Raw genomic sequence first — 143,669 nt, 5'->3', positions numbered from 1 at the left:
GGAGAATTACCATTCTGTCTGTCCTTAAGAGACCCAAGGTCTGCCCAAAAGGTGGAAACAAAGTCTACATTCCCTCTTGCTCCTTGTAAATTAAGTAATTGCTTTGATTCAGGCTTTCACACTTCACATTACCCACTCAGCCCCTAGCTGCTCTGCCTTTTGGCAGGGACTTATTTCCAGTCTTGCCCTTGCATCCCAGAAACAAAGACTGTCCCTAGCATGTCACCCGGTCCTCTAAGCAAGAGAGCTTGCTGCTGCTTTTCCTAAAGATGAGCAGGAACAGCCTCAAGTACCCAGATCTGAAGTAAAGAGATAACTGTCTAAAATCAGTATTAAGGATGATTCCTAGCATCTAGAGCATCTCAGCCCAGCTGGCAGGCTGCAATTCTGTATCTTTATAGATGGTGCTGGGTAATTTCAAGAGGCTGACTTCACTGCTGGCCTCAGATAGAAGCAAGGCAGTGGCTTCAGTGTTCTCTTCATGTGGAGCAATGACACTGACCCACATGAAATCTGTGCAGTTCTAATTTCCCATGGCAGACTGCAATGAGAACTCTCATCTAAGGATCACATTGTTCCCAGACTGGTAAGTGGAAAATTAAAAATCAATACTTGTGCTGTAAAACCATTAGAGATAAAAGATGTTCTCCTCTCCATATTTCACTTGCTTCTCCCAAGGCTTTTTGTGCATCATGCTTGGCTGATCCAAGCTCCTTGTACTTCATATAGCAGAGAAGCATAAAGCCCATGCAGTATTTTATGGGAGACTTACACTTAAAATTATTTTAAACAGCCATTTGGGAACAAGCTCAGGGACTTGGTACAAATTTGGGCTCACAGCACATCGCTGTCTCCCCTGCTCCTAGCTAGCTATTCTGTGCTCCTGGGCAATAACCACATTGCATCCTCCTCTTGCCAAATCTTCTACTTAAAAACCACCAACCACCCCTTTCTCTCTGAGCCACAGAAGAGAGTCATATTCACAGGACTTCTACTGATCCTGTATATGGACTTTAACTTTGACAGTCCTGAAGGAAAGCTCAAATACTCGAAACCTGGTGGCTTCCTTTTCCACCTGCTCTGAGAGTTATGTCTAATAAAAGATTATAGACTATTTCTAGACCAAAATAATTTGCGTTGCTCATGGGTGCTCTCGATTCTTTAAAAAATTCAATGTTATTTATTACTGTTATTTTTCTAAGTGCTTAAGCACTGTAAATATATGCACAAAGGGACCCCCATAGGGGAATTATCATCCTCATTTTTTTCAGAGCCAGAAAAGGGAATATTGACAGAGATCCAGTGAGTTGTGCAAAATAGTGAGAAATCATCAAAACAAAGGGGTACTGCATCTCCCAGCCTCTTATCTTGCTCTGCCTGCTTCAGGCACTGCAGAACTCAGTTCCTTTATCAAACTCCCACCTCTTTCACATTTAGAAACAGGTTCTGCTTTGGATACAAAGGCATTTCCCACTTTCCTACTATGAGCTCAATTTCTTTCACCTTCCTTTTCTGTCAGAGAAAAAAAATCACTCTAATGATCTAACACTGCTCCAAGTAACCATCTCAGAAAATGCAGGGAGCCAGCCAGCAGATACTAACAAATGTGAATACTTTATACATGAGGGAGAAACTCAGACCCAGCTGAGCCACAGGCCTCCAGTATGTGACACTGCTGGTTAACACAGGTCACATTTCTCCGCAGATCTCCAAGGTCGGAGATTCAATCTTAGATTTGAAGAAAACCCTTACAATTGGAAATGCATGATAAACACAAGAGTAAGCCCATCAAACAAGGTATCTTTCCCAGTTTGGCATTACCAAGAGCCAATTCAAATGCTGTTCCTTGTTCAAAGAAATGTGAAACAGCTGCTAAGGGCCTCTCCCCTCATGCTTCTTACCTGCATGAGATAGTAGTAAATCCCAGCCAAACCATGGGCTGCTCCTACATAGTACTCCTGGTACCACTCATACATGAGTGGGCTCTTTGCTGTGAAGTTCCTCTTTTTGGCTAAGCTCTCTCCTGATGCTACAACTGCTTCACAGACCTGTTGATGGGAACAAATGTGGGTGAAGGAAACGTTGCTGTCTTGGACACAGCACAGTGAGTATTGGGACACAGAATGAGATTTGTTTTTCTGCCCAAGCAGAGGGTAGAATGAAATGTATGCCAGTCCAGTACTGCCTATGGATTTACATGGTAAGTGGGGGACATGTGGTGCTTCGTCCCTTTGGAAGAAGAGCAGGTATACCATGATTTCTCCCTTATTGCCAGAGTTCCTTACATCTAGCATTGATTTTTACCTGCCCAAAGGTGAGTTGCATGGGAAGAGACAGATAACAAATCAGCAAAAAGCACAGTACCTGCTGAATGTGACTTTGAGGGATCTTTTCCTCTCCAAAGTGCTTGTTCACAAATATCAGTGCAGAGAGATAGCCCATGCGCCCGTAGAGCAGTTCATCTGGCACTCGTGGGTCAGCTTTGTGTAGGTGGAGCAAACTACGATGAAAAATTCACATGGGGAAGATGAGATGACACTCAAAGTCATGTAAGCAAGCACTAAGACTGGAGCTCAAAACCATGGTTCATTCCTTCATGCTGTCTGTGCCCCGGGAGTTGTCAGGCCGGGCTCTGGCTCTCAGCCTTCCAGCTGCGCAAGGTGCAGAATCACCCCTTCCTCTCTGCCTTTTGTTTGGCTGATTGCTTCAGTCTGCTCAGCTGTTCACAGTGCACTCATACTACGTGCTTCGGTTTTAGAGCGCCAGCTTGGAAAGCTACTTGAGGGGAAACCTGGGCTGAAAGAAATGGTCAGCATAAAGCTGTTGACTGCTCAGGAAAGGCTGCCCACCATCATCTCCTTGTGATGTAGTTGGCAAGGCAGATACTCTGCCAAAAATCACTACTTTCAATTTAAATGGCTAGCCTTCTAATTTAGCTGCTTAAGGAATAGTAGAAAGTCAAACTAGTACTAATGGTATGTGGAACAATCTCACCCCTTATGCTCATAAGTCCTGACAAAAAAGCCCCTTTCTCTCCATGCCTGCAAATAGCCTGGGCTATGCTGTCAGGTGAGAAAGAGGTGTCTCCATGAGCTAAAAATCTAAGTAAGAGGTGGAGCTACACATGTTGTTTAACATCAAGCTGCCATGGCACATGGAAGGAATGTTCTCTAGGGAGAACTGAGCAGCAGTGAGGACAGCTTAGCAAAGTGGGAGTGCTGTGGCTGTCTGAGGACAACTTGGCTGGCACCAGGCCAGGTGCAGAGTGAGGTCTGCTGCAGTCAAGTATTTTCTTTGCCAGTTTTCTATCATGATATTGTAAAGCTGGTGATATTCCTATAATGCTAACAGAGACTGTCAGTGCTTCACACTGGTGCTTTGTAGCCCAATTCACTCTTGATGCAATTTCTCCTCTGTTTTACCTCTCATCACACTTCCAGAAAGACTGGATGTCCTTCCCTATCAGGGCAGCAGGCAGCAGTGTGACTGGATTTGGCTTTATTTTTCTGTTCACCTCTAAAACAGCAATCTGAAAAGTGCCATCACTTTTAAAATACCAGCATAAGTGGCTTTAAGACTGTTCCCTGACTGCTTCCTGCTGTGAAACCAGCCAGGAAAAGCTCTGTGTGTGCTGGGCTTCCTCCTAATAGCAGCGTGAAGAACAGAAAAGGTGCCTTGGCAGCCTTTGCTCCCTGGACTCCAGGGACTTTGCAACAATGTGTTGCAAAGTAAAGAAGCAACCAAATGTCTCAAGTAGAGAGGATGCTGGGCTGTGACTTCTCATGGCAGGAAACTTTGCCTTGGAACTGGACTCAAAGTGAGTAGGGATATTGAAGGAGAAAGGAGGGAGCAGTGTCTCAGGGTGGACTGGCTCTTGTACCACTTGACATGTGGACTGCTCCATGGGAGAGGTTTCTTTCTCACAGACTAAACCCAAGAGACAGACTTTACACCCAAGGCACGGGTTCCTCTCTCATCTGCGGGAGCTGAAAGGAAAGGCCTGCTGCCTCCTCATGGCACCTGCCTCCAAGGCCAAGAAAGGCAGATGAAGAGGGTTTCCAAGGAGATGTCTGGACAGATAGACTCTGCCCAGCAGCAGGCTGGCCAGAAGAGAAGCTGGCTGGTGATGTTGTTCAGCTCTGAGAATGTCAGGTGAAATAGAAGGAATGGATGGATGCGTGAATTGTAATACCAGTGGTAGGGATTTTCTCAGTTCTGGATGTGATATCTTCTTTTTGTGGGGAAATCTGGAGCAACTGGAGCTACTGTTCTTGTTCTTTGTGCATTACTGCTTTACCTCTAACTGCTTTTCAAGCAGAATTATCAGGGGAGGAAGCCTGCCAGTAGTTTTTGCTGTTTTTGAAATGTGGTCATGCATTCAAAAAGAGATGCCTGGGATGCTGCCAGACTGATTGCATGCAGAATGCATTTCTCAGGTGTGTGGGGTAAATCAAGGTCTCTGAAAGGAAGAGCCACTCCTATTCACATTATCAGCCTACTACCTCAACTGTCAACAATTGGCAGTTTCTGAACAGGGGGAAATCAAGGCAACTGTAGAGAAAAATGGGATTTTTGTACGCCATTGGCTCTGAAAGCAAAGCTTTGACCTTCTGAATTGGTGGGAGGTGACAGGAAAAAGAGGGCTCCTAGAACATGGCTCAGATTTTCACAGGCTCTTGGAAAATAGGCTGCCCTGAAATATTAGTCTCTCTAGAGCATAAAAGCACATTTTTTGGTCATGAACTCACTTAGGAAAAAGCAAGCTTCTGTCTCTACCACTGCAAGTAAAACCTGGCTGATGGGTTCTCTCCACTGGCTCTGTAAAGATGAGGTGCTTTAAAAGACAGAGGACAAAATGCAGAGAGGTCCTTCTTCTCCACAGCACTGACAGAAGCGCTCTTTCTATGCACTTGCACTGCACAGCTTAGCAACTGTTCTGTAACTAAACAGCATACTCAGAAACCATTTAGGAGTTTTGATTAAGGGAACTACTTCTCAAAGAAATACTCTGTTTTAAAGGAGCACAGTCAGGCTAACTGCTCTGGGAATTGGTGGCAGAGTAAGGACAGTGTAACTGTTCATTTGAGAAAGCCACATTTTTCTGTTTTCCTCCTTGCAGATGTATGAAGAAACCAAGTTCCAACGTTCTGCCTTTATTATACCATTAGATGGCAGTTCAAAATTAATCACGAGATTCCATTCTGCCACCAAACCATAGGCAGAACAAGAGGGATATGGGGAGGGGAGACCTCAGCAAGAAAACATGAATTAGGGATTGTTTTTACAACCTGGGGCTTATGCATTGAGCACAACTCAATGCATAAGTCTGTTTGCCAGTACCGTTTGACAGATTAGTTCCCTTCTTGTTAGCAAATATGTTAATCATAGTGAGATTTGCCACTTTATCAAAGCAAAATCTAACCCACAGATTATTACCAGAATAAAGAAGAGAGTTCTGTCCTCAGACTGATTGTATCCACATAAACCAGAAGCTATTCTTAGTTAAGGGAGTGGGAAGTTGGTGTCCAAACCATACAGACACCTCTGATTCCCACCTGTGGCTTTTTCTAATTGCTATTATGTATCACTTGTCCATGGCTGTTTACGGGCAGTCAGGGTTTTGAAGCACCAGGGGTTTTGTCTTTCTTTGCGCTGATCACATATGAACGGAAACTCTCTAAAGGGCTCCTTCTCACCTTCTTAAAACCCATCTCACTTAATTGAGAAAAGCTTGCAACTGCATCTCCTTAACTGTTTTCCTTCCTCTGCCACATGCTGATGTAGGACTGCTTGTTTGTCCTTTTCTTGTCTTAAGTACCCAACAAAAATGCATGTGAAAACAGTCGAGGAAAGGCAGGAAATAGAAATAAATGAATCATAACCAGCTGCATTCTGCAGTTGAAAGGGATGCTGTCAATCTTAGGTTTAAGTCAAAGACAACTAATAAAGAGCAAGTGGAAGCAAGTGCCAAAATTAAATCTAATAATCTCACCACATTTTTCCTTTTCATCAAAATGACTGTAAAGCTAAATTAAAATGTTCTCAAAAAACACCAAACCCCACCTTCTGGGTTCTTTTGTTTTGTTTTTAATTTTGGCACTCTTTTCTTCCTGTGTTTATCAGAATTATTTTTAAGATTGCAATACCAGCTGAACAATATCCTTGCTCCCCAGCCTGCAGGCTGCCATGCAAATGTGATTGTCCTTAAACCACCTCTTTTACCAGGGCAGGAAAAGTTTTTGCTGCCTTGCTAAGTTACTGGATTACTTCTCACACAAGACTGCAACAAAATGCATTCACTTCTGCCAGAGAGCCTCATACAAGCCCAGACCAGCTCTGTGAGCAAGAGGAAGGCCAGGTCAAAGACATAACCAAGTATTTTACCGGATGATGTAGTCTTCTGCCTGCTTCTGGTTCTGCAGCTTGTGGTAGATGACAGCAGCCACTGCCAGGGGCCCAGCATCACCACACAGAAAAGTGATGGATCGCCTGGTCATGCATCTCAGGCTCTTCTTCACATATTCATGAGCCACCTGAAGGTAGGCCGGGTCTCCATACACATCATACAAGTGCAAATACAGCAAAGCAATGCCTGCAGAAGGAACATAAGGGTTGCATTAGAAAGGTTTGCTCTGTTACTTCAACGAACCTAAAAGTCTGCCCTGGCCCTCATCCAGGGCATAAGCCTTACAGACAGACTTCTCAGGCACATCCAGGGACATAACCAACAGCGTCCTTTCCTGCTTTGTCATCTCCTTGTACTTGATGCAGCTTGTGAGTGGATGGCAGGTCAAGACAACAGCAGGGTCTGACCCAGGAAGGCCTGGAGAACAGCATAGAATTGCATAAAATATTGTATACAATTACATACAATTTTAGTAGCAAGGAGCAAAAGATGAGACCTAGACAAATCCACCTAAATCCATACGCTGCACCTGTGCTCAACAGTGAAGGGGAAAAATAAATCATCTTTGGGCAGATGGTACTTGTGACAGAGCAGAACTGAGTTGTCACCCTCTCTATTTTTTCCCCACGCTTAGGGGGAAAGGGGTTGGGTCACTTAGCTTGGATTGGATTGTTAAAAAAAAGTCACACACCATCAGCACTGAGAAACAGCACCCTTAAGACATCCAGACATCCTACTTGACTCTTTTTTTGTTTCCTTCTATTATTTTTTTTTAATTCCCTTCCACTGGGAAGCACTGGCAAGGTTGTTACAGTTCCCTGGACATCATCTCCTGCTGTTGAACAAGTCCCAAGCCCTATAGCAAGGACTGATGCATCCTAGAAAAATGAAAAAAGGGACTGCCCAATTCTCCTCAGCAGCACATAACTCATGAGATCAGCCCTTGTCTGAAACACAAAGAGCTGCCTGGAATACTAGAAAAGTCTGCATGGTCCTCACTAGAGGTTTCCAATGGACTAGACAGCTACAAAAACAATTCTGCTACTAAGCAGTCACATCAATTGCTGTCCTTTGCCTCTGTCTGCCTTGTCTTCATTCAGATCTTGAAGCTTTTAGTAGGTAACTGAGGAATCCTCAATAAGTCTGTGCCTGAGAGGTCTGCCACACTTGAACCATCCTTCTGATCTGGGAGCCATCCTCAAACCTGCACTAAGAAAGCTACTAGCCTACATCACTTTGAGAAGAGCTTATTTCTCCCCTTACCAGTAATAATTTCTAAAAAGACTCAGGTCCTGCATTAAGCCCAAATTAATAGAGCCAGCCTCTGCAGATTCTGATGTGTTAAGGTCAATGGGGGAAGCGTGCTGCAAAATTACCTTACAATTTCAAACTTAGATAATTTTCTCTTTTTGCATGGGTAATTGCCAAAGCTTCATGCTACAGACAATTCAATTCCACATGTATATTATGTATAAAATTCCCATTTCCTGCTGCAGCTAATAACCTTGCCCTCTCTCTAAGCAATTCAGTGCTAGCAGTTCTAGAGAGAGCTCAGCTGTACAATGCCATCACTCAGGTCTATAAGGATCTGGAAATGAAGCCCTTCTTTAAAGGGGAACCTTCCTTTTCCAGCTAGAAAATGTCAAGTGACTCTCCTTGATTTATTTAGCACCTAGCACATCTTCTAGACTCTTATTAGCCTGATAGCTGTCTGAGCACAACTTGCACTCATACCTGCTTTAATATACAACTTTTAGCTCTGAAAGTAGTTTCTATTCCCACTACCATCACACCACCCTAATTATGCACATAACTATGCTGCCAAGACCACTGCTAGGATTGAATTCTTAGAAAGTAAATATCAGCATTGTTTTCCTCTGATTTCTTTGCCTCTCCTCTTTTAAAACATTTCTCACCCCCGTTCCTCCCAGGCCCAAGCATCTTTGGAAAGACCCCAAAATACCACTGACCTGTACTAAAGGATGAATTTGCTTTCCCAAATAATTAATTTTTCCTTTTTATTTAAAACCCAAAGGTCTTATAAACTGCATCTAAAGCCAGTTTTCTTAATTTATTCCTCAAGGAATTCCTACTCCCAAACTGATCAGAAGGGTGCAAGCAGTGCTGCCTTCAGCTTGCTGCTCACTCTGTTGCCACCTGTGAGCCCCAGAGCAGGGAAGGCAACAGAGGAGGGCAGGCACAAGCATGAAGAGACAATGTTGACAGGTGTATGTAGAGGGATACAAAACACAGTCACCTGGGTGGGGATAATCTGCATTAACCTGTGTGCCAAGAGGCAGGCAGAGTATTTCAGAGGCAGTGCAGGTTAGAGACACAAGAGTATCCACCTGGCGACCTTGGTTCAGTTAAGGTAGTGTTGCTCTGCAGAAGCTCTTCCACAGCTCTCCCTCTCCAATATCCTCCTCACCCCAACTGACCAGGTAGGATTTGCTGACTGGCTGGCTGTTTGTTTGGCATGCTTTAAGTAGTATACAAACACAGCATCACCAGACACGTGGAGCTAGGTAGGCTGTGGATCTGCTTCATTTCTGTGTGCCCTGGACATCTGTGTTCAGTGTTCCAGTTGGAAATGTGACCTATTTTTGTGACCTCTGATTGTTTTCAGCAGAACTGCCATACAGTGGCTGCCTGTGGCCCGCTACTCCCAAAGATGTCTGGGCTTTGTTCTGTTGATTTGTTTACTACTGGACCATCTTCTCTGTAGTTTCTTAGATGTCCACGTTTTTTGCTTCTTGCCCCTGCTGCAGAGCCAAATGAGATGGGGAATGCCTCAGAGAGTCCTTGATGGTGCAGGGCTGCATTGAATATGTGCTACTGACAGACCAACAGGGCTCTGATGACTGAAACGGCTACCTCCAGCATGCAGGAAGTCAATACACTGGGGTTGAGTGTCAATGCCCAACATGTTTGCTCACTGTAGAGAATCAGGAGGCAAAAGTCAATTCTGCCACGTCTCACAAAGCCTGCTTAGTCAACACCTTCAGAAAGACAGTAAACAGCACCTCTCTCCTCTCACCTTCCTGTACGGTAGGTGCAGAGGGCTACTTTGCATTAGAGATTTCTTTTGAGTGGGGCAGAGTAGTACGTGCTGTACATAGTAGAAATGGAATTGTTTGCACCAGTTGGCTTGTGCTGATACCCTGACTTCAGCAACCACTGCTTTCAACAGAGCAGGCACCATGGAAATACCAGGAAAGGTCTTGCTTGTGACCTAAAGCTCTGCAGTAGGCAGAAAGAGTATCTCATCCATATAACCATTGTGTTGATCGAAGAGAAGCTGTGCCTCAACTTCTCTGCAAGTTTAGACTTACTCCTTCGTTGGATTCCCAGCAGTTCTCTTTGCAAGCAAGTTACGCCATTAGACTGTTCTGAACATGCCTCCTTGCCTCAGGAGCTGAGCTGTGCTTCTTCTATCAAGGGCAGGAGGTTGCCACAAGAGGATATTTTGTTCCAAACTGACCATCTAGAGTCATAAAGATCCCAGAGATCTTGCATTGACCCACAGCAGTAAGTCAGCCAGCAGCCTCAAAGCAGGATGTCAAACACAGAGGGAAGAAGCAGAAACCTATCTCTGCAGTGATGAAGCCTGATGGTGTCTAGTGAGACAGCTGATGTAATTTTATTAATTCAGGAATGGGGTAAAAGAGCACGGATGGCCCAGCTTTATTGCCCAGCTCAAAGGATAATTAGCTTCTTTTCTTGTGCAGACACATGGGATGTTACCTTGCACTCCTAAATGCATGCCAAAGCCATACTGCATGCAACAGTGAGACATCTCTGGAAGTCCATGTTCAGAACTGGTTGGGGAGCCAGTTTGCAGCTTATCTTCCTAGTGTACTGTGGAACACTGGATATTATTCAGGGTGCCTAAGCATTTCTCCTGCCTTAAAACCTGGGTAACAAAGCTTCTTCTGTAAAACTTTTTACCCCATCACAAAATCCTACAACAGGTTACGTTAGCAGGGATCAGTGGTGATCTGCTCCAACCTTCTGAAAGGAAGGTTAACCTCAAATTTACATGCCATTGCTCTGGGCCTCATCCAATCAAACACAATTGCCAAGAACAGAAATTTCACAAAAACTACCCGCCAAGCATTTGGCAGGAATGTGGTTTATGTGAGTGACACAAGGTACTCTATTATCTCTCAGCAAATGCAGCCTCACTCTCTCTTGTTCTGTAGGGATTAGCTGAGGATTTCAATTTTTCTGAACAAGACTAAAAGGGATGCAAGTTCTCTGGGTTCTGAGGTTAAAATGAACATATTGCACTGAAGTGAATGGAAAGTGCTTTTCCAGAAGTTTTCCTGAACTGGTTCAGTCATAATTCCATTCTTACATGGCTTTCCTTTCAAAGGAAAACAGCCCTGCTCCTTGTCCCTACTTGCTAATGGGCCAGGCAAAAGCTGTGGATGGGGCAGGCCAGCTGGACTCACTGGGCTGTTTCAGAGGCCCTCCAGTGCTGAAAGCCACGACTAAGACATTGCCAGAGAAGGGAATGCTTGCACGGGAAACAAATTCCAAATGCACTACCATAGTGTGGAGGAAGGTGAATCTCTCTCTTATACACCTCATCACCTTGGAATGATGCAACAGTCCAGTAGGCACTGGACTCAGGAGCATCCTAGCTTCTGCAGTCAGCTGGTGACAGGAATAAATTTCCTTCCATTATTCCCTTTCCATCATCTATGCTCCCAGACAAGACAGTTTTCAGAGCAAGGCCTTTTGCATTACCACAAACACCAACAGGCACGTATGCACTCCTCAGCATCCTCATGCTAATCTGTTTGAAAATGGATGAGGTCACTGAGCTTCTACCAGGATCTGAACTGCTTCTGACTCAGAATTAGCTTAGAGCAGTTTAGCTTCCCTCAGTCAACAGTGTGAAACAGATTAGGAAAAAACCTCTTCCAGCTGTCTTGCTAAACTGATGAAAAGCCAGAGGAACACAACAGCTGAGGCTGGTTGGTACCCAGGCACGTACCAGGTACTGCCTATGGGGCCCTGATCTCTGTGGGGAACTAAATGAGAACGTAACAAGCTGATGCAAATACGTTTTGAGGGCACTCAGCCATATGCTGGATAATCTTGATCCAAAGTGTGTTTTCACTGCCTCTGAGCTGAAAATCTAACTCCTTCCCTCCCTCTGCTCCAACTTCACATGCCAAAAAGCCGTAGCTTCCTTGGCACAAACACACTGGGGGAACAGGGCTCTCTCAAGTGTGTTGGGAAAGAAACGAGCCCCAAAGTAAAACGCCAGCATATGCTGCATATTACTGAGTGTAATGTAGTACACTCAAGTATGTTACATTTCATGCAGAGTTTGTGCCAAGAGAGCCATATTTCAAATCTCTCTTGTTAGCGGCCACGATAGTGAGGGTTGGTTTCAGACTGCTGGGCAATGATTTACATGAGGAGATCCTCAACAAGCCTTTCCTACACAAGCAATCACAGGAAAAAACTGCTGCCTTGGCCCAATTAATTTTGTCTCTGGAAACGAGCTCTGAATAAATTAATATAGCTAGGATTGGAAAAGAAGGTAGGGTGACAAAGTTATAGTCTAACATCTGCAAACTTCACCATGCTGGCTGTGACCTCCAGGAAATCTGTCCATGGATTTTTTCCTATTAGCCAAGGCAAGAAGGCTGTGTGCCCACTGACGAAAAGAGAAGAGTCTGGAAGGAAAATAGAAGAATCCCTCTAGAGAAACTCCCTTCCAAATGAAAACAAGCTGAAATCCTATCAGAGTTCTCAACCACTGTTTCATAACTGCAGTCACTTCCCAACGTGAAGTACCTCAGGACCAGCTTAAGAAGGGGAGCATGGCCTCTGGGGAAAGGTGTCTTCCTTCTCCCCAAAGACTTTGAGTACTCCTAACATCAACTATCCTCTTGCTTTGTCTCCTGAATTTTCTGGCCAGGGGCAGACTCTGCAATTGTGACTGAAGACCACCTTTATCCATGCAGTGCTTTTCATCAGAGGGGACCTCAGCACAGGGTCACACAGACTGGAAAACAGAATGTGTCTCCCAAGGTGAAATCAGCCAGCACTCAGCAGAAATGTATAAATTCACCGGCAGCAGGAGCAGAGTGCTGCCAAGACAGCAGCCGATGAAATCAGTGATCTCCCACGCTGGAATTTAATACTGGCATCCTAGCATTTCTTATGAACTGCTCTTGAGTGCTCTCAGTGCCTGTCTGCCTTACTAAAATTTTGAAGCAGACGTTCCTAGCAGTGCTGTCATCAAGCTGCAACGTTAGTGAACACCACTCTCTCAAGCAAACTGTTGGCATTAAGTTCCACAGCACCCACACGCAAGCCAGCCACACCCAGACTGTACTGTAGAAAGCTGCCATTTAAGCTTGCAGTGTACTGCCAAGAGAAAAGAAGCAGCAGCAAAAGAATCTTGCAGCAAGCATGAAGTTAATTTCAACTATCCTAGGGTCTCTCCATAGGGCCTGGCACAGCGCAGAAGGCAGGAGAGCTGACAAAGCACACAGCAGCAGCTAAAGATGGGGCACAGAGAAAGGTGTGTCCTCCCTGGCACCAGTGTAGAAACAGGGAGGCAAAGGTGGGGCACATTCCCAAGGAAGGAAAACCAGGCTGAAAATGCAGAATAGGACAAAGACAAGCTCCTGCAAGCTTTGCACTCAAGTTAGTGTGAGGAAGGCTTCCACACTTTGTTATACTCACATTAGCATTTCTGCTCCTTTCGACAGGCACTGGAGCAGAACTAGTGCTCACTAAGTGGAGTGGCACTACTTGGGGAACAGGAATGGAGCAATCTGCCAATCAGACAAGGTCATCAGATAAAATTCAGCCTGAACAGAAAAGATGGACATTATCTCAGGCCATTAGCTCACTGCTGCCAGATACAAGGACTCCTTGCAGGTAAATGACCTACCACGTACACCTTCCTACTTCATGGAGCACTGGATGGAGCACTGGTTTTGTTGTGATCATCCCCACCGTGGCTGGATTTGGAGCCTGACCCTTTGAAGGCTCCCATGTCTACTCTCAAGCAAGTGATGGCTTTCTCTGTTGCGTAAGTTCAGCACTGTTAACCAAGAGTAGACACAATCCTGCCCTAGGACAGTGGTCTTCCCTCTGCAGCTTGAAACCTGCTTCAAAAATGGAGAGTCCTGAAAAAGACATCCCCTTGTTCTAATAGACTAAAACATGCAGAAGAAGTGCCATTCTTGACGTGGATCTACTGAGACCATTCCAATGGCCAACCCCCCATGGTCTGCCACGGCCTGATCTAGAAGTCTGCTCCAGGGAGCTCCTGCTTCCTGGGATCCGACCCTACCTGTCCAGCCCGTGTACGCGGTGCAGTCATGAGGGTCGGCGGACTTGAGGCCCCTCTCCATCTGCTGCAGCAGCTCCCTGATTTTGTTATTCAGCCGCTGCGTGAATTCGGGGGTCAGCTGTGGAGAGAAAACCCACCAAACGTGAAGGCAACGCCAGCAGGTGGGTGGGCATCGGTACACCGGGCACACCCGGCAGGGGCACAGCCGGGGCACAGCGTTTGTAACCAGACGGGTCTCTGCTCTACACGCCCGGGGCAGCTCCCCACAGCCGCCTCACCCCAGCCCCGCTCACCCGCCCGGCCGCGTCGAAGTAGCCGGTGGCCAAGGACTTGTCGTAGTCCGCGTACGGGTTGGGGAGCGCCCGCTGCGCCATCATAGTCCCGCTCGGCTCCGCTCGGCTCCGCTCGGCCGCGGCCCGCCCCGGCTCCGCCCCGGAAGGTGCCGGTGCCGCCGCTCGCCTCTTCCCGCACCGGGGGCGGGCGCGGGGCCCGAGGTTGCTGCAGCCGGCGCTGAGGGGTGTAGGGGCTGTGTCCGGCCGGCCCTGTGGGGGTCAGGGCCTGTTGCAAAAGGTTCTGTCTGCTTTAGAGAGCCCTGTGGAATTCAGGTTCCTCGCAGCTGGTCTTGTGGGGCTTAGGGACGCTGGGGCTACGAGTAACTGTCTCTGTCTGGCTTAGGGAGCCCTGTGAGATTTTGGGCCCCTTACAGGTGGCCTTGTGGTGTTTAGGAGTCCCATGTAGGGGTTACCGTGGGGTTTGGTTCAGTTGGCTGCATGAAACTTGGAGGCCCTGTAAGATTAGGGGCCCCTTGCACCAGCCTTGGGGGGTGGGCACTACGTGGATTTGGTGTTAGCTGGTGCAGGTACTGCCAGAGCTTCAGCCCAAGGGGAATATGCTGAGTCCTGCTCCCCCCCCCCCCCCAGCAGTATTTCCTCACTTGGGGTGGGACCCAACCTGGATGGGGGCAGGGCCTCTTCCTTGCTGTACTTTGCTGAGCTGCTGCATCTCACCTGTGCTGGCTGAGCCACATCTTCCTCGTGAAGAGGTTAGGTCCCCGTGACTCATAGGCGTGAGCAGTGCTTTTCCTCCCAAGTGCAACATAACCATGCCGCCCTGCTGCTGGGGGTCTCCTTGCTGACGTCCTGGGGCAGTGTGCGCCTGTGCAGCCACCCATGTACAATGTACTTTGCGCTGCCAGCTAGCATTCATTGGGCTAACATGTCCTTGTGTGCTGTATTCCTCAACCCAGGCCTTGCTGCCTTGCTGCTTGATGTAACACTGTGCCCAGCTCCCTCTCTCCTGACCCTGTGAACCTGAGATGAGTTGTGATGTCCCTTCTTGTGGTCTGGCTTGCTGAAGTGTGTGAGAGGTGCACCTTTGGGGCTCTCCAGCACTTCTAGCACTGCAGGCTTGCATGTATCTGTCGGGGAAGTGCAAAGGGGTGTGGCTGAGCTTGAAGCTCTTGGTGGCTTGTAAAGGTCTATGTGCGGTGACTCTTCTCCTTGTAGAAGCTGAATCCCTCTGGGTGGGTTTAGGGGAAACAGCTGCTCTAAGAGTTTACGTATTGGTGATTGTGAACACCCTGAGAATACATTAGGCCGCTGCATTTATGCCTGTGACAGTTGTATTATGTAAGGGATTCCAGTTTTCTGTCCGTATGCCCATTCTTTATTACAATAAATCAGATCTCAAAGAAATAAAAGTAAATTATTTCATGATATCGTGAGAAACAAGCAAAAAAGAGGGAATTGCAGTTATGTTTCCTTTCAGTTCTTTTTTCACTCAGCTATTCCTTGTTTAGTAAATTTCAATCATGTCAACATTACCTTACGTTCAAGGCAGGGAGATGGACTGAAGTTTTAGTATTCAGGGAGGCAGCTCTAGCATCAGCAAAAATAATGTGAAGTCTTCTGCTTAATGCCAGAGTCACAGCCCTATATTATGGTCTTCCATCTGCAGGTCAAAGCAGTATTCACTGCCCTCCTTCCCTCAGGCACAGTTCAGTATTAACTTCCAGCATAAAGCACACCATTGCAGCTTCAGCGTCTTTCTTTGATTCCTTACATTAGTTTTTTTTTCCTCATCACTTAAAGACAAAGATGGTTCTCCCAAATTATCCTGCCTGTTCTCTTCACCACCCTGCCAAGGAGTTACGTTTCAGTATATTATTTTCTAATTGGTTGTGGTCACTTTGGCTTCGATACACCTCCTGCTGCCCAGGATGAACCCTGAAATCCAGGCTGCAGCTGTCACTCAGAGCCCAAGTAAGTGACTCATGATTCATCTTTAGTAACCTGCCATGCCCATGGGCCTGTTTGTTTACTTGGTCTGAAAAGGGTCATGCTGCATTCTCTGAAAAAAATTTTGAAAGCTATTAAAGCAGGTCTGTTCAGAACACATCTAGAGAGAATTTTTGTGTGGCTGCAGCTGTGAGAGCACACAGAGAAAATGGTGAAAAAGCAATCTCCGGTAGCCTTTCTGGCAGTCTGGTTACAGTTAGCCCCACAAAAATCTGTATCTGAAGGGACTCGCAGTCAGTGGTTGAATAGATGTCCCCAAATCTTCCTACCTGTGAGAAAACAGGTAAAAGGGTGTAATATTTTCTGCTCCACAACACTGTCTAAAAGACAAATCCTTACTAAACTTTAGCAACATAAGAATCCTGGCTGTTGGTGGTCCCAACTGGACTGGTAGCATTTCTGTGGATTATGTGAATGAAATGGATGTTTCACAGTCCTCCTTGAAGAAAACCTCAGGATGCCCAGGTGTCTGCTCCCTCCTCATTCCAGTGAGGATGTGAGACCAAAATCTCTGACAAATGTTACAGCTGCTTGCATACTACTTGGCATCCTGCCTGAGGGCATACTGAAACATCTCCTTCCTGAGAAGAGCTGTCTCCTGCTGGAGACCATCCTTCATTGGCTATAGGCATCCATCAGTTCTGTAAACTCACCTACAGTGAATCTCCATGCAGCAGGTGCCCAGTGTGGGCAGTGTAGATGTGGACTTGGAAGCAGCCTTTCCAAAATGGTAGTTTGGCATCTGCTCCCCCTCCACAGCCTCCTCTCAGGGTTGGAGCAACCTCACACAGCAGGCTCCATGCTGTGGAGCAGATGGACTTGGCATGGTAACGCCATAATAGTAGATGTGAGGGTTGCTTGTTCTCCTTTGCAGTTGTGTGCTATATGTGAGGGAGTGCAGTGAGCAAGGGTAGAGTGTCCTTCATAGCCTTGTCAGCTAGAAAAAGGAATTTGAGAGGCTGTGTGGAAGTGCTCCACAGAGCATGGTTATCCTCAAGGTGTGTGAGAATGTCCTGGAAAAATGTAGTGGCAAAGCACTTGGGCGGTGGGAGGGGTTTCATCTGCTGAAGAATTGCCCAAGGGATGTCTTGTCAGAACTACTACATCACAGAACTACTGCAATACAAGATTTTTGTGGACATTTAAGAGATGTAATCCAAGTTGCAGCATTTATCTCCCCATCTCTGCTTTGGTTTGCTTCTTTTTGGTGTTGGCTTCTTTGTGTTCCAGTTTCAGACAGCACAGAGTAAAAGCGAGAAGCTTCCCAGCTGTATTCATTAGCCTCTCTTACACATTATTTATTCAGCAGCTTTATTATAGCTAAAGATACTATGTATTTAAGATTGATGTCCAAAGTGTCCTAGGACATATAAAAGATCAAAATCAAAGATACCCTTTTCTTCATTTTAAATAGCAGTTTTGAATATCAGATGTTGTTTCTGCCATGGTGCTCTTTATAAACTAAAGATAATTCTAGAAACTTTGGCATTCTTTAATATTAGAGCCACAGCTCCCCATATTTGATCTCAGTAAAAATGCAAACCTACATGAAGAAATTGAAGATCTTAATGCTATTCTGAACCTGAGTAGCTCGGCTTTGTAAGGTGAGGCAAGTGTTATATCTCAGCATTATGAGTGGAATTTTTTTCATTTTAGAAAGATATCCAGGAGAAGGAAAAAGCCTCTTACGTTACTGTATTTTTTTTCCAATTTACAGATGGCATTGATTGTTTTTCTTTTAGCAGCTTGTATGAAGAGATCAAAGGCTAAGTATTGGTCACAAAATTTGACCTGGTCTAGTTGATTCTATTGATGGTGTTTCTGGGGAGCAGATCTCACCTGTATCCTGCCTGTATTTGTTGCGGCCAGGTATTAAGCCAAGCATTCAGTACAGAGAATTCTGACTCCATGCACAAACACAGTAGGGGGCTTTGAGCTAGTGGTTCCCACTCAGATCTCAGAGGTGCAGTAGGTATTTCTGTGAAAACACTGCTCACAAGGTAAAAGAAAAAAAAATTAAAGTGGGAAGGGAAAAGAGTACAAAACTAAGAATGCTGTTATATGTGTCTGGCTCACCTGCATCTCACATTCTGTGTTAAGTCCCGATATTATCTCAAACAGGATAGCAGAACTAGAAGCAGGAGGTACAAGTCATAGGACTAATAAGGCCAAAAAAGAGATCATCAGCTGTGTGGAATGAATTACGTGCAAGGACTAAGTAACTAGGCCATGGCTATTCAGGCTGGAAAAGAGGTATCTGAAAAGGGCTGTAGTGGATATCTGTAAAGTCTTGAACAGTATTACGAGTATGACCAGGGGAGGGTGACCCACTGGCTTTCAAAGCTAGTGGACATCAACTGCAGCAGCTTTCAGAGGTGAAGGAGATTATTCATGGAGTTAAGCTGTGGTCAGGTTGTCAAGTACAAAAGACGCAGCTGGGCCTGTGCACCGGAGGTGCTGAGCCGCCCACTTCTGGGAGTTTGGTGGCTGTGCTGGGGGCTGCTGGTGTATGTGTTCCCTAGCACACTGCCTGAGCATCTGGCACGGCCTGGGCTCTGGGAGGGTTTTCTCTGGGCTGCTATGCCTGGTGCCATGTGTTTGTGTTTTGCTTTATGGCATGTGAACCTGGGCAGAGCAGTTAACAGCCGAACAGCTTTGTAGCAACCTGTCTTCATGCCAGCAGCAGCATCCCACTTAAACTACAAACACAAGCCTCCTTGATTGGCGTGTGGTGGCTTTACCCGATCCTTCAGCGCTCAGCCACTAGGTGCCTCTGTCCCACAAGGGAGGAGCCGTCTGTGCCTGTGCCCCCAGCCTGGCACACCGGGAAGGCATCCATGTCCTGCTCAGTGTGGGACGGGGCGGAGGGGGCTGGTTGCTGTGTAAGGAGTAGAGTGCAGTGCTTCTGCACGTAGCAATCCTCTGTGACATTCTATCATTTTCTCCTCCTTGTGGACCATAAGATATCGATATCCCCCAATGCAGTGGGAATCCATCCTGTCTTAGCAAATGAAAGAGAGAAGTCGGAGACCAGACCTGATTGAGAAGAGGTGACGAGTAACGGCTACATATGGTCAGGAGCAAAGAAAACCAGTCAGGAAACTGCTAAAAGCTGGATAAAGCACTTTGTTTTGGTGATGAGGTAATTTGGAAGACAGTAGGGATTATTGAGACTTTGACCCCGGGACAGGACTGACATCAAGTCAGATTTCTTTTGCTTTGCTATTATGACTAAAGCAGTTCTGAGCAGGGCACTTTCATCCTTAAACCTGTCTTTAAAGTTCAGCAAGAGGGTTGGATGTGATTGCCAATGTATGGATATGAGTGATTGCTCCCCCTGACTCTGTGTTTGACATCTGTCCTCCACTCACCTTTGCGCATCTACAGGATGAATTGTGGTAAATGTGACTGTTGGCTTGTTTGCTTAGCTGTGTGAACAGTTTGGGGCGGCAGTGACCAGGGTCTCTGTGACACTGAGCAATGCATTTAAGCTTTACAGGTGCTCTGAGGACTCTGAGGGGCACTAAGAAGACCTTATTTTTCATTTGGTACATTTTACCCGTTCTTTAAAATGGAACCTGCTATTGCTCAGAGTGTACAATTCTTTTTCATGGGTAACTATTGAGTGTCATGTTTTTAAAAGATCTTCAATCTCAAGTGTCTATATTATTGACAATAGGGACACCTGGGAAGCATTGCAAAGTCTGTCCTGATACAGGAATGATTTGGCACCAGTATCTTGATATTTATTATCCACATCCACCTTTATGGTAATAGTTTTGTCTAGATTTGTCTTGGTCAGTAAATATGTGCCATTAGGTCCTAGGTTTGCCATCCTTGTTGGTTTGAGGTATCTGCTTTTTCTCAGAGATCCTGTAACTGCAGTTCTCAGAAGGTCACTCCTCCTGGATTTTCCATTGAGTTCTCTCACCTTGGTTCCTGTCCCCTGCTAGGCTTGTGTCTGACTGTTTTGTTTCTGTGGCCCTTCCCATCACTGGAGAGGTAATTCATTGATGGCTCTGAAGAGGAACTTATTCAGAGCTTCTCATCTCCGTCAGGGAAATTACACAATCACCGAATAAGCTGAGTTGGAAGAGACCCACAAGGATCATTGAGTCCCACTCCCCAAGAGCCACACCGTGTGCCTGAGGGTATTGTCCAAACACTTCTTCAGCTCTGTCAGGCTTGGTGTAACCAGCATTTTCAGCCTTTAGATCGCAAAGGGAAGGCAGCTGGTGAGGAAGGTGAGATTCCCATTCTGATGCAAAGCCAGTCACAGCAGGTAATTCAGTCTCTGCTTCTCAGAGATTGGCTGTGATAAAATCTGTGGCTCAATTTCAGCCCAAAGTGTTTCCTTGCAACTAGTATCCTAGAAGTCTTCCTGTAGCTTACAGATCTCCTTTCAACCACTCTCCCCTCCTGCAGGTTGTCAGTGAGTCATACACCTACAAGACACAGGTATTCATTCATTCATTAGCATCATCTAACACGGTCCCTGTGCTGCTAATAGCTGTAACAGTGTCAGTGCACAGATGCCCTGTGACATCTAAATAAACTACTTTAAGTCCTGCCCCCATAAATATGTAATGCCAGATAATCAATCCAATTTCTTATAGACTCCTGTCTCTTGCGGAACACTCCAGAGGCTGTAAACTTCTGCTGAACTGTCTCATGGTTCAGATGTTCAGAACAGCTCTTTGCAAAGATTTTGAGTGTCTGCAATGCCCCAGATGCAACTGCATCGTGGAGTGAAGCTGGGCTTGGAGTTACCTTGAATGCAGAGGATGGATCAGATCGTCCTTTCTGACACAGGTTTAATTGTGTTGACAGTTTTATGACTGAGCAGGGACTGAAGTGTTAATAGTTATTAACATAAGAAAGCTGGAAGTGGTGGTAAAGAACCTCTGGAGCTTGTGGGTATCTCAACAGGCAGGTGTGGTGATGCTCCTGTTCTTCAGCTGTGGTGCTGGGTTTGGTGCTGCTGTGTGCTCCCCTGAGGTTTAGGCACAGCATAAAAAGAAAATGGATCAGCAGGGCTTTTCCCAGGTCTCCCAGGTGACCCTCAGAGAGCTCTGCTGAGACCAGACCTCGTTGACCCTGTTGAAAGAACTGCCCCTGACAAACACTGCAGAAAGGCAGGCTTGGATATGCACCTGAGAATATTATTTCATACCTCAGATGTGTCCCTAACCCCATAGGATTATTTTTTCTCTTAAAAAAGCAAGCTGCTGTACTGAGGCTTTCAAAAGGAGGGCTCATCCCGACTGGCACAGGACCAGCACAGCTGCCTGTCACTCAGCCACAAGCCATGCTGGCCCTGCCAGGACACAGCACCAGGCTTTCTTCTCTGGGAGGTGACATCTCTTGATGGGTCGCTGCCTGGAACACAGGAACAGAGCTTGCTGTGTGCTGGAGAGCTTCCTGCTCTTCTTGCATTTGAGGTATTTTCCCCTGGTTTTGGTTTCAGAAGGGCTTTTTAAACTTAGCCATTAGGGATTGAAAATATTTTTCCAACTCATAATGTTGCTCAAAGCAAAGGGGCAGTTTCTTCACTACATTCTCAGCCTCGTGGCTTCCTACCTTCCATATGCATTATTATAGATACATGGAGTGGGGAAAGGGAATGCATAACACAGTAGCATTTCTAGTGTGGTGAGCTTGAAAGCTGATAACTATCAAAACATAAAGAGATATTTTGCTTGGACGATTTTTAGTTATCGTTTATTTGCCCTTTGGAGAAACCTAAAAGGGGTGCATTGTGACTTTTCTTGGGAGATGCAAGCAATGAAATTTAATCTCAGTTCCCCACATGTTCCTTTGCACATTTGGAAAGACTGTATGTTAGCTGACTGGCAGGATGGATGGAAATGTTCTTAGGGACCTTTATTAGAGAGCACTGTGGCTGATGCTATCAAAATGGGTGCTGTCCCAACAAAAGGAACATCATAGCTTGAAACAGATTTATTTATGTCTTTAGCTGCATCTCTTGGAACCCATTTCCCTGGAAAAAAGGCAGAACTGGGAAGAGAAGGCAGTCCGAATTGCCCCAGCTGGAGCTATGCTCGTGGCTGATACTGGGCTGATGCTTAAACATAGGTCTCCATATTTCTTCCACAACATTCTGCCTTTATTTTTCCCTCTGGGCTCCTGCTACTGAAGCAGCAGGCTTTCCTGCCTCTCCCACCCAGTTACTGACTCTTCTTGTGCCTGTGAAATTACAGTCCATCTGTTGCAGGAAGCTGATAATGGGAGGATGGTGGTAAACAGAAAACTGGAAGCATTCACAGTGTGTCAGCACTGCTGTTCTACTTGCTGCACAGGCAGATGTGTTAGGGTCAAAGTCTGATGAAAACACCTGTATTGGCCAGGGTGTAGTGCTGTGATAATGGTCAGGAGAGGAGGAGGTCTAGGGCAAAGCCAGAAATTTGTATGGATAAAGGCTTTAGGCTTCACAGGAATCAATAGAATAAAACATTTGAGTCTTTTCCAAAGTCTTTTCCAAAGTCATGGCTCGAGACCAATTTCTTCTGCTGTTGATGCTGGAAATCAGACCTGCTTGGGTCTGATGCCCAAAATGAGCATCTAAACTCTTCAAAGCACACTCTTGAGTGTGCCACAGCTGTGGGGGTTTGTTGGGGCAGAAGGGAAGGAGAGAAAGAATTCAGCTCTCTGGAAAGTTTAAGTGTGATTGCAGGAGTGTGTGACTGGCTGACACTTTGGCTGGAAGAGTAAAGAGGTAACACTTGAGTAAAGCATTATTGGGGTCTGTATCCCTACAATGTTTCTTACCAGCCGATACTCGCTTTCCACCATATTGGTATTCTGTATTTTTCAAGCCATATTTCCTCCCTCATGTCAGAAATGACAAACTGAAGCTCTTGTTGACCATGTATGGCCTATATAAATCAACTCCTCATCCTTGCTGTGGTCTCCAAAGCACACACTGTTGCTGAGATCTCTGTGATCAGAGTAGTGAAAGGAAAACTCTCAGCAGCACTTAGCTCTTGTGGATTTTTGTCAGGTTTTTTGTCACATCCATTGCACTGGATGTGGTAGTTTATCTTGTTTTGGTTACAATGGACTGTAGTGTGATGGAATCCATAGGAAGTAGAAACAAATGAATAGATTTGATTTTCATTTATTTATGGCAGTGGATAAAGATGAAAAAGTGAGTATTTAAATTACTTTAATCAATACAGGAAAGTGAACAAGCTACCTTTTGACTACTCTGGTTTACAGTTTGATTGCTCATTTTACTAAAATCTGATATAATTATAACCACATCTGTTCATGAAGTAAACTATCTGAAAACTAAACCCTGTGTTTACAGCTCCTAGTTGAAGTAGGCTTAACCCAATTTGATATATTCAGGCCCCAGCTTTGACTGTTGTGGGCCTAAGCCAAATCCAGAGATGTGGGTGTTTGTTTTTTTTTTTCTGATAATACTGTTGGCATACCATGTTGACACTCCTGACTCTGGCAGTGCAAGGAACTCTATCCAGGAAGTTCAGAGTGCAGTTGTCAGAGCATTACCCAGACAGGCCTTTTTGGTGTCTCCAGCTCTGTGGTTAGTTCCTGTGCTCTTTGAGGGGGAGGTCTGCATGTTTAGAGTAAGAAGGAAAAGCATCTTGTGTTCCCTTGGCTTTTTCAGTGTGAACTGGGACTCCCTAGTTTTCTTCAGTGATCACCTGCTTTGTCTTTCCTGAAGCTGAAAGAGACAAAATTGTTCAGTATTTGAGATCCTGCCTTCTTCAAATGAACGAAGAATTAGGACCTGCTGCCGTGGGATGCAGAGTGATTCCATGATCCCATGAGTCGGTTCATTTAAATCCTGCTGAACATTTTTAGGTGTCAGAGTGAAATGAGTGACAGGGACAATACAGTGCAGAATATCTTCAGGGGAAGGGCAGCCTAACTGCATCTACAGCCTCAGCACTGGTCCCACTCACATGTCAGCCAGGGCTTTGTGCCCTCTTTTAAGATGTGCAATGAGAGCCCTCACTCAAAAGCATAGGATCTCTTTGAGCCAGCTGGTCATTGTGGCAAGGAGACTGTTCCTAGGAATTTTGTTAAGGAAAATGCTGTGTTTGTTAAAGTACAGCAGTATGTATTAACCCCATGCACCTCTACAGGCTGGAAAGCAGGTCTGCGGAGAAGGACCTGAGTGTCCTGGTGAGCAACAAGCTGTTCATGAGACAGCAGTGTCCCTCTGTGTCCAAGAAGGCATTAGGAAGGGCATTGCCAGCAGGTTGAGACAGTTGCTCCTGCCCTTCTACTCAGCTCTGGTGAGGCACATCTGGAGTGTCCAGTTCTCAGCTTCTTGGTACAAGAGGGTCAGGGAACTCCTGAAGTGGGTCCAGCGGAGGCTGCAGAGATGAGGAAGGGCCTGGAGGGTCTCCTGGACAAGAAAAGGCTGAGGGAACTGGGGATGTTCAACCTTGAGAGGAGGCCCAGCTGAGAGGGGCCCTCATCCCTGTGTGTTCCTGTCTGCAGGGAGGGCTCAGAGCGGGAACCAGGCTCTGCTCTGTGGGGCCCAGCAATGGCACAAGAGGAATGAATGGGCAGGAACTGATGCTCAGGAAGTTCTGCCTGGACAGGAGGAAGAACTTTTCCTGTGCAGTGACTGAGCACTGAAACAGAGACCAGAGAGGCTGTGGAGTCTCCCTCACTGGGGATATTCCAGACCCATCTGGACACAATCCTGTACCATGTGCTCTGGGTTGACCCTGCTTGAGCAGGGAGGTTGGCCCAGATGAGCCAGTGTGGTCCCTTCCAGCCTGATCCATTGTCGGATTCTGTGTATTGCCAGGTATAAAACTTTATCTAGTGTCTGTCATCCCCATGGAGCATGATACAGTCTTATGACTGACTAGCTCATAAAGTTCCCTTGCTATTACAGCAATGCTATCTGGATAGACAGTGCTGGAGTTCTGGGGTTGAAGTCCTGAACACTTAACTGGCAGCATCAATTACTTCTTCAAACCTCATTGCTCTCCAGCCCTAAAAATGTTTTTAGTCAGCCAATATCATGTCCCTTCTCAAATGACATTACAGATCCATATAGCAAGACTTTGCTGTGCTGTTTGAAGAGAGATCTGCATCTTCAGGCATGTATCTGCCTAATGCATATCTATGTGTAATTTAAAGAAAATGCTTCAGTGCATAGCCCTGTGTGCAACAGTCAAAGCTTTTTATCTTTATCTTTTCTCCCCAGGGTATCCACAGGAAGAAAAAAAAAAAAAAGTAGGAGTGAGGAAAAAGATTAAGACAAACAAATTTTGCAAATCCTTCCAATCTGGAGCACCAGGCATGAAGCAACAAGGAAAATGCTGATTGATCATGGATGCTGTATATAAGGTGAGAGGCCAAGGCCACATAACTCTCCCTCCCACTAAAACCAGGGACAGCTAGCACTGCACAGGTGCTAAAGGGTACAAAACTAGACTGGAGAGAAATGTTGTGTATATCCTTTCCAAAGGGTAAATATATTTATACCAGAGGGATGATTAATTCACTTTTATTCTCAGGAAATTAGGTAAGAAGCTTTCTGTAGAAAACTTCCTGTTTCTTCTCATATAGCATACTTCAGTTGGAAGGGACCTACAAGGATCATCCAGTCCAACTGCCTGACCACTGCAGAGCTGGCCAAAAGTTATAGTGTGATATTAAGGGCATTGTCCAAATGCCTTTTAAACACTGACAGGCTTCGGGCTTCAACCACCTCTGGGAAGCCTGTTCCAGTGTTTGACCACCCTCTCAGTAAAGAAAGGCTTCCTTAATGTCAAGTCTGAATCTCCCCTGATGCAGCTTCCAGCCTGTCCTGTCACTGGGTATGACGTCTGTTGTGGTAAAAGACGTTAGGGCATATTGTTAAGAGAGTGTTTCTTGCTCAGGACAAGCTTGGTCAAATAAGGCTGGGAGAGGACACTTTACCCACATACTCAAGGTACAAGCCCATAAGCTAATCATCGAGGCTGGTCATATTTTACACCGTTTCAGTGGAGCTGCTTTATTTCCTTAAAATAAGGGCAGCTTTAGACCTAACCCACTAATGTGCTGGGAACAACAAGCCTGTTTTATCTGGGTTTTGTTGTAGTCCAGGCAACAGGTAGCTGTCCTACTAGTGGCAGTGCCTGTGAATCATACTTCAGAATGCCTGGCTGTGAGGACCCATTGTTCTAGGAAATATAAATGTCTATAACACACATTTCTGATGTGGTGCTTATCTCTTCTGATGGATGCTTTCTCTCTCTGCTCATTTCCTTATTTCCCTTCTGGGTTGTCCTGGTCATAGACTCGAGATCACAGATCACAGGGTGGTGTGTGATGGGTCTGGCCAAGATCCCCTGTACATGCCCACCAAGAACGCTGGACCAATTGGTCTGATCCAGGTCAAAATGTCCATGAAAATGATTCAGTCATAGAATTTTTGATTTTAGTGAAATTATACTTAACTGGGGAAAGGATGATGATCAGGTCAAAGAAAAATGACAAAACTGCCCAAGGAACACTGTATGTGCCTGTGCCAATGCACATAAACAGTTATATGCATAAATTAGCAGCATGGGGACAGTGTGTGTTGTAGCCTTCATCCTAGATAAAAGCTGATTTACTTATAATATAATCAAGGGCAAGTCAATTTGTTTTCCTTTGATACACCAAACACACTGGGGTATGATAACCTATCACATATTCACCCATGACAGGACTGCTACAGAACGAAGCAAGTGTAACAGGCATCTTGAGCAAATGTGGCTAATCTTGCATTCTGAGATCATGTTATTTTTAGACTCTGTAAAAATGTGTAGCATGGAGGAGACTGTGTTTGTGGAGCCCTTTTCATAAAGCCAGTTTGGCCTTTTTAATGATCCACAGTAAAAAGCCAGTGAAATTTATAAGCCTCTGGAATCACAGGGGAAAAAGGATGACTGCTAATCCTGGCTCCCATTTGTAAAAATGTCTTTTCGGAAAATGTCAGGGAGTGAGAAATCTTGCTGCCTCCAAACATCTTCCAGTAAATGGAGTTCAGCTCCAGCCTGAAGTCAAACACTGCAGACACCTTCCAGGTACCTCAGAGATTCCTGGGGCCAGTCTCCCTTGGTTGCATCACCATGAAAATAAGAGGTGTGCCCAAGGTGTGGTGCTTGTTATGACTCTGGGAGCAGACTGCACTTTGGGTTGTCCTTATCACCCTCCAGCAGTACTCTTCTGCCAGCTCTGGGTTTTTACTGACTAAGGACTTTGTGAAATTGGCCTGTTGAAGTAATGTCAGTCTTTTCCAGACACTGCAAGGGTTTTCTCTGTTTCTTCCAAGTCAGCTGATCATAGAGGAGCTGCTAATCCTAGCAGCAATGGAATTTGACCCATTTTGAAGATGTTGATTCTGTTTCTATTGCTGAAGATAAGAGGCTTATCTTTTGTCAAGTTTGGGTGAAGCATGGGCTCTGTATCCCAGACAGAGAAGTGTACCCTGGTCTGTTCAAGCCTAATAAAAAGTGTAATCTCATTGAAAATAGATTTTCTCTAATGCGGGAATAGATATATGAGTCTTATTGTCAAGCATTTTATAATTTATAAATTTATTTCTTTACTCATCAAAAGGCTGTCTTGATTATTGCTTAAAGACAAAATTTGGAAAAGAAGGGAGGTGCCAAGTAAGGCAATTCAGAATTAGCAAGAAATTTGCTATTTTTTTAGAAAGTTCTTTCACATGGCATTGCTTTGAGATTTTCAATTATGTTGATATATTATTTTTCCTTACAAAATGAAAAGTCGTTATTAGCTTTTAAAACTATCATATAGGATGTTAATTGAAACTGTCACAGGGCCTGTTGATTGATTGTGAACACTCTTGTATCCTGAATTCCTGTGGGATTTGCTAACACCCCTGGATGCTTTGGTTGTTTTCAGGCATGTTTCTTTCATTTTATGAAACTGTGAGTAGGGCATGAGGGTCTGTTTCCAGAGCAAACTATTTACCTTGCAGAACTGAATTGCTCTTAGCTGTCAGCTAGACTGAACTAATGTTTTTGAAGGAAAATGACACAGCATGTCAGTTTGATTCTGATGCTTTTTGACATTTCAACTAAAATATCAAATGAAACTCTTCACTTATTGTGCTAACTGAAATTTGCTTTTAGGTTTGTGTTTAAAAAAAACCAAAGAGAAGGAATTTTTTTTAAATTTAAAAGAGGAAAAATAGTGTTTCTCTAAAAGAATGTGTTCTGTAGTAGGGAAAAGAACTACTTGCAGTACTTATTAAAATTAGATTTTGAGCAACTCCATTTAAAACATTTCTTTTTTACTTTTTTGTTTGTTTGGACTCACAAACAAAAAGTGACGTTCAATCAGAATTAGGAAGATGTTTTGAGTTATAGGTACTATGTTTTCCATCCCTAACTGTGAATGCATCCATGTTCTCTTCAGACTGGGCCTTTGTCAGCCAAAGATTGTGAGGACGACCCTCTGAATTTTTGAATTTTGTATCTCAAACCCTCACCAACACGAAGTTTGCGTGTCCTGTTCAAAGCACCTTATGTTTTCCATTAATTTACGTTGGCTCGCGTTTTGTGTGTTCTCCTTTACCCACAAACACTTGTTTTCTGCGAATGAGGACTGCAGGGTTGGGACTTAGGAATAAGGTTTCATTGTGCTGTTAAAAACAGATTTCATACTGCTTTTCATATGGATTATTGCCTTCTGCAGGAAATAGTAAAGGTTTGGAAGGCTTCTTGCTATTTCCAGTATGAGGAGCAGTCATACTGAACTTGTGTAGACTGGAGGGTGACTTCTGTCCTGTGAAGTGTGCTCAAGGGAAAGCAGCTCTCAGGAGCCATGGAGTGTGGCGGGCTGGAGAGTCATGTCAAGGAGGGGGGAGGCTGTTATTCATGCAGAGAAACTGTGGAAGGAAGCAAAGAGCAAAAAGCCAGATCTCAGGGGTAGACTTGGGACTGAAGAGGACTGAGCACTTTGTATCTTAGGAAGGCACTGAGCTGGATGGAAAACAAGCTGCAAGCAAGAGCAGAGTGGGCAGCTAGGAGCAGTCCATTTTCAGTTCCTGTTCTTGCCTTGTCACTTGGAATTGTTTCCATCTAAAAAATATAAATCATCTGAGTTTATCATTCCTGGCACAATCGTGTGTGTTAGTAAGACTGAATCAAAAAGCAGCATCTGAATGTGAAGTTCTGCTAAGAACCTCTCCCTTTAAAATTTGAAGTACCCTTTTCCCCAGCCCTCCTCTAAAATAGAACAAACTCTGTGGAAAAAAACCCGTGTTCTGGCTGTGGCTTAAACAACAGAATTCAGGAGAGCTGAGGGGTGAGACTTGTACTTGGTTCTTATTCCTTTCAGTTTCTCTCCATATACACAGGTGAAGATCAGCCTCAGTTTTGAAATTCTCAGCTTGTCTTGCTTTGCCGTTTTCTAAACATTGTAGGGTTTTCTTGAAATGCTTAATTTGATCTGAGATTGGATCAAAGCAGTTTTCTCTCCTGAAGCAATCCAAGAGGACTGGGTGATGGGGGATGTCTGGATGCTGTTAGTTCATTTGCATGTAAACAAGAGAACTTTTTTTATTCCCCCACTGCATACTGCAATAAAAAGTAAATTATTGTCTCTGAGGTAATGGGGTTTGATCAAAAATTGCTACCTAGCTCTGCAGTGATCTCTCTTGATGAACTAACACCTGATTAGGAAATATATTGTGAATCTCAATATTTTTCAGGTGCTTTCAAAACTCTTTATTCTAAATTCCTTGGGAAGCAAGTGGAGCTTGCCTTAAAATGGAAGAGAGGGTTTCAAAATCACTTTGAGGTATTTTGTGTGAGCTGTAGAGGTGGAGGAGAATATTTGTCTTCTTCCTAGTGGCAGCAGAGAATTGCAGTTTTGCTGGAACTTTCAACTCTTCTGCTTTTCCAGTCAATACTTTTCAAATGTAATTTAGTGGAGACAAGACAGGGTGGTCAGAAATCAGACACAACCTGACGTATGGCAGGAGAGATTTCCAAAAGTATCTGAAGGACATATGGAGGGAAAAAGTTCTTCTCTGATTTCACGTATAAGAAATAGTCCTATAAGAAAGAGTCCAATCAATTCATGTAAGCTGCTTGTTACACTGGTCCCAATCCAGGGGAGACTTATGCCACTTGAAGCTCCACTGAGCTGAAGGCAATTACTTGGGACTTGCACTAATGTGAATCTGGCCCAACATGCTCACAAATTGGCCCTGATCTTTTGTCTCTCAAGCAAGATTGGAACTATCTTGTGCTTTTTACAGAAAACTTGAAAATGAAAAATCCTGCATAGCTTGGTTGCTTAAAGCAGAGCTTCCCAGCTGTGAAAAATGGCTTTAGGTGCTTCCATTTTGGGGCACCAGTTCTGGGGCATCTAAGCAAGGCCCCATCTGCTCTGAGCACTTCTCTTCTTAAGATCAAGCGCTTTGTTTTAAACCTCTGAAAATATAGGTCCTTAGCTTTCTTTGAATCTCTTGTCCTTGGGGATTTGCAAAGCCACAGACCACTGATTTTGTGTGATTTTTATGGTCCTGTGGGGCTGTGTGATGAATTTTGTTTCTGGGATTTTCTAATTGTAAACAGTAACAAAAAGTTCCTTATTTTAATGGGTATTTTGCTCTCCTTCCCCTAATCCCTCTCTCTGTACAATAGTGTAACTGAATATGAAACAAAAGGCACTCTGCCTTTCTCTAAATACCTAGGACATGGTAAGGAAGCCAGAATTGAGATTTCGCACTTTTCTCCCCCAGTACTTGAACTGTTCTTGTCTGAGCGAATCTTCTGCTGTTCCTGATTTCTCTGATACACATCCTTCCTCCAGAGCCCTTGCCCAAACTTTCTTTCTGTAGGGGTGCTACAATTCCAAGTTATGTACTGGCTGGCAAGTTCTAAGCTCAGGTAGTGTGGTTGCATTTCCGTAAAACCATGGGTCCCTGTTCATTTTCCACTATTCTATGGTTGGTTTCTTTTTCCTTATTGATTCCATCTCTTAGTGATTCTGCCTCTTCTGGTCTTTATGTTAAGCGAAAAGAATACTTAAAATCTTTCCAAACCATAGGTGGCTTGTTTGTGTTTTTACAGGTTTTTCAGAGCTGAGGCTTCTTTAGAGAATACATGGTATATTTTCTGGCCTCAACGCCTCAGTAGTTTGTGACCTTTTTAGCATGTTGGCAGTGAGACAAATAGCTTGGATGTTTTCTCCTGGTTTTTGCAGAGGGAAATTCCTTCATCATGGGGGAGGCTTTAAGATTCTTATACTGGAGCCATAACCTTTGTAATCTCAGAAGGTCTGAGGTGGGCTTGATCAATTTTGAGTAAAACATGCGTGAAAATAGGGAAGACAGCAGGGTCAAATCTAAAGCAGTAGTCAGTGGACCATCCTTGCTGTGGAAGTGATGAAGGAAACTACTTTTTTGCCTGTTGTTTGCCCATATAGCATTTAATCCTTAACATACAGCTGCCACATTAGGTCTCTATGTGTGCAGCAGATCCCTGACACACTGAACACAGTGTGTCTGTGGTTATGCAGCTGTTTGTACCTGCAGGGTGCCGTTCTGCCAAAAGGCATGGTCCATTTTCTGCTCATTCCTTATGCCCTGTGTTCATGAATGGCCTCATGGTGGAAGGAAGAGGTGAGTTTTTGTGTGGATCAATCAGCTTCGTGGTGCAGGCTCACTGCATCTCATGTGGTGGAAGAGGGAAGTTAGGAATTAGCAGTTACCGTGCTGAAACTGCCAGCATGGTTTGATTCTAGTTCAAACATGTATCCCAGGGCCCAAAGTAGTGACTCTCTGCCTGATGTTGGCAGAGAGTAAAATGGGGTGTGGAATTTCCTGTTCAGTATAGCCATGAGAAATAACCTTCCAAATGCTGTGTATTTTACTCACGGCAGTTTAAAGCTAACATAATGTGACTTTGGAAGAAAGCTGGCTCCTGAACTGCATGTGTGAACTCACAGGTGTTTGTATATTAAGATGACCTTTCTAGTACAAGGTGTAGCTTTTTGCAATCCAGTCACTTACATGCATGGTCTTGGCTTCTGGATCACTACAGGCTAGAGCCAAGCAAGTGGAGGAAGAGCTAACAAACCATTTTCCAGTCCTCTGTATTTATTTGGGTTTTTTTGTTTGCAAAAAGCAAAATCTGTGTCTCTCAAGCTCCTTCTATGAATAAGAATGACTGTCAGATATCTTCTTGTAAGAAAAATGGTTATGTCCTAAACCCCTGTGAAGTTATTGTTGACTTGGTTCTCCTGGCTCTGCACACCTGTAAAGCCCATGTTGAAGCAGTGAGGAGCTCTACACCCAGTCTGTCTTCCACCCTATCTCTGTCTATCTCTTTCAGTAATCTGGATCCAGGCCTTTCCTTTGTTTTTCCCATCCAAGTTTCCAAAAAGCTTTTCACATCGTGCAGGGTACCTAAACCCATTGCCCTCTCTTCTCTCTATCTTTTATGATGTTCATGACTGTTCAACCTGGTGAATATATAATGAGCTGTACAGGAAATATTTTTATGTGGTACTGGTGTCAATTTAGACTAACCTCAAACCACTGTATAAAAAGAAGTCATGATTATTACTGCCACTGATTAAAAGTCACCTAATTCCTTTACAGCAGAATGTGTCCATCTGCATAAAAAATCTGTATGTATATGTATTGCTTTGAGCCAATTAAAACTTTCATCACCTGGATTTCAAAAGATGCCTCTTCTTTTGAGTTTTTGAAGGATAATAAATGGGCATACTTCTCCCCCAGCTTTTGTCTTAATGAGGCATTTTCATCTCTGGCTAATGAAGAGTATGATTCTTTATGAAGAGTGTAGTGTAGTGTTACAGGCAAAATATTAGAGTCATGGAAGTCTGTAGTTAGGGGATAATATATAGAAAATTTCACCTTATTTCATCTGTTCACCATTGAAATGTTACCAGAAGATGTTTTTCTTTTGCAACCATTTATTTTTTATTGTGAAAATTTTATTTTTCATTTATTTGAGGACAGGCAGCACTCTGGAACCAGTGCTAGTGCATGCTCTCCAAACACAGAGTAAAGATTCCATCTTTCCATGGAATTTGGTCTTCCTGCTTCATGTCCTTTAGTACAAAGCAGGATTTGCTGTCTTGCAGATGGCGTCTGGCCTGTGTTGCAACCTCTGTGACAGTGCTCAGAGACCAGCCTGAGGAGAAGTGTTGCAAGGGTACCTAAGCAAGCACCCCTCTGAGGAGGGGTGGAGGAGGTGGGGCTGCACCTGGGACTTTTAATGGCAGAATAAATGGGAAGGTGGAGGGCAGTGCTGTACAGTCAGTCCAGTGCGCCTGCTGTGTCTCTGTTCTCTTCCCCTATGATCTACAAGAGTATATTGTCAGCACCAAATCTTGAAGAAATACATACAAGCAGATTTTTATTTTCTCTTGTGTTCTTTAAGCTTTAGTTACCTATCGGCAGCTTTCAAGATGACAAGAATTTTGACAGCTTACAAAGTGGTGAAGACTTTGAAAGGCAGATTGAAGTTTTGCAATGTGTCTGCTGATCACTGGAGTTTCTCAAGGACAGGTACCAGACTGTTGAGCATCAAGGTAACAGTGACTGAACTACTGTGGTTTAATAGATGTGTTTGGCATGCAGAGATAGCTTGCTGCAGATAACAGGGCTTACCTAGCGATGTGAACCAGAGATTTGTCTGAACCCTAGGTGAGGGGGTTGCTTGGCTAAATGGTTTTATTAGCTAAGCAAACACACTTTTTGTCTAGTCTGGAATGGAAATTATAGGTAAATTACACCAAAAGGTGGAAGTTCAGGGTTTCAGTTAATTATTATATGGTATTTTCTTTAGAAACACCTCACCCTTCTATAGGACTGATAGCTAACAGAACAGATCTTTCAGTCCATATGAGCATGAAATGGCTGAATATTTAAAATCATGCATCACTTGAATTAATCCAATTGAATCCATACAGAATCCATTTTCAATGTATTAGAAACTACAATGGCTCTGAGATTAATTGGAGAGGTAGACAACTCTTGTGAATGCATCAGTGTATCAGCTCTTGATTTACTGGGACTATAAATCCCCAGTTGATTTCCCCAGCTTTCTAGTGCATTTTGTTAGAGGAGCTGGAGTACATGGGTGAAATGGGACTTTCTGTGGGACTTCCGTAGCACTGAAGTGCTGTGTGAGCTCTGTCAGCATGCACTTTGCGTTGAAAAGGCACTTTTGCACAGATGTTGTGTTGAATGAATGGTGCAATAGAGTTAGCAGCTGGAGGAGTGGTGTTTCAGAGGGTAGTAGGGAAGAACATTGAGACGCTTGGACTGCAGGTGCTGCCTTACCTGGTAGTGGTCTAGAGGGCTGATCAGTATCATTTCTGTCCACTGAGGACTAGGGTTTCTCTTACCTGTCCCACAGCCACTCATTTTTCGGGAGTTCTCTGAGCTCCTTGCAACAGACCCATTACTTGACAGGACAAGGGGGAATGGATTCAAACTGACAGAGTAGGTTTAGATTAGATACTAGCAAAAAATTCTTTACTGTGAAGGTGGTGAGGCACTGGAAATAGGTTGCCCAGAGAACCTGTGGCTGCCCCATCCCTGGAGGTGTTAAAGGCCAGGTTGGACAGGACTTGGAGCAACCTTCCAGTGGAAGGTGTATCTGCCCATGGCAGGGGATTGGAACACAGTGATCTTTAAGGTCCCTTCCAACCCAAACCATTCTATGATTCTATGATTCTATGATACTATGATACTACGATACTTTTGAAACAAAAATTGTCTGCAGAGGAACACAGAAAAAGACAAGAGGTGTTCCTGTTTATATGCCTTCCTTCAGCATGTGACTTCCCAGATTAGCTTTGTCTCACCTGCATTTAGAAACAGAGCCTGTGTGGTGAACTAGTGAACTAGAGTCCTTGCTGCTGGACCTGTCTTCCCCTTCTGCAGAGTGTACAGCAGACATGAACTGATACCTTGTTCACAGTCTTATAGCACAGTAATCTTCCTCCCAGCAGATAAACCCTGACTGCAATCAGATCTGGCTTGGGAGGAAGTTATTTCTCCTTGTACTGACAACAGGAGTGCTGCTTGTGGATTATAAACCATTGTGGTTACCAGTTTCCACAGCTGCACCATTTGAAGAGGAAGTAGGGCTCTGGCATGAGGAGCAAATTCCTTGGTTGCTCCTCAGGCTGGGGAAGCTATGTTGGTTTGACCCTGACCGTACAATAAAATTATGTCAGAGCCCTCAGCTGGGCCAGTGCTGTCTTCTCACACGTTCCAGGGCAGCTGCCAGTTTCTTTTTTTCCATATTGTAATCTTACCAGTGGGCTAAACAGTGTCTCTTGGTGTAATAAAGCAAATTGCAGCAGTTTGAACAATCTCTTCTCTATGGGTTTCGTGCTTCAGATCGAAAAGGGATGGGAGAAAATGGACACAATAATGGAGACAATGGAGTGTTACTGCTGGGTGAGTGGGACCTGTGAATCCACTAAGAGGTGCTGTTGACAAATGTCACGGTGTCTAAGAGATAGAAGGCCAGGATTCATACTTGGCTGCTTGGTTTATGGCTGGGATGGCCTGCAGCATTAGGTTGCTCATGCTGTACCTTGCGGAACAGGAGTCCATGCAGGTACACTCAACTTCAAAAGGGTTTTAGAAAACTGTCAAGCCAACAAAGCAGGGCCGAAGAGTTCTGCTGGAACACCATCCTTGCTTGTCTCTTGCTTCTGATACCTCTCTTGCTTTTTGGAGCTGGTTCAGTTATTTCTGCCATTGTCTATAGAACACAGCAGTTGGACACTGTGATGCACAGAGAAGTGATTCAAGCACACTTTAGCCTGTGGTTATAAGTCTGAAGCAGCAAAAGACATCTTCCACTGGTAAACCCTTGTAGCCCATGGTTAGCATTGCTGATCCAGCTTTTGGTGTCAAGACACCCTCTTTCTTTACATATCCCAGGTTAATTCAGGTAGCCATAGCTAGTAGGCTAGATCTGATGCATTCTTATACTGATGGATTAGCAGTTGAATTTTGAATTTAACATCTTAAATGGCAGATTCATGGTGTTACATACATGTTTAGTCAGTCATCCAAGGACTGCACAAGCAACAGACCTACAAGGTCATATTTTATAATGCTGAAGCATCCAGTTAAGAAGTTTCATGCACATGAAAAGCTGCTGCCCTCTGATGATGTTCCAGTACCAGCTATTCTAGCACCTACTTATCTGTGCTGTAAAGCTGAAGGGTGATTGCTTAAAGCCAACACCACTGCTGAAGGCAAGGAGAATGAATACCTGTTAAGAGAGCAATGCCAGGTGAAACCCTTGGAAGCTATTTTAATTTCAGTCCCAGCAACTATAAGTACACCCAAGGTGGGTCAGAATGAATTGAACTCTTTTTCTGTTTCAGAGTGTATGACAGGATCTATTGCAGGGGAGCCAAAACCTACCCTGAAGAGCTGGGTCTGGTGGAGGGTTTGTACCTGCTCTGTGACTACCTGACTCACCATGAGCTGTGGTGTTCACCGAACAGTCCCAGAAGTCTCTTTCTGACATTTATTATGTGACACCTTCTGCCTTGACACTGACAGTGGGGAAAGTTGTTTCCTTTTGAAACTTAATTATTTGAGTTCAGTACCTACTGGAGTCTGTGCTGTCAGAATGAATGGAGAGTAATAAAGCTGAGATCTGGTGTAGCTTAGGAATCTTTGGCTCTTGAGAACTTAGCTCAGATTTTAAAGCCAGTTCTACAGGATCCATGATTCTGTTTGAATTCAGAATATTGAATACAAAAACTTGAACCTTTCCTGGTCTGAGGCTTTTGCTTTAAGACAGTAACAAGCTTGTACACCACTTTTCCATGGGACATGCAGAAGCAGAAGTGAAAGAGACTTTCTAATATTTATATGCAAGCAGTAAAGCAGGGGGCCTGAAGAAAAAAATTAAGGATGAGTCATGCTAAAAAACCTACCTATTACATAGCTTTGCATCAGAGAGTGGAAGTTAAGTGTAGTTGTGAGGCAAGTGACCAAGTAGTGACCTGTGGATGGGTTTGGTGTTCCAACCACCATTAGAGGTAATGGGTATTTATGAGAAATTTGAGGAAAGAGTGAAATGCAACGTAATTAACGTCATGGCCCCAGGCATGCTAGAGTTCAAGAAATGTTTGGACAATACTCTCAGGCACATGGTGGGATTCTTGGGGTTGTCCTGTGCAAGGACAGGAGTTGGATGAACTTGATGAATCTTGTGGTTCCTTTCCAACTCAGGACATTCTATGATTCATGTTGCTGTGTGGGGACTAATGGCAGTATTAGGTAATGGTCCCATTCCTCCATTACTGCAGGCTTAAATGAGCATTTAGTTGCCTTTAATTGCTTTTTCTCACCGGGCTATTTTAGGAAACATAACAAAACACAACGAAAACTTCTAACCTATCTATAAGTTAAAGTATTAGAGAGCATGAGGGAGAGGTGGTAGTTTCAGAAGAATACCTAATAATGCATCTCCAAAGTCTGTACTCTGTCCAGTTGAACTTACCCTATGTGGGGAAACACCATTGTAGATGAGTAGTGTTAGATGTGGGGACTCATAGGTCCGTATTTCCCTATTACAGCTCATCCTTCATTTCTAAAGAAGAGATGGGCATCCATGAGTGAAAGAGGGGCACAGAGAGCAGACCAGAGACCCCTCAGGGCTCTCAGTAGGGATGTTTAGCATCGCCGGTTTCAGGTTAATCGAGCTTGTTTAAAATTCAGGAATGGGAAGAGAGACTGCAGCTTGAAGCTCTTATCATTTAATGCTCTTCTGAGGCCAGTGTAGTGAAATGGGGATGTAAAGGTAGTATGAGCAATAAATAGGTGGCTTGTAACAGTATAGCTGGCTCAGTAAGGAGAGGTTTGGGAGAGCTATAAAAACCACCAGGAATGAGCTAAAAATGTAGTCAGAAATGAGAGGGAGATGAGGAAAATTTTGTGGAGCGCTGTCTTTAGAAACTATTTCAGATTACTGCGAAAGGACTCTTCAAATATATTTGAGGCAGGTGGAAAGAAACTGGCACAGCGACTGCAAGGAGAGTAGAGAGATGGGTGAGGAAGTTAAAGATGAGTCACAAGCTACTCCACTCCTCTTTTTGGAGGTGAAGGGGATGTAAAAAGGGGGCCCATTCCCATAGAGATAGGGAGAACCTAATGAACTGCTGGTGTGGGGGAGCGAAGGGGTGCTCATTTCCATTGGTCCTCAGTGACTTCTGCTAGGTGCCTCATCTGGCTTGGTTCACTCTTCTCCTTTGAGTTTTGTGATGGACAAATATTTGTGGCATTGTTGTGAACAGCCTTAAGAAGAGTTCAAGCTGTAGGAACTATGACTTTTCTACCATGGTACCTGTGTTGCTTTTCTTTGGGTTTGCCTTGGATAATAAAGGAATTAATCCAGTGCTTCTCCCCAAAAAATATCCTAAGTGTGAAGCTTCTTTGGTGTATCCCAAGACACTCACCTTGACTCTTTATTTTTTCTTGCCCTGTCTTCTCTCAATGTTAGCCAGAAACAAATGTGCCAGAATAAAATCAGATAGATATAGATATAGATATAGATATAGATATAGATATATCTACACAGGGTTGGCAAAGAAGGTCTTGACTGGTAGCCATGTCCAGATAGGTTTCCAGACTGTGACAGCATAATACTCACAAGAAGAGTAAGAATCTGTTTGATTTTTCTATCAAAGAGAAAACTACTACTTTGTTGCTGGCTATTTGGTCTTAGGAGAGTGAATGTAGCTCAGTCCTGGCACCAGCTTTTTATCGTAGAAGGAATCTCGGAGCTTTTGGATTCTTCCCTGGTTGTGATATGTCAGCTGTTCTGTAGCCAACCAGATGTGTGAGCCAAGAGAAGTGGCAGAGACTGTAGTGCTGTGTGGAATCATGGTCTGCCTTAGAAAGGAGATGTTTTGTCATCTTATTACTGGAGGGAAATAAACTGGCCTACCCTGAACCTGAGTGCCAGCTGTATCTCTGCCTGGCTGAGAGTGTGTCCGTACCTGCCCAGGCTTCAGTACTTGGCATACTCATAGTCCTCCAGCAGTTCAGGGTTCAGCTTCACCTTACCAAGATAAAATGGGAGATTTCTTTGGAGGTGAAGAACTGGACTTACTTGACTGGGAGGCAAGAAGGGGGAAAAGTTACCCCTTCACTTTCCAGTAAAGGAGTTTATAGAAGACACCCTTCGAAAAGCAAATTGTACTGCAGATCTTTTGAGATTTTGCACATCTTTGTCATCCACTTTTTAGATGGTAGGGGCTGCTACAGCAGGGAACTAACTGGAACTAATTTCATCTGATTTCTTACTTTCTTACTGGGTTTAGGTTTGTTTTTCTTTTAACTTTTAAAGTGCTTACTTTACTTGATGTGTGAAGTGCTTAGTGAAGTGGGACCTGAACTAGTTGACTCTTCAGGCTGCTTTGAAAAAATACACCAAATCTATTAACACCATATCAACAGCATGACTCTTTCTGTTAGCCATCTTCCTCCTCAAAGGTCTTGAAGAGTACTGCGGCCTTGCTAGAGCACAGAGCCCTCTGCCAAAGGTGAAGCTACTGATGTGTAGGAAGAAGAAATCAGATTGCAAATGGCATATCTCACATTAGGGGTGTGAGGCAGAAACAATTCAGTTGAGATTACAGCAGAGATTTGTCTGAGGCTATGTGGGGATGCTTCTGAGAAGGGTGAAGACAAAAGGACCTCAGGGAAGCTCTGGGGGGTTGTTTATTTCTTGCTTGTTCTTTTTTTGAAAGTAAGTATCACTCCCAACTGATCCCTGATTGAGCCAACAGGCCTTCTCTGTAGCCTTTATATCACTTTTCACCTTAAAAATGAAACTGAAAAAACAAGGTAGGCTGGCAGTTTAGGGATATGGTAACACCTCCACTGTAAATGTAAGCAAGAATAATTGCTTTGAGAATGCTCAATGAACCAACCACTTAATTAAGAATAATAAATCAAGGAAGAGAGGGAAACATTTGAACATCTATCCCCTGCTGAACTTGCAGGCAGGTTATGGTTGCTCAGGGACATTTTTCTGTATTACTTGAACACTGTGTAGGGGCTCTAATAGTATAATAGGGGCTTCTGTTCAACAGAAATGATTTCTGTGCTGTCTGGTATAGAAAGGAGGTGGGCTGTGGTGGGAGGAAAGCCATGCAGATCCCTGTCAAGTACAATAGTGAGGGTGAGGCTCTAAAGCTCACAGTGATTGCTCTGGGGTTTGGCCTTCAGCACTTAGATGAATCTTAAATTTTCTGGTCCTTCCACCATTGTGGACTTTGTCTTCTGAAGGATTCTGCCGGGCTTGGTGGCAGTTAGGACCACAATTCAGGCAACTGCCCCAACGTGTGCCCAGTGGTGGGACATGCTTGAAGTGGAGCTGCTATTTGTGTGGACTCCAATCTGTGGCCTGTGGGAAGGCATCCAGCCTTTGACACCAAGGTTGGGAGAAACTGTATCCAGCAGTCAGTGTCCCACCTGGGTAGAGTAGGTTGGGCTTTCAACAGGCTTCCAAAAGGGCAGAGGTCCTGTCCAAAGCCCAGTCTGAGGCACCCACACCACCTCTGTGCAGTGCTTTGAGTGTCTGGCAGTTCTCTGCAGTGAGAGGCACAGGGAGATTAGGGAGCCCACCAGCCTGTCATTTTAATGTGGTCTAAACCTAGGAGATTTAGCCACAAAAGTTCTGTTTATAACTGGAGAGGGAGGAGATTTTGGTGTTGCTGACTGAACTATCCAATGGTCCAATGGGAAGGTTCCAAAAATTATAGCTAAATCTTTGGAGAATGACTGGATGTTTGACATTAATGAGGAAAAAATGGCAAGGCTAAAAGCATCCCAGATGCACAGAGTTCAATTACTTGGCAGCGCAGTTTGATTTTTAGTGTATTTTGCAGTACATTAGTAATTGATCTGTGTGGTATTTGTAACTGCAGAGGGGCTCTAAATGAATGTTTGTCATGATGGTTACAAAATGTTCAATACCGAGAATGAAATTTCTCCTTGCTGTGATTGTTCATCTGATTTACGGCTAATGGAAAGTAGCTCTCCAGCTCCTTTCGGCAGCAGATTGATCTTGATTTTTCTTTTAAAAATCCCAGTAAGAGGAATAGTTCTGTAAAAGAAGCCAATATGAAGCTAAATCACGGTGAGAGCTGCTTCCTGTGGACACGCTTGGCACATTGGCATAGACCACTGGGATTCTTGCACTGGTGGTCACTCTGCCTGTTCCCAGGAGACAGATTTGCTTGCTTTCCAGAAGTGGAGGTTTTTCAGGGTCCTGGAAGTTCATTATCCAAATTCTTTTAAGCCCAGGAATTCATTGGCAAATCTATTTACATCTTTGCTTACTCTTTCTCTTCTTCTGCATGTCACCAGTGATCCTGATGTCTGAGGGAATCTCTCAACTCGTTCTGTCATTTCTGCTGTTCATGTAGTCATTATTTATTTATTAGAAGGTGGAGTTCTCTGGTGGTTTCCCATCCACTGCCTGGACAGGGTAAGAACAGTTTAGTTTCCAGGTGGGGCTGAAGAGGGTGGTACATTTAGTCTGATATGTGCAAAGACCCAGTTGTGACAGTGAATCTCTTAAGGACTTCTGTAAAACTCTGTCCTATTTCCCTTGGCTGTAAAATAGTGATGAAGCCTGTAAGGGATCCCACAGTTAGTGTGGGACTCAGTTCTGCTGAGCACTCTCTGGAAGAGGTATGGTTTCCTCTAGGCTGCTTGTTTCATAGCTGCTTCTTCTGGGACAATTTATGCCTATCGCTGAGGTAACTGAGACCAGGAGTGTCCATCTGATCCATGAGTTCCTCTGGTCTTGTGTCCTATAGCTGAATAGACTGGTATTTTGAATTTTGCTGTCTGACACCAGTCAAACTAAACATACACTTATTTTTAGCTGCATTGCTGTACAGTTGCACCAGAAGTTAAGCACCTACCAGAGGTCAGAACTGGATGAGAGCCAGCAGTCAGCAACAGGCCTTGAGCAAACATTGAGGAGGCGAGCAATCCTTTCCCTACAGGGTTATGATGTTGGTAAATTGCAAGATGTAATATGTGGAAAAAATTAACTAAGGGATAGGGAAGGGTGATCCCACAGTAATAGCAGTATATGCTCTACTTGCAGTGAGGTTTGCCAGCTCATTTAGGATAACAATGTTTCCTAAGTGTTATAAAGAAAAAAGGCATCAGACTAGTAAAACAGATGCTATCTTGGCAGCTAGGAGTGGGAGAAGGGCAGGAATACTTACAGTGGTAGGCATGAAAGGCAGGTGTCCTAGGTGTTAACCTGTATAAACATCAAGCCTTTCCTCCTGTGTTTGAGTTTCTTCTTGTGCCTTTCTCTAGGTGCAGACAGCGAACTTGGTGCTGGAAGACGGGATGAAGATGAAGGGTTATTCTTTTGGCTATCCATCCTCCACAGCAGGGGAAGTTGTATTCAACACGGGGCTCTCTGGGTAAGGGAACAACAAATGATGTATAAGCATCAATACTTCTCTGGAAGCTTGTTGAAGTGTGAAAGCTCCTTTTTCCAAGCTCGTAGGGTCCTGATCCAAGCAGGTGGTTTTCTATATAAGGCTACATTGTAGTTCAGAGATACAGAGAGAGAGAAAGAATTAATGAAGATGACTCAGGCACACCTCTTGTGTCAAAGCATTTGTGCTGATAAGCACCTTTAAACACTTATCTAATGATGATAATGAGATACATAGGATTCTGATCACTTCCTACTGAATTGCTGAGTCAGAGCAGAGGAGCTGTTTGTTCTCCTTCCAGTGCCCAGATCAACTATAGAGGTTTGAAGCATCTGCAGCCTTCTTGGTAATGGAACTTGGTTTCTGAGTGCAAAATTTTTAAACTCCGAGTTGGTCACCTTTATGACCCATCCCTTATGTCATTTGTTGGCTCATACCTCAGGTAAGGATGATTTATGCTCTATGCCCTTTCCAGCTAAAGGGCAGGATCAGATTCATGCCTAACCTAGCATGATTCTCTGTCCTCTTGAGTGGTAGAAGCCTATGGCTGACTTAGGTTGGCAGCCAAATGCTGCCGGTGCTTTTGTTGGACTACTTGAGCAGGGGGAATCTGGCCACAGGAATGGAGATTTTGGTAAGGACAGGGACATATCCTCGGGGAGGTAAGACATCTCTGAAGCTGTTGATGCTTGAGCTTCTTCTGCAGTCATTCATAGCTGTCTTTGCTCATCTGCATTGTGTTCCCCAAATTCTGCTCTCCTTTGGAGATCTGAGTACTCACAGGATGAGTTTTTAAATGATGTCATTGGTTTTTATGTTAAATTGCTGCAGAGGGGAATTAGTTTGCAGAGTTTTGCATTAGGAGACAATTATTTAAGCATTTCGACAGCACTAATTACTGGCTGTGTTAATATACCTGCCAACAAACCACTGCTTAACGTAGATCAGAATGATGGAGGGCACCAGGGCTCTCTTCTCATTGATAGATTATGGGCCATAAATCTTGGCACATCACAAAAGTCAAGGAGGACCTGAGGGATTAATTTCCTCTCCACATGTTACTGTGGCAGTAGAAGTTGTGTTTGTTCATTGTCTAATCATTTGGAGAGGATGCTGTGACAGAGATCTCTTCTGTGCTGGGGAGCATATGGGCATGGAGAAAACATTCAAAATGTAAGGTGGTATCTTCAGAGCCCCTATCCAGAATATGACCTTGATTGATTCACAGAAATGGAAGACAAGAGTTTGCAGCATTGTTGAAGAACCTAAAAGTGGCAGATTTCCTACCAGCCCAGGGGTTGCTGTCCATTGAAAGGAACCCTGTAGCTGTACCTCCTGCTACTGATCACAGAGATAAAGATCTGTGTATCCAGAGGAGCCCAGCTGTCCCTTCTCCCTGACACAGGAAGAGGCTGTGCCTGTGTGAAGGAGGTGCCCAGGCTGCTGGGGCACACAGCAGTTTGTCATGATAGGGAACAAGAGGCTAGTGCAGAGGTGCTGATAAGCCTCAGACCTGCTTTCTGTGAAGTGGGTGTTTCTAGGTGCTGAGTGCAGTCAGCATGGGCTCTGTCCTGGTGTGATTAATAGGCTGCTCTGCACTGTGTCTCCTCATCTGGACTCCCACGTTCTGATTCATGCGGGAGGCAAAGCACTTTATGTGCATATAGCTTTCAGGCTTGAAGTAGCTGAAGCTTGCTGAAATGTTGTCATATGACTCTGGAATAGAAGGAAGAGAGCACTCTTTTGGGGGTGAAATGTTGAATTTTTGATAGAAAAGCATGAGGATGAATTTTCAGAAACATTTGCTGAAAAAAATAAACCTACTGTTGCAGCCATCTGTTTAGTATAGGAACAAAAAGAGGAGATTTCCAATTAAGAAAGAAGAAGAGTTACAACCCATAAAACGTCCCATGTTTGAAATGGTTGCATAAAGGTGTTTACCTCCAATAAGACTGTGTGTGTTTCCCAAGATATTCTAGTGAGAGAATGGGTTGACAGGAGTTTACTGAAATCAGGCAGACCTTTGGTCAGGCATAGCAAGGACCAGACCTTGAAGCACGTTTGGAGCTGGTGTTGCCATCTGCTCCTCTGTACTCCACACAGCATTGTTCCTGCTTAAAGGGCACTGTCCATGCCAAGCTCTGTCTGCACACCCCACCCAGACCCAATGGCTCTCTGTCCTTGTTTGCTGATTACAAATGACATGCAAAGATTAATTACATTAGCTTTGTCAGTTACAAGGAGTCTTTTGGAAGCATAGCCAATTAGCTCAGAAGGAGAGAGCAATGGCAAGCATGCACATGCTCTGTGCCTGGTACCTACTGCAGTTTTGGGATCACACTGCACTTTTTGTGGGTGGTTACCTGCAGCAGCAAATATAGATTTGAACATCAGGAGAGGCTTACCTGAAAATATTTCCTGGCCATTGTTCATTCGACCTGTCATTTCTCAGAGCTGGCTGGTGTGCTGCGTTGTCTATATCTGCCAGTCCCACTTTTGTGAAGAGCTTCCCAGTGTTTGACAGTTAATCTTCTGGCAGTAAATCTGGTGTTCCATAAAAATGTCTCTTGTGACTTGCTGATATCTGCTAGATGGCTGAACTTGCCAATTAGGTATTGTTTAAACAATAATGACAATAATAAATTATATTTTGTATAGGACAGATTCATCCTGGAGTGTCTTTATGCATTTGGCTCAATATTTGTGGGGATAACTTCATCTGTTGCTAAATTGCAGCTGCTTTTGGGTTGAAAGACATCAATTGCTTAATGGATATTTGCAAAAGCATACTACAGTATAAGAGAGAAAGTGAAGGACTGTCCATTAATTTGAAGCTGAAGAATAGGAGCATATAGACCATATTTACCCTGTCCCCTTATATGTGGTTGAAAGTGAGACTGGATCTACTAGGTCCAGAGATGATACTTTGTGGACTCCTAAGTTTGGTCCTCCACTGCAGAAGAATGTTCCAACATGCTTTCAGATCTGTCCTTGCTGAGAAGGGCATTCAGGCAGGTGCTTAACAAACTGCTGGGCTTCTGCCTGAGCTAATGATAGGACACACTCTGGGGCCTCGTTACCAAGGGTGGAATGCTGAATCCCAAAGCATTGTCTTCAACTTGCCTTCTTCAGGGATACACAAACCAGCTTCCAAGCACTTAGGAGTTTTTTTCAGGTGAAATAAATAGTGTTCTGTGGGTGGGAACATGAAGATTGCCTAGAAGAGAGGCCAGGCCTCTTCTGGGAGAAACTACAGACATGGGACCGTGGCAAGCTTTGTTTACAGAACCCATAGGAGGCAAGAACCTGGGGTAGTGATGAGGAATCCCAAGGACTTGTCTATGTCCTCCCCCACAAAAAGAGCAGTTAGAGCCCTGAACATCCCAAAAGATGCAAGCTCCAGATTGTGGAAGGGACAAAGCCTGGGCAAACAGCTCTGTTGTCTGCTGGCTTTTCAGTTGGAGCCTTCTGATGCCACTGAGAGGGGGAAGCTCTTACAGCACGCGGAGGGAAGGGTGCAGCAAGGGCAAAGCACTGCCCAGGGGTGTGCCCAGGGAGAGGCCCGGCCAAGCTGTTATCAAAGGGTCCAGTGATACGCTGTGCAGGGCTGAGATCTCCCTGCCCTCTCTGTACTTGTTTCTCATGTTAAATTAAAGGACTCTGAGTTTGTTGATAGCTTCTGTGGTTTTTTTAAATGAAACATGAGAAGCCAAAGTCTTTCCTTGTTCTCCATGTCAAATGTTTAAGCACAGATGGCAAAGCCAGGGTGTATTCACAGATGTGCTTGCTTTTATTCTGAGGATATCTTCACATGAATACCATTTCTGTCTTTTTGCCACATGGGAATTCAAACCTCTCTTGTTTTCACTGGGTCTTTTGTTTTTCTTTTGACTTCAGACCAATGTACTTTTCTTCTGCTTTTTCTTCATCTAGATACACCGAAGCCTTGACAGATCCCAGCTACAAAGGACAGATTCTTTCCCTGGCTAACCCCTTAGTTGGGAATGGTGGAGTGCCTGACACGGCTGCTTTGGATGAAATAGGCCTCAGGAGATTTCTGGAGTCTGATGGGATAAAGGTAATAGGGGGGGATGCAGTGCTGATCATAGGGTTGTGCCCAGCAGCCTGAGTGTGTAAGAGTTTACTGGCTCCCTCACAGAAGGAATCAGTGATACTCAACCTTTCTTTTTCTTCTTCTGGATATTGTCCTTTGGAGGAATGGTGGCAAAAGATACTCCATCTTGATTTCTGTACCAAGCCATGTGCCTTCAGGAAGTATCTGTTCTGAGGTGAAATGACTGTTTTATACACTAACTCCACTGAAAAATGGAGCTGACTTTTGAAATGTTACTTAAAAGTGAAAAGTTTTTTTAGACAAAAAATTAATCAAAATACAACACTTTGTCTTGTCTTAAATTTCCATTTTCTTTCTTTTGACAAGAAGTGCTTTGTCAGCTCAGTGCAATTTGTAGCTTTGGTTACCAAGCCATATTCTTCTATGGATTTCCTGGTCAAAATGCCCAGGTACAGTTGTGAGATAGCCTGAAGTCTGTCCATGATATGGTTTATGGTGAATGAATAGTGAAAATTGAAGGTACTGGATAAGTACAAAGTGATTTTACAGTGCAAAATGACGTTTCTTCTCTCTACAGGTTGCAGGTTTGCTGGTGCTGGATTACAGCAATGAGTACAGCCACTGGCAGGCTACTAGGAGCTTGGGAGAGTGGTTGCAAGAAGAACAGGTGAGCAATCTAGAGGTAACTACACAATGAGAATTGTCCTGGATGGAAAGATGAGCTCTTTATTTTGTGCTTTTTAGTGCAGAAACTAGATTTGAACAACTTGGCTGTTTATGAGTGGGAATAAGGAGGAGAAATGAAGAACTTCAGTGAGGCAGCCTTGGCAGACTGCTGCTGAGAGCCTGAGCTCTCAAGGTCAGGCTGGATGGGGCTGTGAGCAACCTGGTCTAGTGGAAGCTGTCCCTGTCTACCCCAGGGGGTTGAACGAGATGAGCTTTAAGGAGTTTGCCAGCCCAAACTGTTCTATGATTCTGTGGCATGTTCTCATAAAAGTGATCTGGCTGCTGCCTTCTTTCCATTTTAGCTGCTTGTTCTCTAACTTATCCCTGGATTTTCTTCAGGTGCCTGCACTGTATGGGATTGATACCAGAATGTTGTCCAAATTAATTCGTGACAAGGTATGATCTGCTTCCCTTGATCCAGTTGCATTAACCTTGCTGATGCTGGGCCCTTTCCACGTTCAGCAAACCTGGAGTAGAAATGGTACTGCTGGGCTGCCTTGACTTCAGATGCTGCTCAGATCCATATGCTCTTCCAAAGGCTTCTGTACTGCTGGGCAATGCTCTGATCCCAAGGAGCCCCCTCTCCCTGGCTCTGCTCTGGGTTTTCTATCCTGCATAAGTGAGCCAGCACAAGGTGATGTAAATGAAAGGCCTCAGGTAGTATCAGACACAACAGGTGGTTAATATCAAGCACATTGTCATGGTTTGACACTGGCCAAACTCCAGGCACCCACAAAAGCCATTTGCTCACTCTCTCTTGCTTTCGGCTGGGCAGAGGAGAGGGGAAAAAAAAAACTAACAAGGGGCTCATGAGTTAAGAACTGGGAGGAAAACACTCTATGGGCAAAACAGGTTCAAATTTAAAGGTATAAAGTAAATTTATTATTAACAGAGTCAGAGGAGGATAATGAGAAGTAAAACAAGCCTTTAAAACACCTTCCCCCCCTGCCGCTCCCAGCCCCTCCCTCTTTCCCAGCAGCAGCAGGGCGTGGGGGTTGTGGTCTGTTCATCGCCTGAGATCTTTTTCAGTTCGCCCAGGGAGCAGTGTCTTTCCTCTGCTACGCCACGAGTCCCTCCCACAGGCAAAACAGTCTTCCCAAAACTGCTGTGGCATGGGTCACTTGTGCACTCATCTTTTAAGGACAGGCTGCTCTAGTTTGGAAGCAAGGGCCTTCTTTCTCAATCTCTGGAAGCAGGGGCCCTCTCTCTTTATTCGGGTCTCCCACTGGATCACAGCTTTCTCTGACATCCACTCGCTCCATCATGAGCACTTTTCCCCATGAGCTGCGAGTGGATGTCTGCATCCCCTGTCATGGATTACAGGGAGATGGTTTTCAACATGGTCCTCACCATGGCTTGCAGAGGAATTACAGCTCCGACTCTTGGAGCACCTTCTTCCCCTCCTTCTCCACTGACCTTGGTGCTGCCATGTTGTTCTCTCTTACAAGTGCTGATTTCCTCCTCTTCTCTATCTGGAAGAAAAACTACTGCCCGTAGGTACTATTGCCAACAAGTTCCACCAATTCAAAGATTCTTGCAGCATCCTGCAGTGCCAATAGATTGATTTCGTCTAGGTTCTGCATCAGGGAATCGCTCGCCAGGGTTCTGCTGCTGGCCACGTGGCCCCACCGCTACTGCACAGGCGGTCACAGCTGCTGCAGTGCTGGTGCTGTTTAATGCGTCTCCTCATGCGGGGTGCTGGGAAGGAGAAGACAGTGCTGCCACTCCTGCCCTTCTGCCCGCGGCATGGCTGGCTAGGGGTGGCCAGGCAAGCAAGGCTTGCTGCGGGCTGCACTAAGATGGTGGCAGCCGCAGCGCATCGCTGAGGGCTGCGCTGGGAGGCCCTGGTGGCAGCGGCTCTCCTCCCCGGGAAAAAACTGTGTATGCACTGTTTTGATTTTCTTCTTAAATATATCATCACAGAGGCATTACCAGCCTCTCTGGGCCAGCAGCATGTCCATCTTCAGAGCCATCAGAGGTTGGGACTGTTGGACATGGTGGAAACTTCCAGCAGCTTCTCACAGAAGCCAAAAAACCAGACTGTGCCAAACCTACCCACACATCTTAATTCAGAAACAGTCAAACAGAGCAACAAGTCCATGAGATATTGTGGATATTAGTTCACAGACAGTGACACCTTTGGTCAGTGCAAATTCTCCTGCTTTTCTGAGACAAAGGAATGCCTACAGTCATCTAAGATGGATTCCTAACTTGGTTTTCTTTGGCTGAAGCCTGCTATTATTTTCAATAACCATTACTTTTCTCTGTTTTCCAAGAGCTGAAAATTGAGGTCATAGGTAGGATTATGTTATAAAATGAAGGTTAATGTGAAGGTACACTTCACACTGGCTGAAACGGTGACCAAGGCCAGTCTGAATGTAAATTTGCCTTGGAGGCTCTTCTTTCCTAAAAGATTATCTGAAGCTGCACTTTTCTTTAGGTGATCAATTTGCAGTCTGCAGCCCAATCCCATGACGCCTTTCATTCCACAGTGCAAAACAGGAATGACCCAACTTGAATAGAGGAATATTTGTAGAAATGAATTCTTATAGGAATATTTGGCATTGTCCTGCTCTTACAGATAGCATACAAGTACAATTTAATACAATAGAAAATAGCAATATGTTTACTGCTTTCTTAAGACGTAATAGATCACCATTCCTTTTATTTAAAGTAAATACTTTCAGTGTTTGTCCTGTAACTTAGCAGTGTATGGCAGTGAGTCCCATTATACTGTGACTTTGAGTGGTATTGGTGTATGGCTTTTAAAAAAGTACATAATGTCACTTCTTCACCCAGTTTTCTCAGGTTGAAAAAAACTAATTAGTATTTCACTCCATGTCGCTATAAAAATTGGGACTGGGAACAGGGCTTCCTTATAATAAATCCAGAAATAAGCAATGACTTGTTAAACTGGACTAAAGATAAATGCAGGGTGCCATTTGGCTGAGAACAAGGGCTTTAAGAGCTTCGTCATCAGCATTTATGGAACTCGCTGTAGGGTGGCACTCAGAACCATGGCTCTCAAGCACCACTCAGCACCCTCCTTTCCAAGAACAGGACTTGTTGAAAATGATGATGATCTTTTCAGGCTTGCTTCATGTGAAGCAGCTTGGAGCAGCTTTTTGGTGTAAGATGCTACTCAAGAAGACATAGGATGTCAGCCACTGTTAGAAGCAAAACTCTGTCCTTAAAACTTGCCCTTGTTAGTGTGCATGGCAGTGCAAGATATTGGCTGTTGCTTGCTCTAGAGAAGCGGCAAGAATACTTCAGGTATGGCAAGCCAGGGAAGTATCTCAAAGAAGAATCACTAAACCCAAGGAGCAATCCCAGTGTAATATCCACAGAACAAGCTGAGTTTAACATGTTTGATTATGAAAGTGGGATGTGATAAATTTACCACAAAACATTGACTTCCTCTGTTTTACTTTCCCCTTCCATCATTGAAAAGTTCTGTAATGCACACCCTGTCCCCATGCTGAAAAGAGGTTAACTCTAGATTAATCCCACTTACTCCAGGAGTGCGGCAAAGCCAAAGCAGAGATTTTTTTTCCACTGAGAACTTATGAGAAGAAGGATATGCTGCTGGCAGAACAAGAGTGTCCTAGCTTCTGCCAGGTGGTAACAGCAATATAGAATAGGGCTTGCTGGAGGTGATTTTTATTTTTAACAGCTTATTCAGAAAACAGCTGGGCTGACCTGCCTCCTACATAGCTTTGCCTTACACCAGTTCTGCTGCCTTGTACCTATCCACATGAGGCAGCTGAAAACCTCACAGTGGGTTTCCAAAACCAAAAAAGCTTCAAACCACTTTGTGGATTACTCTCAGATCTACATGACAGTTATGTGGGGATCTGAATTCTGATCTTCTTGGAAGACAACTCAATTTTGTATCACAACACAGCTTGCCAGAATGCCTATTAAGAAATTTTACTGCTGATAATGTCTCTCCACTGAATGAAGGGGTTTAAACAGATTTTTGATACCGAGGAAGGCTCATAAACTTCTGAAAATGCTAAAAATGGTTATAAACTGCCAAGAAACCATCTTTAAACAGCTGTTCCAGTTGCTGTGCCTGTCAACACCTTGTCCCAGTGTTCACAGCTTTTCCTTTGCTCATGCTTTGTTTTTTCTGATGTATTTCCACAGGGCACAGTACTTGGGAAGATTGAATTTGAAGGTCAACCCGTGGAGTTTGCAGACCCAAATGAGCAAAACTTAATTGCAGAAGTTTCAACAAAGGTGAGAAGTTCTTCTGTAGTATCAGCGCTGTACACTCCAGGTAGTAACTGCTCCCCATTTGCTCTGGGGATCAATCAGTTCTTCTAAACAAACAGTTTGGGGATGTTTTCTAAACCATGCACCTTTCTAGACCTTTGATGGACTGTTTTCTCAATATCTCCATGGCTCCTTAGGTGCAGTGTTGGAGATAAAAAATGGTTTGTGTTGAGCTGAATGTGGTCTGAACCATACTCTGATCAGAGAATTGTGTGTTGCAAAGACAGAGAAGTATTGGGAATACAGTTAGACCTGGTATATGGTGGATATTTTCAAACATAAAAAGAATTAATAAAAAGAATGGTTGCTTTCCTTAAAAAAAATTCAGGAAATATCACAATACCATTTGATAATCTGTGTTCAGGCATAATTTTGTTGAAGTGATTCCAGAAGAGATTTCTAGATATCAAAACCAGACCAAATTAGGAATCCTCTGCATCTAATATTACTGGAATTGGCTGCTATGCCCATAGATCTGAACAGACCAGCAGTGAAGTTTTTACTCTGTTAGCTGGGCATGCAAACTGTGTTCAAGTACAAGCTGAGAAGAACGTTAGAAATTGTGAGGATGTAGGAAACCAGACCCGTACTAAAAATAGTAACTATTCTTGTACCAATGCAAGGGCTAATGTCTTAAACTGTGGCCCCTTTGTAGATTTAATTGGGGGATAAAGAGTGCCCTGGATGCTTAATTCCATTGAGTGAAGTGAGAACTGGGTGTATGAGTCTCTTTTGCAAATTGTGTGCTTGCTATGGTGTTTGCAGCTCCTTCAAGATCAGTGAGGCTCTGGAAGAGTTCTGCAAACAGTTGCTTGTGTACTATTCTGCACACAAGCTAGTGTGTTCATGGCATGGGTGAAAAGCAGTCCTGAACAGACTGGTGAGCGAGCAAGTGGGAGTTTGCAGCACTCTCCATCCAGGCTTGGATTTACAGTAGTGACTGTTATCCTGGGATGCCACTGGAATACAAAGGCAGCCTTGCAAATCTCACCTTGGGGGATCTCCCCAATTCATGCCAACACCTCTGCTGTGTTTTGAGTCAGGGCTTTGTTGCTACACAGGCAATTGCTTACTGAGGTTGTGATCTAGGATTGCAAGGTGCAGGTGGAGCCATTTCGAGCAGTTTCTCAGAAACAGATAAGATTGCTGATGCTAAACTCTGCAATTACTAAGACAGAATTATTGTAAAGATGCTGAAAATAGCTTCTTAAAGGGAGATATAATAAGATTAACAGCACTTTGGTGGTCTTGTTATGTTTATAACTTCATTTTATAGGCTTAAAAAACCACATCGCATATAAAGCTGTAAACGAGGTAAGCTGTTTAATGTTGGTAATTACTGGACATGATAATCTGTCTGTTGCCAAATGGTGATTTTCATGTAGATCAGAATACAGTATGATCAGGAATCTGTCTATCTATTGTACACTAGGAATGATTGATTTTCTTTATTATATCCTACCCACCCCCTGCCCTTGATTAAATGCTAGTGATATAGACTCTGCTTGCTAACATTGCCTATCCAGGGCAGGGAATGTAGAAAACTGCCAGTATTCTGCAAGGACTCTTGTTGGAGATTTTTTTTTGGTGCGTGTGATTGTCAGGGTCACAGAGCAGATGAGAGATATTTAACCACTCCAAGCTAAAAGGTCACATCTCTCCACACATGCAGGCCCACGTACTGTTTTTGTTCTTGGCAGTAGTACCAGCAGGAGCTTTTACTCTCCCTGACCACTGGTTTGCAGCCTCCCCACATAATCCTTTCAGACTGGGACAGTTTTTTTAATGGGCTGTGCCATGAACAGGTGAGGGAAATCCTCTGGCTTTTTATTTTAACAATTCTCTGATCCAGCTCCCAGTCTAGTTTCTGTCTAAACATACTCTTGGCCAGATGCAGGGGACAGGTCAGGTCTCTGCAAGACAGTGTGTGACAAGTGGGTTGTGGAGACAGCAACATCTAAAATCAGTATTGCTGCTGAAGGACGTCTTGTAACAAATCATAGCTAATTAATTGGACTGGGAGAAGTTTTGAAAGTAAGGTAATTGAAGTACCTTGAAGTGGTGTTGCCTCACAACTCCCTCTAGTAATGAGAACAGCCAAGGAGAACCTTTAAAGGAGGTTTTTGCTTGATAATATTTTGTTATGTTTTTAAGTATGGATGTTGTGAGAAATTGAGGGGTCTTCAAAAGCCCCTTTTGAAAAGGACAGTGAGTTTTTCTTAAGAGTCTCTGACACGGGATGCTAAGCTAGTTTCTGTGAGAATTGAACACCTTAATCTTCTTGAGATTTTTGAAACCCACCACCCAGAAACTTGAAGGACAGCAGGTAGAAGACCCATAAAATTCCTGTGCAGTGATACAGTTCCACTGTGGACAGTTGGAAGCAGAATCTGCTTGCATATCAGTAACTGTAAAGATACCATCACATGTCAGGCACAGCTTCTTATCAGAAGCCTGGAGTGATCTAACAAGACCCAGGTTCAGTATGATTCTACTCATTCTAAAAAAGGATTGTAGGATACTTTGCCATCTGATTATGTAATGTAAACTACAAGATTATGTTCCCGCATGAAAATCTCCTTTCTGCATTACACACCAGGAGTCACAGCAGCAGTGGTAACTCTACTGGCTCAGGGCTGAGTCACATCCTCAGAGATGGAGTAGGGACCACTGGTGATTCATGTGTGGCAGCTTGAAGCCTTGTAGTGAAGGGAGGTGCTCCTTGCACCCCATTTCTTGCACCCTTGCTCCTGACGTGGCAGTAAGTCTCTCCTGATGATGATCAGAGCTGTCCTCACACAGGACACACTCTTGCATTCTGAAAACCTCTGCATTTCAATCTCTGCAAGGATAAAAGTTCAAACAACAACTGAGTTAGGGTAACACACAGGGAGGAGTTGCAATATTCTGCTAACAAACTTCATCTTGAATTATCTGCTGAAGGAATGTCTTTCCTTCTGGCTGATCATATTTCTCCTTTTAAAAGATTCAGTTTGTCACCCCACACCAGCCATATTGGATATGGATTTTAGTATCTTTTCATAAGGAGGCCCAGCTGTGTAGTATGGATGCCAGGGAAGCTGATTAAAAGGGAGTTACTTAGCGTAAAAAAGAAAAAAAAAAAGAACAAAAAAAAAAGGGCTTGTTTTTTCCAGTGATACCCAAGAGAAAACCACTTTGGGCAAAGTACATTTGTCAATCTCATCTGTCAATATCATCTTTCAGAGGCTGAGTGTAACTGAAGGTAAGCACAGAGTTTGTTTTTAGGAGGAATAAGGCAGCCTTATGTGGTTATTGATGAATAACATCAATAACTGCTGCCTGCAGTCATGTAACAAGTAAAGTAATTCAACAACCTTCAGAAAGAAGCTGTCCATAAATAACCTTACATCAGTGCTAGAGCTGTCTGACAGTGCATCTGTAATGGCACAGTATCAAGGCCATGTAACATACAGTGGTTTGACTTCACTCTCTTCCATTCTGGCTGTGACCAGTAGATAACTGGGTGTACAAAAAATGATGGTCCAGATTTGGGACTGGTGACAATTTATTTTGTGGAATGGGTTAAGGAACAGCAGCTGGAAGAGAAGTTGTGAGATAAAACTGCCAGGTCCATATGAACATAGGCCATGCTCGGTGAGAGGCCTGGCCTGGTCTGTACTGCCATGATGCACAGGTCACTCACAGGCCATCTCCAGCTGTGCTGTGCTTTGGTCTTACTGGGACTGGCAGGTTGGGGTGGTATTTCATGTGATGGATCTGTAGCTGGTGCCAAGCAGCCTTGCTCCACTGGCATTAGCAGGATGACTGCACTTCAGCTGAAAATCTCACACTGAGTATCTGGCCTGTTTCTCTTGGGCTTCAATAATCTCTGGGAGCTGGCTTTTTGCTTCACTGCTAATGAGGTGACACACATGAAAAAAGCTTGTCATTAGCTATGGAAACAAGGAATTGCTTAGGAATTACTGCTGTAATCAACAGTATATAAAAGAGCTTTGTAACTTCTGCTTTCATGGAAAAATGAAGGAAGCAGTAATGTCTGCAGTATTCCTGGAGATTTCCACATAAATTGATTAAGTACCAGTTGCTGCACATTGGTGAAAAGTTATTCTGCTGCCTATCTTCCCTGTGTTTTGGGGACAGGGTGTGATCTGTCATTCACAACATTGTCTGTCTTTTTATAGGAAGTCAAGATTTATGGCAGAGGGAATCCAATTAAAGTTGTAGCTGTTGACTGTGGGTTGAAGCACAACATTATCCGTCTCCTAGTAAAGGTAGGTCAGCGCTTGATGCCCCTTGTCACTTATTTTGCTTTGGCAAGAGCCTCACCTGTATTCACGAGCCTTCCTTACAGTTGGACACCTCCATTCTAGTTTCCCTCCTAAAGGGAGGTACAATTTTTAGGATGATTTTTATGGACTGGGAGGTGTTTTCTGCACTTGGTACGCTGTACTGAGGGGATAAGGAAGAGGACCTGTACAGCAGCCTCTTAGTCATGGGAAGAACCCCAGAAGATGAGTTCTCAAAAAATGAGGCACAACTTCTCTAAAGAACAGTGAAGGAAGGTCAACCCAGCATTGTTAAAAATAAATACTGGGGGGGGGGGGGAGGAAATTCAGTGATGGTGGTGAATGGTTGAAACAGGCCCAAAGTACTTGTGGAATGTTCATCCTTGAAGATATTAAAAACACAGCTGCCCTAGGCCCTCAGCAACCTGCCTTAAAGTGGAAATCACCCCTGCTTTGTGCAGGGATTGGACCTGATGACCTCCTGAGGCTCCTGCATCCTGAGTTATTCTTTGATTCTAGAATTCTGTGAAAATCTTTTCCTCTTTTTAGCACAGTGATGTAGCAGTTCTTGCTTCTTTAGCCACACAGGAGGATAGAAGGCAGTGTCCTCATATTCTCTAGATGCACAGGATTTCCCTGATTCAATTTTTTAATTAATGTGGATGTTTGTCTCAGTTTTGATGTGTAGGACTACTTCTGGTATGTCATAGAACAAGGCTGGGAAGCCCTAATTTAGCAGTTAGGATGAATGCACTGTGTAAAAATGAACCTATGTTACATGTGTACACACTTATTTTGCTTTCCATTAGTAACTTTTGATCTCATCAGTGAATTTCAGAGTAACTTGACAAACACTGAGGTGGCTCAAAGGGGCCACATCTACCAGTTTTGTGAAAGTAATATGGTCAGATAGTGGAGAGAAGCTGCATCATGGGCAAAGGAGATAACTGATGACTGAAATACAAACTCAGGCTCTGGAACATGAGAGCAGAGGAAGAACCTCCTTACAAAAATTCGTTTGTTTCCCTCCTTCCTTCATTTCTTATTCCCTTGTTTTTATTTATTTTTTTTTTGTCTTTTAGCGAGGTGCAGAAGTGCATTTGGTTCCATGGGACCATGATTTCACTGGCATGGATTATGATGGACTCATAATTTCTGGAGGTCCAGGGGATCCCATGAAGGCCCAGGAAGTGATTCAGAATGTCAGAAAGGTACAGTGCAACAGGCTGATTATACTTGTTAATTTGCCTTTTTTTCAAGTGCTTGAAGTAACAGTTGGTTGTACTAACCTGTTACGGGCCAAATGTTGTTCAGACCTTTCAGCTGCCTGGAATATTCCTCATGTTGGTCCAGTGGGATTCATCTCCAGCCCAATATTTACAATAAGGCTTTATAGACTTTGGTGAACAATAAATTGCAAACATGATGACCACAATTACCATACCAGTGCCTTGAAGTACCCTGTGCTCTTTCAGGTCCTCTGTGACCTTAGGAAAGAACAGCACTGATTTCAGAGCTCGCACTTGGAATAACGTCACACACTAAATGGCTGTAATGCAGTGTCATTGCTTATTTCCTCCTAGTAGTCTGACACCAACTGTGCTCTGAGGCTTCCCTCTGAACCAGAGGAAAGGGGAAACTTTCCTTCATAGGCTGTTGCCACTCTGGCATTCAGCTTTTTTCCCAAGTCTGTGAGGGAACTAGCATGGTTTTGCTGGAATAGCTGGACAGAGACACTCCAATATCTGTTGAAAACCTTTTCATTTTAGGTCCTGGAGAGCAATCGCCCAGAACCCCTGTTTGGAATTAGCATGGGGCATCTAATCACTGGAATAGCAGCTGGAGCTACTTCCTACAAGATGCAGATGGCCAACAGGTGCAGCAGCTCTTCTTCCCAGACAGAGCAGTTTAGCATTGGAAAGGGCTATGGAACAGCAGTGCTCTGCTGCTGAACTGCCTTAGCAGCAGCTGGCATGTCAGTAACATTGCTCCTTCATCCCAGCCATTCTCCTTGCCTTTAATTTGAGCTGTCATGTCATTCTTTACTTTTTTTTGAGTGTGTTTTGAAAGTATTTGATGCAATTGAACCCTATCAAGCTGAAGAATAGCAAAGTTTCTCCTAGGATTTATCATTTTGAGATTGTCTGCCAGTATTTTACTGCTACTATTGAACTGTTATGTACAGCCCCACAGTTACCAGCTCCTCCTAATTTTGGCACTTGAACACATTTGGCATTTCTGTCCTCTGATCCCTTTTTCTTCCAGGGGCCAGAACCAGCCTGTCCTGAATGCAGTGAATGGACAGGCTGTCATCACTGCTCAGAACCACAGCTATGCCATTGATGGCTCTGCCCTCCCTCCTGGCTGGAAGCCTCTCTTTGTGAATGCCAACGACCAAACGAATGAGGTGAGCTCCTGCTTTATTCCAAATACCTGCACAGAGAAGCCTCTAGTGAGGGAAGATCTCTGGCTTTTTTCACCTCCTGTAAGCTTGCTGTCACATTATCAAGGCTAAATTTGTTGATTTGACCATCTACTTTACTTGGAGCCCTGCTTTACAGCCAGGGTAAGATGGGTACCCCACTGTACCAGCCCCACTGCACTGGATTGCAACAGTGACTTTATGATTTCCCTGAACGAAGCCTGATTAATTTCCATGATTTCCCTGCTGCTGGAGGTGCTCACTCAGCTACCATTGTCTTACAGTTTGTGCTACAGCAGTGCAAGCCTATGTCACCAGTTTGTTGTGTTGGTTCTGTGTTGCCCATCACAGAAAAGGGATATCATTGCAGTCTAATTTGGTCTGTTATTGTAAATATAATTCCACTGACTAAAGTCATGAGGAAGAGGGGCTGCCCCTAGACAATAGCTTACAGGATCTAAGATAGAAGAAGTCCAGTGTCAAGTGACATCCATGTTTGAGATCTCAAGCTTGCAATTGCCCATATCAAATCTTTTCCATGATGTCCAATGTTGTGTTAGTTAAATCTTGTTAATTATCAGGAAATCAGTGAAGAGAAGGTATTTTCAAAAGCACTTTCCCTCATGGAAATATGCCTCTCTCTCTTGTTTTGTATGAATGCCCCACATCAAGTCTGGCAGATTGAACAGTGCTGTTCTAAGCTACCCATCTGATGATTTTAGAAAAAGTTTGGTTTGTCATTTGCTTTTTTCTTTATCATTACAGAAGGATATCTAAACACAGAAGGGTATCTAAACATAGACAAATTTTACCAAACAAAACATTGATACAAAAAATTTACAGCTGTTTGGCTCAATTTTTGAAATGAGTTTATTTCCGCTGGGTTGACAGACTAAACCCTTTCATTCCCAGGCCTTTCATGTTTGCTTTAGCTGGAATTTGGAGACAAAGGTGATAAGGTTGAACATGAGTCTTCTGGATCTAGTAGAATGATGTTCTTTCATGTGAGCTAAAAAGATATTTCTGTGAGCCCCCAAGCAGCAACAGTCTCCTAAACCTTCATAGATGGAGAGGGACAAGGACCGTGTTGGTTTAGCATGGGATGCACAAACAGGGTCAGGGCTGGATTGTCTGTCATGTGCAGTCTGTTGCATTCCTCTGCTTGAAGAAGAAAAAGCATTTTTTGTGGCTGACCTGACCTATCACAGCTGGACAGGGCCAGCACAGGTTTCCAAATACTGACAAGCCATGGAGTGAACATTTTAAAAAGATATTTGTATGTGACTATAAGGAACATGAGCATTCAGGGAAAATGTGACAGACTGATGGAATTCTTTACTCTGAGAGCAGAAATTCATGCCATAATGGATCAGTTGTGGTCAGCTCATCTCTCATCCCTGTCCTATCCTGACATCCCACCCTGCAGCTCTGGATGGCACTGTGGCTCTACGCGAGACTGTTTGGGCTCCTTTGTCCATTCCTAAGGGAAGCAGGTTGTATCACGACTCCTTTTCCCTGAATTTCCTCTTGAGGAACTTCTCTACCCCCGTCTGGAGTTGGGGACCATGAGGACTACCTACAGGGTAGTCTCCCAGTGGATCATGCTTCTTGGTGCTATCAGGCCACTCAAATGAGAAATCATTTTTCCTGGCTCCAGCTGAAATTACAAACATTGTCTCTAAACTCAGTTTAGGTCCTTCATAGCTGTTGTTTGTCCACAGCAGTAGTCCCCTTCACCATTCTGCCCAACCCAGGGCAGAGATCAAGGCCCTGTGTCAGCATTTAAAGTGAATTATGGAAATCAAGAGTGTGACCAAAATCCAATCATCCTATGACAGAACCAATCAGCTTGGGATGGTTAAACCATTCATTCCATAACAGCCTTGTCCCAGGTGATCTTTTCTTGCCAGGTATGTTTTTCTTCTCTGCCCAGTCCCAGGACTGCCTCTGCAGGGAGCCCAGTGTACCTGCTCTGTCGGGTGCTTGCAGCTTATCAGTGTTTGGTGTTGCAGTGAAAGCAACTCCACTGTGCCCCCCAGTCCATGGACAGCTGAAGGTTGCACAGGCCCTGGAGGGTTAACAGCAGAGCAAGAGACTGGGAATGAAATGGGTGTCAATTTGACAAACCCTAGAAACACATCAGTCCTTTGGCCTTCAGTGCTTACAGGGATAAGGTGTGGCTTTCTGTTCACTTGCTTGCTTGTCAGGAGGTGTCTAAGAGAGTTGCTTTTATTCTTGCAGGGAATTATGCATGAGACCAGATCGATTTTCACAGCACAGTTCTATCCAGATGCAAATCCTGGGCCAAGGGACACAGAGGTAAAGTATGAGGGCTGATCTGGTCTTGCTTTCAGATGGCCTTGTGGGTGGAGATACATATCAGCTGGTGTACCAGTTTGTGATGGTCCTAAATCTTGGGTCTGGAAGTGTCAGGATCCTGGCAAAGGGCCCAGTCATGCATAGGCTTTTGTCTGCTTAGCTTGATCTGGAGCTAATTACAGTCAGCAGCAAGAGGTCTATTGACTTCTTAGTGCTTTGGATCAGTGATCCCATTCATATGATGTGTATGTATTGAGTCCTGGTGGGATTATCTCTGTGTTGGAAGTTACTAGAGTGATTAAGCCTTTGCAGGATCAGGCTCAAATTTCTTGCAAAAGAGACTGCAAAAGGAATAGGATTTTGTCTTAACAGTAAAAAATACTAGCCAGATGCTTTGTAAGAAAATCATTAACTTTCTAATACACTTTAGTTCCACTTTCAAATTTTATAATTACTATAGAGTTATGTAAATGGATTCATACTTCCTCACTCTGGTTCTCCTAAGTGAAATGAAATTTTAATCCCCCATCTGTGACTTCACACAAATTCTGTAACAACTGGTTGCATAGTCACACAATATGACTAAGCAGCACCAGGGGATGTGGAAGGCAGAGGAAGCATGTCTGAACATAAATAAACTATTTAGCATTTCCTGAGAGAGGAAGATGGAAGAATACCTAGAAATGCTTATTTTAATCTTAATTAGACGATGGTGATTAAACCTGCAAGTAAATCTCTTGATATCAGGAACTTTCATAGCAATCTGATTGACTAGTGAATCTCAGAGAACTCAAAAAACTCAACTGTGTGTTTTTTCCAAGTCTGTGCACTCCCACTGCTGGGATGGTTTGATAACATAGTGCCTATCTTGATAGGCTTGCAGGACCCATCCATGCTCCTTCAACAGGTAAATTCCCAGCAGTCAGCCAGTCTCAGGGGCTGTGTGGCAGAAGTCTGGCAGGTGTGGGGTGGGTGGGAAGCCTGTCCCACTGCCTGTAGCTGCCTGATTTCAGTGAGGGTCCTGCTGCCTGCCTGCCCTGCCTGGTTGGAGAGCACTTTTCGGACAGCTGCCCTGGGACCTCCTCTGGAAGGACAATCCTGATTTCACACAAGTGATGTTTAGCTATCCATGCTCAGAACCCTGCTCTGTAGCAGGCACCATTCCAGATGGCTCCCTGAGATAGTTCAGTGTATGCTCTTCTGTGTTTTAGCTTTTGATGCACGTTCACTCGTTGCACTGGCAGCCACATAGAAGCAGAGCACACAGACATGATTGATGTGTGTTTTCTTCCTGATTATGACTTCAGTTTCTTGAATGCAGCTTTGTCAGATATGTCAAAGTTGTTATATAAATTTCAAATAATGATCCCCTCTTCTCAGATGGTGTAAACCTGCCTGCTGAAGGCAGCAGAGCAGAGCTGATTGCATGAGTTCACAAATGGCCTGGTTTTTCCTTCTTTGCTTGGTATATATTTAGTTCAACTTCGGCAATAAATACATGTGTTTATTTTTCCTAGTTCCTATTTGATTCATTTATTTCCCTGGTTAAGAGAGGGAAAGGCACCACCATTTCTGCGGTCCTTCCCAAGGCTGGAGTGACAGCTTCTAGAGTGGAGGTCAGTGTACAGATATTTTCATGCCTGTCGCTGAGAACTAATTAATTCCTACTGAACCCATGGCACGAAATAGCACATGGAAATCAAAGAAGACTTCTCTTATAAAAGTCCTGACAGCTGCTTATCACACAGTCATCTGGCCTCTCTTGTGTTATTAACTCCCTTTTCTTTGAAAGAATTTTAAGTTCTGATGTTTCATGTATTTTCTTTGCAGTTCTCCCAAGAAAGGTACTCTGATAACAGCATAATGAGGTGCCCTGGGATAATCTGGCCATGAGATTTTGTGCCAGCAGTATAATGTTGGTGCTCAGTGGCTCAGCAAATAAGTCTGAAATTCCTAATGTGAGCTGAATTTCATACAGTTTTTCTGTCTTAGAGGCAGCTGGATTTTGTGGGCAGCCAAAGTGAGGCATGGTTGTCTATAAGCACGATACAATTAACATGTTTATTATATACCCTATCCATGAGCCACACGTTTCTCTAAATGGAGATATATGGGAGAATTCCAGTAGAAATGCTCTTAAGAAGTAAAACCGAGGTGATTCTGAAAGTGACTTCTTCTTTGAAAACTTATGTTCTGTAATTTAAGACTGTTCAGTGCTGCACAGTCTCTGTTCATTTCAACATCCACTACACTGGGACTGATTGTTTTCATGCCATTTGACACTTACAGGTCTCCAAAGTTCTCATTCTAGGATCTGGGGGTCTGTCGATTGGTCAGGCAGGGGAATTTGATTACTCTGGATCACAGGCTGTGAAAGCCTTGAAGGTGAGGAGATACTGTGAAAATACTAACCTCATCTTTCTCTTCTCACAGCTAAACTGGTCCTCCAACTGTGTCCAACTGGAGCAGGGAAGATGGTGAGGATAAATGACTGTAGGGAAAACTAGGCATTTTTGTTGGTGAACTTCCTGGTTGAGTGATGTGAGTTAACCACTCAGAATTATCTTCCAAAGAGAGATGTTCTGGGAGTTTCCATTGCAGTCTTCAAGCAGTTTGTTATTTGTGATGTCTGCCTGGTTGCTCCAGGCTTGCTAAACTGAATGGAAATGGAGGAGGAGGAATATGGTCAGATGTACCTGAGCTGAAATTACTGGATCTTCCGTGGTATGTTAACACACTGCAAGGTTGACAACCAATAACAGCTGAACAGTTGGCTGCTGCTATACAAAAGAACCCCTAATAGAGGCAGGTTTTATAAATGGTATTTATTTTAAATGGGATGAACTTTTTAAAGGTCATATATGTCAAGTTCTGTTTCCAGAATAGGTCCTAGAAAGGTTACTAGGGCAAAAGTTCATGCTAGGAGAAGGAGTAGAATGGTGGAATGTCCTGTGATGGGGTTATTACTGGTAATGTAAGAGTCACCTAGGCCCCAATTTCATGTCTAACCTCATGTGAAGGAGGAAGCAGGAACTTGCAGAAGCCTGACAGAGAGCAGAAGTAGCAGCTGCCTTCAGATGAGGTGATGGTTGTGAGTGGTTCTGAGGCAGTTCTGATGTCACGAACATTCTATTCCTGTGCTGACCCTGGACTGAAGGAACAAAAAAATCGGTTTTAGTAATGTTAAATATCATCTGGGGCTGCTCTGGGTTCGTCCCCATGTTGCAACACATCTTGTATTGCATGTGTATTGTTTGTGTACTGCATTGCTACTGCTGGCTACTAGTTCAAACTGACCACATCATCAAGACACAAGTACAAGTCAGGAGGGGAGGATGCCAGAGTTGGAGAGTGTCAATAATGACCCATTTGGAAAGGATATTTTTTCCCCTCTTTTGTCCTTCAAAGCTTGGGTTTGTGGAAAACAGCAGGTTTTTTTAGTGATAAATCTCCCCAGCTTGACATCCCACAGTGCCCTTCCCCTTCACATGGCCACCCAAGAGCTGCTGTGGTCTGTAGGCTGATCAGCCATTCCAGAGGCAGAACCTGCCCTTCCTGACCTTGCCTTTGGCAGAGGCACTTAGGGCTGAATGTGAGAGAGGAGTGGCTGGTCAGCCCTGCCAAGGAAAGCAGCAGAGCATGGCTGGGAGAGAATGGACAGTTAACAGGAGACAAGAGAGATTTCTTTCCCCTTAGACTTCTTTATTTTGTTTTATTTTTTGTTATGAATCAACACGGATTCTCTGTGCTGATGTTCTGATTCATTCTGCTCTGTGCTGCTGCTCTTGCTTGGCTCTTGGATGCTGATTCATTATAAGAAGGTGATGATACTAATATTCAGCCTTGGACAGTTAAATGGGTGCTTCTTTTAAAGACTAAAATCTTGAGGAGATGGTACTTCCACACTCAGTAAATCTGTATCTGCAAAAATGTTCATCAAAGGCAGGAACAACCCCTGAAGAGCAAGGCCTGGAAGCATCTGTGAACAACAGACTGGCTTGTGGTCACCTCAAAAATCTTCTGGATTACCTTCTGTGGGGATTATCCCAACTGAGCTGAATATGGGTGGATATTACACAAAAAGAGAAATTGAACCCTTCTGGAGTATTACTAATTCATTGCTTTAATCAAGTTGTAACAAATGTCTCCATCAGGATAGGTGACCATTATGCAGAGTTCTGTGTGTTTATAAAAAACTAAAAAAGGCAGAAGTTGAAGTAAAGGGTTGCAAGAGCATGTGGATTAAAATCCAACATCCCAAGCAATTGGGCCAGAATGATGTGATATCAGTGAAACATGTTTCTCAGCACAGTGAGCATTAATTCTGTCATTAGTCATCCTCTTCATCACTGCTAGCTGGTCTTTAAGATACCTTGTCAAAGATAAGCAGAGAAGAAAGAGTTGAGATGTGCAGACATTCCAGCTTGTTGGAAAGTGATAAATTTTTCCCTCCCCCATTTGTTTCGACAGAATTGTAACCATGAGGTTCTGAATACATTTATTAGAGAAGAATGTTTTGGTCTTTTCCCTCACCACCACCGTGAAAACTAACCGGTTAAGGATCATTTGTCTGAATCCAAAATATTTTCCATAAGGATTTTATATCTTCTTTCTCTCCCCTGTTCCACACATTTCCAAGGAAAGTGTGCTTCAGTGAAAAAAAATCCAACTTTTCACAGGGAAAAAAGGTCAGCAGAAATTTACAGCCTGTCTTTAAGGCAGTTTTTAAGTTTTCAAAGGAAGGAGAGGAAATGTTATCCTACACCTGAACACTGAGAGCTCTGAGTGAGAATCCCACTGCTCCAGGGGAGCTATTTCTTTGTTCCCCCAAAGCAGCGAGACAATCACAAATCTTAAACAAACACAGAAAAATCCTACGGCATTTTCATGCTTATTGTGAACTGAGGGAAAATTGCATTTTCTGTACTGATCCTAGCAACACTTCTGCAGCATTTTCTCCAGCCTGTTTCTTTATAATATTTTCAAAATATTGTCACTGTTCCTCTTTTCAATGGGAAATGTTGTTTTTTAACCTTTTAACAATTTCCATACAGCAAATCTTTCTTTTGAAATGTAATTTGCATCTATAATTAGCATTTTTTGCAAATGGTGTGTTTGTTTGTAGTTTTACCTGAAGTTGATGGAGATTAGAATGAATTCCTGTAAAAATGAGGCCGCAGCCTTTGCACTTTTCAGTCCACCTTTTCAACAAAGCAGTAGAACAGTTTCCTGTATCTGCATGTCTACTGCATGTGGTTGACATATTTTTTTTAAGCTTGGCCACACTCATCATTATTAGCAAAACTTGGTTGGTTTCCTCATTATGTGCAAATAATTCAAGAGTGAGGAGGATTGATCTGCCCCGCTTTGACTCAGACTTTTCTATTACTGAGCAAACTCGTGCATTTCTGTCTGTAGCTAAAGAGTGGCAAGACTTTTATAGCAGGAAACAGATAAACTTTATTATCTATTATCACTCTATCTCAGTTTCTCATCTGTGACAGAGAAAGAGCAGTGTAAAGTTTTGGCTAACGTTCATCTTGCATAGAAAGGCAGAGTTTGTATTTTACTATGTGCAATATCAAATTAAAAAGTGATGGGACAATATTTTTAAACTGATAATACCAGGACAAAAAAGTATTTCTACGGAAAGTCAAAGCAAAAAATGTATTTTTACTAGTTGGTGCAAAAATCTGAGAACTTCAAAGACCTACTGCTTGGCAAGAAAAGATTAGCTTTTGATTAAATTTTTTGCTTTGGCACCCCTAATCTGACTTCCAGAGGAAGACAGGCATGAGTATGGTGGAGTTTGTTCCTGTTTCTTTTATATAACTCCTAAATGTGTTAAACAATTTCAACCAAATTTCTGAATCATGTGGGAATCTTCATTCCCTCAAGATTCACAGGCACAAAAGTAAAGAATTGGCATTAGCTCAGCCTGGTACAAGAGACCAGAAGTTGATGCCATGAAGATTTTTGCCTTTTCTTTTATAGCCCTATTATACCTTTTTACTACTTCTGTATTCTTAGTGCTTTTTGCCTACATTCTTGGACTTGTTTGTCAAGCTAAGAGACTAAACATTTTAGAAGCTTCGTAGCTAGGGATCAGTGTGCCCCAGACCCCAGGGTCCTCTCCATACAGAACACATTCTGTAAACTAAGATAGAACCATCCAGGGGAAGGTTCCTTGGGGAGGGGGTCTCACTTGAGCCTCTCATTGGGGAATCTTTGATAGATATGCTAATTAGTAAAACCTATAATGTTATACCCAATCTTTGGGGGAGACTCGGCGGGGTGCATTTTGGTGTATATGACCTGAACATGTGCACCTAAGGATCCTTAAAATAAATACCAAGGTAAAATCTCTTTTCCCCTTCTAACCATGTATGACTCTTGATTTCAAGACCAGGAAAAGGCATCAAAGTCTCTTACAGGACAGTACATAATTGTTTTAAGTCTGCTCTTGGTAAATTGCGTGATGAACCCCATCTCTTCTTGCTGGTGCTGCTGCTGTTGTTAGCTTTTTTCCCCACATGTGCCTATTTTTAATGCAGATTTTAATTTTTCAGGAAGAAAATGTGAAAATTGTTCTCATGAATCCCAATATTGCTTCAGTGCAGACCAATGAGACTGGCTTAAAGCAGGCTGATGCTGTCTACTTCCTCCCCATCACTCCACACTTTGTCATTGAGGTCATCAAGGCAGAGCGTCCCGATGGATTAATTCTGGGCATGGGTGGCCAGACTGCTCTCAACTGTGGTGAGTGTGATACAGGTGCCTTGGCACTCCAGGCAGGCAGAATCATGGTTTTTACCAGATAACAAGTAAAGTAATAAGGGACAGGACCAGAGAAAATGGGCTCTGGTTTTACCAGGGGACATTTAGATTGGAGATTAGGAAAAATTTCTTCACTGAAAGGATGGTCAAGCATTGAAACAGGCTGGAAGTGCTCAAAAGGTGTGTGGTTGTGGCACCTGGGGACATGATTTAATGGGGTACATAGTGCTGCTGAGTAAACATTGGACTTGTTGATCTTAGAGATCTTTTCCAACCTGGATGATTCTCTGATTCTGCCACATGTTCTGAAGATTTTATTTGTGCAGGCATCCAAGCCCCACGTGCCTCACTCACTGGTCAGGTTACTGAGGGATACAGGCAGAGACACCAACCATGGGGGAGTGAGTCACTGCTAAGCTGTGAACGTAACATCTAATTGCTGGGTTTGGTACTTTAAAGTAATTAATATGTCCTGCTTTTCATCTTAAATAGTAGTTATCATAGTTGGATTGGGGATATTTTGACCACCTTGAGGCAGAAATCAAAAGGAAATGTTACCTTCATTTAATTTCTTGCACCAATATTCACCTGTGCTGCTTTGCTCTGTGGTGCAGATGATGGCCAAGCAGTAACTCTAGATTATCCCAGGTTTCATAGATCTGAGGACAGAAAATTTCATGTTATAGTTATGAGTTCTGACAAAAATAATAAAATTAGCTGTGGATGAGCCCAGACAAGTTGTCAGCTAATCAGATATCTTTTGAATACTTTCTTTGTTCTAAATTTTCTAAATTCTTCCCTGTGGGGGTGGTGAGGCCCTGGCACAGGTTGCCCAGAGAAGCTGTGGCTGCCCCATCCCTGGTAGTGTCCAAGGCCAGGTTGGATGGGGCTTGAAGCAACTTGGTCTGGTGGAAGGTGTCCCTGCCCATGGCAGGGGGTTGGAATGAGACGAGCTTTATGGTTTCTTCCAACCCAAACCATTCTGTCCTTCTCTAATTCTATGATTCTTCATCTACTGTAATTCCTCAAAACTGTGTCTTTGTTTGCTCTGCAGGAGTGGAACTCTTCAAGCAAGGAGTACTGCAGCAGTATGGTGTGAAGGTCCTTGGTACCTCAGTTGAATCCATCATGGCTACAGAGGATAGAAAGCTTTTTTCTGATAAACTAACTGAGCTAAATGAAAAGATTGCTCCTAGCCTTGCAGTGGAATCGGTAAATCAGATAAATTTGAAGATGTGATTGCTATTACTGTTGCCCATTTGACTTAGTAAAAATATTTCTCATTTTGTAGAGTGAAAGATGAATGCAACTGTAGATGCTGTAGTGTGTACAGCACTCCTCGGTGATTAATGCTGGGTCACCATGATTTAAAATGAGTGAAAATGCGATTAAGCGCTGGGAAAACCTAAACTGATGTACCTATTGACAAAAGTTAAATTATGTTGGGGCGACTCCTGTGCTGCAGCACAAAAGTATGTGACATGTCAGGGGTACTTTTCTTAAATTATATACAAGCCATTTAGAGTTAGGATTCCAGGTCCCCCAAATCAGCAGTGCTGAAATCTTTCTTGAGGATGGGAGTATGAAAACATAAAATTTGATTTGGTGGAAAGGTCTGTTTGAGTCTGGAGGAAATTAAACAGGTCTTAAACTGGGATGTCTTTTGGAGGGGTTATTTCATGCTGAAGTCTCTGAAGACAGACCATGTAAGGACATTGTCCATGGTAGGTCAGCAAGGAAGTCCATGTATAGTGAAGGACAGAAGTCACCTCCCTGAGTGCATGTTGCAGTTTTCTGCTGTTTGGCAGAAAAAGGCAATATTATAAAGCAAACTTTTATTATTTTCATTTTATCTTCAGACAGTTTAGTGCCTTACTGATGGGTTTTCCAGTTAACCTTGTAATCAGAATTGAAGACTTTATTCATCTGAATTGCTATCTATTTCTGAAATGTACTCCCCTCTCCTTTAAGGTTGAAGACGCTCTGAAGGCTGCTGAAAAGATTTGCTACCCTGTCATGATACGTTCTGCCTATGCTCTTGGTGGTCTGGGGTCTGGCATATGTCCTGATAAGGAAAGTTTGCTGGACCTTGGTACAAAGGTATGTCTGGAACTGCAAACTCTGGGAATGGAACTGAACATCTGATTTTCTTAAATACTATTCTAATGTCATAGACACTGGAATTGTACATACCTTACCTTTCATCTTATCTGTAAAATGTTGCCCTGGTTAGGAACTGCCCTCTTTTCATAATTCCTGGTGACTTGGATAATGAAAAGGGCTCAATGACAGATCTTTTCAATTCATTAAAATCAAGTCATAATTTGAGCAAGTTTTTCAGCAGTTTTAGTCTGAAAAGAAACATATCGGCCTATATTCACCTACTTTCATGAGTAAATGATTATGAACAGTGTCAAGGAAGTTGAAACATTTGAAATATGGAGTGATAATGTGGTCTTAGGGACAGAAGAGCTGAGAGGCTTGGGCCTCTTTTGTGTTTTTGTCTGAAGATAGTAATTTTCCTAGGTCAAAAGCTCATTTAGCAGGATGACACTTCATAATTTGACAACTACCAGCTGTCTCTGGCTGTGAAGACAGCTCTTTTTCTGCAGAAAATCTGGGATTGTTTAAACATTTGCTGTGAAAAATAAACAGATAATTGGGGAAAACCAATCAAAAGCTTTTTTCCTTGTCAAAAATACAGAATTTCAGGAAATAAAACTCTACCCCTGTGGATTTCTAAAATTCTTGGGTTTCTTTTTTCCTGGCTTGCTGAGCCTCTTAATCTTTCACTTATCTCTGGAAAGAAATACTGCGGATGCCGCTAAGAGCTGTATGTGCAAATGACTTCTCTGTGTTCCCCCCCTCTGCTGTCATGCAAACAGACTTTGGGTCTGGTGTGCTCAGTGCTGAAAAAACACTGCTTGGGCAGTGTCAGCTGTGGGAGACTCAGGGGACAGGACTGGCACATGTAGGGGAGGCAGTGGGGGCAGGAACCCCATTTTATGGATCCATGGTGAGGCTGGAAATGCGTCGCTTACTCAGGCTCACTCATGGGCTGTGTTTAGAGGAAGCAGTTTCACCCATAAACTTTGGGAGTGCAGCTGTCTGACGACTTTATACCAAAATGTTTTTCAGTGGGAACATTCTTTTCAGCAGGAGAATCTGATTTTGATCAGCACTTTGTGTTTTTTTTAAAAAAGTAAGCCTGCTGCTTACCAGCACCCCCTGATTCCTTTCTGCAGAGTTGTTCCCAGTTAATACTTCTGCCAGGTGTTACTTCATCCTAAGTGCGAAGTCTGGCATTTCTACTTGTTAAATGTCATCCTATTAATCATGGATTAATGCTAAAATTGATCTGGATCTCTCTGCAAGGCCTCCTGTCCTTCAGAGAGTCAACACCACCTCCCAGTTCAGTATCAATATTTCAAAATTTATAGTGAAAACCATTCTGGGTCTTGTTGAATTAACGCCAATTTGGATGCTCATTTCCACAGTCCAGCAGTTATGAAGATGATCTGTAGTAATTCAATGAACTGGCTTTTCAGGCACTGGACTGAACTGTTTATAATTCAGATAGCTGAACACTGATAACACAGCTAGTTCAGGTAACCTGGCCTTGAGGTTGTGTCTCCCAAGTCTGCTCATTGAGTGAGAGAAGGCACCAGACACTGGAGCAGCCAGGACTGGTTTGCAGGAGTGGTTAGGTGTTCCTGCTACATCCCCACCAAGTCAGTGCCTGCCTAGGCCAGGAGTGAAGTGATGTTCCTCAAACCATTTTTTTTTTTTTTTAATGTGTGATTTTGGCAATTGAGCTAAGGGCAACATTTGAGTAACAGCTTGAGTTAATGACAGATGGGACCAGACTGAAGAGACAATTCATGGGCAGCATTATAACAAGAAACTTTGCTAAAGGATGGATTGATGATGTGCCCATCACTTTCTAGGGTTTTAAGCAAGTATTGATTAATGTTTTCTATCTGCTAATATTAAGGCCGTGTATTTGCTTAGATTATGCTCATTTACCAACAAACTGTATTTTTCACTTTTGTCTCATGTGCTGAGGAATACTTTCAACATTTGTTTAAGAATAAATCATGACCCTTGCCTCTGGCTAGTATGCCAATGACAAGCAGCATTATTAATGCTATTAATTACATAGTGTTTGCTGGCACCCACACTCCCATCACTCGGTCATTTTGCTTTTTGCAGCATTCTCCTATTAAAGTCCTTGGAGCTGCCCACATAAAAGCATGCCTGTTGCATGACTGAAGCCTTAGATGTTTTTATATTTCTATTTGTAATTTATATACCATTGCAAGCACACATGCCCAACCTTTTTTTTCCCCATCATATCACGTAAATATTTTCAAATGTGCCTTTCAAATCACAGTAAAGCAATTTTTTAAAAAGAAAGAAAGAAAAAGGAAGTACTTGTCATCAGTGTTATGAACTTTATTTATTTTCATCTTTCAGTTGGTCTGGGATGTCTGGAGATAAGTCACAGAAGTCTTAAATGGGGAGTATGGTCTTATAAGGGGTTTGGTGCAGGTTTCTTGGGGGGTGTTGTGTTTTCGTGTTTTTTTTTTTTTTTTTTTTTGGTTTTTTTTGGTTTTTTGTTTTTTTTTTTTTTTCTTGGATGTTTATTTTCCCTAACCTATTCCCAGGCATTTGCAATGACTAACCAAATTCTGGTGGAAAAGTCAGTTGCTGGCTGGAAAGAGATAGAGTATGAAGTTGTGAGAGATGCTGCTGATAACTGTATTGCTGTCTGCAACATGGAAAACATTGATGCTATGGGAGTCCACACAGGTAGGCTTGGGCACAGGGTGGCTCGATGACTTTTTTTATGCAGTGCCCTTCTACCTGGTGTTATTGACAGAACTTTGTGATTGATGAGGTGGGCTAGAAAAATACTGTTCAGGTCCTGAATAAAGCCAGATTGAGTGTGAAACAGACTAAACCTATACCTGTGATTGTGTTTTCCGTAAGATTCCCCAGCCTGTCTCTAACTCTGGGCTTCTGACTATCTGTGCTTTTCATCAGCTGTGCATCTACAAGTTGTAATCTCTGGTAATGTCATTACTAGTACTGGGTTAGCAAAAACAGTGACTTCTGTGGCCACAATTTACTGCTGCTGAGCTGCTTCTCATTTTCCTTCTCTGCTACCTTGTGACAAACAGGAGATTCTGTTGTAGTGGCTCCAAGCCAGACACTCAATAATGAGGAGTTTCAGATGCTAAGGGATCGTGCCATCAAAGTTGTCCGACATTTGGGGATTGTGGGAGAGTGTAATATCCAGTTTGCTCTGCATCCAACTTCCCTGGAGTACTACATCATTGAAGTTAATGCCAGACTCTCAAGAAGTTCAGCTTTGGCCTCCAAGGCGACAGGGTAAGATTATTTTAAAAAACCAAAATGCTACAGAACAAACAAATGAATAAACAAAAAATTTAGGAGAGCAGAACAGAAAGAGAGAAGTACAACAAGGGATTTGGATTATTTAAATAAGTAGGTGACAGCTACAAGGAAGAAGAGTTCCGGCATCTGCTTTCCATGTAGTTAAAACATGGAGTTGTAGCTCACATTTTCATCAAGGAAGACTGAAGTTGGCTGTTAGAATTCTGGAGCAGTTAGGTCATTAAGGTGCAGATTTCTGCATGGGAAGCTTCTAAGAACAGCTCTTGTCAGCATCTGTTAGGATTCACCCTTAGAGAGTTGGTCCTGCTGGGAGATGGAGGGTGGGGTTAGTGAGCCCTCCAGGTCATTCCAGTCTGCTGATGCTGTTACTGCAAATGGAAAAACTCCCAGGAGGCATGTGTGGTGGAGCCTACTCCTTACAAAGCACATCCACTGTATCCATATGTTGTCTGCAAATCATCTCTGGGACCCAGAGGGCACAGTTATTAATGAGCTGTCTGTCAGATTGATGCAAATGGCATTGCTAGCTGCCTTTGTTTTGTTGGCTAATCATAAACTAATCAAGATAAGGATGGTCAAAGCAGGCTGTTTAAAAATTGGCTTCTTAATTGCACTTTGCAGATGCTGTTGAGAGGCACAAATGAATCTCTAATTTGCAGTTCTCAACAACTCTTACAGTTGTTTAAGAGCCATAGCTGGAGCCATAGGCTGGAGATAAGCCATGATGTTGGGCAGTGGGCGTTTGATTGTTTTCTTTTTGGATGACAGATTTGCAGCTAAACATATCTGTTAGAGTGGGCTCACTGTGGGTGTGACAGCTACTGGAAGGGGTGGCTTTGTGGATAAAAAAAGCAAGTCCCAGATCTAAGGAAGTAGCTCTGCAATGTGTTGAGGTAGGAGGCTGGGTGGGTCCTGCTGTGTTTGAGCTCAGGAGCCTTCCATTGTGTTGAGGAGGGACGGTCACCTCACATCTGTTTAATTGGATCTGTTCCTGGGATTTGCCAAAGCAAAGTACTTTCCACTCTACTGTTCTCTACTTCTCCTCTCTGACAGGTATCCATTAGCATTCATTGCTGCCAAAATTGCCTTGGGGATTCCCTTGCCAGAAATCAAGAATGTAGTAACAGGAAAAACCTCTGCTTGCTTTGAGCCCAGCCTCGATTACATTGTGACCAAGATACCCCTCTGGGATCTGGACCGTTTTCAGCACACTTCCAACCAGATTGGGAGCTCCATGAAGAGCGTGGGAGAGGTGAGTGCAAGACTCTCACCTTCCATTTCACCACTTGGGAAAGCCATTTCTCTTTCTGGGAAACCCTCAGAACATCTATCTTCAAGGACCTAATGAATCTGAACTCATATATTAAGCTTAAATAATTTTTATCCAGTACAACAATTAATGGAAATGAGTTAGGACTGTGTAATGTTGGATATCACAATGTGGATTCATAAATGGTTTGATTCCTAAAGGAAGAGATCACTATGGATCAACTGGGGTTGACTTTTCTTAACACTCACTCCAGGGCTCTTAGAGTTATTTTTTGGTTTGAAGTTCTGTAGAGGTGGTTAATTACAGTATAATTTCACCAGTAGTAGTGTGTTAAGATTTTCAGTGGTGCCCATGAGCCACAGCTTTCAGTTCTTTCTGAGTTATTTTTCCTGTGTTAAAACCATATGCCAGATCTCAGCCTACTTCTTCTCTTGAAATCCAAACACAAATTATCATCTTGCTCTCAAGTTTTGATTTCTCTTAGAGATTAAGTCTCTTACATCAGATTTTAAGGTGTCTGGACAGTAACAGTATTTTCAGACCACATTTTAAGAGGGGGAAAATGAAGCAAAATTGGTAAATTACCCACTTAATTAGTTGTTAATTACCTATCAGTTAAAATAAAAGGAAAAATAAATATTTGTGTATTTTTTCAGCTGCCTTTACGAATAGCTGTTTTATTAAATTATTTTTGCATGCAAGACCTTCCTAATGTCATTGTTGCCATAAGATAAGAAGCCTTCATCAGAACTGGAAAGATTAATTAGAATTTGATTTTCCATTGGCACTTTTGGCTTTTAATGGTAATGAGGTGGGTTTTTTGTTTTCAGTGAGATGGTGCTTCCTGATATTAACCCTCTCTCCTTAGGGGTTTTGGGACTGTTCTATAGAACTGGAGTTCCTAAATACAGTTGCCTTGTGCACCATCAGCTGTGGACACTTCCTGGCCATACACATTTGCAGAAGGGGATGTTGAGTCCTTCCAGACTTCATACGTCACAGAAGTGCCTGAACCTGTGTCCTTTTCCAGGCAGAATGCTGGGTAAAGGCAGGACAGAAATACAGGGAGAGTCAGTGCTCTAACAGTGCAGGTGAACTGAAGCAGGGATGGCGAAGCTCCAGGGATGCAGTTTGCAGCTGGTGGAGGTAGTGAGAAAGAAGGTTAATCTGCAGGACCTGGGGGTTAGAGAGGGAGTCTTTGAAGCAAACAGTTTCTTGCCAATGTGTCTCTATTAGTATGGCACAGTCATCTCCCCAGGCCTGAACTTGAAGCCAGATTGCTGGACCTACTGCATTTTTATTTATTGAACAGTCTGGCCTGGCCTGGCCTGGCCTGGCTTTTCCTGAGCTCTGTTGTGCTGGGCAGTGGGCCTGGAGCTGTGAGAAAATGACGTTATTTCTTCTTTTGACATTTTTCAGCATTGTGTTTGAGAAGATTTTTATGCTGTTAGGGTCTCCCTGCACTGGGAAATAAAAATGTAAAAGTTTGAGAAAGGGCTCTGTTACCTCACAGATTTCTAGACAGAAAGGCTTGTTTTCTTATTAGATATGATGTCAAGACTGAAGGAGGGAAACCCCAGTGCTGCTATGCCAAGGAGGAGTAATTGTTTAAGAGAGCCCTCACAGGGGAGAGTTACTGTTAAATGTAATTGAAAGGAAGAGGAGCAGATTTCTCCTGAACCTTAAAATTCCCACTGTGAGTTTCTATCTCTAACAGGTTGTTAAACAGAAATATTCTTTTATATTACTATATCCATGCTGCTGCATAACGTTTCCCTCTACCAGAGTGCTTCAAAGCAGTTTACAGAGGAGAACAGCATCCTCCTGTGTGCTACAGACAGGGAGATGGAAACCAAAAGCAGTCGCTTGTCTGGAACTCCCCATTGATACCATGAGCAGAGTCAGATCTAGAAATGGGGCTACCAAGGCTCAGTCAGCTGCACCTTACAGCCAGCAGGACTACCTTAGATAGGAGTCCAAAGGCTGCCATGTTTCTGTGTGGTTGGAACTTTCTCCACTCTGTTACTCAGGGCACAGCCAGGCTTGTCTCACTGTAGCTCATGTGGATGTGCTCTCCCTTACAGGTCATGGCTATTGGACGCACGTTTGAAGAGAGCTTCCAAAAGGCCCTGAGGATGTGCCACCCCTCAGTAGATGGCTTCATTTCACATCTGCCTATGAATAAAGCCTGGCCAGCCATTGTAGATCTCCAGAAGGAGCTCTCTGTGCCATCCAGCACTCGGATATATGCAATAGCCAAGGTAACAAAAGATAGAAAGACCTTGACCTACGTCCCTTGAATTGGATCTACCGGATTGGGTCAACTGAGGTGACAAAGGCTGAGTATTCTTCCTTCCCTTTCTTCTATCTGCTTTGAGTAGGATCCTTGCTTATGCTTTCTGCATCTTCCGTGTTCTGGTAACGTGTTTGCCTTTTGGTGGTACAATCTTAGCCTGTGCTCATTGCATTCAGCATCAGGTGCATTCCTGTGTCCTGTCACTTTAGTTTGTAGCTGAGTGCTGGTGAAGACCTGGATTACTTTCCTCTCCTATAATATTATATTTGTTTGCTAAACATTCGCTAGTGTTCAGCCCTGATTTACACTAGTGTAAGTGCCAGTCAAAATTGGTCAGTTTTTCAGATTACAAAGGAATAAATGAAGATCCTTTTGAGAACTGAAACAAAGGATGATAAAGAATGGCAAGCTGCAGTGTGTGAGAGCACTGTCTACTTGCAACGGTTGCATTGGTATGGGCTTGAAACTAAAAGAACGACACAACTCTATGTTAAATTCCACAGACAAGAAATCCACTGCTCTTCGAAACTGGCTTAGCTTCCTGTAGCATTCTTTTAAGCCCTCTCCTGTCACACTGGTCAAATCACTTCAGCCTTGAAGGTGTCTGTGTAATGGGGAGTGTTATTCTAGAGGGACTAGGGTGCGAATTTATTTCTTCCCTCATCTCCTCAGTGTTTGCCTGTGTATATCACGTGATAAATGTGTTAGTTACTTTAGAAGGTAGGTGCAATTTCACTCTTTGGTTTTGCTGCAGGTAACATGTCCACCTGTCCATACCCTCTGTGAAGAGGAGGGAACAGCTGTCTTTTACAGCTCCTGCTTACCTGTTGGCTTGATTTTTTTAAAATTTCAAACCTTCCTGGCAGGGAATTCCCAATTACTCTTTTGTGCCCCTGACTTCGTGTGGTGGAGTCTTTAAGCCCTTTGTACTCATGTGTAGGTACATCTCGTTACACCTCCACATGAGTGAGGAGCTGAGCCTGTGCTGTGTTAGTTAAAAGGTTTTCACAGAGCTGTTCCTCTAAAAATGGCCTGAAGAAAAATCATAAGGTGTTCTATAAATGTGTGGCTTGTCCAGCTGTTCTCTCTTGCTTTTCAAGCTGGGGAAACGCATGTCTTCATCCTTCAGCAGCTGTGTTTGGTCTTTATTACAGCCTTTTTCTTGTGACTGAAAGAAAAATCTTACTTCTTGTATCTCTGAGAGAGCTTTTATGAAGGATTAAACTTAGACCCATATTAACACAGGGAATCTGGGGAGATGAAGGTGAGTTTGGGCCCCACTGAACACTGGGTGTTCCCAGATGCTGGTATTTTCACTGGGAGCTGTTGGAAAAAGCAAAATCAAACTCCTAGTCCCTCCTTATAAAGAGTTGCCTCTCCCCAACGAAGTGCACTAATTCATCCCCATTAGTAACTGAGGCAAGCAGTGTAAGTAAGAGGTGCTTCTGGCAGTTGGAGCTGTCTGCATGAAAACCCCTTCCCAGCTTGTTGACATTTAAAAGCCAACGGTAAGCCCCCATTAGCCATCAGCTCCCTTTCAAACAGGATGGAGCTTTGTTATATTCTATATGTCTTCTCCTGCCTCCAATCACACTAGTCAGCCCTCCAAGGCTTTTTACTTTTTCTCTCTCCTTTGCCTGTTGGATGATGACAACAGTGACTGTTCAGGTGCAAGGAAAGGGATTTCAGCTGCCATTCAGAGCTACTGCTGTTGTAATGGGGCTCCCTGTTGTCATGTAAAAGAAGACACAGGAGAGAGGCTGACATAGATGAGACTTGTTCCTTGGCCACAGTGGGAGTGCTGCAAGGATGGAACAGCCTGATGAGCAGGGATGCTCAGGTTGTGTCAGGTGTTTTATGCTCCTCTTAAGGTTGTAGACAAGTGGCCTCAGAAGGCTTAGGCTGTGGAGTCCATGCATGCTCTGTTCCACACCAGGGTCCTGGTCCCCTAGTTGTCCACACTACAGAGGTGTAGTTTGCACTTGTGCTGCTGTCCACAGGCAGCTAAAAACTTTCTTTGATGAAGAGCCAGGATGGACCAAGGGCGCTGGCCCTAGAGAAAGCATAGGCTGCCCTCTGTTGCTTGGCCTGGAGGCCAGGCTTGCTCCATGGCTCTTGGTGTGAAGGCAGTCCTGTAAACCTATTGGCTTCCCAGTATGGACCAGTCCCTACTGGACGGGATGCTCTTGAAGTTGAACAGGGCTCTAAAGTCACACTGTCTTGCTGTGGCTCTCTCCTCCTGCTTCCATGGCGTGTTTCAGCTGTACTCCTTCATGTAGGTTTGAAGAGAGGAAAGCCATCAGAGTTCAGGGCCTCTCTGAACAAATTCTACATGATTGCCTGGAAACTTGATTTGCCCCTGGAGTGTGGTGATAGGGAGCAAGAAATGTCTACAAACTCATTCTTCTCTCCCAGTCTCCAAATTTGTTTGACAGGGATGAAGATGGTTGATTTTCTCTGCTCCTCCTCTGATGAATGAGTGGAAGGCATATGTTTTTTTCAGTTTTCTTTGAAGATCCCTGGGACTTTTTAAATAAAGTGTCCTAAGCAGCTTAAGAGTATGTGTTCATGATACCTGTGTGTGTATGTGTGGCTCAGGGACCATTGAATGGAACTTGGAGATCCTCAAGATGTGCAAGTCTGCATGTGTTTTGTAAAAATAGATGGACAGAAAAAATGACCTACTCACATCCCACTAATGTGGCAACGTGACCTCACCCTCCAAGCACTAAGGAATCAGGATGGGAAGGACCCCTTACCAGTTGCCTCATACCAGTAGTGTACCCAGAAATGTCTGAGAAGCCCAGCTTTGTCACTGCCAGTGCTCAGGGACTGCTGTGAGGGCCCCAGGCTTCCCACTGCAGGCATTGGGAAGAGCAGTGACTGTTGGGTGCCAAGCATGAGCCGAAGACTCAGTATGTGACTGGCTACTCTAAAGGAGCAAAATATGCTTCAGAGGTTTTCACCACTGCTTGTGAGCACACAGGATATTCCAGTGAGCAGTTGTGAACAAGAGGATAATTTCAAGAGGAAGACACAGGCAAGCTGCCTGTGAATTCTTTAGAAAAGGCAGGAGGTGGTGTCAGTATTTTGCAGAGAGCTGCCACCCATCCCTTAGCCGTGTGGGTGGTGCCTCCTGTTTCTCTGAGCTGGCAGAAGGTCTCCCCATTGCTGAAGCGCATGGTGATGATACCAACATTGTGCCCAAGTTTGGTAACTTGGGGGAATAATGCTGGCGTGCAATGAACCAAGCTCATTCCTGGATCAGTTCTGGAATTTTGTTCAATGGCATTGCTCTGACTTTGTTCCAGGGATGCTGCCCTGCAAGAAAACAATTAAGCATGATAAGAAATTAATGAGCCTGATTACTTTAGCTCAGCAAAGATACTGTGCTGGCATTATCATTATGGTTAATTATAGTTGCTTTATCAGGAGAGTTGTAACTGTACACGACTGGTGAGACCCAAGAAATTGCATGAATAGAAAATACATCATATTGAAGGCTTTCTGAGGTGCTGGGGTTTTTTTAATATTATGATGTTTTGTAACCCATTGTCTTATGACTAATACCTCTGTGGGGTTCCTTTTTACCCCATGGCTGTAAATAATTGATTTTAAAAAAACCCCATCAATAACCGCAGCAAGATAATGCAGGGAAATTTGAATGGTCTTGACATTATCTTGAGGTAGAGAGAGAGAAGCTAGAGCTATGCTGTAGCTGCAAGCATCACCCAGGCCCTGACTTTCCCTTGCTTCAGAGGTAATGTAAGGCCACATGCTTTGATTCAGCCCTGCATTTCAAGGGTATATCAAGATTTATGCTCCAAAGCAAAAAGTTCCTTCACAGCTGAGAATCCGGACCTTCCTGTTTTACATTTGCAGCTAGGAGTTTGGCAGTGGGCCTGAGATTTAGGCAACTTGAGAGGTAAGAGGTGCAGATGGAGGATTGGTCACTGCAGCCTGAATGTGGCTCCCTGTAGTTAGCTGAGCACGTTCTCAGTGGCCACCCAGCCTAGCTACTATCAGCTTGACTGGCTGCTGGTTCTGTGAAAAGAAAATTACCTCTCTCACTAAAACAGAAGCCACCTTTTGGAACCAGAGCACCGGGAGAAGTGGCTGGTGCCTCCCTGCACTCCCCATGGGGCACAGTTTCTGTGCAGGAGACAGGGTCAGGAGGTAGGTGAACATTTGATTTGTACAGCTTGGTCTACGAAACTTTTTTTCTTTATGATATATACTTGCTCCTACCTGTCTGCAGCAAAAAGAAAAAATCTGTGTTTGTGCAGCACGTGTTAAAGGGGCTGTTTGGTGCTGTCCTGTTTTTGGCAGGCCTTGGATAATGAAGTCCCTGTGGATGTCATTCACAAACTCACAGCCATTGACAAGTGGTTCCTGTATAAGATGCGCAGCATTGCGAACATGGAGAAGATCCTAAAGGAAGTGAACAGGTAAAAAAGCCTTGTCCTAGGATACAACAGTTCTTCTGGGAATCCTGCTTGGAAACCTATGGTAAGCACAGATGCAGTCAATGCTGAGAAGTTTATTCAAGTGCTTGGAATAAACAGTGTTGTCTTAAAACCCAGTTCACTGTCTCAGTAAGCAGAAATTTAGAAATTTTTAAGCACACTTTTTTTTTTTTTTTTTTTTGTAAAATAACTCCTTTGAGTACTTGGGCATCTTGGCTGTTCTCAGGGATTATGGAAGTTACGGTTTATTTTGGAAAATCTTCACTATCTCTGAGGCTAAGACTAGGAATGTGGATGGCCTGTGATGATTAACTCATGTACCTAGGAGAGAGTTGCCTTTCAAACTCAACACAGGACTTGTCCTGGCTTACTGCGCCTGAGGGTCACATACACTGCATTTTATTTCCAGCCTGGCCTATTGATTTTTAAGCTTTTCTGCTTTGCTGTGATCATGCAGTATGTGTGAGTATTGCTCTTGTACCATATTTTCAAACGTCTATGGTTCCAGACATATTTAAATATAAATCTTCTTCCTTCAAGAAAAATGACCATATAAAAGCAAACAGGAAAGATAGCAGTAAATTAAAGCAGTGGGTTGTATTTCAGTTCATACTCTTGCTGACTTGAGCTTTCTCTTCATGTTTTATGAGGCTGGGAGAGCCTCCTTGCTGAGTTATTAAAGGCCGAGTGTTGTCGGCTTTTCTGCCTCTGGTATCCGTTGTGCTCCCACGTGTCACCACATGATGGCACTGGGAGCGCAGCGGAGGCAATGATCTCAGTTCACCAGCACGGTCATCTCTGCTTTTTGACTAGCTGCACGCTTTTAATTGAGCAGCTCCTGCTCTCCTTTGCACCCGGAACAACCGGGATCTGGAGCTAAACAAAAATAAATATGGAGAGAGATGTCGAAGAGAAGGAGTAGCTTGATTATTTGCAGAAATATATTGTTTGGCTGCAGAAGTTTTTGGCTGCAGAAGTTTTTGTCCTCTAACATCTATGTCACATTGCATTTGTATCTGCCCCCTTTAACAGGTATATGCAGCTCCTGAAGAAAAACAACATACCCAGAATCAGTCTGAGCTTGTCACTTGTTGGAGTGGCATGCTCTGGAATGAGGCCCCAGAGGCTGGCCCCATCCTCAGCTGGTATAAAATCCAGCATGACTCCACAGAGGCTAATCTTCCTGAACCCTCCTGTATCCCTGAGGTTGCTTTCCCTTTCACTGCAATGGGTGGCAGGTGATGGTACTACCAGTGATCAGTAGCTGGTACGACCCCACAGAGTTTTTCATCCTTGTGGTGCGCAGGCAGCAGGTTGTACAGGCAGCCTGCTAGAGACAGCCCTCGCGCAGTATCCAGCCTTGCATTTTTATCAGACACAAGCAATGTTGTGTCCCTTGAAAGTGGATTCTTGCAATTCAAATCAGACTGTGTGTGGTACCATAGAATCACAGAATGGTTTGGGCTGGAAGGGTCCTTAAAGATCATCTAGTTCTAACCCCCTGCCATGGGCAGGGACACCTTTCACTATCCCAGGTTGCTCCAAGCCCCATGCAACCTGGTCTTGGACACTTCCAGGGATGGGGCAGCCACAGCTTCTCTGGACAACCTTGCCAGGCTCCCCCCACCCTCACAGTGAAGATTTTTTTGTAATAGCTCATCTAAATCTTCTCTCTGTTAGTGTGAAGCTGCTCCCCCTTGTCCTGTTGATGCCTTTTCTCTGGTCCTAAAATCACAAGCTGGACACAGTTAGGTGATAAAAGGGTTTATAAGGATCCTTAGGTGCACAATTCAGCAGGTGGAAAACGCCAAAGATGCACACACAGCATAATGTGTATACAATTTTTGTATGTTTAGCAAATTAGCGTATCTGACAAAAAACCCCAAATAGAGACATAAGTGGTGAGGTAATTCCCCCCTGGTTCAACCCTCTTTGAATTTCCCCTCTTTTAGATAGGCACTAAACTTTGTTTATGAAAATGTGTCTCGGAGAGCTAGTTTAAACCTTGGCTTCCCAGAGAATCTAACCTTGGACCCCCAGCTTGGAGCCACTGGGGAATTTATTTTGTCTTTCTGTCTAACAGAGTAGGTAAAATGCTAGCTATGAATACTGTGATAGGCTACAGAGCTGCAAATATATGTGTAAAGAATATAGAAGATATATAAAAGAAAAAAAGCAAAAATAAATTCGGCAGCATTGTCACTCCATGCTCTTATAAATAGTCTCTCTCCATCTTTCTTGTCGGCTCCCTTCAGGTATTGGAAGGCCGTAGTTAGGTCACCCCAAAGCCTTCTCTTCTCCAAGATGAACATATAAATTACCTTATCCTCATTCACTTACCAGTGCAGATTTTCACTCCACTATCTTTGCTCACACTTTTGCAAGAAAACTGTCTTACCTCCCAACCAGCACTGGAGCGAGGGGATGGACTGTCCAGCTGCATTACATTGAAGGCACAAAGGCAAAGAGCCAGGGAAAAACACTTGTAACTTGAACTAAGAGGCTAGTCCAGTGAGCCACATCAGGAAACATATCTCTGCCATAGCCAAGGGAAAGCTAATTGAGTGATGCAAATGAGACTTGGCACACGTGTGCTCTTCCTGCAGCCAGCTGTTTCCAGTCCCCAGCATGCCTGGCATGAGTTCTACCTGTGCTACAGGATAATTTCCAATTGAAAAGAATGAGAAGTAATACCATCACTGCTTTAAATGTTTCTGTTGTTAGAGCACAGTTACCAGAACCAGAAGCAGTTGCCCTGTTCCTGATCATTGTTGCTGGTTACAGGCTATTTGGATGAATCCACCCCTTCCTTTTTGTCTCTGTGTCAGTTTGAGAGTGAGGTTTTGGATGCAGTTGGAGTAACAAGAGTCTTGATTTGGGCCCTGCAGAGCTCTTGTAGAGACTGGTAACAAGGAGATGGTCTCTGCCAAGAGGAAACTAAGAGCTAGAACAAGTGGATACGACAGACAGATGGGGAGGGGGGATCAGAGGCAGGTGGAGGCCTTTGAGAGCAGTTCAGGAAGCAGCTCTCACACATCACATGCTGCCTTGCATCCTCACCATGTGCAGCAATTCAGAGGTGAGCAGAAGGTCTCACTGATGCATGCAACAGATCTGCTTACATGTGTGAAAGGCTGTGTGGGATAATGCAGTGCAGAGGGAAAAACGTTCTGACCTGTAAATGTTTGTGCATTCTCTGTGGTGTAGAGGCAAGGCCAGCCATTTCCAGAGACAGTAGGGACTGGGAAAAGCACCCTCTGCCCCACTTACCTTTGTCCCATTGAACTTTTTTCTAAAGAAGATTGGACCTGATGCTGGGTGGAACTGTATAGCTTTGTCACGCTGCAGCAGTGGTTCCATTTAACTCTGCCTCTGGGCCCTCTAGGATGGAGAAGTAGTTATTTCAGACTATGTGATGTGGCTGCAGGAAAGCAAATGGTCTGAGTTGAATTGGGAAAAGAAAGCCATTTTGAGACTACTTGTGAGAATGTCAAGTAATATCACAGACACGTCAAACATGTGCCTCTGCTGTTTCTCCTGTGACCTTACATATTTTTTATTTTGGAAACTTACACTGAGGGTTTTTTTGTTGTTGTCTGACCAATTACATTTATACCTGGAGTGTAATTTTAACTTCAACCTTCCCCACCACACACATGCACATAAACAAATAAAACCACTTGTACATACTCAAAGGGAAAGAGCAAGCACCATCCCATGCTGTCAGTCCATGAATAGGTGATGGTGTATGAAGCAGTGGCAGTGCAATAGGATGTGCTATTATCTGGAAATTATTTCCCTAGATTTGGCCTTGCCAGTCCCGTGAGTGAAAATGGGAGGAAGGGCCTGGAGAGACCCTGCTGGCTGTTCATCACACTGACAGCTCATGGAGGAGATGGAAGTTTGGACAGACCGTGTCCAGCTGTCTGAAGCAGCAGGAAGTGAGATGTCACTTTAAGGCCAGGGTTATGGACCCAGTCCCAAGCAAGTCAGATTTGAAGCAGGGTCCAGTGATACCAACCATCCCCAGGAGGACAGCTGAAACCCAGGCTTAGAAGTAACATCTAAGTCATACTTGACTAGGCCTAGGTGCAAAGAAAAACCTTTTCCAGGAATTTACATATGTTCTTTGACTGTTTGAAGTGAAGATTTGTTTGCAATGATTATTTTTATCTGTTCCTGATTTTTGGATCCCTGAGAACAGTGGCTGTACACAAGGAGAATGTATAACGAACATGATTAAATAGAGGTAAAGAGGTAGGCAGCTATGGTAAAATCATCACTTATGCCCAAGTTGCATGGGGACAAAAGCCTTGTTGAAAATCAATAGGACTTGTGTTCCTAAGTCACTTAGGTATCTCTGTAGCAGTGGATCCTGAAATTGATTGTATTTGCCATTACTTGAGAGCTCATAGGGATGAGGGAAAAGTAGAGGTAGTGGGGTCAAGTTCAGTGCTGTAGAAAATCTGAGTAAAACCCAGGAAAGCCATCTTGCAGCAGGCAGAAGTGTGAGTATATTGCCTAAAGAAGAGCATTTCAGTATTGATTAGTCTGTAAAGTAGAATTCAAGTGAGGAATGAGGAGCATAATAAACCGTCATTGTGAAGAGCAAAGCACAGAGATGGTGAGCTTGCCCAAAGTCTCAAAGACAGTCTGGCAGTGTAATGAATTGAACTCTGTCACCTGAAATCTCAACTCTTCAAATTAACATTAATGGAAACAGCAGATCATCTTTTTGGCAGATACTGAATTAGCCAGCCTGCTAACAGTGGGAAATGATGGCACCAATCATATTTTGATCATTCTATAATTTGGAGCTTTGTTTTGAAGGAAAATATGTCCTTGCTCTGTGGGTGTTGTGTGAAAACACCTCCTGACCTGTTGTTTGCTTGAAAGGAGTAAGTGCAGTACTGACTATCGCTCTTGCCATTCCTGGAGAGACATGGGTTAATAAAGGGGAAAGACAAAAGTGTGAGGGTGCAGACCCACTTTAGCCCAGCATTTGTAGCTGGGTGCTCTGCTCAATTGCCCATGGGAGAAGTTGTTTATTGCAAATGCCTTCTGGGAGCCCATGTCCCTGGGTACCTGCAAGGTGTGCTTAGAAAGCTGTTTGTTGGAAGCCTCCCTGTGGTGGAGGAAATAGAGGTGCTGGAATGAAAACCTGGCACCAGCAGGTGAGCTGGGAAGCACTGCAGGGAGGGAAACTCAGGCCATCAATAACCTGTGCTCTTCAACGGGGACTGCTGCACCCCCACTTATCTCAGCAGCAGTTCCTGCTGACCCGTGTGCTTTTGGGACAGGTCAGAGTGCTTCACACAGGTCTTGTGTGGGAATCAAGCAGACCAGGTCCCATGATAGTAACTGAGGCTCTGCTGATTTATGCCATTTGAGGAGTGGTCACTGACATATTCATAGTGCTCCTCTCTAGCTAACAAGGAAGATTACTTTTGTCTTCTTTGTGAACTGTAGGGCAGGAAAGGTTTGGGAACAAGTTCAGAACGTGGTACATGAGGAGAATAAAATACAAGCAGCTATTCAGCACTGTTGCTTGTGCTTTGTGTGGATCTAACATAAGATCTTTCTGTTTGTCTTGTAGAGCCATCGGTAATAATTTTGTGGCTGTATTTTCTTTCAAAGCATCTGTACATTTGTGAACATGCAATATGTATGTTTTCCTTGATGCAGAGGATATACAGGCATTGCCTTAAAAAGCCATTGGGGAGTCTCTGTAACATGTATGTACTATGCTAGGAGCAGGGAAGTCTGTACCATGGCATCCCAGCAAAGACCTCAAAGCTCTCTTTTACCAGGAGTAGGAAACAGGCTTTCAGGAAACATCTACAACCCATTTCTTGGCTGTGTTTTGGCGTGAGCTGCTGGTTTAGCTCATTTATTCTTGTGAGTGAGTCGTTCAGGTCTTAGGGCACAGTGTGAGGTTCATGTTACTTAAATCAAGATGTCCACAATGAGATTTATTAGCCCGGGGACCAGAATGTTAAAGGTGCAGAGTGCTGGAGTGACAATTGTTCTGTGAGTGAGATTTGTTGGTTTACAGCTCCTGATTCTCTAAACACTCCTTTGACAGCTTTTTGTTAGTCATCTCATGAGTTTCTTAAGAGGGGAAAACTGGTAACAATCTGCCTCATTGAGAAGAGGAGCAGGGAGAGAATTTATACCATGATCTTGTTATTTTAATTGTAGCATGTTCAAAATCTTGTAAAACATCAGAAGTAATCAAAGAAACCACTAGGAGCCTTGAAGCAGAGCAGGACAGTGAGGGAGTGAGAAAGAATATGTTTTTGTACCTAATTCAGCCTGAAATTCAGCAGCTTTGTGACACTCTGCAGGCCTATGACTACAGAGAAAGGAAGAGCTCTCTCAGGACTGGGCATAATGCATTTTGCTTCCTGTGCTTCTTACTTTTGGTCCACTTTGCTTGCCATAGTGAAACTGGGCTTAAGGTTTAGTCTGGGCTTAAATCCCTTCAGACTTGGGAGGAGCCGAATTCAAGACCTATGGGCTGGAGTGTGCTCGCCTTTGCAGCTCCTCTGTGCATATCCAAGCCACATTTGTAGCTGCTGAAATGAGGCAGAGGTGACGGTGCAGGGATGAGCCTGTGAGCTTACAGGGCACATGTTAACTGGGACACAGCATGCAGTAGGCTGTCCCCCAAATGCTCCCAGCTGTGGCTCTCAGTTCACAAAATATTCCTGATCCTTTTGATCAAGGCCCATTTACATGTGCCTAAGTAATACGTGGATGGACATAAACTTGACAACATACCTAAAAAGAAGCAGAGCCTGATTTGGGAGACAAGAAAAAGAGTGTTTCTTCCGCTGGCATCTTTATTGGTGGATCATATGAAAGCTGGTCAAGTGGAAGAGAGGGCTCTGCTGAAGCAAGCAGGGTCTCCTGATAATTTCAGTGCTGTCAGCGTTCCTCAGTCAGTTAATAGATTTCTCCAGGTTCTCTGTGCCAGGTGAAAATTTCCTCATTAAGCAGAATTTATTCCATTTTCTCTTATCATTTATTATCAAAGAAGTGAGTGGATGGAGTTCCAAAGATGACAAGGTGGAATTTTAAACTAAAAGCAGCTACAAATCAACACTGGAAGCTGAAATGGAGTCATAAGCAAGGTTGGGGGAAGGCTTGCTTTGTTTATAAACTGCAAAATGAGCAGGGGACTTCAGCTTTCTGAGGAGGTGAACAACCATTTAATAATTATGGCAGTGTGCAAAAGTCTAATTGTCTGGTTTTGAAGCTCTAAAACTCCTGACTTTCATTTTGCAAAGGCAAGCGTTAGGAAAAGGAGCATTGTAGAAGTCTGAAATCATGGTCACTTAGTCTTCCCTTGTTTCAGAATGGATTCTAAACCAGTGAGGGAGTTTAATCTTTGGAAGACTTTTTGCTTTGTGTTGGAAAAGTAAGTGATGCTCCAGGGGAAAGTGGGAGGCAGTGATGTAGGACTGGGTCATGTGATTTGGTATATCCAGAACTGAGAATTTTTGTCTTGTCTTTTGGTGCTGGATTTCTGGTGAGCTTGAAGGGTTATTTGCTCTCAAATATTCCAAGAGATCAGCCTGATTCTGCTCTTGCTGGCTTTAGTGTCTCTAGCTTGTCTAAAGGGCTGTCTCTGAGCAAAGGCAGTGGGAATGCTGGATCTTAAAAATTGTCACCCCTTAACCTCTGCATGTCTGTTTTGCTATCTGCAAGATAAGCATCACCCTACCATTCTGTTTGCATGTTTCTTTATATTATTTCCATGAAAGCTGAGACATAAATGCTAAAAACTACCATTATTAGTAAGTGGAAATTATTCTATTATGAAAATGCATGTCCAGTACATGTAGAGAGGCAGCCTGATTTCCACACCAGGGCTGAGGATTTGCAATTCTCTGATTCAGTTCCCATTAAATATGGTGGACCAATGCTGCTGGCTTCTCCTATCATGCATTGGGAGTAGAAGAGGAAAAAGTGCATGAAGAAAATGCATGGTTCCATTTCCCCTCTAGGAACTTCCTAGGAACTAGGAAGAGTCTTTCCTCTTTTGCATGCTGGTTGTCCTATAAGAAACTAGTTACCTTTCTGCACGGATTAGTAAGTGGCCTAACCTAAATTAAGCTGCTAGCCCAAGGCAAATGAATCATGGTGCAAAATAATCACTGCTTTTGTTCTACCCTCCCAGCTGGGAGGGTGACAGTGAATAATATTGCTATAATGAGATACAAGAAACGAAATGAAAACAAGCTGCAAATGAAGGCAATTTGCTGTCTCTGACAGTAATCAAATGACAGCCAGCTATGTGTGTTCCTGAGGCAGAAGGGAGGGAAGGCAAGGGAGTAAAGGCTCATTTTCTTGGGGTCATCAGGTCTACTCACTCATTCTGAGGAGGCTGAGTCCTTAATAGCTGGTGACTTCTAGCATCAGTTTTGACAGAGAATTGGTGGAGTTTGCTCTATTTGCTCCTGTAAAACACACATCCATGCCTTTAGTTCTAGTGTTCATGGTTTGTGCATGTCCTGCCTCTGAGCTGACATCAGAAAGCAGAATGGGCTGAAGAGAAGCAGGAGAGTTTCTGGTGGAGGTATTAGAGCACAGAAACCATGAGTTTTAACATAGTATGGTGCCACAGAGTGGGTCTTACTGGGAAATCCAAAACCAGGAAAGCTCAACCTGCTGGATTAGGCAGGACTTTTTCACCGAATCATAGAATGGTTTGGGTTGGAAGAGATCTTAAAGCTCATCTCATTCCACCCTCTACCATGGGCAGGGACACTTTCCACCAGCCTAGGTTACGCTGAGCCCTGTCCATCCTGGCCTTGAACACTTCCAGGGATGTGGCAGACACAATTTCCCTTCTGACACTAATGAAGAGGAGGCTTTGCGGGAGTAAGAAGGGTGACGTGGTTAAAGTTGTAGAGGAGATCCAGGGTGTAGGTGGTGCTCCTGCCTGGAGTCCCCTGAGGGCAGAGCAGGCTGTCTGTGGGGCCAGGCTGGGACATGGCACAGAGAAGAGGAGTTATTGTGAGTGTTTCTTTCCTGCAAATTCTCTCCAGCTTTCCCTTTCTCCTGTTCTGTTGCACGAAGTTGGAGCACTCGCTTCGCATACTCCAGGGCAAGGAGGGAGGTGGCATTGGGAAATTCATAGGGCAAATCCTATCTATCCAGGGATCTGAGCCCCAGAGTTTCTGGTTCCCAGTTCTGCTCTCAGAACAGCTGGTTTGACACGTGTGACTCTCATCTGTTTCACACTAGCCTAACTTTACTGAGGGCAGCAGAGCTGCTCTGTGCCTAAGCCAGAGTAGAAAATCCAGTCCAATGACTCCCTTTCATGCTTCAGCTTCCTGACACATTTGAATAAAACGGTCTTACCCCTCTTCTCCCATGCAAATAAAATAATACTATTTATTTTAAAATACCATCAAGCAAAGGACATTATTCAAAAGCTCTGATTTAGGAAAATTGCTTGTTTGTTAATCATTCCTTTTTCCTGATTCAGAGCTTGCTTGCTCATAAAATACTGATTTATTGGGCAGGCAAGAATGCTCTTGGCAATGAAGATGTAAAGCAGAAATGCTGATAAAAATACAGGCTTTTTTATGTTTTTGCAAAAGCTAAGCTTAGAAAAGGTAGCTTAGAAAGAGAGGGAGGCAGAAACTGTAAGGGTGGAGTCAAATCGCAGTGGGGCAAAGAGTAGGAGAGAAAAGAGTAGACTGAATGAGGAAGGAATGGAGAAGATGAAAAAAATGAAGAGCAAAATGGACAGGAAAATGTTGATCTTCAGAAATGGCAAGGGGAAAGCAATGTGTTTGAAATAAACAACATAAACTAGGACTTCTGAAAAGCAAAACCAGGAGAACAAGAATGTATGGAAGTATTAAGAGACCCTGGTTGTAAATGTGAAATCAAAAGAGGTGCCCCTGCTTTACCTGGTCTATCCCCCCTCTCAATTTTCCTAATGCAAGAAGCAACACTAATGATATGGAAAAGAGTATATTGAGACTGTTACAAGAAAAAACCTTCCTTGTGTGTGAGCCTCTAAAGGTTGGTTGTTTCTGCTACAGATCTCTTAAGTGAGATGCTTTTTCCAAAGATGGCCATTTCAGAAGGTAGGCAGAACATCTTCAACAAGAGAAGGAAAACTTGTTTGGGAAAAATTGTAGGGATGTCTCCCAGCTCAGCACAGTGGTCACAGGGTCAGGGCACAGTTATGCCTCTGAATGGCTCATTCCAGAGCTTCAGGAATTTCATGCCTCTGAGTGGAGTGGGGAGCTGCAATGAGAGGCAGGAGATGGAAGCACATACATAATGATTGGTCGACCCCAGTCTGGTGAGGCCTAGGTTTAAAATTTAGACTGGGAGGAAGAATGTAAGGAAGATACTAAGTTAAAATTTGGGCACAGAGTTGTAGGGATACTGAATCCAAGAAAGGAATCTCTGTAGGTCCTCTGTGGAGGCTGAAATGGTAAATGACCATACAGTTGTTTAGGGTACAGTAAACTTGTACTAGGCTGATGGATCTCATAATAAGTCACTGATTCCTGTCTCAAAAATGCAGGGAAGGAAAATGTTTTACTTCCTACTGCTTGCAGTCTGCCTGAAGACTTTACCTCAGAGGTGTTTGTGTGGGACACCTAGGGCAAAAAAGACGTTTTATGTTCGAATCTTCTTCCTTTTCTTCACGTGCGTGATCCTATAGCAACTCTATGCAGTGTAGAGACGAAAATACTCATGTACTGTTACAGTAGGGAAACTGCAACACACGTATCAATCAACAAGGCATGTGGAAAAGAAATATATATGGACCGATTCTTGATAGATGTTTCAGAGATGTTTATTTCTCCAGCCGCATGGCCGGAGCTCTGCCGAGGAACTGCGGCAATCACGGGACCCGAGGGTCCTTGCCCGTGCAGGGGAACACAAAACAACCAATGGGAACGAGGCTGAGCAGGGGCAGGGAAACCCCGTGCCTCCCCGCCAGGGCCCCTCTCCCAGGACCACATGGCAGCGTGGGGAGACCCCAACATTTCACCCATTTATTTTTAACAAAAAGAGATTTAAAACTTAACATTGAAAACAACTGGATAAACATGACAAGAACAATTTTAAAACAAAACAAGCCACCCTTCTGAGTCTTTAAATGTCCAAACAGATTCTGTGGAACATCTTAAGGCTGACAGAAGGGAGACAGGACTCTCTGGGCATGCTTTGTGGGGAAACTGAGGCAGGAGAGCGTTTCTTCTATTTGTACCTGTTGGAACGCTGAACAAAAATAGTTAATTTCTTCCCTCCCCCTCTTCATCCCTCCCCTCGGCATTGGAAAGGGATTTTTGGGGAGACAATTGGGAAAGGCATGGTTTTGTGAGGGAAACCATGGGTGAAAAAACGGATTTGGAATACACTGAGGGTAATAGGACATAGGGTAAAAGGGAAAGGTGGGATTAGGAAAGGGAGACTGTAGGGGGGTTTATAATGGAGATATTGTCTAACATCACTATGATTTTTAGCATATATACTGCCTTTTACAGAAATACCGTCAGGTCCAGTGACCTCTCCTGCTTGTAACCCTTCTCTACCTTGCACAATTTTGAACTGTACCATTTCTCCATCTCCTAAACTTGGGATGTATTTTTCAGGGTTATTCTTTTTAATAGCAGTTCTATGAACGAATATATCTTCTTGGTTGTCACATCTTGTTATAAATCCATAATTTTATTTAACATTATACCATTTTACTATTCCTAAAACCTTAGCTACGGTGATCTTTTCCTTTTTCCAAGTGGCTGCTGTTTTCCGTCTCGCTGCATTTTTGCTTTCTCTTTGGCTTTTGCTTGCTCCCGTGTTGGAACTGCCAGGGTTGTTGGGACCATCGGGGCTGCTCATGCCTGCACGCTCTTCCCAGGGTCGCATTCGGGGCCGCACGGGCCATGCCGGGCCATGCCGCTCAGCTCCTCACGCACCACCGCCTGTGCTCTCAGCTGGGCTGCCGCTGCCTGGGGCCACACCCAAGTCTTGGCCATGCCCCCAGGCGACGACCCCCCTGCGCCCTGCTCTAGCGTGCATTTCGGCTAGCCACAGCTCCGTTCCACCGCCGCTGGCCGCCGCCCATGCGCCACCCCTCTCAGTCGGGCATTCACAGGGCTCGCTCCACCGCATGCTGTGTGGGGCCGAGCAGGCTCCCGCCGCGCCTCGCTCCGCTGCTGACACTGCAGCTCACGTCGCTCCGCCCGCACGCGGGAACTGCCTCACTGCTGCTCACAGAGCGCTCGGTGCATGTGGCCTGGGTTGCAGGACTCTGAGGCAGGCTTCCCTTCGCCAAGACACAGCTGACATTGCTCAACAGTCTCGGTAATTAAATAATATTCACGAAAATATTCTTCCATCGGCATATATTTTGACTCAGAAATTAACTGTGTCCAAACGGTCTTCCAAAAGTCTCTGGTAAGAATCAAATCCCAAGAAACATAGAAAAAGTTCTTAAACAACCATGCCAGGAAGTGTTTCAGTTCCTTTTGAGCTTGAATTAAGCTAAAATTTACAAATTGTTGTTCAAGAATCTTTTCAAGTTTAAGATAAATGTCCATATGCGGCTCGGAGAGCCAAGAGTCTTTCCACGGTTCCTCCATAATTTAGAGAGAATATCCAAACCAAGGCGAGAAGAGAGAGATCTAGAGTGGTTTTTACTCAGGAATTTTCTGTCCTTAGGGATCAGTGTCTTGCCAGCATTTCTCTACCATTTGTTACAGTGCGGATACTGCAACACGATGTATCAGACAACGAGGCCCGTGGAAAGAATATATATATAGACTGATTCTTGATAGATGTTTCAGAGATGTTTATTTTCCCATCCACATGGCCGGGGCTCTGCCGAGGAACTGAGGCAATCACGGGACCCGAGGGTCCTTGCCCGTGCAGGGGAACACAAAACAACCAATGGGGAACAAGGCTGACCAGGGGCTAGGGAAACCCCGTGCCTCCCCCCCGGGCCCCTCTCCCAGGACCACATGGCAGGGGGAGGGCCCCAACAATGTACCTTCTAGTTGTTCCTGTAAAGCCTAATGCAGAGGTGTTCTTCTTATTTAATCCCAGCAAAACAGTTCCAGAAGAGACACTGAGGAGAGCCAAACAGATGGGGTTCTCTGACAAGCAGATTGGGAAATGCCTGAGGCTGACTGAAGTCCAGTGCCGTCAGCTGAGACTGAGGAAGAATATAGTGCCCTGGGTGAAACAGGTATGTGAGAAACATCAGTGGGCCTGGTGGGGGCTTCCAAGAGTGGCAGGAGACCTCTGTGTCTTTAGAAACCTCTGGCTCTATTAACATCCTCAGGAGTTTTGATGTTGACGTGAGGAGAACACAGTTCATCCATATAGCTGTTCCTTCTGCACTACAGGCATCAATGCCATGAACATTCCCAAAGAGAATCTCAGAATATTCTTTTTCATATTCTTTGTGGCTGAGGGGGAAACACAGCTATGTGGCTTCAGGAAAAGGCTGAAAATGCTGGCTCACCATGGTAGGACCATGAAGAGCATATCTCTTCTCTCTTGGTACTAATTTTTTACAGGCTAATACTTTATTTGAAGGGTGCTATTGTTGTGGGTTCATTTGCTGTTCATTGTGATAGCATGAGCCTAATGAGCTCATCTGGTATTCATGGCAGTGTCACTAGGTGCTGGCTGTTGCATTTAAGGTATGTTGGTATTAAACTGCCACCAGCTGGTTTTCTGTCCTTAAAGAGGGGAAAAAGCCCAACCCAAACTACTGAATGTTTCTGAAAGAGTTCATCTGTATCCTCAGGCCCAGTTCCAGGTGCCAAGTCTTCTGTTCCCCAGCTGCTGTTTGTGTTCTGTGGCTCACCTGGCCACAGAAACTTGCCTGGTCTTGCACTGTGTTCTTTCAGCTGCATATGGCACTGTAGCACTGTATTGATTTGTGTGCCAAGGTACACTTAATAAGGTCATTCTACTTGTGCCTGCCTGTACGCCTTCAAAGCATATGTTTCTTCTTGAGCCATGAAGTACAAGTTGCAGTATTAGCAACAGTAATGAGCAGCAGACACATGGCACTAATGATGTAAGGTCACATTCTCGATTATTCACAAGGATTTGAACAGCCAGTGGGGATTCCTGGAAGTGCTTGAAGTTTGGACAGATTTTTAAATGGTATAGCATGTAGAAATTCGTGTCAAGACTGCTTTCATATTGTTCCCTGTTCATAATCTCTGTAGAAGTGTTTCAGATGTTCATTCAGGAAACTTCAGCAGTCACTGGTGACTTAGATGGACTGGTTACCAAGTATAACATGCCATGAGTAGTTGACACAAATAGTTTGTGAACAGCCTGGTGGGAAAATTATTCTTCTGGGCTCTCTGATGACTAATTACATAAGAAATTGTTGAAAACCACATACAAAAGGTGGTTGAAAATCACTCTTGGTTTGTGTACCATTTAATTATCAAAGCACGAGCTGTAACATAAACACATAGTAATTGTGCTGCCACTCCACAAGATTTCTAAGTGATATTGTGTGTGTGCTTGTATTCAGCATAGGAATAAGATGGGGTCAAGGGTAGAGTCTGAAGATTCCAGACAGCCTAGGTAAAAAGGACAGAAGACCTGGAGGAATCTGTGTAATCCACTGAACAAACTAGAGAATGAGGGCCTTCACAACTAGGGGAAAGTTCCTGGGCTGTGTAGGTGTTTCACCAAAGAGGTACAGAGCTAGAACTGCAGCTTAGAAGGAGATGGTAGTGTTGTGTTGACTGAACTGTAGGGTCGGGGGAAGGCCAGGCATATGCTGCGTTAACAGCACAGGACAGTTCAGGTCACCTCCTTATGAGGAAAGATATGATAGGAAAATAACAGGAGTGAAACAGCAGTAGGAAGGGAAAGAGGCAAAAGAAAAGAACCCAAACATCTGCATGTAGGAAAGATCTTGCACTGGCCAAGTCACAATCCCCCTTTTTTCCCTGTACAGATTGACACCCTGGCAGCAGAATACCCAGCGGTGACTAATTACCTCTACGCCACATACAGTGGGCAGGTAGGCACCCTTGGAAACAACAGTCTAATTGCTGTCTGGTTTGATCTCTTTTCCCTATTCCATGTTATTTCTGGAAGTCTTGCAGATGCCTCGGTCTCTCTAGCAATTCTTTTGGATGGTGTTACATATAATCCCCTTACAGCAGGCCTGGAACTTTCTCTTGCTCCAATCCTGATCCAGTGCATTTACTGTTAACGCCCCTATGTTGTTAAGAGCCTGTCATATACATGCACAGGTAGGTGCTGGGAATGCAGAAGTGATATTTCCCTTATCTCATCCTAACATTATTTTTATATGAAACTTCACAGGTCCTTAGGCTGCTTGAACAGCCATATTAGAGGTGCTGTTTCTCTTTTGGTCTGGGTGCTAATTCCAGGAGAGATGCACTTGATTTACACTGCAGTAAGCAAGATCAGACTGCAGCCCTGAAGGATCAGGTTGCTGGATTTGGGCTGAACACCAGAAACTGTTTATTCTGAAAAGCACGGAGTTAGGTGCTGTGGAGTACAGATCCTAATGACTTTTTTGTCTCCCTTCCCAGGAACATGATGTAAAATTTGATGACTGTGGAGTGATGGTGTTGGGCTGTGGACCATATCACATAGGTAAATCTTTCTTACAACTCCTCTGTTCTCCTTGTACCCTCAAGCCTTCTTTGGATAGTCTTGTGGTTCCTTTGTTCCTCTCCTCATATGGTGAAAAAACCCTCCAGAGCACAGTACACAGGACATCAATTCCTAGCAGAAGGTTTGCATTTTATACTTGCTTGGAGATTTCATTTCATGTCCTGGAAAAAAACCAGGAGAATTTTATTACTTTTCACATGGTACTTAGTTGTGATTTCCACAAAGTTTTACAGAAATTTTTTAATCTTACTTTTTTCGCAGGTTAAGATCTTGAGAACCTCATACCTTGTATAGAAGTTTGTTGCTCCCATACCTATCTTATATGTTTACTGCCAGCTCCTGATGATATTGTCACTATGCATTTTACATCTGTAAGTGTAGGTGACTCTGAAAATATTTTGATCTCTTCAGCTGCTTTTGTATAAGCAATTCTCTGTATGCTGTTTTTTCAACCCATTCAGATCATTATACAGAGTAAGAGTTTCCTTGTGGCTGTGAGTATTGGGTAGACAGACTGTTGAATTCTGTAGATGATGATTTTCACTTTTCTTTTCATGGATGTCTCCAAATAGTTTGCAATTATTGACAAGAAAAAAATTGCTTGTTATTCAGAAATACTTCTGCTCTGCATCTCCCAGAACTGGTGATGAGTTATGAAAGCTGGAATTGAAAACTGCATCCATTTGTTTTGCATGGATGGAGAGGCCATGTGCTGAACTCCTGTTGCTGTTTGTAGGACATGTCTTTTTGAACTCCATTTCCAGCGTTAATGTTGAGATGAGTGAAATCAGGAGCAGCACTCTATGATTAGGCTTACTTTTTGTGAACACTTCTGCTGTTCAACAGGCTGTGCGGCATAGCTACAAAAAATGAAAAGGATGGCAGTGTTATTTCATAAGTTGATTGAATGTATGTGAATACATTTTGCACTGTTCATCTAAAACAACTCATTGCTTAGATTAGACATGCAGGTCTGTTCTTGGTCTGATCTGCTCTGCAGCTTTGATTAGATCCAACAAGACCATCTTTGGAAGAGGTTGCAGCTAAATAAAGGCTGCTAGAGGAAACCATTACTTGGACCTGTAAAATATTTTTTTCCTGGGTGCAATAGCCAAGTTGATTTTTTTTCTCTGTTTTTATCCTTTGAAGGCAAGTAAGCAGTGTACTTTTCCTCTCTGCTTTCAGAATTGTAATCAGAATTCAGTGGGATCAAATTAGTGTTCTCTTCCAGGTTAGAAAAGGCTAAATTATTTGGATGGAAGTTAAACATGTGACATTAGTTTTCTTATTTCCTTTGTGACAACTAAGTTTTAGGTTAAAAAGAAACAGAACAACCCTTATGAATTTTATTTGAAAATAGTTTGAAAAATATTGCAGGAAAATGTTGAATATGTTCACACTTCTGCAAAGAAATAAAAATATTTGAGGGAAGTGAGGCCATTTAAAAAGTCATGCTGTATTATGTGTTTAGAAAGAAAATTATTCAAACCGAAGTGGTTTTTTTGAAGTTTCTTGTAAACTAATATGCCAAATAGAAATATGATGTGAGTCAGTGTAGTTACACACTCTTGAACTTCAGTGCTTGCTTTGGCGCACCTTTCCAGCACACATGACGCCTCAGCAATCCTTGCCCTTCACCTGCTGCCAAGAGGGGATCTCCTGTCCCAGGAGGGGGTTTGTTTGTGTGTCATCCCTAAAAGCAGTATAAATATATTTCCACCACTAGCATGGGCCGACAGAGTGCTCTCCAAGTTTTAAGGTGTGCACGTAGACTCAATGTGATTGAAATTTGAAAGTGAGTTCAAAAACATGCATGTATTGATGTAGTAATTGTCTCCTGAGGAGCAGTGTCTGGTTATGTTACAACAGTCATTACTAGTAATACTATTTATTTTCTGTCAACCCTTTTCCCATGTTTGGATATGATCATTACTGGATGTGCCTGGAATACACTTAACAGCTGTTCAGCTGTTTTCCGAGGTTGTATCTGAAGCATTCAGATGAGGGCTCCAGATGACCGTTGTGTTCCAAAGTTGAGGTTTCTTATGCATATAAAAATACCTGCATAATGGAAGTGGAATACAAAACCAGAATGAGCATCTGGTGTCCCTTCTGGGCAACATCCAGTTTCAGATTTGATTTTCCTCTATTTTCTGTGGGGTTTAAATGAAGCTTAGGCATGTTTTGAAGTTCGTGTTTGACAGAAGTGGGGAAACAACTTAGGTGCCTGTCAGAGAGTGACCTGTGACAGCCATCAGTTTGTGACTAGGTGGTGGGGGGCAGCAATTAAGCAGTGACTGAAATTCTATCACACAATTATATATAAAAATAATATCAGTGGTTAACTGATCATGTAATGACTGTGAATGCAGCATGATGAGGCCAAGGTTTTCTTGTAGACTGTAAGCATAACCATTTAATGATGTTCTTTAATATGCATCATTCTCTGTTTATGGTACCTGTCTTAGATGTTTGAGTATAGAAATGTATGGGGTAGTTTGCACAAGTAGATGTTTGCACAAGTCTCGATTCCAGTGTTCCCTGGAGCCTGCAGCATTGCCCAAGTCCTGAGAGCTGCAGCTTGCCCAAGGCCAGGCACCAAGCCCTGGTGCCCACCCAAGCCCCCTCTGTGCCTCTTTCCTTTCAAGATAGCCACAGTGCTTATTCAGGGTTCGGGACAGTAGGATGTGCTCGCCCCACAGTGTTGCCATAGTCACTGTAGCCTTTAAAGCAAGATCAAAGGATCACAGAGTGGCTGTAGAAGTTTGTTCTACTGATCTGGCTTACCTGGAGTCAGTGTATGGGAATGTAAAACCCACTGAGATGTAATTCTTCTGTTGTTGGTTTAGCTCTTCTGGAAGGTAAAACCCACTTCAGTTGTCTGTTCTTCACACCACATCTGTGCAAATGCTTTGTATTTCCTGGATTAAACAGCATTGTCTTATAATGACAGGAACTCAGTTTAGTTTACCCCACTCTTTAGTTTATCTCAGAGGGCGTTGTTTGGGAGGCAGCAGTGATTGGATAAGCAGCAAGAGCCCACTGAAGTGTTTATGAGCACAGGATGACAGATATGTTATAGAGGTCTATCACTCCTGAGCAGCTGAGCCAACTTACCTGTTGTGCTTGGAAGTTCCTGTTTTGTGGATGATTAATTTCTGTGGGAGGACAATTACATTTCTGGCTCTGAGCTGACAGGAGGCAATGCCGGCTTTTTGTTTTCTTTTTTAAGCTCGAGTGCTGAGAACGTCTGTTTATGTTTTCTTCTCTGCATCCTTCCTTTCCTTGCCCACTTTTCTGTCTCCTGGCAGGCAGCAGCGTGGAGTTTGATTGGTGTGCTGTCTCCAGTATCCGCACACTGCGTCAGCTTGGCAACAAGACCGTGGTCGTGAATTGCAACCCAGAGACAGTGAGCACAGATTTTGATGAGTGTGACAGACTGTACTTTGAGGAGCTGTCACTGGAAAGGATCCTGGACATCTACCAATATGAGGTAAAGAAAAGCAGAAGCACTGCCATGAAAAGCCATGAAGCAACCCAAACTTTTCAAAATTCCCGTCACTAGCTTGCAAAGCAGCTGGATGTGAGGGGAGAGAGCTTGCTCGCAAAAGCTGTTTGCTTTGGATCCCGATGTTGCATTTTACACATCACTGATGCTCCTAGCAGGCTGCTCAATAAAGAATGCCAAATAAATATTAAATTATTTTGCAAGATGCCATATTATGCAATATTTACAAGCAGGCTTAATTTGCTGCACAGACATTTATCGCACAAACTGTTCTGCCCTTGCGCTGCTGGGCTTTAGCAGTTAAGCACACCCTTGATTTGAAGTACAAGTCCTCCACCTGGAGCAGTTGAAGGAGTTCTGTGCATCACACCATGTGCTCAAGAACTTGCAGGCTTGGCCTTGCAGTACAGTTGGCAAGTGGATGTGGTCCAGCATACAGGCAGGCAGATCAGGGAGGGGCATTGGAATTGCCATCAAACTATAAAATGTTGCAGCTCCTGATCCAGACATTGCACTGGTCTTTTAGCAATTTTCAAGTGTTCAGAAATGCTGATCTAAGAGATGGAGAAGAGTGCCAGGCATATTTGATAATGAGGGGATATATAATGTAAACAGTTGGCTCCAATATCGAAAATGTTGATTTCTAGAGGGTAACACACTCATTTAGGATTCGTGGCTGAGGCTAAAAGGTGCTTTCAGGAACTTCATCTACCCTAAAATTCAGCATGAGTTGGCCATGTAACTTGCTGAAGCAACTTCGGAGAACCCAGATCATATTAAACTTGTGATTTTTCTTGGCTCCTTTTCCTGGTATATTAGGATCTGAGCTCATCTCCTTTGTGAATGGGTGCAAATTTCTAAAAGGGTTTTATAATCTGGCCATGTTTTGATCATTCCCAGATTTGGAACTAGGCACAAGCACATCAGAAATTGTCTCAGACTCTAGGCTCTGTTCTTCAGCCATTTGAAAAATACTGTCTACAACCATTTTTAAATTGTATGTTCATACTTTCCTGTTTGTACAGGTTGTTTTACCTCTTCTTTAAATTTTTGTTAAAACAGAGACTACTACTGGAAAACATGGATTTACAACAGGCCAAAAGACTCTGGTGGCTCTCTGGACTCATAAAGGCTGATTTTTGTATGCTTTAGGCTTATCCAGGAGGCTCAGCTCTAAAAGCACTGAACTCTTGTTTACTTAACAGAACTGAACTTCTGAGCAGGGGCATGGAAGAAACTGGTGTGACAGTTTGTCAGACAAATAACGCTGATGAAATACAACATCTAATTATTGCAAGATCAAAGAGAAGGTAGAGATAGGTGATGAGAGTGTTCATTTCCACATGGAGTGCTAGTAATTAGCAAGTTGGGTAAGAAAAATATGTGAACAGGATAATGAATACATATTGAAACTTGCATTATCCTGCTTGTCAGAGCAAGGCTTGGCCAGTTTGATGGGAGGCAATGCAGATCTCCAGGTCTAGTAGCAGCATCCTGTGGTTTCTGTTAGCATCCAGAGGATTCTGCTACTCTGGCATGGGTGTGAAAACAACCAGCTTGTGCTGGAGGTGTTAAAGCCATCAAAGTCTGAGCTGAAACATCCAAAATCAGTGTTGTACTGTCTAATAATTCCCAAGGGGAATAGTAAATACAAATAGTAAAACCACTTTTCTTCAACAGCGACATAAGATAATGGTATTATTATGCCTAATTTGCAAGTAGGGAAAATGAGGAGTAGATAGGCCTACACAGAGTAATGCAAAAGAACTTGGGCAGAGCTGGGGGCAGAGCCCAGACCTCCAGTATGGTGTAGTCTAAGATGTATTATTTGTTACATGTCATTTCTTTAGAAAAAGGAGTGAACCAAATGCTAATGTCCTGTTAACGGAATACTTCCTCAGGCAAATGCAGTTGGAATTCAGCCCCTAAGAGAAAGATCAAGTTAAAAATTTATCTGATTCAGAGATACCTCGCCAATCCTGTAGACAGCCATCTCTCCCAGTTTCATAAACAAAGCATGAACAGTGTCATGATTTCAGACTGTTCTTTTAACCTCTCCTGGCCATTTGCCTCCTCTGGTGTTTCAATGGACAATGAACTGTTGGAAATAACTGAAAAGTCATGGATCATTGACAAACTGTACGTAAAAACATCAGCAAACAACGGACACAACCCTGGGCCCTCAGTAGAGAGATGATATTTCAGCTCCCTAAACATTGTTAGGATTAGCAGCAAAGCTTGGGCAGCTGTTAAGCCCGAGTAAATAGGTGCGCTGACTTGTCCTCATTTTTCTGATTAGATAAATTAGGCTGCATCAAGGAGCAAGTTTACCAACAGGACAGAGACAGCTGGAAGGTGCCCACCAAGAAATGCTTACAGCTTCACACAGTCCTCTCCCAGGGATGTACTCAGCTGTCCCTTTTCTTTCTCTTCCTTGTGTCCTCTTTAACCTCCAGTTGACATTCACAGCTGCAGTGATTCACTGGAGTCTGAGCTCTGCATAACAGAGCTGTTCATTGGAGGAAGGTTTAATTTACTGTGAATGTGCAGAGTTAGGTGGTAGTCTGTGAGGACAATAATTAAAAAAAAAAAATTCCCTCCCTCAGATTTATTGGCTTTTTGTTTCCAGAGAAGATGTTCCCTTTTTATTTTAATATCTATCTGCTTGAGGGCCTCTACTGATTCTTTTTTCTGTTTCAGAGATCATTCTGAAACAATTCATAAAACTAAAGGAGGCTCTTAGGTACAATTTTAATGGTCTAATTTGTTTTCAAACTCAGGGAAAAAGAAACCCCAGCTCTATTACTAATGACATAACAGCAAGGTAGCAATAAAAAGAATGATTTTTGTTATAAAGGGGTAAATAATTCTCTCTAGGCTTCTTTCACTAGATTACGTATTGCATATATTTTAAAGATATCTAATGGCAAGGATGTTATTAATTTTATTTATAATTAAAATATGGCTGGTGACAAAGTGATATGCAGTGTCCCTTTCTGCCTGCCTGCATTTCTCAGTGGAGCAGTCATGTTCCCTTTCAGGACAGTGGCTGCTCTTTGGGTGGGAACATGCTTTGGGAAACAACAGCAGAATTTTAAAATAAGAAGTAAGCAGCGGCTAGGTTCAATTTATGGTTCTTCTTGAGTAAAAATCAGTATATGATTCTTTGCTATCTGCTTGAATAAGCCATCTCCTCTGTCTCCTTAGGGCTGGAGTCCCTAATTCTATCCCAACTTTGATGTCGGCGGTATTTGGATTTTAGAGGCTCAGTAACTAAAATTGTTTTAAAGGCAGAAATAAGCAACAGCTGAGGAAAAGCTGTTAGCTGGGACACTTCACATTTCAAGGATAGATTAAGGTGTTGGTTGACTTTGGAAGCAAAGCTACTTTGACTTGTTACCCTCCTTCCAAGCTGCAAGAAGGGGTTTGCTTATTCACACTCTGGTTCTAATCCATGTGGGATGATAAGGGGCCCAGGGACTAGAGGAAATTACTGTTTTGGATGGGTCTGGAAGCGGTAAGGCATAGATTTCTCTTCCAAGCTAGAGATGGTGAGCTCTGATGTCATGAGACAACCACTTGTGGGCACAAAACAGCCCCTGTCCTTTTTCACTGCCTGTCCTAAGCTCTTTCAGATGGTTGCTGTTGGCCAGCAGCATAATGGCATGGTGAAAAGGAAAAAAATAATCATCTCATGGTGTGTATTAGCCTGCTGAGCAAATAATCTAGGGATAGTGAGTGCTGCTTAAATGCCAAACTGTTGGATCTTTATTATGGTAGAAAATTAACCATATCAAAGTTGAGTGGGGATTGTACTAGCATTTATCATCCATTTTTGCCCAGTCACTCACAGTCCATCATTCCCTCAGTTTACAGTTTTGCCACTCCAAATCCCTTTAAATCCCTGATGAAGGAATTCCTCTTCCAGGAAGACCAGTGGGGCTGACCTTCTTCAGGAAAAACACACTTATTAATTAAAAGAACATTGTTTCTCTATCTTTTAGAGCCAAACCATGGATCACTTGATTTATGTTTCTTGTTTGTTAGAAGTTGGTAAAACTGTAAAACACATTTAGTTCAAAAGAGCTCCTCACTGGAGCTATTCTGTGGGCCAGATTCTTCTTTGGGCAAAGTTTCACCATCTTTAATTTGAAAGTAACGTGCTCTTTGTTGCAGGTACTCTAAGGCCTCTTTTTTCTATTGAAAAATTTCACACCTGACTAGATTGTACTTGAAAGGATTAGGGATTCTATGTAAAAAGAAAAGAAGCCCATATTTGCACCTGTAAAAAGATGTGTGTTAGCAAGCAAGATCACTTGTTTCTTGTTATTTACTGTTTATTATTTTCTCGCTTAAAATGCAGTGCTGCCCAGTGACAGACGTGAAATGCTCCACTGTGGCTGGAGGATGCTGTGCCACCTGTTCTGCCCCATCTGCCTCTGGAATTGGAGTGCTTACAAATAACCTGTGTGGAAATGAACACATATGACAGTTTGCTGAAATTCTTGCTGCCATCTAGGGCACTACCAGAAATGAGGAGCTAGTCAGGAATAAGGAGCATTGATTAAAATAAAGGCCTAAGTGTATCCATAGCATTGCAGGCTGTATGTGTTGGGCTCTGTTGAACTAGACTCTGCTTAGGTTTGTTACACTCCTTCAAGTCTGGCTTCTGGGGCTAGGAAAGGTGGTTTGCTGATTGAGTAGCAGTGCTGGCAGAAAAAAAATGCTGTAAATTCCAGTTGTTTCCCATTACCTCTCTGCTGGAGGTTATTGCCTTGCATCTCTGGAATAAAAAAGATTTTGCATGAATGTCTGCTCCTCTGGCCATGTCTGCTCAAGTCTCTGACCATGAGCATGGGAGAGGCTGTTTTCTCCAAGAGCTAGACTGAAAAAGAAAGAAGATCTCAGCACCTTGTTTGTTCATGCTGCTGGGTCCAAAGGCCACAGCAAGCAAAGGGGGTAGGCTCAGTTGTAGTGAGAGTCCCCATGTCCACATGTGTAGGAGCATGTGGGAGGGAGACCTGACCCTACAGAGCAGAGTGTTGAGGTTTGTTGGGGTGTAGTGGATGTTCCTAGCTTAGTGCCCTTCCTCTGCAAAGCAAGGCAACGTGTCAGCTCAGTGCTTTTCCTCACTGGGAAAGCAGAAGCACCTAAGTATGACATGCAAACAAAGTAACAGGTTCAGGTTCAGGCAAGACTTATGGAATCATGGGTGAATGCTGCAAACTTCTCTGGTTTCCTAGGGAATTTGACCTCCAGTTACTTCTCGGTTTTGAGTGATAGTGAGGAGGATATTGCTGTGTTAGGGAGGCTACATACTGCAAATCACACTTTGCAGCCTGGGTGCCTCTGGATCAGCACAATTATGATAAAATCATAGAATGGTTTGAGTTGGAAGGGACCTTAAAGATAATCTAGTTCCACCCTCCTGCCATGAACAGGGACAGCTTCCACTACACCAGGTTGCTCCAAGCCCCATCCAACCTGGCCTTGAACACTTCCAGGGATGACGCAGCCACAGCTTCTCTGGGCAACCTGTGCCAGGGCCTCACCACCCTTGAAGTAAAGAATTTCTTCCTAACATCAAACCTAAATCTCTCCTCTTCCAGTTTAAAACCATTCATCCTTGTCCTATCACTATCAGCCCATGTAACAAGTTGCTCTCTTTTTTTATTAAATTCTCTTTAGGCTCTGGAAGACTGCAATAAGGTCTTCCTGGAGCTTCTCTTCTCCAGGCTGAACAACCCCATCTCTCTCAGCCTGTCTTTGTATGAGAGGTGCTCCCGCTCTCTGATCATCTTTGTGGCCCTGTGATCTGTTTTTGTTCACAGCAGCCTGCAAAGGGACATAATCTAAATATTGGATTCTTGTTGTGACAGCTCTTCCTGTTAAAATAACTTGGACATGACTGTGCTCCTTTCTGTCCTCCAATAGGGATGCAGTGGCTGCATTATATCTGTAGGTGGGCAGATTCCCAATAACCTGGCAGTACCACTGCACCAGAGTGGAGTGAAGATTCTTGGCACAAATCCTTTGCAGATTGACCAGGCAGAAGATCGTTCCATATTCTCAGCTGTCCTGGATAAGCTGCATGTGGCCCAGGCTCCCTGGAAGGCAGTCAGCACACTGGTAAGTTGGGATGTGCATCTGGGAAATGCTGAAGCAGATGGGGGCTGGGATGTGCATCTGCTCAGGAAGGACTGACTCACTGATATGTTTCAAGATTCCAAAGGCATTTGACAGATTTTTACTGCCCATGTTAAAGAACTTTTTGATCCCTGTAAAGTGATGCTACACCCGCACTGGGAGTGGGTGGAAACTGGAAAGGAAGTGTCTTTAAATCACCTTACACAGCCTGGGGTATATACCCAGTAGAAGTTAGCACCACTGACAGGCTAGTCTAGATATCCTGCTAGCCTTGAGATCTGTTCTAGCAGGTGGAGATTGCAAAAGAATAGAGATATGTTGGCACTGCTTTTTTTTCCCAGTGAAGCTCTATGTACAGGGGAGGTCTGAAGGTGACAGCTCTGGAACCAGGAAGCTGTGTGTTACATTGAGTCCAGGCTGCAGTCCCCAACTTCTTTCCCCTCATCTCATCTTTACTAGTAAAGTGCAAAAGTGCAGTTACAATTGGAATTTTGGAATGACTTTAAAATATTTTCTTGTTCACAGCATGTTTTTCCTCCCTTTCTTTAGAGAGACGCTGTTGAATTTGCAAGGTCTGTGAGTTACCCATGTTTGCTGAGGCCCTCTTATGTTCTGAGGTAAGGCATAGCAAGGTGGCATATGAACTCCAAAAACCTCTCTGAGACAAGGGAGAACAATTTCAGGGGACCTGTGTGGAAAACTCTGTGCCAGGTATATGTGGCATTAAGCTGTCCATGAGACAACTGCTCAAATCAATTAATAAAGCCAATGGATCCCTGAAGTCCATCAGGCACTGATCAAAGGTAGAACATAATCATAAGAATGTGTGTTCATCTGTATTAGCTTTTGCATATCTCAAAGCCAAAACCATGAACCATCTGGGATATTCTTTAAGGTTCCTGAGATTGTTACCTTTACAATTAAGTCAGAAGATTGTTTGCCGCCAGGAACAACAGAAGAGAACCTGCTGAGGCCCTTTATTGAGATGGGCATCTGGTTTTCAGAAAATGACAGTTCATCTTTTGAATTCCGCTTCTTATTTGCCAAGCTTCTCCCCTTACAGGCGTATTTTATGTCACTACACCGTGGCAGCTGCTTCTCATTAAACAGGCATTGTATGGAGTCCCTCATTTCCAACAGCCAGCCAGACTTTTGAGGAGGTTACACCAGCACATGCACACAGCAAACTCACAAGTTCTGAATGATCCCTCTTCTCTGCAAAAAGTTTCTTTATGGCTGGGTGACTCAGCACAGGCAGTTTGCTGGTCACAGTTTACAAGTGAAAATAAATTGGAGACAGGATCTTTTTTATATGAAAGACACTCATATCAAAATGAAGAAGCACAATATCAGCTTTCGGGACTGGGGGAAAAGCACACATTTTATTTTAAAAGAAGAAAAGGAGAAGGGTTACTTCAACCCTGAAGGAAATATCCTCTAGAAGAGACTCCCGAATGTGACTTTTCTATCTGGTCTCTTAAGACTTGCAATGTGGTTTCAAGCAAAGTTAGAAAACAGCCCTCCTGTCAGGAGTAAAGTTGAGTATAGTTAAGTATAAGGTAAAAACTGCTCCTGATGTAATTCTCCAGATTTCTAGGGATCACTTCTTTTAGCCTGTTGTTTCCATCTGTATTAAAAACATTATAGGCCCTTTCTGTGTTAAGTATTTGCTAATGTGTGTTAGTGCAGGGTAGGGGGACTCCAGGGAGAAAGATGAAACTGAAGGATGTAAAACTTGCGGAATGAGAGTGTGAAAAGCCCTAGGAGAGATTTTGCCTGGTCTCTGTCTGCAGAACAGCGGCAGTCCATAGCTAGACTTCCTCATCCTCTGAGCAGATATGACCTTTAATATTGGCCAGTTTCCTTGCAAACTAAATGCCTTTCCCCACCAGTTAGGCACTGTGTACACCAGCTCACATCCTCAGTGGTACTACTGACACAAGTTCATGGATTTATTGAACTCTATTGATTTACATCAGCTGAAGGAGTAAATATAATCACCTAGGTACCTGTGTCTATTTATCTTAGGATAAAGTGACTGATTTGTAGGATAGATCCTTCTTCCAGTTTTCCCCACAGCCTCTGTGGGCTTGCCCAACAAAGCAAAGGGGAAGCTGCGCATCAGTGGTAGAAATGGGAAATGCAACATCTTTTTTATAAGATGCTTGTCTTTAAAAGGGACCTGAATCACTTACTCTGGACCCATGCTCTCCCAGATCCCTTCTCTGACATTACTGGCTGTTACAATTAAAGCAGCTTTCAGATATCTGCTGTACTGTGTCTATTCCCTTAAGAAATGAGACATTAGGGGAGGAACACAGTGAAATTGGCCAGCAAAGAACAGACCTGGATTTGCATCTGGATTTACACTGTCACAACCATTGCCAGCAACCCATGCATGCCTCACTTCATCTGTCCCTGAGGAGCAATTGGGCTAAAGTGAGCCAAGTGTATGTTTGTCCTGAGCTCCCAGCTAACCTGCCCCAGGGGGAAAGTCTGGGTCTTACTGGGGCTGGGTGGCTGAGGAGCCATCTCCCCCAGCTTATGGGGACCTTCAAAGGCTTGGCTCAGGAAGGGGATTTGGCAGCAGTACTAAGGCTATGAAAACACAGTTCTTTCTTTGTTTCTTCACTATGGTTCTGGAGGTCTCCTGTCTTCTCTGGGAAGGATAATGGAGGGTCATTGGGTACCACCTCTGCCTCTCTTTGAGTCAAGAACAGAGCAAATGGCTGGAGTCAGGAGCTTGCTTGGCTAGTCTGTCATACAGAGGTTGTTGGTAACCTTGTGAACCCTGTGCCCTGGTGCCTTACACTGATCTCTCCCTAAAATTCACAAAGGAAGCTGACCTGTGTTCCCTTCTTTCCTATTCTCACAGTGGGTCTGCAATGAATGTAGTATTCACTGAGGACGAGATGAAGAAGTTCTTAGCAGAAGCCACCAGAGTCTCTCAGGTACCTCTTGTGCTCCCACCTCTTTTTGTGTTTCCCTTATTTATTTCATCTCTACTGTGTTTTCTATCTCTTTGTTTCTTTATTGTGTCTTCCTCACTCTTTCCCTTCCTTGCTTGGGGAAGAGCCACTGAGTTTGACTCCTCAGTTCGTTCCCAAATAGGCTCCCTAACTTGGGAGCATGTGCAAACATCCTTACTGACCCCACCAGGATGCCTGCATGGAGTAAGAACAGCAGGCAGCTGTTTTACCTGGGCATACATTCCTGACCAGTTAATTGTGTAAATAGATGTAGGCCACTGAGCTGGGACCCTTCCAGGCTTGCCAGTGGCAGGTTATGCCACCCAGCATTGAACTGGTAGCCTCTTTCACTCACTTTTTGAGTTGTTTTGCCTGGCTTCTTTGAACAACTTAAAACTTCATCTTGGCATCTCTTCTGAAGGTTTTTTCCTCTTCTTCTTTTTCTTTTTTTAATGGTCACTGTTCAGAACAGGGCTGTGGCACTCCAGAAATCTTGGAGTTAAAAATAAATGAATCAAAGAGAAACTGTCTGAAAACACAACTGGCTATGGAAGTCAGACATATTACTGCTTTCTCAGAATTCTCAGGTGGTTAAAGCTTGAACAAGATCAAAACCATGCAATTTTTAAGTGTATGAGGCAAAAGGTGCAAATTTAGCTTTTCAGCAAGAAATGGTGGAATTAAAGGGAGATATGTTTCAAAGTAATAATATCCTGAAGGATAGGTAGTGTGGAGGCAAGGAGACCACTTATTACTATCTTTGAACAAGTTTTAGAGGGGTAGTGGCACTGTTACTTCCATCAGAAGGAATTATTTAACTAATTCTCAGAAGACTATAGGGTCAACCTGTGGTAGTGTGCCAGGTTCTTAGCAGTGCTTAGCCTCCCAAAATGCCTAACTTCTCTCTGTACTTCATCTGAAGTACTCTGCTTTGTGTTTACACTCGCAGAAGCAGAGCAGACAACAGCCGTAAGCCCCATTCAGTGGGACAGATCACTTTGTCATGCTGCTGGGTGGCTTTGTGATGGCAGTGGATGCCCTATAGGAGGTTCTAGCCCAGAAAAGTGACCCCTGGTCAGCTTAATTTGTCTCAGCTTGACTGACTTGAATTGGGCAATGCTGTTCTTTGTTTCTGAGAGCTCTCATCCCTGGTACAGGAGGCCTTTCTGGGAGTTGCATTTGTAGAGTCTTGGCAATACATGACATATTCATAGGGGAAAGAGAGGGTGTTCGCATGAGATCCTTATGATATCTGGTTCTGCTACACACACAAGGCACTGCTGCTTGCTGCAAACGTGACCAGTTGCACATCATGAGGTTTTGGGTGCTCTGGTTCTGATCCTGAAGAGACTTACCCTAGATTTACATGCTATTTTTTTCCTAGTGTAGTCAGACTGCCAAGGGAAGAACTTCTTCCTTCATCCAGTATTGTGCATTGACAAAAGCTGTAGTATAGTTGAAGCCAAGCTAGCAAAAAGCAAACCAGAACAAAAGTACTGTGCTCTGCTTCTAAATTAGGGAGGATTTTTCAGTCTTGTCAAGGCTTTGTGGCCTGTGAGTGGTTCTACAGAAGCTACCAGTATTAGTTGTGACCATCTTTGCATAGGCTTAGTTTATCTGGTTCCAAAACCTTACCTAGTTCTGCTCCATCCAGCAGAGCTTCTCCAGGTAAAGGCCCTGCTAATTCTTGTTCTGTTGTTTTAATGACTGCTGTTTCAGTGTTGTGTCATTGTGGCATTTATGTTGTCAATAATGTTCAAAACTTCTAGTGCGGGTTGAGACAAATTGAAGTAAACAAGGCTGTGTGCACATATAAAATCTTCCGGTGAAAAACTGCAGCAAGACAGAAAGTAACAGGACACAAGCCACTAAATTTATGAAACAGTATAGGCTTCAGCATTGTCCTTGCCTGTGAATTTACCCTTGCAGTGATAAATGGAAGGAATTGTGTTTTGTAACTTTTAGAGTTGCTTGGTATTTTTTCAAGAGGAGCCTTTAAAACATGCACAAACTGTCATTTATTTCATTTTATTCTCTAATAAATAATAGGCAGTTAGTAGTGGATGGGACAGGTAAAATGTTGAGACACAAAGATGTCCAGGAAGAATGCAGATTAGAGTTTTTTGGAGCAGGCGTCTGGAAGGAGAAAGTATTAGAGTGGAAGTGTGTGTTAGCATCCCACAGACAGGCAGGAAGAAGAGGAAGGAAAACAATGTCTACCAGGGAAGGTAGTGAGAGTCAAGGACAGGTTGTTCCTGGCCAGTTATAATTAGTGGCAACCTCTCCCTGGGAGACTTAGGAAACCAGGCAGAGAAATTAGAAAGGAATGGATCAGTTGCCTAGAATGTATGACTCTAAAATAGCAAACAGCCTCTCTACAAAGTCATTGAGAATGCCGAGGATTAGTTCCTTTGTGAAGCACCACATCCAATGAGATGGCTGGGAGGCTCAGACCAAGGAAGAATTAAAGATCTTGGAGTTAAGGACTGTCTTTGGGAAATGGGATTAGAGATCGCTGGATCCACGCATTTCTTGCTGTCGTCTTCCTGCCATGATGTCATGTAAAAGACCTTTATGGTTTTGCCCCAAATTTCCCTGTCACCGTGTTGTTATGGAGAGCTCAAACTTTTTTTGCATCAGTGGTTTTAGGGAAATCATGCCAAGTTCCCCCATTATATCTCTGCAAAGTTCACTTATCTGTGGAAATGAGGATATTAATAGATTGATCTTCTGGTCTTTTGCTTCCAAAAGGTCCTGGGTGGTCTATAAATATTCTCTTACAAAAACTTTCTAGTTTTTTCTTGTCTTGATGGCAGGATCACCCTGTGGTACTCACTAAATTTATTGAAGATGCCCGTGAGGTGGAAATGGATGCTGTAGCCAAGGCAGGAAGAGTAAGTACTTCACTTTTCTTTAACATTAAACGTGTTTTTTCAGGATCTGAGATCTGCAAAAATGTGTAGTCTGAATGATTTACTATAGAGCCATGGATTCATGCTGAGGAGAGTAAAGAAATAAGAGGAATCCATCTTAGGCTCAAAACCATTGTGCTTGAAAAGCTCCACCTATCTTATTGTATACACCTAACCAGTTATTTTTTAAGCATTGCTTATCCATGTAAATGAATCCTTTCGAATATAATTTTTACCGGACTTGCAAATCACTGGCTTCAGAAATGACTTTCAGCAGAATTTTATCATGGGTTATGGAATTACCACAGTGATTCAATTTTTTTTACAACTTTGCCTTGCATTTCATTACTCAGCAAAGGCAAAAAAATCACAAACTTCTCAATTAACAGGCATATTATTTTTTTGATCTTAATTTTTAACCAGCAGACATGATCACTTTTTTGGTATTAAGGTCATGTGCCTTGATGCAGTTGATTCAATTTAAATCCTTAGGCCTGGATTTCCTCTGCTTTCTTTTCTCCATGATAAAACACCACAAAAGAGTGGGGGTAAAATAATATACCAGTGATGTTAGTTCATGCTTGTTCCTGTTGGGGAATGGCAACTTTTTTGTGTTCTGGCAAGCAGAACTTAGAAATTTGGTTTAAAGCCTCCTTAGCTTTTACCTTCTGAGCCCACATATGTTAGAGAGAGGAAGGGAGCCTTAGGATCTCCAGGCTGTGGTAGGTTTTATCATGTTCATGATTTGCTTAACCATGGTAGAAGGACACTGACATGGTCTCCTTGTTCATATGCCTAGTGTCTGCTTCAGGCATATTCTCCTCAAAATCTTGGGAAATTCACTTCTTGTTGCCCCACCATCTATATCCTTTTTCAGATACAGTTCTGTTCAGGAGGCTGGGCTATGCTGGGGTCAAAGGAACAGTTTGTGAGAGGGTGAAATGACCAAGTGCTCTCTCATTGCTGTGTGCAGGTTATTTCACATGCTATTTCAGAGCATGTGGAGAATGCAGGCGTTCACTCAGGAGATGCCACCCTCATGTTCCCCACACAGACCATCAGCCAGGGAGCCTTGGAGAAGGTTTGTGTTGCACTAGCACTGAAAACAGAAAAGGAAATGAGGATTTGAATCTGCTTTCCCTCCATCACCAGTGGAGAAATCAAATCACCAATGATTTTTTTAAGGCCACTGTGGTATGTGCAAGTGACGGATGTCAGGGTACCCCTGTGATTGGCTTGATTATCTGAACTGTGTCCCAGTAATTTAAGCAGTAGATGTGCACACTTTTCCACCCATAGGATTTTTTGTTTCCTTGGTTTAAAACCAGCTTCTGTAGCAGTAGACAATTGTTTAATTCATACGTATGCTACGGTTCTCTTTCCACTTCCTTTTCTCCCACAATCCTTAAATGATTATGTCAGATGTATGACTTTCTAGCTGTCTGCTTTTCCAAAATAATTATCAGGATGAATAAACCTCACCTAATCTTGACTTTTTCCCCTTTCGAGAATAGACCTTGTGATACCCAGTTAGTTGTTAAGATGCATTTATAAAATGAAATGTGCCATGCCCCATGATGTCATCCTGTTAAGGGTTTGCTTGGAAGCCAGCAAAAGCTGTAATATAATGATCTGTGCTCCAGCTCTGTTTCCAAGAATGTCCAAAGCCGTGTTTCTGAAAATATCATCTCCTGGAGCAAAGCTATTCAAACCTTTGTATTGACACACCTGAGAAATAAGACTTTCCTCCCAGTTTGTTCCAGAGTGTATCTGCTCACACCTCCCACGGATCTGTGATGGGACAGGCATGTTGGTGAAAGACTTTTAAGACACTTAAAAAACTGATTAGTTATTCTCAAATAACAAAACATTATTCATTATGTCACCAAGAAAGGTATAAAGACTCCAGTGTGCAGTGTAGGAATTGCTGCAGGGCAAGGCTTTGATTCTCTGTTTTTCTCCTTCTCCCCTCTGCTTTCTCACACACACCAGAAACTGATTTTTACTTCTGCCCTCAAATGGCACTTCAGGCTCTAGGTTACTAGGGAAATTAAACATGTTTGCTTCTGAAATAATGTTATTGCCAAAATGTGGGGATAGAGAAAAAAAAACAGGACAGAGAGAGAGGATGTTTAAAGAAATCCACAAGTCTAGTGATTTATTGCCATGATGCTCTCTATTTTGTGGAACCTTATTATTTATTCTATATACACACATTTACACTTTTTAAATTTGGTTTTTATAGGTAAAAGCTGCTACAAAAAAGATTGCAAAAGCCTTTGCCATCTCTGGTCCATTCAATATCCAGTTCTTGGTGCAAGGCAACAATGTGCTGGTAAGAGCTGTTGTGAGTGTGGCAGGGCCTATGCTGTGCTGAGGTTTGTGGGTCCTGCATATCTGCTGTGGGCATGGTGGCAGTGGCAGCCACCTGCCTTGTTCAGAGGATGTGGGGTTGCCTGTGCCACCCCTCATCACACAGCTCTCCCTGCCTGTGTGGCAGAGAGCATCCTCCCCTGCCTTCACACTGAGGGTGAAGAGAGTCTGCTTGCTTTGTCTGTCAGCTTTGTTTCACTGTGGGCTGCTGTCCTTCCCAAAATTATCAGTTTGGAATAGGATGGGACAGCACTGGGACCTGCACCTCATCCTATGTACTGGATATCATGGCTTTTAGACCTCTGATATCCTCTCTCATCTTCAGCTATTTTGATGTTAAATTAAGCCTTCAAAGGGATTGAAAAGAAAGCAAGACAATATAAGTGTTGAAACCTTTACTATAAGCCATTAGGATGGTTATCTGAATAGTCCTAGTAGTTATTAGTAAGAGAAGTACAGCAGATGTCTGACCCTGTCTGGGTAACAGTTGGCTTTCTGTTGCTAATGGAAGGTCAGAGGAATGTGAGCAGAGTATGACTGAGGAAACAGTGAATAGGAAGAAAACCTGACAGGAAACAGAAGAGATGCATTATTAGCGAAAATTCCTGTTTGGACTATGAGTTGAGTAAAATGCACTTACTGTTCTTCACCTTTCCTCTGTTTCACACATGGTTATTCAGAAACTCCACAGAGGCAGAGAACAGAGTTTTTCCTTCCTCGCTTTCCCACAGCTGTGCTTGTCTTTCTCTGGAAAGACCCTCCCTTTTCAGTTGTACCTTAACTTACGTATTCATATCCTCTTTCATTCCACTTCATTCTCACTTACAGCAATTCCTCTTCTGCTCTTGAGCTCCAGGGTGGCTTCTCAGCACGTTGCAGAACTTCTTTGTTACTTTCTTGCCTGGTTGAATGACTTCCACATGCGAGTGAGGGAAGTCAGTAAGGATAGTCCAGTCATTCAGGAAATGCCATTGCCATGGAAAAAGAACAGGTTGGACTTCCAGAAGTTGTACCTAATGCCTGTGCATATGTTTTCATGCCTCTTGCACATTAACTTAGGATATAGTACAGCATGTTTTCGAGTGAACTTTGGCTTCCCTTCAGTTCTAATATTCAGACAATAGAGATGGATCTCAGATGAAGAACATCAGTCTGCTTGTATCTCAGGCTGGCCATTCCCCATCCCTCATCCCTGTTTTAATAATGATCCAGATTTCTGTGTTTCTTATTTGACAATCTGAAGATCATCACTGCCAAGAGGACTCAGGGCTGGTTTCAAAAAATATGAATCAATCTATTTCTTCCCTGGACAGTCCCTGACCCTGGTATTTATCTTTTTTAATCCCACCAGGTGATAGAGTGCAACTTGCGGGCTTCACGCTCCTTCCCCTTTGTATCCAAGACTCTGGGTGTGGACTTCATTGATGTGGCCACTAAGGTGATGATTGGAAAACAGGTTAATGAGTCATCCCTCCCTGCAATGGAACATCCCATTTTTCCATCCAGATATGTTGGGATTAAGGTACGGTTTCCAAAAGAACAACAAAAACCCCACCACAGAGCCAGAACATAGCACATTAACATACCATTAGTACTTTAATGCCCAGAGAGAACAATTTACTCACTGGCCAAAGGCCAAATTGACCTTTTGTAGCTTCTGTCAAGATAATCTATTTGAAAACTTTAGAGAAAAATCAGAGGAAAATTATCCAGTGAAACCAAATCTTCCTTTATTTTCAGCTTCTAACCTACTCTGAATCCTGTTTATGGGCTGCATTATAAATTTACACTTGCAGAGTTGAACACTGAAGTTCAGGCTATTTCATAATACTATGTAATACACATGTGGACATGCAAAACTTTGTGTTGTGAGTGCCCCCCAGATTTTATCTGCAGGATCTGGGACATGGGCTGTCAAATGCACATAATCTCCTTTATATTCACCACCAGTTAAAATAGGGGTGAAAGTTTTGCATCCTTTGGTTTCAGTAAGGCCAAAGTTTTACTTTTTATAATTACTAAGTTTGTATAGGACCCAACATAGTAAAGTGTACTGTAGATATTTTTGAATGCTTAGTGGAAGAAAAAAAAATTAATTGAAGCTCCTAATCATAAAAATCTAGAACAGCAATGCAGAAAATCCAAGGGATAATGAGAATTGTTTAATTGTTTATACAGAAACTTCCAAGCTTTAATAGCTTCCAAATCAAGTGAAAACTGAGGAAGCAGAAAACCAACATCTTTCTACTAATAAAATGTTCAGACCTATTAAAATTAAAGCCACATCTGTGTCCCAAGCCAGTCAGTCTAGATGTAGCTTTACATTTTATTTTGATGTCACAGATAGGCATTATCTCATTATCTGAAATTCAAACTTGAGACTTTTTTTTTTTTTTTTTTTGGTGAGTCTAATTTATTTTTATAAATTTCTACTATTTAGACTTGGGGCTTCTGCACTGTTGTTAGCTGAACTGTCAAGAGTTTTGTCTCTCCTGGGAATGCTGGTTACAGAGCGGAAAACCCAGATTTATTCTTTAAAACTTCCCTACAAAGCTTTTTATACTGCTTGTGTTCTGTGTGGATTTGTCAAATATAAAAACCTGCTAACACCTTTGGAAATGCTAAACTTTGAAAAATATTCCAGTTTAGCCTGTTTGTTGTTATCCATGCATCATATTTGCTATCCTCTTACAATTTATTGCTAGTAGTATTTGCATGGAGACAGGATCTTGTTTCTTCAGCAGTTCTTAAAAGAGGATATGAAACTTTTTTCTTCATTCTCAACATAGCTGCTCCTTTGTGAATTAGAGTAACCACTGTTTAAGCTTTAGTGATTGAAATACTGTCTCACCATGTTTGCTTCCAGACTGGTACAAGTATCAGGGCCTGACCAAGATTAAATCCTGGGCAGAGAATAACTGACTAAGTTTTAAATAGGGCTTAGTTGCAGTACCAGAGCCTGCTCCTGATGATGCATTTTCATGGTCATGGCAGATAAAAATTAGGGAGCTGGTGGAAGGCTTTGCTGCTTGTTACCTTTCAAGACAATGTACATTAAAACAATCCACCTTAACTGGCATATCTCAGCTTGAGTTGGCCAGTGTAAACATTTTCTCTTTACTTACAGTGGAAACAAAACTGATCTAAAAGTCACAAAGACACGTGACATTTTTTGAGAAAAGTTTTGAATTTCTCCTGTCTCATTTTAACTGGTCATTGTTATGTGTCATGAAGCAGCAGCTTCATGTTACCCTTGGAGACCTCCAGGGACAGAATTATAGCTTCAAATTTAAAAACAGATACATTTTTAAGCAGAAATCTTGCTGCCTTTATGCAAATACCATTAGTAGTTTAAGATGTGGAGAAGCCCTACAGAAAATTACTTGGTAGTAGGAAATTTGTTCCATGTTTGTTACAAATGGTCATTGGTTCTTTAACAGAGACTTTCTTTTCCTCCCTCCCCTCCATGTTTCTTATTTTAAGATCAAATTAGACAAGAGAACTCAGAGAGTGCTGTGATCTAAGTCCTAATATAATCATCATCATCATCATCATCAGGGAGCTTAAAATTAGCATATAAAAGAAAAAAAATTACAAGTGTGTATTTCTGGATGTGAGGGAGAGGGAAAATATGAAAATTATTTGCAAAGTTTCATTTTTTTCACACCAAAAAAAGTGCATTCTTGTGGAATAGTTTTATTTCTGCAAATGAAACATTTCATGGAGAACAGCATTCTCTGAAAAATCAACTGGATTCAGATAGTATCTCTCCTTGTTCCATGAATTAAGTGCTTCACAGCCTTTTTGTTTAAAAATGTGCCCTTAAAATCATAGATAGTGGGCTACCACTGACTGAAAATCTACCACTGGAATGTGAGCAGGATGCAAGAGTTAGATGATTGATTTATTGGTGGAATAGATGGTTATTTGTTCCAGTCCATCATCAAGATGCTGAGGGAACTACTTTGCCAAGTATTCCTTTGCTTATCAGCCTTGACCACTGCTTTTTTTGGATCAATTCATGTCTCTTTCTGTCACTTCCAACTGTAGCTGGAATTTTTACATTCTTTTTAAATGATCCAATTTTGATTCTTCCTCCCTCCTTCCTCTTTATTTCACCAGGCCCCAATGTTTTCCTGGTCCAGGCTGAGAGATGCTGACCCTGTTCTCCGATGTGAAATGGCCTCTACTGGGGAGGTATCTTTTCATTGACTTTAAACATCATGAATCTTTGAAAGTGATCTTATTACTGCCTGAATCAAGATGGCATCTGTACCTTCTTCAGAAAATTGAAAAGATCTTTTTTAGCTGTATAACCTGCAATGTCCTGGAAAACCCAGTTTTTTCAGCCACTGGATGTCCCTCTTTACCTGAATGTCAGCTCCCTGAGTTGGACCTGGTCTGTGTGACAGCCTGAAATGAATTTATCTGAGAGCTGTTGTGTTCTGGGAGACTGTTTTGTGAATTATGTGCTTCTGGACAGACAAGTGGTTACAGCTCCCAACCCCCATGGACACTTGTAGCAGCAGCGACATGGAGACTCCAGGGCATGAGTGGTTGGTCTTGGGATGTGCCAGTTGCTTAAAGGCAGCAAAAATGTGTGGTATTTTCTTGTTGCCTGGTAACCATCAAGGCATGTCCCAAGGTGCAAAAGGAAAGAAAGAGACAATAAAATGTGGTGGCTACAGGGAGTGTGGGCAGGATTAGCCTGGGCAGCTTTCCTCACTCTTTGTGCAGCCAGGCTGTGAGGCGCTGCTGGAATGTCTCCTGGTGTGGTTATGGCATGCTGTGAGGGCACAGGGCTGGGCATCTTCCTGCCCAGGATCAGCACCCTCACCCTCACAGGCACAGGTTTCCATCTATATCACCTAAAGTGACACTGACTCATGTAGAACAAAGGATTTCTTTATGAGTTATTGCTGAGCTATCAAGGGCATCCAAAGATACACCCAAGTGGTCTTTAAATTTTATGTGTTCTGTTACTTCTAGAATGAGTTGCACTAGCAAAAAATTATTCTGGGCCAGAACACCCTCTTGGGAAAGTGATTAAATACTGAGGCAATTTGATTAGACTTAAGTCTGCTGTACCATCACTAGGCAGGTGGCAGAGCCTGAGCTGCTCCATTGAATGTGAGCTTGGGTATGTCTGCAGGAGCTGTTTTCATTAGGAAATACTTACCATGCTAGTATGAAAAAGTACTCTACCCAGATACAAAGTAAGAACAGCCTTAGGTCTCCTACATCTCTCCAGAATTACTTTATTTTACTCTTCATAATGTGCTAGAAATCAGTATTGCAGAAGATTTCCTTTCAGTGTAGTAAATAGGCAGAAAAAAGCCAAGTGACTTCTGTGACTTCCTGATTTTCAGAACAAAATTGAGTACACAGACAACCTCCTTGCCAAAAAAAAAAAAAAAAAAATGTAACTAGGGACAAGAATTATTTTTCTGGGCTTTATACAGAGTTAGAGATTACCATGGTCATAAAAGAGGGATTATTAACTTTTATGAGTTGGAAAGATCCATATTCACAAATGCCATAAAGTGTGACAGTTATGGAAGTCTTTCTTATAGTGAAGTAAGGATAATAACTTGCTTTGGGTAAAATGCTCAGTTATTCCTCAGACATTTTTCACACACATGGCTTGATCTGGGCTTGAATTTGTCATATCTGTCTGGCAGAGATTTATTTTGCTGTAAGCCATGGTTCCCACAACAGGAGAAGAAGGGGGTCCCTTTGAGTATTGTGGCTGTGGACCATTCCATAATAATAAACCTCTCCTGGAAGGCTGGAGAGCCTACAAGGCAGGGTCTGTCTGTCACCCTAAAAAGTCCAGGATATACATAGAATATAGATACACTGTATCATGTTGTCATGACTTTTTTTAAAATCCCTTCCCTTGTGGGATTTTTGTTTGTTTGGTTTTGTTTTTTTTTTTTTTTTTTTTTTTTACTTCAACAGATCTGGCAAATCATCATTTATTCTTCTTTCATGAAATACTGGTTTCTGCTCACCATGGTAACAGCGAGACCATGAATGTGAGGGCTCACTCTGGGATGGGAAGGACCATAAGAGGAAAATGGGAGAGCAATTCTCAATCAGCCCCTTTATCTCATCTGTATATGTTGGTAGATTTGTTATTTCAAAGAGAAAAATCAGTGACAGTTCCTGCTTCTGATTGTTTTTCAACAAGTGTAGAGCTGACCAGAAAAAGTGAAGGTTGATTGGTTGGGTTTTTTTGTTTTTAAACTTTCACAAAAGCTCAATCATTCCTCTTTTTGTCACCAGAATTCCAAATTTTGGTTAGGAATGCACTTCAGCTCCTTCAGAAGATTGTTATCATATGACAGTCTGTAAGCAACCAAGCTCCACATCCAGTTCTGAATGCTGGAAAACTGCTAAATGATTCTTACTGGTTTCTTCCTCAACTATTTCTTTATATAAAATAAATTATTATGAATTTCCCTGATGGCTTTGTTCTTTTCTTAAGTAAATACTAAAATTTTACTTGAACTTTGTTCATCTCTGGACTTCTAATGGAGAAGCGTCTTTATATCCTGTGGTTTTCCTTCACAAGAAATGCCAGGAATACACCAGAGCACAAGCACTGCCTTACCATGGTTTGCAGGCACACAGAGGAAACGTGCCTGTGCACAACTCTCACTGCTGTCTAAGCCTTCTATAATGTTAAATAATTTGCAGTGCAAACCCAAATATTGGAGCAGAGGCTGTGTACAGCATCCCAATAACTTAGTAGAATCAATTGTTACTCCTTGGTGTGCTGTTTGAAACTAAACTATTGCTTATTCCTTCATTATTGCTTCATTAAAATTATGAAATTTGTCTGCAGTGATTTTCTGATTTACTGCCTGTTCCCCATGCCTGCAGGCTCCATGCAAAAGCAGCCTGACTTCTTCTCGCAGAAACAAAAGAGCCTATTTGAAAATGTCATTCCTGTTTCTTTTTAAGGCAATGTTTTTGGGTTGTTTTTGGTTTTCCCCTCATGCTGCCTTCTTTGTGCCTTTCTGCAGGTTGCATGCTTTGGGGAGGACGTGTACACTGCCTTCCAGAAGGCTCTGCTTGCCACAGGGTTTACGTTTCCTAAGGAAGGAATTTTGATTGGAATCCAGGTGAGTCCTAAAAATGAAAGCTGAGAAAGGAGCAACACAGAGGAACTCAGTAGCTTTTGCCTTGTTTTCATTCCTGTGGCTTCATGGCTTAAATTTGTTTCTCTGCATTTCATCTTGAAGTGCAGTAAGACAGCGAGGAACAAACACCATGGAGAGATCTTTACTGGATTCAATAAGGCTGGTCTGGTGGGTTTTCCCTCTGTCTCCTGACAGTTTCTACTGGGAAGTGCAGAAGTTTGCAGTAGGAAGCTCCCAGGGATTGCTGCAAGCAGAGACTTGGGATCAGAGAGCTCTAAGACACGTTTCTGGGGAAACAAATGTTGTAGATGGTCAGTACAGAGAAACATCCCAACCAGAACCCAGAGCTCCCTCTGTGCTCCCTCCCAAACAGGAGCCCTGGCCATGCTACTTTACATATGAACTCCCTTCATCTGTGTATTGCCCCTTGCCCTTTTCAAACTAGTTCCCCTCCAACCCTCCCAAATGGGGAGGCAGTTTCCATGCTGCAAAGTTGGATCTGCTAAGCTTTCCCCATGAAGGCACATGTTTCATTCCAGCAGAGTTGTAGCATCGATGACGGTGCAGAAAAGCTGATGTTGTTGGGGTGTTGTGGGCTGGTTATTGCTGTTATGCTGTTGGGCTGTGAGGCCTCCCCAGGCATGGCACTGTCACATCCCTCTCCTCGCTGGAGTCATGATGGGAATGTACTTCAGTGCATTGGGGTGAGGGGTTGAAGGACATCAGTCTGTCAGCAAAACTGCGGCAATAGAAGAAACTCTCCAACAACATCTTTTAAGTGTTAGAGAATCAGGCATTACTTTATTCTGGCCAGGTTTTTATTCTGGCCAGGATGTGCAATAGAAATCACTCCATCCACACTTGCCCAGGTTGTGCGTCATTGCATCACACAGAGTTCTTTACCAGACTTTTCACATATTTATACATAAAAACCCCAAAGAAATTCTTGTTGATTGGTTCTACATTACACAATTCTTAGTATTTGGTCTTCTATTTGTTATTGATCACTTTGCCTTCAATACTAATATGGTTCTCATTCTCTTATCAATCCTTTCCCAGACGAGGAATCTCCAACCACACCAGGGGGTAATGTCTATTAATGTCCATTTATCTCCCCTGTATCTTCTGGCTACTTCCAATCTGTAGGTGTTAAACTCTCAGAGTCTAGGAATCTTCTTTTTGTTGATTGAAGCCCATCAGATCTCACACAGTGAAACTCAAACCATCGGTGAACAGTCTTTTGAAGAGAAACCCTAATTCCCCACCCCCTTGTCAAAGGCAGACAAACCCCTGACTAAAGTTACTTAAAAAATGTAAAAGTTGTATCATTTCCAACAAGTCTTCACCCTTTTCTGCCCCCCACTTTTCTGCCATCAATCCTTTCTTTGTTTGATGACTGTGCACAGCTGATATTGTTCCCTACCCTGCAGCTCCTGTGACCCAGAAGTAGCTCAGAAAGAAAGAGCCAATGCTACATTTTTGTACTGATGTTTCTGGTTTCCACACTTTTCCAGAACTGTCTCCTCTAAGGGGTTGCCTCTTGGACACAGATTCTGCAGGTCCCTTGACTCCATGGCAGACTAGAGCTCGGACTTTAGGGTTTCATCTCTTGCCGTTATCACCGAAAGTTGCTTTGTGTGACAGAAAATTTAAGTGATATCATTATGGGAATGCTCTCCAGTGCAATGGGTTCTGCAAAGAGCCTTTATGTGAGGAAGTTCTGTTAGAAATGAGGCTTGGACTTTTTTGGGTGGAATAAAAGTCTGCTTGTTTATTAAAAAGAAAACCAGGAGCGGAGACTCGAGGTAAGCCCAAGTCCCACTCGACAACCCAGAAAAACAAACCGTGCGATGCACAGGGTGTTCCCTTGGACTCAGGTTCCTCAGGAAGACCGGGGGGGGTGGGGCTGAGCCCCGGAGCAGTTCTTATAGTCTCTTTTGATGCTGTGATTGGTGCAGCTCAGATCCTCCCTCTGATGGCTCGTTGCTACGGTCTTCATTGGTGTTCAATTCTGTCAGTCTCTGGGGCACTGAGTGATTGGTTTGCCCACTTAGCAATAATCCCCCAAAGTGTTTACATCATAATTATTAGGTTCTCTTAAGAACATTCTAGAACATTCTCCTCCTTTCTATAGACCCACTACTTTCCCCCATTGGTGTCCCCATCTAGTGGGCACATGGCAACATTACACCCGTACAATCGCAATAACAATTAACTCATTAACTGCATGCCCTCACTCTTCTAACAAGCAACTTTTAACTTCTTCTCAACCAAAAAAAGAGAACTTTTAACCATTTATTACAGTTCCTGACAGGTTTGCCTTAGGAACAGCCCTGCCCCTTTCACAGGCCTGGATCAGTAAGGAGGTTGTATGTTTCATGATGAACAGGGAGCTAGGCAGAAAAACAAAAAAATCTTGGTTCTTTATCAAGGAACAGTTACTGACTGCATAAAGTGCCAAAATCAGAGACAGTTGTAAACTTTGGGATGTATGTATGTTCCTCAAAACTTTATACACTTCCAATACAACTAGAACATTCTTGGGCCCCATAAAACCATCTGATTGCTTCCTGCCATTTTCACACTGTGCTTGCAATAAGCTTATATGCCCTACATGATTGCATAAAGCTGATAAAACAAAACCATAAAATAGATGAATTTTCCTGTCAGACAACTGGGGTGTGAAAAATGTCTTTGGCTGTTTGTGCCAGCAGAGGATGTGAAGGAAGTGTGTGAAAAGTGGCCGGAAAGGAACATGAATTCTGCTAACACAGGTTACCATGGAGTCCTCAAATGTCAACATATACACACATATCTGGGGATGGAAGCAGTTGCTCTAAGTTACCTCTAATTAGCAGAAAAATTGCTTGCTACCTAGATAAAGTTTAAAAGTTCAGTATGAAACTGTGGTGGCTGGTGAGCCTACGATACAAAAGACAAAGAGAGTCTGAGGCAGTCCCTAGTACCGAAAGAACCTCCCCAGGTTAGGGTGACCAGAAAGGCTTCTCCCAGTATGCTCTGCTTTGCTATGTTAATGTACCCCAGTTCTGCTTCCCTGGTTGGCCGTTGGCCTCTCTGCCCCTTCGTTACCTTGTGTGTTCCTGCCCTAGAAGGTTCTCCACTCCAAGTTCCCCCATTGGCCCTTGCCCCTCGCCACTCCCCCACTTCCCTATTGGTTGCTTTACCCTAGTCCCGCCTTTGTACCACCCCTGTGCCCTCAGATCATTGGTCTCTGATCCTCAATCCGCTCCCATACCTAAACCTGGATGCTGCGTTGTTTTGTCTTTGTCCCTGGACTCCTTCATGGTGTGGCTGCAATAAACCTTTGTCTGTGGAACTCTACATGGAGACCCTTCCTGCCTCTTTGCCGTCAGCTCATACTACTGGAGTTATCCGTGTGTTTGTGCGTGCATGCGTGTGTGAGTGTGTGGCTGATCCTGCCGAGCGGCTTCGCTAAGGAGATGCTTTTGGAAGATCGCAGCACCTCGTGCTATGGCACAGCTGCCGCAGGCACCCAACTAGCAATATGAAACTCTGGGAAGTTGGTTCTGTGTCTACTGTATATACTGCATATTTAAAAACAGCATTTGAAAACAGAGAAAAGCAAAGCCAGGAGGAGAAAAAAGGAGAGAGACTAGTGTTTAAAATTTAAGTGTATTTTCTGGATAGCAGCTAAAGGGGAATGGGCAGAAAAAAAAGTAATTTTAGCTATAGAAGGCATTTATGTACGTTCTGTGTTAATAGCTGTTAAACTGAGCTGAATGTTCTTTGTACAAAGGTGTTAAGAAAAAAAGAAGGGAAAAAAGATAAAGCCAAAAGCTCAACTCCACAAACCTTTTAAAAGTAAGAAGATTCTGTCCTTTTTAATGAGTGGTTTACAGTTCATTTTCTCACAAAAGAAACTTGAAAACAACAGATCAGTCGCTTAAAGGTCTCTCTGCATCCCAGCATATTTGTTCTATAATTAAACTACAAATCAAGAAACATGAAGTCAATTCTGAGAACCAGGTATTGCCCTCTCCCCAGTCTGGAGATTGTCACCTATGTACTTTTCAATGGTCTGCTTTGAAACAGAGGGGAAATAAAGTCCTGTGAGAAGGGAAGGTTGAAATGTTGACCTTCACCTGACATGCAGACTATGAGTGACCTTCTCTGAGTATTTGGCTGGAGAAAAGGGGTGCTCCTCACTGCAGAAACAAGAGGGACAAGGAATGAGGCATCAGGTGGGCTGTAAACAGTAGTAGCAACTGTTCTTGTTTCAATCACAAACGTGAACCCACCTGCCTCAAACAGGCAAAGTTGTTGGGGTATCCTCAGAGGGAAGCACAGTCTCGGGACAGATACCAGATAGCCTGTCTCGACCATCACTGGGTATTTTCAAACTACAGGATAATTTCTGCAACCTGTTCTGGCGCTCTGGGGGCTGATCATTGTTGGGAGCATGTACACAAGCCCCTTTGGTTGTCTCCAAGGTGCTGTGGTTCACCTACAGTAGATGGTGAACTCAAAGCACACCCCAATTTTGAAGGCTTCATTGCTTCATGACTAGCACCTTGCTCTGATTTTTAGTCTGGATTTTTATGTCTTGCAGAGAGAGAAATAAGAAGGAAAATGGTCTTGAATTCTGTTTCTCTCCAAAGCAGCTAGGTTCGTATTTCAGTGATTTGGTATGCTGCACATTTATACCTTTGCTGTTAATCATGTTGAGGTGAGAGGACACTGCCTCCTTGAAGGTAAATGTCAAACGGATATAGTTAACAGGAGTAGAGAGGGAGATCTTGGTTTCCTTGCAAATGTTTCTGGGGTGTTCCGCAAATCAAGAGTCAAATGGTTGTGCTGTGATCTGCAGTCCAAACTGAGCCCAGTATGCCCAGCCAATGAACCCACCTTGTTGGGGAGCTTCCAGGCTGGCGTGCAGTTCCAGTGGTAATCCTCCTGGTGCCATGCTGAGCTGTGGAAACCCAGGTCATCATCCCCAAGGTCAGGCACGTGAATGCTCCTTGATGTCCAGGGGACAGCACAAGGCAGGTTGGGCAGCTGATGGGGACTGTGAGCCTGCTGGGTTGTCCTTCAGCTGTGAGCACTCCCCTGACACTGCACAGGTCAGGGATCCCCAGGATCTGAGAGGTCTGATGCTCTCCCATGGTAGATGGAATACGACTTCCATGTTAGACAAATGAATCTCTGCCAGTTTATGCAAGCTGATAACCTACCTCTTTCCACAATCTGGAGAAATCTGTGATGCTGAAACCCTGAGTCTGCCATTAAATAATTTATATTTTATGCAAAAGGAGTTGAAAAGCTAGGGTTTTTTTTCTTTCCTGATTGGGCTAAGCAGTGATATCTCTGGGATGGAGTGCATCTGTCTTTACATCTATGCTGGTGACCACAAGACGTGGAAAGCATTGATAGAGTATTTTATTTTTGCATCCTGGCACTCCAAGTCTGTTGTTTCAAGGTAACTTTCTGCCTTGGTTCCTTATAGGCCAGAATTTTTGCATCCTCCACTGTGGATTTGGATCCAGAATTCAAGATTATCACAGGAGATGGGTTGGCTTCATTTTGAGCTAGATCTCAGTGAGAACTGATGTAGCTGCATTGAATGAACTAAGGATATAGCCCATTACAAATAGCAAGGCTTGCTGGCAAGCATGAGGGGTTATAAGAAATGGAACTTTTCTGATAAAGGAAAAAAATGCAATTCTTCTACAACAAATACCTTCCACTAAGTAAATATGCTTGTACTTTTCACCTTTAGTAACTAATGGTTTCTTACACAGGTTATTTCAGCCGGCTTGTAAATCTGAGGCTGCCCCGATGCAAGCTGACAGCTGTAATTTCTTTCCATAGAGAGGCTGTTTTGTGTGTCACAAGTGTTCAGTACATGTTTGACAGAAATTTATAATACTATTGTGAAAGCCAGCACCCCTGACCAGAAGGCAGAACCATTCTCTCTGACTGGGAAGCTGCCAACCCTGTCACATTGTATATTTATATTTTCCAGTTAATGTACAGAACGAGACGGCTTTCAGAATGAGGTTCTTTCCAGAGTGCTCAGAAAAAACCCCTGTTTACTCCTTTTCTTCTTAGGAAAATGTTGACCCTTCAGGATATTGCTCTCTCATCCATATAGGTTAAGCTATCAGTAGCTCTAGCAGGAATAAGGGAGCTTGTAATAATCTTACTTGCAAATGGCCAGACCAGGCTAAGGTTAAAAGCAAGGTTTGGCTTGCCTTGGCAGTGAGAAGGGCATGTGTTGCATCTGATCTTTGTATTGCTGTACCTTCAACATCCCAAAGATACTTAGGCTGATACTTTCGCTCACCTGTACTCTAAAATGGCTTGTTCAAGTGCAGATGTCTACAGGAGGTTGTCTTATCTTTCTAAATGATGTTGGATCTGGGTATGCATTTTAAGACAATCTTTTGAAGGTGCTGTAAGTCAGGCATTCAGGTCCTCATGGGAATATGGTGTCCCAGTCTCCTGACTCCCTTTCCCATATGCCCATGGGACTTAGAAATGAACTCATACATGTACAAGCTCTTATTCGTGTGAATGTGCAAACAGAGCATTCAAAGGCAGCCCGAAGCCCATCCATATATGTTATGTGCCAGAAGAGAAAGCAAATGTTTGGGCAATGATTGAAAAGATAATTAAGAGCTGAGGAGACTCTGGTTGGTGTATTTGAGAAGGCAATTGCCCAGATATTTAATATACACTAGTAAATCTTTGGTGGTTGCAGTCCGACTTAGTATGGGAACACTTACTCTGGTGTAACAAAGTATGTCTTAGCTGGGAGTGACTTGGGCTTCAGGATCAAGATAGTTGTCTTGGGAATGGTGCCGTACATGCACATGCAGACATTTCTGTCCATGCCCACACTCAGCACAGAAAGGTGTATTTGCCTCTTAGCACAATGTGGAGGAGCTTCATGTTGCCCAACAATGTACTGTTTCCAAATCCTAGCTTTAGTGCTATATCTAAAAAATTTCCTTTTTCAGAAGTCCTTCCGCCCCAGATTCCTCAGTGTGGCAGAACTACTGCATGAGCAAGGCTTCAAGGTAGGTGGTTCCACTTAGTTAAAGCTAGAGAGCTTTCAAAATCTGAAATGTCCTCAGCCTGCACAGGAATGTTGGAGTTTCTTTGGAGATAGACAAAAAGGGATATTTTTAATGTACAACAGGGATTTTTAGCTGAGTGATCCATAAAGTCAGCAGGTACCACCCAATTAAAATTTTTTACGAATGTTTAATTGAATGTCTGTTGTGAGGGCAGGAACAACACTGGCTCTGCTATCAGCCTGCAGCTGAGATGGACATCTCCAAGAAACAACAATGCCAATACGATGCCATGTATGGCAGGAGACAAGGGAGGGAAAACCTTATTTATGGACAGTATCTGTATAGTGCTACATTTTCAGTGATACTTGCAAGCTGCAGACACATGAACTCTTTGGTGTTTACATCACTCTTGTAACTCTGTATCATTTCGCATCCATATCCCTATGGAAAAGCAACACAGCCACAGAAGATTGGTGAGAGTTTTACTTTTCAAAACTTAGTGCTAGGCATTAAAAAGAAAAAAAAATGTGGCCAAAAAAAATTACAAGTGATTGAACTTAAGCCCTATTGAAAGTCACAGGGATTTAGGTTTGCCTAAGCCACTTCACTGCTTCTGGAAGTACTACTACCATTCACTGACTATCATCCATCAGGAAATCACAGATAACAGAAAGTTGGGAAGGTTGTTCTGTACTCTGTGTGTCTCTCTAGATGGAGAGACACCCTTGTTAGGAGAAATGTCCTCCAAAATCAGCTCTGACAACAGCAAGGCTGCGTGTTGGGTCAGGCCCACATGAGTTCAATGAAAAGTTTTGGTGTTGTGAAGTACACAGTAAATAACCCTTTTATTTCCTGTGACAGCTTTATGCCACGGAAGCAACCTCAGCCTGGCTCAATGCTAATGGTATCCCAGCAAATCCTGTGGTGTGGCCATCACAGGAAAGCCAGAGTCCGAGCCTCCCTCCGGTCAGGAGGTAAGAGTAACACTCACCTTGTCAAATTTGTGTTTACAATCCAGGACAGCAAATGCAAGGGGCAAATTGCTAGTCCTGTTGAAAGCAACGGTAAGAATTTAATGGGACTTTGGATTCAATCCAAAAGTTTTGCTTTATCTGGTTCTGTCTGGAATTGCCACAGCAGGGATGTTTCAGCTTAATGAACATCTCATTGAACAGTCCTGTTTAGTATGGCTTGGATGTATTGCTCCATGTTATATTTTCATGCAAGGACACATGAAATCTGAATATTTAGCCTTTTAATGACAGTCAGTTATGCCTTTAACAGAGCTGTGCTGAGCTGTATCTAGGCTGAATACTGCTTTGCATTGCTGACTAGAACTGAAATAAAGTCCAAAATCCTGAATAAGGCTTAATGCCTTAACCCCTCAACCCACTGTTTCTTGAGCGAAGACTAAGCTCAAATGACATTTTCCAATATTGTTTAGCTGCATGCCTGTGCTGTTCATCAGAGGTTTTTATTAGGAAGAACACATTGTCATACTGTCTTGTGCATTGTCTCTTCAGGCTGGTGAGGGATGGGAAAATAGATCTGGTGATTAACCTGCCCAACAACAACACCAGGTTTGTCCATGATAATTATGTGATCCGGAGGATGGCTATTGACAGTGGGATTGCTCTGCTCACTAACTTCGAGGTACTTCCCATATTGTTATTTCTCCTCTTAGACATAAGAGCCTTCAGAGCTTCCAAGCCCTTGTGACCATAGATTCCAGTCTGTTTGCACCCTCATTATCTCTGGCAAATAATGTATCTGAAAATCATGACAACACAGTGGTTTGAATATATTTTCATTTTGCTACTATACAAAATGACATTGCTCTGAGTAAAACAAAACCAAACCAAATCAAACCAACCAACCAAAATATTCTGGAGTCCTGCACTGTGCAGCTGAAGTTGCTGCTGCATCATTTTCACTTCAGAGCAAACATCTCACACAGGGTTGCATGTAACATCTTTAAATTAGGCATGGGAAGTGCTTTTTAGTGGAATATGTTCCTGGTATGGTCCTTAAACCTTACTGCAGGATGTAGCTGGGCTTTCTTGAATGATCCTTGGGGCAATCCAGTTCAGAAGTGCCATCCAAGTGGAATTGCTGCCTGTCCTGTTGTAGTCCCCAGTTGCCAGTCATTATTGGTTTGTGGCTCCTGACAAACCCCTTTCACACCTGATGGGGAAAAGATATTTGGTAATGCAAAATGGAACTCCTGCTGCCAGCAGTACCTTGCCTTCCTTTGCAAGTGGCTTTGCCTGTCACAAAAGAGCCTCATCTGGCTCTCATTAAGCATAGCAGCCAAACTCCTACTGATTTTGGTGGGTACTGACACAGAACAGTGACTTGAACTGCTGTCCAGCTGTTCAAAATCTCCTGTGATTGGAGTGAGTGGAGAGCAGGGAGAATGACAAGCTGCAGGTTCATAGGATAATGGCCAGACATGATTAGCAGGAATGGGGAATTGAAGACCCATCCTTTGCCTACTAGCAAAACACACTCTGACAATCACAACAAGGGTCCCCATCCAAAATTTATTACCACACCTGCTTGATGCATTTCACGAACCATTTGGATTGTAGAGTTTTAATCTCTGAGTTTGAGAGAGGAAAACAACCCTGGTTCTCTTTACGTTTGGGCTGTAGGGAAAACAACAGCTCTCATGGAACAGAGCTGTCTTGCAAAGGAAGCCTGGCACATCTGCATCTCTCCAGCTGGACACGCAGGCTCTAGAGGGCTGGAGCTAGCTCCTGTGCACAGTTACCTTGAAATTGATATTGATTTGGATGGACTCAAGGACTGGACCTGCACCAGGAGGTTTCAGGGTGACAGAGCAGAAGTGTGGAGCCTGCTCTGTCATGCAGCCTTTGCAGTGCTCAGTCCTCCTCTTCTTTGTATTGACAGGTGACAAAGCTTTTTGCCGAAGCTCTCAAATACTCTGGGAAATTGGACTCCAGGAGTCTCTTCCACTTCAGACAGGCTGACAATGGAAACGCTGCATAGAAGAACTCTCTCCAGCCTGCAATCTTACTGCTTCTGGCACCTCAAAAGAGAGGGGATCTCAGATATCCACCTAACCACCTTTCCATGTATTTTGCTTTTGTTTGGTCTTTTTCAGCCTGCAGATTTGATGGGAGAAGAAAGCTGCATGTGTGTGTCCTGGAATGGCTTCCAAGTTCTGCTCAGTCCTTCAGGCTATTATCGTTACTGTTTTTTACATTCTAATTCAATATTGTGAATTCAGGTGGCTCTCCCTGTATCATAAAGACTCTTTCTCAGCCTTGTGTCTGGCTTCAAAAGTGGAGAACTCCCCAAAGACTTCCGTGTGTTGCTGTCCAACTTTTTGTGCCGTGACTGTGGGCATTAAAATCAAATCCTTTGAAAATGAGGTGAAAGTGTTGCAGTGCTTTACCCCCTCCCAGTTAAATGACCATTTCATTTTCATTCCCACCTTCTCTGCTGCTTTTTCAGCTCTGGCAGCACCTTCAACTGCTGTCTGTGGAGCAGATCCCCGCTGTGACACAGGAGGTGTTATGCTTGGCTGTCTGCATGGCAGAAGACTTCAGCAGCTCTGTGGCCAACAGCACTGTGTCCTGCAGCACATGCAGAGTCTCCTCTAAACCTGTACCAGCTAAGGAATATGTGTCTGTCTTGCTTCCCCTGTGCGCAGTGTGTACACAGCACACCCAGGAGTCCGGAGTATTCAAAGCTGGACAACTTCTCTGATACTTGCTAGAGTAAGCTGAAGTGGAATGTTTTCTTCCAGCCACACTCTGCCTGCCTGAGATTCCAAATCCAAGACACTGCTAGTCTTAGGTACCTACTTCTCATATATGCCCCAATACCTGCAGGCTCTGCCAAGAAATACTGCTGCCTCTGGTGCTGGATGTCTGGTGGTGGAGCTGGCTACCACCTAGCAGTGCTTTTTGAAGCTATCAACACTGCAAATAGTGCAGTTAAGGTGGTGTGGATGAGATAAGCAAACCTGGGCTGCTTCTTGTGTGTGCTCCAAAGTTCCCTTGGGTCTCAAGAAGCTTTGAGTGTGGAGAGAGGATCAGGGTGAAGAGGTTTTCTATTTGTTTTTTTTTTTTTAATTAATGCTGAAACATTTCAGGAAGGATATAAAATCTGATGAGAGCTGTTACTGATATACACAAAGGCCTGAGCAGAGGCTGTGATGCCTTTAGTTACCAAGGGACTCTCTGAACCATATGTGTTAACTGCCAAAACCAAATTTGGAGCCAGACTTTATTTCTGGTTGGCATTCCATGCTCTTGTTGTGGTATTTCTTCAGTACTATCTTTTGTGATGAACACAACCCTGCCTGCTGTGCACAGAGAGAGCTTTGCACTTTCAGAGTAGCGATGTTATTAAAAAAACTCACAACAGTAACAAAAACCCCCAAACCAATCAAAACTCCAGAAGAGCCCAAAGGCATCAATTGTTCACCCATCCAGTTATGAAATGGATGACTAATGGTGGTTAATGAAACAGCACTCTAAAGGCAACCTGTGCATATTTTTTCAGTGGCAAAACTCCCATTAACAGCTGGTGTCATCTCACATCCACCCCCCCTGCTTTCACCTCTAGTAGAAAAAAAAGCAATATCTTAAAACATCTGTATTCTCTTATTGTTCTTTTATTTTGTCACTCATCTTATGAGTTGAAAATGAAATAAGTACCAGATTGTGACAGCTACTCCTTCTTAAATTCTGCATGGCCAGGATTCTGCCCTTCTTTTTTTAAGTCTTTTTTTTAAAGCATTGATGAACGCTGGTCTGTTAGGAAACCATCATTCTTACGTGTGACAGTGACCACATCATTTAGGGCAGAGCTGCTGAAATGCCTCAGAGGTGAAGAGGTGCTGGGAAAAGAGCAGGACTGTTAGGGACGGAGTCTGGAGAGCTGGCCGGATAAACGACACGTACACCGATACGATTAAGCATCGTTCTCCCTTTATTGTTCAACTATGCCAGCTGATATCTACTTTTGCAAAGATTCACACCCAGTCCCTCTAGACAGCCTCTAATCAGCGGGGGAGCTGGCCAGTGGATACCTTGCCAAGGACTCTCAGGCCTGCCTGCAGCCAGGTGCTTTCCAGGCCTGCTTGCAGCCAGCGGCCAGTTCAGGGGTTTTTCCTCAGCAACCCTGGGTTGTCCAGTCTTTCCAGGGGTATCATATGCCCCTGTTCCACAAGGAATCTCTCTACACAGGACAAAGGCTTCAGCTTTATGTACTCAAGAGAAGGAAGAAGCCCTGATCCCCCGAGAGGGACATGCGAAATACAAGTGAGGAGCCAGAGGATGGAGCAGTGGGCTAGCAAATATTGGAGAGATGGGAACATTTAAAAAGGGGCTGTCAGTTTTGGAAAAATAGGAAAACTTTGCTATTAATTAAACTTTGTTAACCCGTGCTCCTGCCAGTTAGCTGATAGTGTGGGTGTATCTATGTATACTTGTATATACATTCCTGTTGCTGCAGCAGCTGCAGGTACTTAATCCACAGCTTCTTTGGTGTCCACAGGCTCTCATACAATTGGAGTGGAATCCTGTTGAAAAACACACCAGGGCTGAATACACACTGAGTACTCTGTAATTATGCAGTAATGTTAATGTTTTGCTGCCAGTGCTAAACACTGGGCTCTTCCCCCTCCTGCTTCAGAGCAGGTGACAGGAATGTCCTTTCTTAGTCAGACCCATCTATACAGCCCTGTGCTGGCTTTGCTCCATCTCCTTTTGGTGTCTCCTCCCCTCCCTTCCCATTGCTGTGACTGATGCAAGATGAAACTCCAACTCCTGTCATGGACAGAAGGAGTCGAGAAATCATCCTCCAGCTTACTTCAGGCTGACACTGATGCTGGCTGAATTTGTTTCTTGATATGCCTTTCTTTTTTTGTGCGGACACTATAGAAAAAGATTTTTAAGTATCTACAGCTGTTGGGATCAATGTGGAGCTAAAAAGAAGTTCCAATTAGTATCCTTTGTACCAAGCTCATCTCTGCTCTCAACGGATTCTCTCTTATAAATGTCTTTTCCTTATTAATCTTGGGGAGGTTGACAATGACAGATGAAAGAGGAGGCTGTTGAGAGTAAGAAATATCCTAATCTACGAGCACTCAAATAATTTTACTCTTTTTTACTGCCTTAAAAGAGGGTTGGTAAAAGAGATGCATGAAGGTGTAAGAGACAGTACAAAGCACAACCTTTGAGATAAGCACAAGAAATGGTGACAAGAGCTGTGATGAAATATAAAGGGAACTAATTTTTAGTAAGAGTGGGGTTTTTTTTCCTCAGTAGTTAGTCTGCTGAGCACACTTTGGAGGATAGCTCTCCAAGTGTGCTGAATGATGGGAAGCTCTGGAGGCTTGATTTCCCAGGAGACACTGTTGAATATTGAAGTCAGACTCTTTCTCCAGTTGATCACCTTCCTGGCTTTACTCTTCTGAAGTTAGCACCCTTTAAATCACTTGGGGATTGCTCAGGCAGCCCCTGCACAGGTTAGTAGCAAAGCTGGGATAGTTTGGCTTGTTGAAAGAAAAAAGAAAAGAATGTAAGAGATTGGGCAACTTAGTGCTACCACTTTCTGCTTTCCTGATAGAGCTCTTAAAACACAGCAAGATGAAAGTATATTCTTTATATAAATAAAATAAAAAACATAGTGAAAAACTTTAGGAAACCTCTTTGCTCTGAGGCCATTTAAAACAGTCAAAGACAGGTTTGTGAAAGTCCTAGGAAACAACCAAGTAGGAATGATTCTGTGATCTGAAACAGCTCTTGGCAGTGAGCAGAGCAACGAGTCTTGCTTGACTTGCAGGTTGCTGGATCTCCTGGACTGGATTTTGCCACCAGCCTTTAAGGCATCTTCTTTTTCTTCCCCCACATACCATGTATATTTTGCAATCTCAAGGTTTAAAAGTCTATTTGTGCTTTATCTCTCTGTGCTTGCATCAGAGGCATCTAGGAGTCTGTCTGGGAGCTCAGCACCTCTGTATCTTTGTAATAAAGGGATCTATAAAAGTAGGAAAGGATTGGAAATTATCACTGTACTAAGACCCACAACTGAAGCATGTGCTGTGCCGAGCCTTGATGCACACCTGCTGCCTGTATCCCAGTCTGATGCCAACAAACACCAGCAGAAGGGTGGGCTCATGCAACAACCCACATGAGGTGGTAAATGAGAGAGGACCTCTGGCTCCTTCTGTTCAGTGTTTCAAATACCAAGCCATAGTCAGAGCAGCCTGGGCCTTGGGAAGCTTCCATCACCTGGTGCTGCTGCCATCTCTGCATGGACAGGAGGTGCTGCCGTGCCGTGTGAAGCATATGAACACTGCTGCATTAGCCATCTGCGGGATGTGGAAATCTGCTCCGCTACAACAGTCAGCTGCCAAACAGTTCCCAAACCCTCTGTTTTCCTTCCTTCTGCATCTCAATGTCTACCACTGCATAATGTAATTTATAAGGAATAATCTAGTGATGCTGTAACATTTATTTCACCCTTACATTGAAGAGAATTTAAATATGAACCTTTTGATGTGGCCTAATTCAATGGAGAACATGATATTTTGTCATTAGCTAGGTAGGCTAAACTCTCACTCATCCTCATAATTAAAATATATAGAATTCTGCAGGCTGATAGTACTACTTGAGATAAACCCTTTTAATTTAGGGAAGTTTGTAATGATGAAACTGAAAGACAAAAGCATTTGTTGCAAATAATTTTCAAGCTTTATGATAATGAACTTTTGGGAAATTATGAATAAGTGCTAGGGAATAACGCTAGTGCTTTGGGATTACCGTAATCTTGGATGAATGCTCTGGATTGTCTAAAACAATATGCAAGGGCATAGTGCAGCTGTTTTGCAAGGAGCTGCAAGGAGCGCCAAGGCTTTGTAGTTCTGTCAGAATTCATCCTCCAAGGGAAAGTTTCCTGATATTAAAGGCCAGGTTTTTACTCCTATACCATGAAGTTTCTTATGGATATGGGATTTTGTTAGTCTCTATGGAGTTGCTTGCACTAGTGCAAAGCCAGCATAATGTTGCTGTGCTGATTTTGCACTAGTTTTAGCCTCTGGGGTAAATGATCACCCAAGATATATATATGGAGAAACAGGTGCCTTTTCAGGAAAAATATTTGCTCTTCCAGCTCTAGATAATCTTGTTCTTTTTTCTGACTTCCTGAGCATTACTAAATGCTGCCAAGCTCTTCTCCTTCAAGATCTCTTCTACTAATGAGACCTCATTCTAACTTAAAGTGTCCCTCTTGTATTCACTGTCTTTGAGAGGCATTACAAGCCTCCCTTCTGACAGAAGTACTGGGAACAACCCTTAGAAAAGTAGGTTATGTTCTGACTAAGCATCAAGGGGCATGGGTTGAAGTGTTCGCTGCCTTTCAGGATTCATGTGAGATGAAATGGTGGAGGTGAAGTGGTCAAAATGTGACCTTTGCTGAGGATCAGACCTGAGCCTTTAGTCAAATTTTGAATTCATTGATGTGGCCAGCTGAAAGGACATAAATAGTGTGTTGTTACTGCCAGCAGGGCTGACTTATGATATCCTGAAATAGGCATTGAATTTTTTTTTTAGTGCTCTTCCTAGAGCTATAAAGGTAACAGTATTTATCTGTTTTGCAGCTTAGCCTGAGCTGCTGCTCCTGAAAGGAAGGTCTCAGCAGTGCTGTGTCATTTATATCTCATTTGGATCCCCAAGCACCTGGTGCCTCAGGAGTAGTGCCTCGTGAGGAGTGTCCTTGTGCAGTTTTCACACAGATAACAAAACATGACTGAGTTTAGCGTGGGTAAGCAAAGAAGTCCTGCCATGGTGCTGAGGAGGAGGCGTATGCCTGTGTTATCCTAGACATCAGTGACACACAGGATAGGAATACCATTCACCATCTGAAAACTGGGCAAACCAGAGAAAACGTAGACCCCAAGGGCACTTGATCACAAGCCCCAAAGGGCACAGAGTGTGTACAGGGGAAGATGGATTGATATTAAAGTCATTAAGAAAATTCCAAATTTTTTAGTTTATGTTGGCTAGTAAAGGCTTTCCAGTAACTCCTTGTAGATAGGATTGCCTCACATCTTGTTAGACTTTGAAGGGGTTGGAAGCTATTTCAGGTGCAAAAGCAGTTGTGCTCTGTAGCTGGTTGGGAGAGAAGCAGATGAGCAGGACATCAAAATGAAAAATACCAGAAATGGTCCTTCTCCACCATCATGCTGTCCTCATGTAGTTCAGGCTGCATGAGACAGGCTGCTAGACTGGAGGAGAGTAAATAATTTTCTGTTTGAAATTGCAGCAGCACCTGGTGCAGGAAGAAAGTGGATGTGGGCCACAGCCACATCAACATGGAACAGGAGTCACCTGTTTATGCTGGTGTCTGGGCTACACCACTGGTACACCTCACCCAAGCTCACAAACAGCACCTAAATGGGTGCATGACAAAACAAACACTTGCAATTTCCTTTCTTACTACCAAGAATGTACCTGAATTGAAGCTGGAGACATCCAGCTGTTCTGAGCTGAAAGCACCCCTGAACAGATAATAAAGATCTGAGACCTCAGCAGAGAGGAGCATGCCAATTATATAAAAACGTATCCAAGAGTTCCTTGAAGATTGCTTTTCTGTCCTGTGGGATCTCAGCTCAGTACAATAGCTCTGGTTCATATATTAATGTAAGCCTAGGCATCCTTAACTGAAAGCTGATTTTTTTTTTAAATTAACTGCAGGAAAACCAGCCTCAACAAATTCTGCTCCCAATCTGCCATCAAGAAAAGCCTATTATCAATAATTGTTGGGTTTTTAGTTTTCAAAGAACCCATAATTAAATTTTATTTTCTCGTAAGTGATTAGAATTAATTACTTCCACAATAGCTCTGGTGCTCATTATCTGCTTTAAATTGGGAGTGGCTTTTCAGCAGAATTCCTTCATTTACCACAATTCCTTTCTGTTACATTCCTTGGCAGAGAAAATCCATCACAAAGCCTGCTCCCTTTGAGAAATTATGAAAACTGGCAGGTGTTGATTTAATATAGCATCTTCAGCAGATCAGGATTAACTCAACAGAAGGGCTTCTCCCCAGAAAGGCTGGAGAAAGCCATTTCCACACTGGTTAGATTTTCAAACCCTTGTATTAATGGGCAGTACTGTATATAATTTTTTTTTTAATGGTTTTCTGGTGCTAATCTTAGAACTCATCCTATGTAGAGAGGAGGAGATATTAAAGATTTCCCCAATCAATAATTGTAGTTGTCTTTAGCTGCTGTTATGCTGGTTGAAGACCCTTTTCTCACCCATTTTCTTGGCTTGAGTTTGACCTTCCAGTCATTATAGCTGTGACTTATATTAAGCTTGATTTGGACACTGGGTTGGTGCTTGGAATTCCTACAGACTTCTTAAAGAGCCAGAGTACAACTTGTTGGAGACCAGACACACCTCATTCTCTGTCTACAGCCATCCCTTGCCAGTTGGGATCTCCCCAGGCAAAACCCCTGATCTCTGGACTTGCAGTATCATACCCACCTTTAACAATTGTCTTCTCCAAGGGCCTTTCTGAAGCTTCTAAGAGCTGCAGGTTGAGGACTGTGCTCAGCAGCAGTGCTCCTGGGGCTCAGTTGAAGAGCAGGGCTCATTGCCTCATGGTTTTTTGTGGGTCATTCTCTGAAACAAATCCTGCAGCCTTTCCATGCCATGCATAGTGGAGGCGTTTGGCTTTTCATCTCTGATACTAACCCAGAGCAATGGGCAGCAGTATAAAATCCACTTATTCAGAGAATCTAATCCAATTCTGCCTGCATTTCCACTCATGTGGTTGTCCACTGGTGAGAGCATGACATAAAGGATGCCTGAGTCCTTCAAGGGCACTGCCTAAAGCATCTGCTGAATGGGGTTGCATAAGTACTGTATAAAATAGAATACTACAGTGCTAAATACAGTGTGACTTCACTCTTAGGCTGTATTTTTAGGTTGTTAGAGTGCCTCAGAGGATGTATTTATAATGAGATGTTTTCTCTCAATGCAGGATGCTGCTCTTAGAGAAAAAAATCCTATACAATTTTCATACATTTGTCATTATATAAATTATATAGAGCATTAGGCCCTTTGTTACACACTGTGAGAGTTTAGCTGACAAAGACTTCCTCCTTCTGAATTGTAATAACTTCTGGAATCTGGATTTAATTGAATTATTTGTCCCACAGAAAGTTATCACTGTTTATTCAGTTCCAGGACATAGCAGGAGGTAGGAGTGATTTGCGCTGTAGAAATGGAAGAATTAGAGTGTAAGCAGTGTAGTCACAGATAATTTACGTGGACAGTTTCCAGTCCAGCTGAATTACTTCACATATGTGAAAATATTAATAAAATGGGTTTCATTAAAATGTGTTAATAGCACAAGGAATGCCCTCAGTTGCTCAGTTCAGCAGAGAGTCTGTAATACGTGCTTGGGGAAGGAAGAGCCCCAGGAAGACCAAGGTTTTGCTCTGTGGTGAATCTCAAAAGCTTCACTGTGGAAGAATCTGTATTTACAGCATTCTGTAATAAGCAGCACCACATATTACTGCGATCTGGGCTGGAGGGGATGACAGCCTGGAGCTCCTCCTCAAGGATTTGTTACCCTGTTCTGCAGGGCAACCCTCAGGGGAAGCTGGACAGCCAACCTGGCCTGTCTAACCAGAACTGCTGCCCAGCGCTTTTCTCACGTGGCCCCTAAGCACAGGGACTGCTTTATACCCTAAGGAAGGATTATTTCTTTTTGTCAGGGATGTAAATCGTGCCACTAGTAGTGATTCACCTTCCCTGCAAACCCTGCTCTGGGCTAAGGACTGCTGGCAGTATCTGAAGGAGTGACTTGCTGTAATCATACCCTAAGTAAGTGTACCCTAGGCTTGGGTGCTAAGAAGGGGTAATCCCTTTGATGATCTGGCTGCCTTAGCCAGGTCAGTGGTCTAAATTAGTACCTGGAGTCAAAGGGATTTTTGTTACTCTACATAAGGATCCCAGACTGAAACTGCTGAGGATTTTTGCTGGCTGGTGCCCTGGGCACGTCTCCTTACCTGTAGTACCTCCTCCAGTGCTGTATTGCCACACTGGCAACTTGATAGGGAAAAGTATTTGCGCAAAGAAACCTTATTCCTTTTTGTGATTTTATTTAAGTGATTTTTTTAAATGAAGAAAGTAAAGAGGGAAAATAATTTTAGTCATCTTTTCAGGATCATTTTTGTCTATGCTTGTGTTAAAAAGCATAAAGAAAAAAGCTCCTAAAACCAGACTCTTCACAGTAAAATGAGTAGCAAATAGTGCCACTTTTGTAAATGTTACCATTCATTTTTCAATAAATTACCAATTTATACTTCTGAATGTGGCAATAAAAAGATATAAAAGGACAGAAGGAGGAGGAAAACTTAGGAGGTTTATGTTTACAGGCAAACATTTGGTTTTATGTTTGCCTCATGGAAAGTAACTCCATATATCATGATAATTGACTTCACCAAGTGCCTTTGAAAAAACAGACTTGGCTACAAAAAAGCATCTTGTTCTAGAGAAGCCTATGCATGGTTTTTCCACTAAGGAGAACATTCTTTTTTGAATCAATGGTTTAAGCTTTTTACAATGTTCCTGTCTTGTGGTTCATTTCCCCAGTTGGTGGCTGAGAACAAGCAAGATCATGACATAAATAGAAGCAAAATGTTTATAGTTTGCTTAAACCCTAAACAAATCATCACTTATCCACCATCACTCCAGAATGATTCCTGAGAACTTCCTGTAGTGAAGGCTTGCCCCTACCCTACTTACTTCCAGATATTTGCTTGTTACCATTTTAACTCCTGTCATTCATGGGCAGCTCTTCCACAATCCTGACCAGAGATTTTGATCTGCCAGAATTCTGAGGGGTCACCGGATTTTTCCTTGGCATCCTGGCACAGGAAACAAGGACTTTCAAGCAGCTGAGCTGCTGAATTTTTCCATCATTTAACACAACAAAAAAAAAAGTTTCATTGCAGGTCTATTTTGGAAACAATATTTGTGGCAGTTCCTCTCTGAGTCAGTCAGAGAGCAGAGGACTGGATTGTGGTGGGCAATAAAAACCCTGGTGCTCCTATTAGGACTTTAATTACTCACCTCATTACAAGTGAGACCAAGGGAGGCTGGTGGCAATGCCAGCTTCAGAACAGCTGTGAAGGATTTGTTTTTCCTCAATGATGAGTGGAAAAAGCTGTAAAAATACTGTACAAGGTTGCCTAATAAACTGTATTTTATTGGCCATTCTTATTATGAGTGTTTACAAGCTAGTGTGCTGATAGGCATTTTGATGAGGTAGTATTCCTTAGCTGTAATCATTCTGGAATTAAAAAATTAAGGATAGAAAGCCAGAAAGCTGGGAAACATGACATATGCATATGTCAGACCCAGATTTATAGCCAGACAGTGAGAAACTGGCTTGGCAGCAGGTACTCTGAATGGTTACAGCGCTGGCCAGGTCCTTTGTGGCCTGTTCAAAGTAGATAGTGTGATTTGTGGATGTTTCCATGGATCTCCTTGGAACATCCCAGGCCCCTGAGGTGTGAAAACAGACCAGCAAGCTGATGGTAACCCTGTCTTCTGCCCCTTGTTCCCCTTGGTGTCTGGGGTGGGCACAGGGAAAGGACAAAAAGGCCTGGACAGCCTCCCCAACCTGTCTCACAGAACAAGCCCCTTGCAAAGTCAAGACTTAATCCTGGGGGTTTTGAGTCCCATGCTACCACCACCAAGCTCCATTATGGTTTTCTTTGTGTGAAGTTATGATGCAATTTCCAGCTCCCAAAGTGGCCTTTTCCAGGCTGGAGCTATTTTCTAGCACGCTTCCAGTAAGAGCAGTGCACTTCCCAGGAATGCTGCCTGGCCAGAGGTTGTGATGCACTTGTGCATTGGCAGTGTCACACCTCAGGCTATGATACACCAACAGTAACAGTCCCATAATCAAAGTAATGACAAGCTAGTGGGAAATTGAGTTTAACCTGAGAAGAGGCTCTGTGAAAATGTCTTTGTGGTTATTGTCTCTGGTTCTCTGTTTATTGCTGTTCAGTCACACAACCAGAAACGTGCTCTGCTTACAAGCAGAAAGGTTTTACTGACTATTTTTTCATTGTGCTTCCTTTCTGCTCTCCCCCTCTGCTGGCAGTCCTGCAAATCTACCCTAGGTTGCCAAGGTCCTGATGGTTTCTTTACTTTTTATGCCTAATCTCCAATAATAATTGTTCTGTGGGGAAGCCTCAGCCTTGGTGGTGAGTCTGGCATGGGCAGCTGGTGTGCCCTGGGGCATCTGTGTGACCCTGGTGCCTTAGCCATGGTGGTCTGCTGCTCCTGACACCTAAACAGGAAAAGGAGCTGTGGAAAGCAGGTAGCATTCAGAGCAGCAGTCACCTAGGATCAGATTTTTTAGGAAATTAAATACATAAATTTCAGGCGAGATTTCATGGCTGCGTGTTTTTGTGAGTCATACTTCACACCAATGTTTATTGCAGGTCTCGATCAGATTCAAACCTTGCCTGTTATCTCATTCCCTCCCTGAAACAAAGGAAATATGCCCTGCTCTGTTAGAGTGCTGTAAGAATACACTTTTGAATGTCTATGATGGGGATGGAGTTTCTGACTTGAGGCCTCAATCCTCTTGGGAGACTTTCCATTAATTTCTTTGGGGTTATGGAGATCCCAGAGGATTATTTCCTCAGATATGAAAGGATCAAATAGATTTGTAGCTTATCTTCATCTCTCCCTGAGCTGATTCTCTTTTCACTGTTTGCATCTGGGAAAAAGAGCAAGAATACTTATATCCTAATATTTTAGGAAGGAAGCAACGACTGTCAGCTGTCATGGGAATGTGATGCATTCATGAATGACACAGTAGGTGTTCTGTGTATTTTGCTAGGAACCAAGTAGCACCAGTGAAGTAGGCATCCAGTTAAAGATGTGGCCATGCCACCAGACATCTCTTTGCTAAGACAGGACAAACAGC

The 143,669-nt window shown here is 43.3% G+C and overlaps 2 protein-coding genes across 3 annotated transcripts in view; one reads left to right on the top strand and one right to left on the bottom strand.

Annotated features, from left to right (window-relative positions):
- LANCL1 (LanC like 1) overlaps nucleotides 1–14,172 on the bottom strand; it is an 18,224-nt gene extending 4,052 nt beyond the window's left edge. The window contains exons 1-5 of one of the 2 annotated variants that reach the window (XM_042035356.1): nucleotides 14,027–14,172; nucleotides 13,734–13,851; nucleotides 6,385–6,592; nucleotides 2,365–2,500; nucleotides 1,902–2,048 (exon numbers count right to left, since the gene is read on the bottom strand). In XM_042035356.1, the coding sequence (XP_041891290.1) occupies nucleotides 1,902–2,048; nucleotides 2,365–2,500; nucleotides 6,385–6,592; nucleotides 13,734–13,851; nucleotides 14,027–14,110 (693 nt within the window). In that variant the 5' untranslated portion in view covers nucleotides 14,111–14,172. The remainder of the gene's footprint in view (nucleotides 1–1,901; nucleotides 2,049–2,364; nucleotides 2,501–6,384; nucleotides 6,593–13,733; nucleotides 13,852–14,026) is intronic. The other variant, XM_042035357.1, reaches the window with a different exon arrangement.
- A 19,200-nt stretch (nucleotides 14,173–33,372) lies between these two features.
- On the top strand, nucleotides 33,373–132,067 carry CPS1 (carbamoyl-phosphate synthase 1). Its single transcript, XM_042035441.1, has 38 exons — nucleotides 33,373–33,613; nucleotides 42,417–42,526; nucleotides 46,478–46,622; nucleotides 47,197–47,286; nucleotides 47,685–47,741; nucleotides 51,495–51,587; nucleotides 55,808–55,897; nucleotides 56,995–57,123; nucleotides 57,682–57,788; nucleotides 58,178–58,319; nucleotides 60,576–60,653; nucleotides 62,171–62,269; nucleotides 62,943–63,038; nucleotides 67,223–67,412; nucleotides 68,485–68,642; nucleotides 69,402–69,530; nucleotides 72,098–72,242; nucleotides 72,614–72,824; nucleotides 73,905–74,103; nucleotides 76,206–76,382; nucleotides 80,747–80,865; nucleotides 93,973–94,114; nucleotides 95,861–95,926; nucleotides 96,468–96,531; nucleotides 99,864–100,045; nucleotides 105,995–106,189; nucleotides 106,757–106,824; nucleotides 109,083–109,158; nucleotides 111,993–112,070; nucleotides 113,062–113,169; nucleotides 114,334–114,423; nucleotides 115,813–115,983; nucleotides 118,584–118,658; nucleotides 121,493–121,591; nucleotides 128,611–128,670; nucleotides 129,532–129,644; nucleotides 130,194–130,323; nucleotides 131,584–132,067. The coding sequence occupies exons 1-38, from the start codon at nucleotides 33,491–33,493 to the stop codon at nucleotides 131,680–131,682; spliced, it is 4,503 nt and encodes a 1,500-aa protein (XP_041891375.1). The 5' UTR covers nucleotides 33,373–33,490; the 3' UTR covers nucleotides 131,683–132,067.
- Nucleotides 132,068–143,669: the final 11,602 nt, after the last annotated feature.

Source organism: Corvus kubaryi, unplaced genomic scaffold (genome assembly GCF_017639235.1).
Source record: "Corvus kubaryi isolate FWS band 111438036 unplaced genomic scaffold, C.kubaryi_AGA036_p1.0 37383, whole genome shotgun sequence".
Classification (NCBI taxonomy): Eukaryota; Metazoa; Chordata; class Aves; order Passeriformes; family Corvidae; genus Corvus; species Corvus kubaryi.
This window is presented reverse-complemented; position numbering and strand designations above follow the sequence as displayed.

What these genes read in the sequence shown, in the direction of transcription:
- CPS1 (XM_042035441.1), top strand. Translation starts at nt 33,491, where the DNA reads ATGACAAGAATTTTGACAGCTTACAAAGTGGTGAAGACTTTGAAAGGC. An exon ending in AAGATGCAGATGGCCAACAG is followed by an intron (nt 57,789 to 58,177) that starts GTGCAGCAGCTC and finishes TTTTTCTTCCAG; the next exon opens with GGGCCAGAACCAGCCTGTCC. An exon ending in TGACAGCTTCTAGAGTGGAG is followed by an intron (nt 62,270 to 62,942) that starts GTCAGTGTACAG and finishes TGACACTTACAG; the next exon opens with GTCTCCAAAGTTCTCATTCT.